At 53.0% G+C, this 138,547-nt stretch overlaps 5 protein-coding genes and 1 non-coding gene across 22 annotated transcripts in view; 4 read left to right on the top strand and 2 right to left on the bottom strand.

Moving 5' to 3' along the window:
• Positions 1 to 4,700, top strand: part of KRI1 (KRI1 homolog) — a 12,712-nt gene extending 8,012 nt beyond the window's left edge. The window contains exons 16-19 of the mRNA XM_005587953.5: positions 80 to 210; positions 2,449 to 2,513; positions 2,634 to 2,732; positions 3,534 to 4,700. Of these exons, the coding sequence (XP_005588010.3) occupies positions 80 to 210; positions 2,449 to 2,513; positions 2,634 to 2,732; positions 3,534 to 3,873 (635 nt within the window). The 3' untranslated portion in view covers positions 3,874 to 4,700. The remainder of the gene's footprint in view (positions 1 to 79; positions 211 to 2,448; positions 2,514 to 2,633; positions 2,733 to 3,533) is intronic.
• ATG4D (autophagy related 4D cysteine peptidase) lies at positions 4,389 to 14,480 on the bottom strand. 6 transcript variants are annotated; one of them, XM_065535584.1, is made up of 10 exons: positions 14,064 to 14,480; positions 13,502 to 13,659; positions 13,238 to 13,411; positions 11,093 to 11,369; positions 10,955 to 11,019; positions 9,207 to 9,337; positions 5,815 to 5,893; positions 5,669 to 5,745; positions 5,465 to 5,584; positions 4,389 to 4,908 (listed from the first exon to the last, which is right to left on the bottom strand). In XM_065535584.1, the coding sequence occupies exons 2-10, from the start codon at positions 13,629 to 13,631 to the stop codon at positions 4,726 to 4,728; spliced, it is 1,236 nt and encodes a 411-aa protein (XP_065391656.1). In that variant the 5' UTR covers positions 13,632 to 13,659; positions 14,064 to 14,480; the 3' UTR covers positions 4,389 to 4,725. The 6 variants fall into 6 exon arrangements, 5 of the variants coding, with proteins under 5 accessions (XP_065391656.1, XP_005588011.1, XP_073881968.1 ...); XM_005587954.4 differs by having other exon boundaries at positions 13,502 to 13,585; XR_012428387.1 differs by lacking the exon at positions 9,207 to 9,337.
• Positions 6,693 to 6,754, top strand: LOC123570418 (U7 small nuclear RNA). Its single transcript, XR_006694598.1, has one exon. It is a non-coding gene; the product is annotated as a U7 small nuclear RNA (small nuclear RNA).
• Positions 14,481 to 34,587: 20,107 nt separating the features above from the next.
• S1PR5 (sphingosine-1-phosphate receptor 5) lies at positions 34,588 to 39,888 on the top strand. Of its 3 annotated transcripts, none has more exons than XM_005587951.5 (2): positions 34,588 to 34,728; positions 37,611 to 39,888. In XM_005587951.5, exon 2 carries the CDS (start codon positions 37,629 to 37,631, stop codon positions 38,823 to 38,825), a length of 1,197 nt encoding a protein of 398 aa, XP_005588008.3. In that variant the 5' UTR covers positions 34,588 to 34,728; positions 37,611 to 37,628; the 3' UTR covers positions 38,826 to 39,888. The 3 variants fall into 3 exon arrangements, with proteins under 3 accessions (XP_005588008.3, XP_005588007.4, XP_045235685.2); XM_005587950.5 differs by lacking the exon at positions 34,588 to 34,728 and adding an exon at positions 35,106 to 35,155; XM_045379750.3 differs by lacking the exon at positions 34,588 to 34,728 and adding an exon at positions 35,106 to 35,530.
• Positions 39,889 to 50,112: 10,224 nt separating this feature from the next.
• On the top strand, positions 50,113 to 63,207 carry KEAP1 (kelch like ECH associated protein 1). 6 transcript variants are annotated; one of them, XM_045381079.2, is made up of 6 exons: positions 50,113 to 50,402; positions 53,551 to 54,236; positions 57,375 to 58,060; positions 60,137 to 60,342; positions 60,621 to 60,797; positions 62,514 to 63,207. In XM_045381079.2, the coding sequence occupies exons 2-6, from the start codon at positions 53,598 to 53,600 to the stop codon at positions 62,678 to 62,680; spliced, it is 1,875 nt and encodes a 624-aa protein (XP_045237014.1). In that variant the 5' UTR covers positions 50,113 to 50,402; positions 53,551 to 53,597; the 3' UTR covers positions 62,681 to 63,207. The 6 variants fall into 6 exon arrangements, with proteins under 6 accessions (XP_045237014.1, XP_073881960.1, XP_073881963.1 ...); XM_074025859.1 differs by having other exon boundaries at positions 50,113 to 50,551; XM_045381080.2 differs by lacking the exon at positions 50,113 to 50,402 and adding an exon at positions 50,916 to 50,946.
• Positions 63,208 to 75,710: 12,503 nt separating this feature from the next.
• On the bottom strand, positions 75,711 to 130,043 carry PDE4A (phosphodiesterase 4A). Of its 5 annotated transcripts, XM_045381075.3 has the most exons (16): positions 129,873 to 130,043; positions 128,997 to 129,202; positions 99,126 to 99,317; positions 96,597 to 96,633; positions 96,311 to 96,381; positions 94,803 to 94,852; positions 94,514 to 94,626; positions 90,560 to 90,653; positions 87,192 to 87,415; positions 85,801 to 85,899; positions 85,540 to 85,704; positions 83,900 to 83,999; positions 83,451 to 83,605; positions 83,125 to 83,247; positions 81,172 to 81,354; positions 75,711 to 78,470 (listed from the first exon to the last, which is right to left on the bottom strand). In XM_045381075.3, exons 1-16 carry the CDS (start codon positions 129,918 to 129,920, stop codon positions 77,736 to 77,738), a joined length of 2,595 nt encoding a protein of 864 aa, XP_045237010.2. In that variant the 5' UTR covers positions 129,921 to 130,043; the 3' UTR covers positions 75,711 to 77,735. The 5 variants fall into 5 exon arrangements, with proteins under 5 accessions (XP_045237010.2, XP_045237009.1, XP_045237011.1 ...); XM_045381074.3 differs by lacking the exons at positions 128,997 to 129,202; positions 129,873 to 130,043 and adding an exon at positions 125,793 to 126,342; XM_045381076.3 differs by lacking the exons at positions 128,997 to 129,202; positions 129,873 to 130,043 and adding an exon at positions 115,042 to 115,389.
• Positions 130,044 to 138,547: the final 8,504 nt, after the last annotated feature.

Below are 138,547 nucleotides of genomic sequence, written 5' to 3'. Positions count from 1 at the left end.
CCAGGTGGGCAGGCCGTGGGTGGGCAGGGGGCTCCGCGGGGCCTGGCACAGCCCGGCAGCCTGGCTCTGTCTCGAGCAGGGGACAAGACGTTTGAGGAGTACCTGGATGAGTATTACCGGCTGGACTACGAGGACATCATCGACGACCTGCCCTGTCGCTTCAAGTACCGCACCGTGGTGCCCTGTGACTTCGGCCTCAGCACTGAGGAGGTAGGGGCCCCGGGCGGGCAGAGACACTGCAGAGGGCACCTGGTATGTGGAGGGGTAGAGAGCTGGCCCTGACCCAGTCTCTGTTGCTCAGAAATGCCACAACATGGCAGTCTCTTTCTTCATCTAGAAAATGATAATATTTGGCTGGGCGCGGTGGCTCACGTCTTTGGGAGGCCGCAGCACTTTGGGAGGCCGCAGCACTTTGGGAGGCCAGGACAGGTGAATCACCTGAGGTCAGGAGTTCAAGATCAGCCTGGCCAACATGGTGAAACTCCGTCTCTACTAAAAATACAAAAAAATTAGCCAGGTGTGGTGGCTGGTGCCTGTAGTCCCAGCTACTTGGGAGGCTGAGGCAGGAGAATCGTTTGAACTCAGGAGGCAGAGGTTGCAATGAGCCGAAATTGCACCACTGCACTCCAGCCTGGGTGACAGAGCAAAACTCTGTCTCAAAAAAAAAAAAAAAAGAAAAGAAATGCTAATAGTCCTAATGACAGTACTAATAACATTACCTTGCCTCATAGGTAACATTACTACCTTCTACAAGGTGGGGGCTTAAAACAGTGCCTCGCACGTGGCATGCCCCGTAAATATTACTTCTTTTTTTTGAGACATAGTCTCGCTCTGTCACCCAGGCTGGAGTGCAGTGGTGCCAACCTCCTGGGCTCAAGTGATCCTCCTACATCAGCCCCCCAAGTAGCTGGGACTACAGGCATGTGCCACCATGCCCAATTAATTTTTTTTTTAATTAAAACTATTTTTTGTATAGATGATGTTTTACCATGTTGTGCAGGCTGGTCTCAAACTCCCTGGGCTTAAACAAGCTTCCTGCTTTGGCCTCCCAAAGTGATGGGATTCTGCATGTCAGCCACCACACCCAGCCAATATGACTTTTTATTTTTGTTTATTTTTTGATTGATTGGTTGATTGAGACAGTGTCTTGCTCTGTTGCCCAGGCTGGCATGCAGTGGTGCAAACTCAGCTCACTGCAAACTCCGCCTCCCAGGTTCAAATGATTCTCCTGCCTCAGCCTCCCCAACTAGCTGGAACTACAGGCATGTGCCATCATGCCCAATTAAGTTTTGTATTTTTAGTACAGACGAGTTTTACCATATTGGCCAGGCTGATCCCGAATTCCTGACCACATGTGATCTGCCTGCCTCAGCCTCCCAAAGTGCTGGGATTACAGGTGTGAGCCACCAGGCCCAGCCAATATTACTTTTATTCCTGTCAGTATGTATCAGCAGCAGTCTGGCTGGTAAGACTTGGTAGCAGGGCTGGGCACACTCACTCACACCTGTAATCCCAGTACTCTGGGAGGCTGAGGCGGGAGGATCACTTGAGCCCAGTAGTTCTGAGACTAACCTGGGCAACATAGGGAGATCTAGTCGTAGCTACTTGGGAGGCTGAGGCAGGAAGGTTGCTTGAGTCCGGGAGGTTGAGGCTGCTGTGAGCTGTGAGTCTGCCACTGCACTCCAGCCTGGGCGACATAGTGAGACCCTGTCTCAACAAAAGACTTGGTGTCCTCTGGAACCAGAGGGCCCAGGTAGGTTCGAGCCCTGGCTTGGCTACTCACCAGCTGTGTCTTTGGACAAGTGATTCCCCCATCTGTGCCTCAACTCCCCATCTGTAAAATGAGACAGTAATTAATAACACCCCAACTTTGGTGACTATGGAAGGAACAGAAATGAGACCAAAGTGTGTGGCACTGCCAGGCTGCAGGCACCTACTATCCCTGACTGATGACAGCTGAAGGTGTGTGACCGTTTTCATGGTCAGTAAAAATAGCTGATGTGTACTGAGCTTATACCATCGGCATTCACTCACTTCCTCTTTCTGATGCCCTTCCGGTAGGTTTGGAAACAGGCCTGGAGGCTGGGAATGAGAGCCTCATATGTAACTAAGAAGCCTGGGGGTTGGCAGTGACCCCTGCCCGTTCTGAGGCCATGGCTGGGTATGGGTGACGGCTCAAAGGCCCTGGGGCTCAAACTGGAATCAATTCAGCCAACTTCCCAGCCACGTGGCTTAGGGCAAGGATCCGTTCTCTGAGCCTCAGTTACCCCATCTGCTGACCTCTACAAAAAATATTGGCCTCTGTAGAGATCAGCTGTCTCTGGCCATCATGGCAGCCCTGCTGGGTGGTAGCAGCATTACCGGTGTGACTAATGACGTGACTTAGGCTCAGGGAAGATCCTGCCTGGGGAATATCACAGCAGGTCCCCACTCTCCCTTCCCACGCAGATCCTTGCTGCTGACGATAAGGAGCTGAACCGGTGGTGCTCCCTGAAGAAGACCTGCATGTACAGGTGATGAGGCGGGGCGGGGCCAGGTGCGCAGGGGGCGGGGCAGAGCCAGGCGCACTGAAGGCAGCGCGGGCAGCCCCGGGTACTTCCCAGAGCACCTAACACAGGGACATCTGACTGCAGGTCAGAGCAGGAGGAGCTGCGGGACAAGCGGGCATACAGCCAGAAGGCCCAGAACTCACGGAAAAAGCGGCAGGTCTTCAAGTCACTCTGCCGAGAAGAGTAAGCAGTGCTGGCTGGGGAAGCGTGGGTGGGGAGCCCGCCAGGCCCAGGCTTGAGTCTTGGCTCTGTCAGCCTCTTGTTGCATGACTTTGGGAATGCAGCGCCCCCTGCTCTGAGACCTGGGTTCGAATCCTTCATGGGCACCATCATTGTGTGACCTTGGGCAAGTCGCTACCCCTCTCTGGGCCTCTTTCTCATAAGATGGAGATAGAGACGGTTCTGCCTTATCAGGTTGCCGAGGATGAAATGAGTTAATTCTCGTAAAATTTTTAAGATGTGGTAAATGCCCCATAGGTCTTAGCTGTTATTAGGACTGCTTTCACCCAGTCTAGAAGGCAGGGGTGATAGGAGCACAGTTTATTTAAAGCTAAAATGAGGCCAGGTTGTGCTCCCGTCTATAAGCCCAGCACTTTGGGAGACTCAGGCAGAAGACTGCTGGAACCCAGGAGTTTTCGGCTGCAGTGAGCTACGGTAGTGCCACTGCACTCCAGCCTGGGCCACACAGCAAGACCCTGTCTCTAAGGAAAAAAAAGCTAAAATGAGTTAATTGATGTGACTAGGTTAGGGCAGGCCCAGGCACAAATACCAGAATCCTCAGCCTCACAACCTAGCCTTTGGGTTCCGTAGAGAAGCCCTGGCTTTGGCCTGAGACCCAGGTCTGAATCCCCAGGCAGTCCCTCGGTCGCTGCGCGGCCGCTTCACTATGCCCCTCTGTTCCTTGCCTGTAAAATGGGGCATGTGTCCTCAGGAACAGGCCTGATCTTGACAGGCCTGGGCTGAGCCCTGACTTTTCTCCCTCAGGGCAGAGATGCCCGCGGAAGCCACAGGGAAGCCACAGAGAGATGGAGCCGGCCCACAGAGGCAGCTGCCAGGGCTTGATGGGGCTGGCGGGAAGCGGCCCCGGCCGGAGAGTCCCCCAGCACAGGAAGAGGAGGCCCCTGTATCACCCCACAAGAAGCCAGCCCCCCAGAGGCGAAGGAGGGCCAAGAAGGCACGGCTGCTGGGCCCCACTGTGATGCTTGGTGGACGCGAGTTCAGCCACCAGAGACTGCAGGCCTTTGGCCTCAACCCCAAACGGCTGTACTTCCGCCAGCTGGGCCGGCAGCGGAGGAAACAACAGGGGCCCAAGAACAGCTCCTGAGCACTGGGAGCAGGCAGGGGCCTCAGGCTCCTCCCCTCAAATCAAGCCCTGGACAGGACCATCTGCTGCAGAGAACCTCTCATCTGTGGCCAGGAACACCTGTAATCCCAGCACTTTAGGAGGCTGAGGTGAAAGGATTACTTGAGCCCAGGAACTGGAGACCAGCCTGGGCAACACAGTGAGACTCCATCTCTACAAAATGTGGTGGCACATGCCTGTAGTCCCAGCTATTCAGGAGGCTGGGGAAGGAGGATCACTTAAGGCCAGGAATTTGAGGCTGCAGTGAACTATGATTGCACCACTGCACTCCAGCCTGGGCGACAAAGCAAGACCCTGTCTCTTTAAAAAAAAAAAAAAAAATTTAAACACGTGTAGCTGCGGGTAAGGAAGTCGTCCCATTTTATGGATGTGGAAACTGAGGCTGACTTAAACTTCCCGTGACTTGGAACTCTCATCTCGAGACACCTCCCAGACCTCACATCCCCTTAGAACGCTGCGCCCAGCCACAGCCACGATCAAGTCACACAACTTTATTGGCCCCCAGCAGCCACAGTTCCCCCAAGGGGGCTTTGGGACAGGGAGGGCCCAGGCGTCCAGTGCAAACTACAGTACGTGAGTCAGGCCCTGAGGGGGGTGCCCGGGGTCCTCCCTCCCTACCCTGCCAGGAGGGCCCCGCTGGTGGGAGACAGGTGCATGGGCTCTGTCCCTGGCTGAATGGCCCCAGACTGGTTGCAGCTGGGCTTGAGGGGCTGAGAACAGGAAGTTCTCACTGCCAGAGCTCAAGATCCCACACTCGACATGACATAAATAAAAAAATAAATAGTGTTGCATCTTTTCCCTCATCCCCTCCCTTTATAAAAACACAAAGTCCTCAGAGCTGGGGCGTTTGGCCCTGAGGAGCCGCCCTGTGCGAGGGAGCCGGAGTGTAGGCTGGGAGAGCTGGGAGCAGAGGTCGTCCAGGCTGTGGTCCTGAGCATGGCCCTCGGCTAGGGTGAACATGGGGTACCGCTCCGTGGCTGAGGAGGAGCCGAGGACCTGGCGGGAGGAGGGAGACAGGCTCAGCCACAAACAGTGCCAAGCCATGTTCCTTAGCCCAGGTTTATTTAGCAGGTGCTTCTCAGGACCGCCTCTCCAAGACAGGGCAGCCAATCAGCACCCTCCATCCCCTGGCCACAGTGATTGGCTCAGCCATGAGCATGTGACCCAGCTCGGCCAAAGACTGACAGTCATGGGATTTTTGCTGCAAAACCCACGTTCCCCTTCCAATGACCAGAGGGTGGGTGCCCAGAAGGGCTGGTGGCCATCTCTTGCCCCCATAAGGGTAGAGCCCTGGTCGGACAGCAGGGCCAAGAGACAGAGGTTTTCTACCACTTGAGCCTCTGGATACAGCTGCCTCCAAGGGGTGACGCCCTCAACTCGCAGGACGGCCTTGACCTAACAGTTGGCTTTGGCGTTCCCACCTTTTCAGGGGTGGACCCCCAGCCTGGAAGCAGCACCCCAGCTCTGCTGGACTCGAGGCCTCTGTTTCTCTTTCACCCCCAGCCCTGCCCGACCACCCCCCTCACCCCACTCCAGCTTTCCTCTTGCTCACCCTGGTCAGCTCTGAGCAGAGTGTCTCAAACTCCTTCCTGTCTCCAGCATAGAAGCCCACAGTACAGCTTGGGTCCATCTTGGCGAAGGCCATCTTGCGGGGCGAGGTGCAGTGGAAGGACTGGAGCAGACAGATGAGGGAGGCTCAGAGGCCCCTGCCGCCCACCTGCCACGGCCCCAACCACACACTGGGGCTCCCACTCACCTCCAGGGGGAAGTCGGCCTGACTGACATCCACAGTGGGCTGGCAGTAGTGAGGGTCCAGGTACAGCAGGAAGTCATCTGCAGGGGGTGCAGGTGTGAGTGGGGGTGCGGTGGGGCGTGGGGGGAGTGAGGAGGGGGTAGGCCTACCTTGGTAGCCAATGAAGTACAGTGAGTGTCGTGGTTTCCCGCCCATGATGCCCAGGCACAGCTCGCAGCGCAGAAGTTCCTGCAGGGAGGAGGGTGGGCAGGTGCTGTCAGGCAGCCACTCAACAAACGCTTGGCAAACGCCTCCTCCGTTGAGAACCCAGCCTCTGGAGGGCAGCAGTGATCAAGACCACAAAACCCTTGCCCTCAGGAGCTGACATCCTAGTGTGAGAGACTAACAAGGAAGACGATTACATGATTTTTTTTTTTTTTTTTTTTGAGACAGAGTCTCACTCTGTTACCCACCCTGGAGTGCAGTGGCCCAATCGGCTCACTGCAGCCTTCGCCTCCTAAGTTCTCCTGCCTCAGCTTCTCAAGTAGCTGGGATTATAGGCACCTGCCACCACGCCCGGGTAATTTTTTGCATTTTTAATAAAAACGGGGTTTCACCATGTTAGCCAGGCTGGTCTGGAACTCCTCCTAACCTCAGGTGATCTGCCCACCTTGGCCTCCCAAAGTGCTGGGATTACAGGCTGAATTGCGGTAGCACGATCTTGGCTCACTGCAACCTCCACCTCCTGGGTTCAAGCAGTTCTCCTGCCTCAGCCTCCCGAATAGCTGGGATTACAGGCATCCGCCACCACGCCCAGCTAATTTTTGTATTTTTAGTAGAGACGAAGTTTCACCATGTTGGCCAGACTGGTCTCAAACTCCTGACCTCAGGTGATCCACCTGCCTCGGCCTCCCAAAGTGCTGGGATTACAGGCATGGCCCTCGATGCCCAGTCAATTACATGATGTATCTCATGTGTTAGAGGTGATTAACTATATGGAAAAGAATAAAAGAGGGAAGGGAGCCTTGTGATTTTAAGTAACGAGGTCAAATATTATCACTCTTTTAGAATTTGTCTCATAGGTTTTCTGGTTCTCACTGGAAAACCTCCCATGCAAAAAATATTTTAAAACAGGAGCCAAGCAGTGGTTCATGTCTGTAATCTCAGTACTTTGGGAGGCCGAAGTAGGAGGATCACTTGAGCCCAGGAGTTCAAGACCAGCCTGGGCAACATGGTGTGACCCTGTCTCTACAAAAAAAAAAAAAAAAATGAGCTGAGTGTGGTGGTACGTGCGCCTGTAGTCCCAGCTACTCAGGAGCTGAAGTGAGAGGATCACTTGAGCCGGGGAGGTCAAGGCTGCAATAAGGTGAGACCGCACCACTGCACTGCAGCCTGGCTAACAAGAGACTCTGAATCAATCAATCATAAATAAGAGAGTCAGGATAGGCCCTACTGAGAGATGATGGAAAGAGCTGAAGGATTTCTTTTGATGGTTAGTGTTAGTAAAATAAATGAACAAATATTTAAATAACTAATAAAAAATACAAAAGGAGCCGGGCGCGGTGGCTCACGCCTGTAATCTCAGCACTTTGGGAGGCCGAGGCGGGAGGATCGCAAGGTCAGGAGATCAAGACCATCCTGGTTAACACAGTGAAACCCCCATCTCTACTAAAAATACAAAAATGAGCCAGGAGTGGTGGCAGGCGCCTGTAGTCCCAGCTACTCGGGAGGCTGAGGCAGGAGAATGGTGTGAACCCAGGAGGTGGAGCTTGCAGTGAGCCGAGATTGTGCCACTGTACTCCAGTCTGAATGACAGAGCGAGACTCCGTCTCAAAAAAAACAAAAAACAAAACACACACACACACACACACAAAGAGCCACCTGCATCGCTGCTGAAAGAGCACTCCAAGCAGCAGGGGCAGCAAGTGCAAAGGCCCTGAGGCAGGAGTGTCTGAAACAGGTGAGGAGGCCTCTGCAGCTGGAGCAGAGTGTGGGAGAAGGATATGAGGTCAAGGTGAGAGATGACCTTAAGAAGGTGGTGGGGACAAATAGTGCCAGGCTCTGTGGGTCACTGGGAAAACTGGCTTTTATTCAGATGCAAATACACAGGGGACTTTCCAGTCTCAGGGTCTCTGTCTTGTTGTTCCTCTTGCCTGGAGCACTTCTCCTCTGGCTCCTCATTTGCCTGGTGGCTGCAGAGGGGCTTTTCTAGGCTCTGCTGCTACCCTCATCTGCCCTTCACTGGGTTACTGTGTTTTTAAATTTGTGTAGAGGCTGGGCGCAGTGGCTCATGCCTGTAATCCCAGCGCTTTGGGAGACCGAGGTGTGTGGATCACCTGAGGTCGGGAGTTTGAGACCAGTCTGGCCAACATGAGAAAACCCCATCTCTGCTAAAAATATAAAAATTAGCTAGGCATGGTGGCACACGCCTGTAATCCCAGCTACTTGGGAGGCTGAGGCAGGAGATTTTCTTGAACCTGGGAGGCAGAGATTGCAGTCAGCCGAGATGGTGCCACTGCACTCCAGCATGGGCAAGAAAGCGAGACTCTGTTTTCAAAAAAAATTGTGTAGAGATGGGGGTCTTACTATGTTGCACAGGCTGGTCTTAAAAGATCCTCCTGCCTCGGCCTCCCAAAGTGCTGGGATTACAGGTGTGAGTCACTGTGCCTGGCTTCATTCCAAGTGGTGATGCCACTTTGGTTACAGAGCCACTACTGAGCATCCTCCCATCAGAATGTCTGCTCCTAGCGGGCACACTCCAAATTCCTGCCTGTTTTGTTCCCCTCTGAACCCCCAGCAGTCGGGACAGTGGGGAGCACACATAGCAGATGCTCCATAGTATCAAAAAAGAAGGGATGGGCTGGGCGCAGGGGCTCATGCCTGTAATCCCAGCACTTTGGGAGGCTGAGGCGAGTGGATCACCTGAGGTCAGGAGTTCGAGGCCAGCCTGGCCAACATGGCAAAACCCCATCTCTATTAAAAATACAAAAGTTAGCCAGGCATGGTGGCACGTGCCTGTAGTCCCAGCTACCTGGAAGACCTAGGCAGGAGAATTGCTTGAACTCGGGAGGCGGAGGTTGCAATGAGCCAATATTGCACCACTACACTCCAGCCTGGCTGAAAGAGCAAGACTCTGTCTCAAAAAAAAAGGGATGGCTGGTGCAGTGTGCCTCATGCCTGTAATCCCAGCACTTGGGGAGGCCGAGGAGGGCAGATGACCTGAGGTCAGGAATTCAAGATCAGCCTGACCAAAATGGTGAAACCCCATCTCTACTAAAAGTACAAAATTAGGTGGGTGTGGTGGCGCTTGCCTGTAATCCTAATTACTTGGGAGGCTGAGGCAAGAGAATCGCTTGAACCCAGGAGGCGGAGGTTGCGGTGAGCTGAGATCACGTTATTGCATTCCAGCCTGGGCAACAAGAGCAAAACTCCGTCTCAAAAAAAAAAAAGAAAAAAGAAAAAAAGAGAAGGATGAGGGCTGCATAAACAGCAGCCCCAACCCAAACTAAACAAGTCTGGAGGGCTCCCAGGTGGAGGCATCCTAGAATTCAGCTGAACCTACCTTCACACAGGGCACATACACGGGGTTGAGAGTCTCGCCACCCAGTCGCACGGGCACCAGGATGACCACAGACTTCCACTCGGCTGTGGGGTCTGGCCTGGCCACCAGGCGTGCCACATCCGCCTTGTACACTGGAGGGACGGGACGGCAGCAGGTCACCTTCTTGCCACCCTTCAGGCCCCAGCGTGGCCCTCTAACCCCAGGGACTCAACTTCACCCTTGCAATTTCTCAGTGGGCAACACTGTCATCACTAATCATCGTTCTAGTGCCCCCCAAACGCCCCCAGAAAATCCCAGGACCTCCAGGCAGGTGTGGACATCCCCATTTTACAGAATGGGCAACTGAGGCCCTGGGATGTAGACCAAAAGTATATACAGTGGAAAGAGGTAGAGACTGTTCTCTCAAGCTCCTCCCCAGCCCCAGGCCTGACAGGTCCTCAGTGACTCCATGCCTTGGTTTGCCAATACAGAAACTGGAGCACTGGGCACTCGGCCCCCAAACCAAACATCCTGGTGTGTCCCTCCTCCTCTAGTCCCGTTTACTTGGGCCCATTCTCCTGCCCCCTGCCTTGTAGCTACATAAGCCCATTTCGTGCTCCTAGAGAAGTAGATTAGACCCGTTTTGGAGATGCGGTTCTCTGAAAATCGAATCTTGTCCCAAACACCTACAATCTTGTATAAAAAATTTACAGGGGTGGCCGGGCATGGTGGCTCATGCTTGTAATCCCACCACTTTGGGAGGCTGAGGCAGGCGGATCGCGAGGTCAGGGGATCGAGACCCTTCTGGCTAACATAGTGAAACCCCGTCTTTACTAAAAATACCAAAAAAAAAAAAAAATTAGCCGGGCATGGTGGCATGCTCCTGTAGTCCCAGCTACTCAGGAGGCTGAGGCAGAAGAATCACTTGAACCCAGGAGGTGGAGGTTGTAGTGAGCCAAGATTGTGCCACTACACTCCAGCTTGGGTGACAGAGTGAGACCCTGTCTCCAAAAAAAAAAAAAAAATTTTACAGGGGCTCGGCACAGTGGCTCAAGCTTGTAATCCCAGCACTTTGGGAGGCCGAGGTGGGCGGATCACCTGAGGTCAGGAGTTCAAGACCAGCCTTGTCAACATGGTAAAACCCCGTCTCTACTAAAAATAGAAAAATTAGCCTGGTATGGTGGTGTGTGTCTGTAGTCCCAGCTACTCGGGAGGCTGAGGCAGGAGAATCGCTTGAACCCGGGAGGCGGAGGTTGCAGTGGGTCGAGATCATGCCACTGCACTCAAGCCTGGGTGACAGAGTGACCTGACCTCAGGTGATCCACCCGCCTTGGCATCCCAAAGTGGTGGGATTATAGGTGTGAGCCACTGTGCCGGGCCTTTTTTTTTTTTTAATTTTATGCCAGGATCCTACTCTGTCGCCCAGGCTGGAGTGCAATGGCATAATCACAGCTCACTGTAACCTCGAACTCCTGGGCTCAAGCAATCCTCCCACCTCAGCCTCCTGAGTAGCTGGGACTACAGTATGTGCCACCATACCTGGCCTTATGTCTCTATTCTACCACTCGAGAAGCCCTTAAAGTTTCTTGTTCCAGAGGGAGAGATGGAGAAGAGGGACCATCTCCTGCTGCATGGGCCTTGCATCCTTCCCCAGTGTCCCTCTGCCCCAGAACTTGTTCCAACCTCTGAGGAAGACGAACTCTAAGAATCGGGCGAGGCAGAGTCTGGCTCAGGGTGGGACCCCCGTGATCTTGGCTCCAGCCCCTTACCTGTGCAGTCCTGAGAAACGTACACCACCAGGCGGGTGACCTCGGAGCAGCTCTCCACAGCTTTCCTGGGGGCAGGAGAGAAGGCCTGAGTGCCTGCGGGTACCCAGCAACTCCCGTGATCCCTGCAGCGGCCCTCACCTGAGGATGTGTGCCACCAGCGATGGCCCATACCAGTCACCTGCCTTCTTGCCTGAGCTCTGCCCAAGCTCCACCAGCCGGTGTAGGCCAAAGGGGGCCCGGGGGTGGTCGGCGAACCAGGACACAATCTGCCGGTGCCGGCGTTCCTGCTCCAGCTCAGGGGCACCCTGGGCCCAGCGTGGGGGCATCCAGCGGGCAGGCCCATGGTACCGGCTGGGAGAGGCTGACCCTGACAGCTCAGGGGGGCCCAGGCCCGTGCCCTCGGCCCATGTCCAGTCTGGTGGAATGGAGCACACAGTCAAACAGTGCTAGTGTGTGGGGGGCAGAGGTCCCATCTACACATGCACCGCACACAATGCGAATGCTCCTGAACCCCGTAATTCAACAGAATTTACATATTCCTGAAACTTATCCTTATCCTTATTTATTTATTTACTTTTTGTTACTTAAAGACAGGATAGGCCGGGCGCGGTGGCTCAAGCCTGTAATCCCAGCACTTTGGGAGGCCGAGACGGGCGGATCACGAGGTCAGGAGATCAAGACCATCCTGGCTAACACGGTGAAACCCCGTCTCTACTAAAAAATACAAAAAAAAAAAAAAAAAAAAAAAAAAAAAAAAAAAAAAAAAAGACAGGATCTCAGCCAGACACGGTGGCTCACGCCTGTAATCCCAGCACTTTGGCAGACGGATCACTTGAGGCCAGGAGTTCAAGACCAGCCTGGCCAACATGGTGAAACCCCTTCTCTAATAAAAAAAAAATACAAAAGGTAGCCAAGCATGGTGGCAGGCACCTGTAATCCCAGCTACTCAGGAGGCTGAGGCAGGAGAATTGCTTGAACCTGGGAGGCAGAGGTTGCAGTGAGCTGAGATCTCTCCACTGCACTTCATCCAGGATGATGGAGGAAGACTCAGTCTCAAAAATAATAATAATAATAATAATAATAATAATAAATAAAATAAATAAAGACAGGATCTCACTGTCATCCAGACTGGAGTGCAGTGGCACAATCACGGCTCACTACGGCCTCTAAATCCTGAGCTCAACAGATTTTCCCGCCTCAGCCTCCTGAGTAGTTGGGATCACAGGCACATGCCACCACACTTGGCCAATTTTTAAAATATTTTTGTAGAGACAGTAGTCTTGTCATGTTGCCTAGGCTGTGTCGAACGCCTGTGCTCAAGTGATCCTCCTGCCTTAGCTTACTAATGTGCCGGGCTTACAGGCATGAGCCACCACACTCGACCTGTTATTGTTGCTGGAGTCTCATTCTGTCACCTAGGTTGGAGTGCAGTGGCAGGATCATAGTTCACTGCAGGCTTGAACACCTGGGCACAAGCAATCCTCCCACCTCAGCCTCCCAGGTAGCTGGGATTACAAGCATGCACCACAGTGCCCGGCCAAAACACTTTTTTTTTTTTTTGAGATGGAGTCTCGCTCTGCTGCCCAGGCTGGAGTACAGTAGCACGGATCTTGGCTCACTGCAACCTCCACCTCCCCGGTTCAAGCAATTCTCTGCTTCAGCCTCCCAAATTACAGGTGCCCACCACCACACCCAGCTAATTTTTGTGTTTTTAGTAGAGATGGGGTTTCACCATCTTGGCCAGGCTAGTTTTGAACTCCTGACCTCATGATCCACCCGCCTCAGCCTCCCAAAGTGCTGGGATTACAGGCGTGAGCCACCGTGCCCAGTGAAACTTTTTTTTTTTTTTTTTTTTTTAACACAGAGTCTCCCTCTGTTGCCCAGGCTGGAGTGCAGTGGTGTGATCTCGGCTCACTGCAACCTCTGCCTCCTGGGTTCAAGCAATTCTCCCACCTCAGCCTCCTGGGATTACAGGCGCGAGCCACCACAACCGGCTAATGTTTGTATTTTTAGTAGAGATGGGGTTTCATCATATTGGCCAGGCTGGTCTTGAACTCCTGACCTCAAGGGACCCACCTGCCTCAGCCTCCCAAAGTGCTAAGATTACAGGCATGAGCCACCGTTTCAGCTGAAACTCTTATAAACAACTCTCATCTCTCCAAAATTTACTTGACACACAATTCTAACGTGACTTTGAACTCTTAGTTTGCAAGTAATTCTAATACTGCTGATATGGCCGTTGACCGTGTACTCCGAGTGCACCCCTTCCCTGCCATGGCTCACCTCTGGGCAGGAAATGTAGCAGCAGGCCCTGTGCCAGCATCATCTGGCCACTGCGTAACATGCACCCCCAGCCACAGTCCGAGGTCAGGCAGCCCCCAGGAAGGGGTGGGAAGTCCCGGCGGTATGTGAGCCACAGGCGGGACACAAAGTCCCGCTGGAAACGCTGTATGTCACCTACAAGAGCGGGTCTGTCAGCTGCCACCAGGGACACTCGGGCGGGCGTGGAGAGGCCTCCCCCAACCCAGGTCCCAACCACCAGCTCACCCTCGCCCTCGAAACGGTAGCGGCGGCCACAGAGGTGGATGCTGGAGATCTTGCTAAAGCTGGTCCGGCTTTTAACCGCCCAACCTGGGGAGACGTAGGGGCAGCGCCCAGCGAGATGAAGCACTTGCATGACAGCAACAGCGCTTCCATTCCCCCATCTGTGAAATGGGCACGATCCTAGTTCCTATCTCCGGGGTGGCTCTGGGGACTCCGTGCAACAGCCCTCTAAGTCGGAGGTGGGGCCCCCAGTGACAGTTACAGGAGTGTCCACCGTCAATTCAGGATGAAGGAAGGCATTTCTGATTATTGTACCCATTTTACAGAGAAGGGCAAAAACGGAGGCGCCAAGAATGAAAGGATCTTGCCCAAGGTCACACAGGGGAATGGGCGGAGCTTGAAAACACTGTCTATTGGACCTGCCACAGGTCCACCCTGGGCAGGGCAGGGAGGGGACCCACAGGTGACTCAGGACGGGAACAAGGGTGGGATAACTGGCAGGACCGGGATCTGGTTTTCCTCAAAGGCCCCCGACACCTCCACGATCTCCGGGCCCCTTCCTCACCGTACTTGACGTTGTTCCAGGCTGTCAGGAACTTGGCCTTGAACTTGTCCACTTCGTCCGGCTCACTCTGGCCAGCCCCGGGAGAGCCAAGAGCGAGGCCGCTGGCTCCGGAGGGCCCCAGACCGTTGGGGTCTGGGCCTCGGGGACCCCGCGGCCTGCGGGCCTCGGGCCGGCGGCGCGCGTCCTCCGGGCTGCTGCTCCGGTACTGCGCGGCGGCCGGCGACACTGAGTTCATGGACGCGCCGGGAGGGCGGACCGAGGGCCCGGGTGGGGGCCTGTGGTCGCTGCCCCCCAAGGGCGACCCGCGGCCGGTTCACGGGGCCCTGGGAAGGCGCTACTCGGCCCCCGTCCTCAGGGTCCCGGGCCCGGCACCAGCCGCCACTTCAGCTGCCATAGCCATCGCCATCTTAGCGGGCCAGGACCCCGGATGACGGTGGGCGTGACCAAGCCAGACGGCCCGCCCCTCCCCGCCCTCTCCCCGCCCCAGCCGCCTTTCCTGCCCCGATCCTGGGTCGCCAGGCGGGGACCTCAAACCCCGACGCCTCCCCGCGGCCTCCCCACGCCCTCCTTATCACACCGCCAGGAGCGCGACAGTCCCTTCAGGCCCTTATCGGAGGCAGCAGAGCTGGGGAGCCCCCGCCCCTGGCCCCGCCCCTAGGTCCAGGACTGACCTGGCAGGCGCCCAGGTGAGACTGCGCACCTGCTGCGCCCGCCCCGCCACCCGAGGGCACCTGCGCGGGCTGCGGACCCAGAACCCGCCCTGGGCTGGGACCAAATCGACTAGTGTGACCTCCGGGGCAAGTCACGCCGCTGTGCCTCAGTTTCCTCATGTGCAAAATAGGGCTGGAATACACGCAACAACATAGACGAATCTTCATGAGAATTATGCTCAGGGAAAAATATCCACGGGTAGGCAGGCGCGGGAGGGAGGGATGAATAAAGTGCGCCAGGGAAGTTTTTTTCAGTGTTTGTTTTGTCGAGACAGGATCTGGCTCTGTTGTCCAGACTGGAGTGCCGTAGTGCGATCTCGGCTCACTGCAACCACCACCTCTCAGGTTCAAGTGATTCTCCTGCCTCAGCCTCCTGAGTAGCTGGGATTATGGGCGCACACCACCACGCCCAGCTAATTTTTGTGTTTTTCTAGAGACAAAGTTCCACCATGTTGGCCAGGCTGGTCTCAAACTCCTGACTCAGGTGATCCGCCTGTCTCGGCCTCCCAAAGTGCTGGGATTACAGGCATGAGCCACTTCGCCCAGCCAGGAAAACATTTTAAATGCATCTAACTCATAAAGATGTATGGGAATGAGCTGAATGTATCCATGTAAAATGCTTAGAGTGGTATTTGAGGAACAGTTGGGGCTCAATGAGAGCCAACTGCATGATGACAATGCAGTGACCCTGTGAGCCATGGAGAGGGTGGCCTCTAGTGGCCAGCCCCAGGGCTCCGTCCTCAGCTTTCTGGAGGAAGTAAGAGAAATATTTGAATGAGGGTGTGATCCAAGAAGAAGGCACAAAAGGGTCAGTCACCTCCGACTTTCATTTTTTCACGTCTCCTCCCAGACCCCTTCAATCACAATTGACCCCTTTCTCTTTCCTTAATTTATTAATTTATTGATTTATTTTATTTTTTTGAGACAGTCTCACTCTATAGCCCAGGCTGGAGTGCAATGGCACAATCTCAGCTCACTGCAACCTCTGTCTCCCAGGTTCAAGCGATTCTCCTGCCTCAGCCTCTGGAGTAGCTGGGATTACAGGTGTGAGCCACCACACCCAGCTAATTTTGTACTTGTAGTAGAGACGGAATGTCACCATGTTGACCAGGCTGGTCTTGTACTCCTGACGTCAGGTGATCCGCCCACCTGGGCCTCCCAAAGTGCTGGGATTACAAGTGTGAGCCACTGCAACCAGCCAAGTGCGCCCTTTCAGATATCACCCTTGCACAATGATTACCACTCTCAAAATTCTCCCCCATCTCCACCCTTGGCCTCCTTCTCTTTCCTGTCTTTTTTTTTTTTTTTACCCACATGGGAGTAGTTATCACAACCTTACTGTCTTTGTCCCCTTGGGCTGCTTTGACAAATACCATAGCCTTGGGGGCTGAAACAACACACCTTTGTTTCTCACAGTTCTAGAGGCTAGAAAGTCCCGGATCAGGGTGCCAGCATGGTTCTTCATGGAATTCTCTTCTTCTTCTTTTTTTTTTTCTTTTTTCTTTTTTTTAGACAGAGTTTTGCTCTTTTTGCCCAGACTGGAGTGCAATGGCGTGATCTCGGCTCACCACAACCTCTGCCTCCCAGGTTCAAACCTCTGCCTCCCAGGTTCAAGCAATTCTCCTGCCTCGGCCTCCTGAGTAACTGGGATTACAAGCGCCCACCACCACACCTGGATAATTTTTTGTATTTTTGGTAGAGACGCGGTTTCTCCATGTTGCTCAGGCTGGTCTCAAACTCCTGACCTCAAGTGATCTGCCTGCCTTGGCCTCCCAAAGCGTTAGGATTACAGGCGTGAGCCACCGCGCCCAGCTGGTTTTCTCTTCTTATATCCTCTCGCATGCCTTCCTTTCTTTCTTCTTTTATTTTTATTTTTTCTCAGTCTCAATCTGTTGCCAGTACTGGAGTGCAGTGGCATGATCTCGGCTCACTGCAGCCTTGACATCCTGGTCTCGGTCGGGCTCGGTAGCTCACGCCTGTAATCCCAGCACTTTGGGAGGCCAAGGCAGGCGGATCACAAAGTCAGGAGATCAAGACCATCTGGCTAACATGGTGAAACTCCATCTCTACTAAAAATACAAAAAATTACCCGGGTGTGGTGGCAGGCACCTGTAGTAACAGCTACTCAGGAGGCTGAGGCAGGAGAATGGTGTGAACCTGGGAGGCGGAGCTTGCAGTGAGCTGAGATTGTGCCACTGTACTCCAGCCTGGGCAACAGAGGGAGACTCTGTGTCAAAAAAAAAAAAAAAAAAAAGAAAAAAAAGAAAAGACATCCTGATCTCAAGCAGATCCTCCCACCTCAGCCTCTTGAGTAGCTGGGACCACAGCCACATATCACCATGCGCTGCTCATTTTTGTATCCTTTTGCCATGTTGGCCAGGCTGGTCTCAAACTCCTGAGTGCAAGGGATCCTCCCACCTTGGCCTCCCAAAGTGCTTGTATTACAGGCATGACTGTGCCCAGTCCTCCTCACATGCCTTTTTTTTGATGCAAGTACGTGGAGAGACAGAAAGGTCTCATGTATCTTCTTTTTGTCAGGGCATTAATTCCATCACGAGGGCCCCACCCTCAAGATTGCATCCAACCCCAATTCCCTTTTTTTTTTTTTTTTTGAGACAGAGTCTCACTCTGTTGCCCAGGTTGGAGTACAGTGGCGCGATCTCGGCCCACTGCAACCTCGACCTCATGGATTCAAGTGATTCTTCTGCCTCAGCCTCCCAAGTAGCTGGGATTCCAGGCGTGTGCCACCACGCCCAGCTAATTTTTTGTATTTTTAGTAGAGACAGGTTTTGCCTTGTTGGCCAGGCTAGTCTCGAACTCCTGACCTCAGGGAATCTGCCCTCCTCAGCCCCTCAAAGGGCTGGGATTACAGGCATGAACCACTGTGCCCAGCTGTATTATTTTCGAGACAGAGTCTCACTCTGTCACCCAGGCTGGAGTTCAGTGGTACAATCAGGACTCACGGCAGCCTTGACCTCCTGGCTCAAGTGATCCTGCCTCAGCCTCCTGAGTAGCTAGGACCATGAGCACACACAACCACATTCCTCTGGAGTTGACCACTTTGAGCCCAGTGTAGGGCCAGGGATCTTTGGCTTCTGCGCTCAGTATAGACTCTGCAGCCAAATGACTCAGATAAGTGACCTCACCACTCTCTGCCTCAGTTCCTTTTTCTTTGAGAGACGGGGTCTCACTCTGTTGCCCAGGCTGAAGTGTGATGGTGCAATCATTGCTCCCTGCAGCCTCGAATCCCTGGGCACAAGTGATCCTCCTGCCTCAGCCTCTCAAAGTGTTAGGATTACAGGGGTGAGTCACCCGGCCACTGCCTTAGTTTCTTTATCTGCCAAATGGGATAGGGATACTGCCTCCCTTCTAGTGTTTGGGAGAAGGATGAAATGATTATGCAAAATGCTTAGAACAGTACCAGGCACATGGTCTTCACCACGTCAGTGTAAATTATGACTGTTCTTGTTATTCTTATTCCCACCACTGCCCTCCTGGGTCCAGCATCCATCATCACAGTCCCTGGTCTCTTAGCTGCTACGTCTGACCCCTCAAATCCACAAACAGCTGAAAGGACCTAGTTGGGTTATTTTTGTTTCTTTTTTTTTTTTTCTTTTTTTGAGACAGGGTCTTGCTGTGTTGCCCTGGCTGGTCTCCAACTCCTGAGCTCAAAGAATCCTCCGACTTCAGCTTCCCGAGTAGCTGGGATTCCAGGTACACACCACCGCACTCAGCTTAGAAAGGTTTTTTTATAAACAAATTCCATCATGCCAAAAAAAACCTCAGAAGAGTCCGGGGGCTGTGGCTCACACCTGTAATCCCAGCACTTTGGGAGGCCGAGGCGGGGGGATCACTTGAGGTCAGGAATTCGAGACCAGCCTAGACAACGTGATGAAACCCTGTCTCTACTAAAAAATACATAAATTAGCCAGGTGTAGTGGCTACCTGTAGTATCAGCTTTTCGGGGGGCTAAGGCAGTAGAATTGCTTGAGCCCGGGAGGTGGAGGTTGCAATGAGCTGAGATTGCTCCACTGCAATCCAGCCTGGGCAACGGGATTGAGACTCCTTCTTTAAAAAAAAAAAAAACCAGGCCGGGCGCGGTGGCTCAAGCCTGTAATCCCAGCACTTTGGGAGGCCGAGACGGGCGGATCACGAGGTCAGGAGATCGAGACCATCCTGGCTAACACGGTGAAACCCCGTCTCTACTAAAAAATACAAAAAAGTAGCCGGGTGAGGTGGCGGGCGCCTGTAGTCCCAGCTACTCGGGAGGCTGAGGCAGGAGAATGGCGTAAACCTGGGAGGCGGAGCTTGCAGTGAGCTGAGTTCCGGCCACTGCACCCCAGCCTGGGCGGCAGAGCAAGACTCCGTCTCAAAAAAAAAAAAAGAAAAAAAAAAAAAAAACCAAGGCCGGGCGCGGTGGCTCAAGCCTGTAATCCCAGCACTTTGGGAGGCCGAGGCGGGCGGATCACGAGGTCAGGAGATCGAGACCATCCTGGCTAACACGGTGAAACCCCGTCTCTACTAAAAAATACAAAAAAACTAGCCGGGCGAGGTGGCGGGCGCCTGTAGTCCCAGCTACTCGGGAGGCTGAGGCAGGAGAATGGCGTAAACCCGGGAGGCGGAGCTTGCAGTGAGCTGAGATCCGGACACTGCCCTCCAGCCTGGGCGACAGAGCGAGACTCTGTCTCAAAAAAAAAAAAAAAAAATTTGTCAAATAGGTGGGGCACGGTGGCTCACACCTGTAATCCCAGTACTTTGGCAGGCTGAGGTGGGCGGATCGCTTGAGGCCAGGAATTCGAGACCAGCCTGGCCAACATGGCAAAACCCTGTCTCTACTAAAAATACAAAAATTAGCTGTTCATGGTGGCAGGCGCCTGTACTAGGGAGGCTGAGGCAGGAGAATCGCTTGAATCCGGGAGGTGGAGGTTGCAGTGAGCCAAGATTGTGCCATTGCACTCCACCTTGGGCAACAAGAGCAAAACTCCATCTCAAAAACAAACAAACAAACAAAAAAACCACGGGAAGCTAGGAAGGACCCAAGTATGAATTCCCCTCCAGAGCCTTCAGACAGGGCATAGCTCTACCATCACCTTGACTTTGGACTTCTAGCTTCCAGAGCTGTGAGACAATACATGTCTGTTTTAAACCACCCAGTTTGTGCTAATTAATTACTGCAAGCCTGGAAATGAATGGAGTCTGTTTCTTCCTCTTCTCCAGCAGGCCTCAGCTTGCCCACCCACAGCTCAGAGGCTTGTCCTGACCTCTAGCTTGGGCAAGTCACCCTGTGTGTGTTCTCAGGTCCACCTGATCACACATACCGTCATTCCTAATCAGCTATGTCATTACTTGTGAGTCTCTAAGTCGGCCGTAAGAACAAAACTCTTAGCCGGGTGCAGTGGCTCACACTTGTAATCCCAGGACTTTGGAAGGCCAGGGCAGGAGGATCACTTGAGCCAAGGAGATTGAGACCAGCCTGGGCAATATAGTGAGACCGTGGTCTCTATAAAAAAAAAAAAAAAGCTGGCAGGGTAACACTCATCTGTAGTCCTAGCTACTCCGGAGGCTGAGATGAGAGGATTGAGCCCAGGAGGTGGAGGCTGCAGTGAGCTGTGAGTGCGCCACTGCACTCCAGCCTGGGTACCAGAGAGAGAGAGACCCTGTCTCAAAAAAAAAAAAAGAATATCCATTATGGCCAGGCACGGTGGCTCATGACTATAATCCCAGCACTTGGGATGCTGAGGCAAGAGGATTGCTTGAGCCCAGGATTTCAAGTCTAAGACTTCAACCTGGGCAACATGGGGAGACCCTGTCTCTACAAAATAAAAATTAAAAAAATAGGCCAGGCGCAGTGGCTCACGCCTGTAATCCCAGCACTTTGGGAGGCTGAGGCAGGTGGATCACACAAGGTCAGGAGATCGAGACCATCCTGGCCAACACAGTGAAACCCCGTCTCTACTAAAAATACGAAAAATTAGCCGGGCGCGGTGGCGGGTGCCTGTAGTCCCAGCTACTTGGGAGGCTGAGGCAGGGGAATGGCATGAACCCGGGAGGCGGAGCTTGCAGTGAGCCGAGATCGTGCCACTGCACTCCAGCCTGGGCGACAGAGGGAGACTCCCTCTCAAAAAAACAAACAAATAAAATAAAATAATAAAAAAAAATAGGCGGGCTTGGTGGCACATGTCTCTGGTCTTAGCTATTTGTGAGGCTGAGGTGGGAAGATCACTTCAGCCCAGGAGCCGGAGGTTGTGACGAGCTGAGATCATGCCACTAACTCCAGCCTGGGTGACAGAGTGAGACCTGGTCTCTGTTAAGAACAACAACAACAACAAAAACTGGGCCTGGTGGCTCACACCTGTAATCCCAGCACTTTGGGAGGCCGAGGTGGGAGGATTGCTTGAGGCCAGGAGTTGAACACCAGCCTGCACAGCATAGTAAAACTCTGTCTCTACAAAAAGAAAAAAAAGTTGGACTTGAAGGTTCTGTGGGGGAGGGGAGGGGGATCTGAACATCATTAGCCATCAGGGAAACTCAAAATAACATGGAAATCAGATACCCCCCAAAATCCTCTAGAACCTTTAAAATGAGAAACACCAATCTTTTTTTTTTTTTTTGAGACGGAGTCTTGCTGTGCCCCAGGCTGGAGTGCAGTGGCGCGATCTCGGCTCACTGCAAGCTCCGCCCCGCTGGTTTCACGCCATTCTCCTGCCTCAGCCTCCCAAGTAGCTGGGACTACAGGCGCCCGCCACCTCACCTGGCTAATTTTCTTGTATTTTTAGTAGAGACGGGGTTTCACCGGGTTAGCCAGGATGGTCTCGATCTCCTGACCTCGTGATCCGCCCATCTCGGCCTCCCAAAGTGCTGGGATTACAGGCTTGAGCCACCGCGCCCAGCCAGAAACACCAATCTTTTTTTTTTTTTTTTTTTTTTTTTTTTTTTGAGACGGAGTCTCGCTCTGTAGCCCAGGCTGGAGTGCAGTGGCGGGATCTCAGCTCACTGCAAGCTCCGCCTCCCGGGTTCACGCCATTCTCCTGCCTCAGCCTCCCGAGTAGCTGGGACTACAGGCGCTGCCACCTCGCCCGGCTATTTTTTGTATTTTTTAGTAGAGACGGGGTTTCACCGTGTTAGCCAGGATGGTCTCGATCTCCTGACCTCGTGATCCGCCCATCTCGGCCTCCCAAAGTGCTGGGATTACAGGCTTGAGCCACCGCGCCCGGCCAGAAACACCAATCTTAACAAGTGTTGGAGAAGATGTGTAGGGACTAGACTATTTTATTTTATTTATTTATTTTGAGATGGAGTCTCGCTCTGCCACCCAGGCTGGAGTGCAGTGCTGCGATCTCGGCTCACTGCAACCTCTGTCTCCTGGTTCAAATGATTCTCCCAATTCTCCTGCCTCAGCCTCCCCCAATAGCTGGGATTACAGTCAGGCATCACCATGCCCAGACTATTTATTTTATTTTTTATTTTTATTTATTTATTATTATTATTATTATTATTTTTTTTTTTTTGAGATGGAGTCTCGCTCTGTCACCCAGGCTGGAGTGCAATGGTGCCACCACAGCTCATTGCAGCTTCAAACTCCTGGGCTCAAGTGATCCTCCCTCCTCAGCCTCCCGAGCAGCGAGGATTACAGGCATGCGCTCCCATGTTCCGCTATGGAATATTTTAAGTATGTGCAGCTTATTACATGTCAGGTATTCCTTAACAGAGTTGAGAAAACAAATCGTATGGTGGCATTAGGGCACTGACTCAAAACTGCCCTTGAGTAGAACCCAGTAAGATAACATTTCCTTCTACTGACCGCATTGTGATGTCTGTGCATGAATTTTATCCTGGGCCTTTCAACAATTCAAAAAATGTTTCCGTGCATCTCCACCCGGTTCCCATGCCTCTTAGTGAAATAAATCATGCCTGGAAATCCCTCCCAGGCAGAGCAGTTGTTGGAACAAATTACAGTCTTTAAGAAAACGAAAACTACGTGGATAGGCACTTTCTCACGATAGATCATGTTCCATGTCAAACTTCCCCCGTTTCTGGGGTCATCCAGTCCCTCCTCTCACGCATCCATTACCCTGTGGGTTATATGAATGATGTTCTAGAAATGAGTCCTGCTAATTACTGCCTTTTTTTTTTTTTTTTTTTTGAGATGGAGTCTCATTTTGTTGCCTAGGCAGGAGTACAGTGGTGCAATCTCAGCTCACTGCAACCTCCACCTCCAGGATTCAAGTGATTCCCCTGCCTCAGCCTCCTGAGTAGCTGGGATTACAGGCTTGCACCACCATGCCCAGGCTAATTTTTGTACTATTAGTAGAGACGAGGTTTTGCCATGTTGGCCAGGCTGGTCTTGAACTCCTCACCTCAGATGATCGGCCCGCCTCAGCCTCCCAAAGTGCTGGGATTACAGTCATGAGCCACTGTGCCTGGCCTTGCTGCCTTTGGCTGAAAGGATGCAAAACTCTCTCTCTCTCTTTTTTTTTTTTTTTTGAGACAGAGTCTCACTCTGTTGCCCAGGCTGGAGTACAGTGGCACGATCTCGGCTCACTGCAACCTCAACCTCCCAGGTTCAAGTGATTATCCTGCCTCAGCCTCCTGAGTAGCTGGGACTACAGGCGCGTGCCACCATGCCCAGCTAACTTTTGTATTTTTGGTAGAGACAGGGTTTCACCATATTGGCCAGGCTGGTCTTGAACTCCTGACCTCGTGATCGGCCTGCCTCAGCCTCCCAAAGTTCTGGGATTACAGGAATGAGCCACCGCACCCTGCCACAAAACTCTTTCATTCAACAAATGTATCCAGGGTACCTACTATGCACCAGACACTATTTTGAGTCCGGGCTGCAGCAGTGGAAAATCCACACTGTTGTCTCCCCTTGGGGTTTTGGACATGGGGTGGAGCACAGAGATGATGAACTCATTACACAAATAATTACACAGTTATGTTTGCAGTAATGATCAAGTAGGAACATACAAGCTTACAAAAGGGGGAAGAAACTGAATCTGGGGGCTGTGATCCAGGAGGACTTCTCTGAGGAAGCCACATTTAAGTTGGGTTCTGTATTAGTCAGAATAGGTCAAGATTTGCTGCAGTAACAAGCCCAAAGCTCAATGGTTTAACACAATCAAAGTTGATTTCTTCCTCAGGCTATGCATCATATATGGGCTGGCAGGGGCTTAGCTCCACACAGTCATTCAGGAGCCCAGGATGACAAGTCTCCCATCATCTTGTGGATGCACTATCTGAAACTCTCTGCTTCGGTTACCACAGAGGAGCAAGAGGCAGACAGGAGAGCCATGCATAAGTTTTTGGATGCCTCTGTTCAGAACTGACTGACATACAGAATAATGTATGTCACCTCACTCCTACTTCAATGGTCAGAATTAGTCAGGAGAGCCAGCTATCTGCAAATGGCAGTTTTTCATTCAATGGATTGTTGTCTATGCTGGAAATGTCTATCATGGAATCTAATGGATGAGTAGGAGTTAGCCAAAAAAAGAGAGGAAGGAAATGTATCCCTGGTAGGACAAACGGCACATTCCCAGACACTGGAGGCTGGGTGCAGTGGCTCATGCCTGTAATCCCAGCACTTTGGGAGGCCAAGGAAGGCAGATCAGTTGAAGTCTGGAGTTCAAGACCAGCCTGGCCAACAGGGTGAAACCTGTTCTCTACTAAAAATACAAAATTAGGGCCCGGTGTGGTGGCTCACATCTGTAATCCCAGCACTTTGGGAGGGGAAGGTGGGTGGATCACGAGGTCAGGAGTTCGAGACCAGCCTGACCAATATGGTGAAACCCCGTCTCTACTAAAAATACAAAAATTAGCTGGGCGTGGTGTTACACACCTGTAATCCCAGCACTGGGGAGGCTGAAGTAGGAGAATGGCTTGAACCCAGGAGGCGGGGGTTGCAGTGAACCTAGATTGTGTCACTGCACCCAGCCCGGGTGACAGAGCAAGAATCTGTCTCAAAAAAAAAAAAGAAAAGAAAATGAGTCTGGCCTGGTGGCAGGCACCTGTAGTCCCAGCTACTCGGGAGGCTGAGGCAGGAGGATCGCTTGAGCCCAGGAGGAAAAGGTTGCAGTGAGGCGAGATTGCGTCACTGCACTTCAGCCTGGGCAACAGTGAGACTCTGGCTAAAAAAAAAAAAAAAAAAAAAAAAGTCAAGTAAAGAAAAAAAAAAGCAATTACCCCCAGGTGGAGAAATTATACATCATAGTAATTATACTTCTCAATTGTATCCTTCAAAGGGAAATAAAATTACATTTTTATTAAAGCAATAAAAAGGATGTATGCTGTTTGGCAGGCATGATAGCTCACACCTGTAATCCCAACATTCTGGGAGGGCGAGGTTGGAGGATCCCTTGAAGCCGGGAGTTTTCAAGACCAGCCTGGGTAACGTAGTGAATTCATGCCGGTAATCACAGCACTTTGGTAGGCCAAGGTGGGTGAATTACTTGAACCCAGGAGATCGAGACCAGCCTGGGTAACATGTGGAGATTCCATTTCTACAAAAACGAAAAATGAAAAAATTAGCTGGCTATGGTGTTACATGCTTGTAGTCCCAGCTACTTGGGAGGCTAATGGAAGAGGATCACTTGAGCCCAGAAGGTCAAGGCTGCAAGAAACTGTGTTCCACTGCACTCTAGCCTGGGCGACAGAGTGAGACCTTAACCCCCGCCGCCCCCCTGCCCAAAACACAAAAGAAAGAAAAGAAAGATGGACTGCACTGTAGGTGCAGATCTATTGGTCACTGTGTGATCAACGGAGACAGAGTTTCGCTCTTGTCGCACAGACTGGAGTGCAGTGGCATGATCTCGGCTCACTGCAACCTCTGCCTCCTGGGTTCAAGCGATTCTCCTGCCTCAGCCTCCCAAGTATCTAGGATTACAGGCATGTGCCACCACGCCCAGCTAATTTTGTGCTTTTAGTAGAGACAGGATTTCACCATGTTGGTCAGTCTGGTCTTGAAGTCCTCACTTCAGGTGATCCACCCACATTGGCCTCCCAAAGTGCTGGAATTACAGGCATGAGCCACTGTGCCCAGCCTGTTTCTATTTTTTTTTTTTTTTTTTTTGAGATAGGATCTCGTTCTGTCGCTCACGCTGGAATGCAGTAAGGTGAACATGGCTCACTGCAGCCTTGAACTCCTGGGCTCAAGCGATCCTCCCTGCCTCAGCCTTCTGAGTAGCTGAGACTGCAGGCGCCCACCACCACACCACCAGCCCTGGCTAATGTTTTCTTTTTTCTTTTTTTATAAATGGGGTCTCACTGGCTGGGCGCAGTGGCTCACGCCGGTAACCCCAGCACTTTGGGAGGCGGAGGTGGGCGGATCACGAGGTCAGGAGACTGAGACCACGATGAAACTCCGTCTCTTCTAAAAATACAAAAATTAGCCGGGGGTGGTGGCGGACACCTGTAGTCCCAGCTACTCCGGAGGCTGAGGCAGGAGAATGGCCTGAACCTGGGAGGCGGAACTTGCAGTGAGCCGAGATCACGCCACTGCACTCCAGCCTGGGTGACAGAGCGAGACTCTGTCTCGAAAAAATAAATAAATAAAATTAAATGAGTTTCTTCCTTCTTTTTCTTTTGTGTATTTTTTTTTTTAGAGACAAGGTCTCATTTTGTTGCACAGACTGGAGTGTAGTGGTGTGATCATGGCTTGCTGTAACCTAGAACTCCTGGGTTTAAGTGATCCTTCCCCATCAGCTTCCTGAGTAGCTGTGACTACAGGTGCACATTACCATCGCTAATTTTTTATTTTTTGTAGAGATGGGGGTCTCCTTATGTTGCTCAGGCTGTTCTAGAACTCCCAGGGGCAAGTGATCCTGCCATATCAGCCTCTGAAAGTGCTAGGTTATAGATATGGGCCACCATGACTGGCCAGTGTGCCATTGCTTTAGAAAACGGTCTAGGCTGGGCACAGTGGTTCATGCCTGTAATCTCAGCACTTTGGGAGGCTGGGGCAGGTGGATCACCCGAGCCCAGGTGTTCGAGACCAGCCTGGCCAACATGGTGAAACCGTGTCTCTACAAAAAATACAAAAAATTAGCCAGGTGTAGGCCGGGCGTGGTGGCTCACATCTGTAATCCCAGCACTTTGGGAGGCCGAGGCGGGCGGATCACGAGGTCAGGAGATCAAGATTATCTGGCTAACACAGTGAAACCCCGTCTCTATTAAAAAATACAAAAAAAATTAGCCGAGCATGGTGGCGGGTGCCTGTAGTCTCAGTTACTCGGGAGGCTGAGGCAGGAGAATGGTGTGAACCCAGGAGGCGGAGCTTGCAGTGAGCCGAGATGAGGCCACTGCACTCCAGCCTTGGTGACAAAGCAAAGACTCCGTTTCAAAAATAAATAAATAAATAAGTAAATAAATAGCCAGGTGTGGCGGCACATGCCTGTAGTTCCAGCTACTCGGGAGACTGAGGTGGGAGGATCACTTGAACTGAGGAGTTTGGGGTTACAGTGAGCCATGATAACAACACCATTGCACTCCAATCTGTGCAACAGAATGAGACCCTGTCTCAAAAAAAAAAAAAAAAAGGGAGAGAGAGGAAGGAAGGAAGGAAAGAAAGAAGGAATGGAGAAAGGAAGGAAGGAAGGAAGGAAAGAAAGAAGGAATGGAGAAAGGAAGGAAGGAAGGAAGGAACTTAGAGTTTGACTGCAACTAAAATGTCCTATATTTGTCCGTGCAATGGAATATTACTCAGCCATAAAAAGGAATGAAGTTGGGCTGGGCGCGGTGGCTCACGCCTGTGAGCTCCCAGCACTTTGGGAGGCACAGGTGGGAGAATCGCTTGAGCCCATGAGTTCAGGACAACATAGCAAGACCTCATCTCTATTTAAAAAAGAAAGAAAGAAAAAAAAAGGGCCAGACAAGGTGGCTCATGCCTGTAATCCCAGCACGTTGGGAGGCCAAGGCGGGTGGATCACCTGAGGTCTGGAGTTTGAGACCAGCCTGACCAACATGGTGAAACCCTGTCTCTACTAAAAATACAAAAATTAGTCGGGTGTGGTGGTGTGTGCCTGTAGTCCCAGCTACTCGGGAGACCAGGGCAGGGAGAATCACTTGAAACCAGGAGGCAGAGATTGCAGTGAGCTGAGATCCCGCCGTGCCACTGCACTCCAGCCTGGGCAACAAGAGCGAGACTCCATCTCAAAAAAAAAAAAAAGGAATAAAGTACTGATTCATTCTACAATGTGAGTTGACCTTCAATAATTATGCTTAGTGGAAGAAGCTAGTCACAGAATACAATAAATTATATGATTCCACGGATATAAAATGTCCAAAATAGGCAAACCCTTGGCTGGGTGCAGTGGTTCACTCCTGTAATCCCAACACTTTGGGAGGCCGAGGCAGGCGGATCACGAGGTCAGGAGATCGAGACCATCCTGGCTAAGCCGTCACACTTAGACATTCATTTCACAGGCTACGTGGGAAGAAAAGGGGAAACAGGCCAGGTGTGGTGGCTCACGCCTGTAATCCCAGCACTTTGGGAGGCTGAGGCAGGTGGATCACCTGAGGTCAGGAGTTCAAGACCAGCCTGACCAACATGGTGAAACCCCGCTTTGACTAAAAATACAAAACTTAGCCAGGGGTGGTGGCACATGCCTGTAATCCCAGCTACTTGGGAGGCTGAGGCAGGAGAATTGCTTGAACCCGGGAGGCGGAGGTTGCGGCGAACCAAGATCTCACCATTGCACTCCAGTCTGGGCAACAAGAGAGAAACTCCCTCTCAAAAAAAAAAAAAAAAAGAAAGAAAGAAAGAAAAGAAAACAAAGAAAAGAAAAAAGAAAAAGGAAAACAGCCAGGCAGAAGAATTGAACCAGCAAATCCAAATCCAGGTGCCTGGAGGCTGGAAAGAACATTTGTGTGGCAGAAACTAAAATCATTGCAGTGTGCTGTGAGCTCAGCTTAGGACAAGTAAGAAGCAGGGGACCAGAGGGGAAGCCCGAGGTGGCCAGGCCTCAGGGCTCCAATGCCAGACCTTTGTAGTTTGTTCACCCCATCGCTTTGTGACTGTGGACAGCTTGCTTAACTTCTCAGATCTCAATCCGGGACATCTATAAAATGCAGACATAAAAGTCCCTTTCCTTCTCACATGATGTTGTGGGTGGGAATGTAACATGGTGTAGAAAGATCAGCACATTGCTCTGCCTTGAACTAACCACTTGACAAATGTCAAATATAATTTTAACAGCTTTATTGAGGTATAATTCAGATGTCATCAAATTCACACATTTGAAATATACAACTGTGGTTTTTAGTGTATTTTACAGAGTACTGCAACTATCACCACATTCTAATTTAAAAAAAATTTTTTTTTTTTTTTTTTTTTTGAGACGGAGTCTCGCTCTGTCGCCCAGGCTGGAGTGCAGTGGCCAGATCTCAGCTCACTGCAAGCTCCGCCTCCCGGATTTACGCCATTCTCCTGCCTCAGCCTCCCGAGTAGCTGGGACTACAGGCGCCCGCCACCACGCCCGGCTAGTTTTTTGTTTTTTTTTTTAGTAGAGACGGGGTTTCACCATGTTAGCCAGGATGGTCTGATCTCCTGACCTCGTGATCCGCCTGCCTCGGCCTCCCAAAGTGCTGGGATTGCAGGCGTGAGCCACCACGCCTGGCCGGTTTTTAGTGTATTTTACAGAGTGCTGCAACCATCACCACATTCTAATTTAAAAAAATTTTTTTGAGACCGAGTCTTGCTCTGTTGCCCAGGCTGGAGTCGGTGGCATGATCTCAGCAGACTGCAACCTCTGCCTCCTGGATTCAAGCGATTCTTCTGCCTCAGCCTCCTGAGTAGCTGAGACTACAGGCATGCACCACCTTGCCTGGCTAATTTTTTTTGTATTTTTAGTAGAAATGGGGTTTTACCATATTGGTCGGGCTGGTCTCCAACTCCTAACCTCGTGATCCACCCGCCTTGGCCTCCCAAAGTGCTGGGATTATAGGCATGAGCCATAGTGCCCAACTTTTTTTTTTTTTTTGAGACAGAGCCTCGCTCTGTCGCCAGGCTGGAGTACAGTGGCATGATTTCGGCTCACTACAACCTCTGATTCCCTGGTTCAAGCGATTCTCCTGCCTCAGCCTCACGAGTAGCTGGGATTACAGGCACGTGCCACCACGCCCAGCTAATTTTTGTATTTTTAATTTTAATTTTTTTTTGAGATGGAGTCTCGCTCTGTCGCCCAGGCTGGAGTGCAGTGGCCGGATCTCAGCTCACTGCAAGCTCCGCCTCCCAGGTTCCCGCCCTTCTCCTGCCTCAGCCTCCCAAGTAGCTGGGACTACAAGCGCCGCCACCACGCCCGGCTGGTTTAATTTTTGTGTTTTTAGTAGAGACAGTGTTCACCATGTTGGCCAGGATGGTCTCAATCTCCTGACCTCAAGATCCTCCCACTTGGCCTCTGAAAGTGCTGGGATTACAGATGTGAGCCACAGTGCCTGATCACATATCTGTATTTATTTTCTTATCCATTTATTAAAATAAACTTGAGCTCATACTGATAACCTCAGTGCAGCAGTACCTGACCTACTTGTCACTTTTTTCCCCAACAGTATGAAACCTAGTTATTCATATCTACAACACATGTACTTATTTGTTCAATGTTACCACGAAGACATTTTCAGAATTGTTGCCCTTGTACTTCTTTTTCTTTTTGTTTTTTGAGATGGAGTCTCACTCTGTCACCCAGGCTGGAGCGCAGTGGCACGATCTTGGCTCACTGCAACCTCTGCCTCCCCGGTTCAAGCAATTCTCCTGCCTCAGTCTTCGGAGTAGCTGAGATTACAGGCGTGCGCCACCATGCCCCGCTGATTTTTGTATTTTTAGTAGAGATGGGGTTTCACCATGTTGGTCAGGCTTGTCTCCAACTCCTGACCTCAGGTGATCCACCCACTTCGGCCTCCCAAAGTTCTGGGATTAGAGGCGTGAGCCACTGCGCCCAGCCTGTTGCCTTGTACTTCTAAGAGAAACAAATTTACTGGCTAGAGTACAGCATTTCTGTCCAGTTCAGATAGCTGTTTGAGTGTGAAACCTCGCTGAGCTGCACAAACAAGCCTTTTGCATGTGACTTGGAGTTAACCCTCCGGCCTCCAGTTTGAGCCCTCCAAACCCTGCCTCTCTGGTCTCTGGCTGTGAGAAAGTTGTCAGTTCACACCTCCCTGCAGTCACATTTAAGTTTCAGGACTGTGAAAAAGGGAATGTGGGCCGGGTGCAGTGGCTCACACCTATAATCCCAGCCCTTTGGGAAGCCAAGGCAGCAGGATCGCTTGAGCCCAGTAGTTTAAGACCAGTCTGGGCAACATGGCGAAATCCTGTCTCTACAAAAATACAAAAAACGTAGGTGGGCATGGTGGCGAATGCTACTTGGGAGGCTGTGGTGGGAGGATCCCTTGAACTCAACAGGCGGAGGCTGCACTGAGCCAAGATCACTGCACACTGCACTCCAGCCTGGGTGGCAGAGCCAGACCCTATCTCAAGAGAAAAATAAAAAAAAAAAAAAGGACCCGGCGGGGTGGCTCACGCCTATAATCCTAGCACTTTGTGATACCAAGGTGGGTGGATCACGAGGTCAGGAATTCAAGACCAGCCTGACCAATATGGTGAAACCCTGTCTCTACTAAAAACACAAAAATTAGCAGGGCGTGGTGGCGTGCACCTGTAATCCCAACTACTCAGGAGGCTGAGGCGGGAGAATCACTTGAACCCAGGAGGTGGAGGTTGCAGTGAGCCGAGATCGTGCCATTGCACTCCAGCCTGGGTGACAGAGTAAGACTCTGTCTCAAAAAAAAAAAAAAAAAAAAAAGGTTGGGGGAGTGGGGAGGGTGGGAATGGAAGTGGGTGAAGGGGATCTGAGGGTACCATGGAAGGCAGTTTGCACTCTGGAAAGTGCAGACCCAGCTCTGCAAGAGCAAGCAGCGGGCGGAGCTGCCCCTGTTGGTGAGGGTGCTGGCAGCAGAACCGGCCCAGCAGGTGTGCTGGCCTAGGCATGCTTCAGACGGGCGGGCTGCTGCAAGGTATGGCAGGAACATAGAGGCCAGGAGTGCCCTGTACCTGGGAAGAGACAGTTGGCCTGGGGGGGTGTGGGAGGAGGGATGGAGTGGGGGCAGGTGGTGGCAATGTCTGGGGCTGATTCCTTATGAGCCCATTGCCCTAATTCTTCTTTGGGGATACAGTGGTGACCAATAATACCTTCGCTAACATTTGTGGAGCTCTCATTGTGTACCTTGGCTCTGTTCCGGCTGTTCATTTCTTCTTCAACAACAACCTTGGAGTGGGTGCGGTTATCTCAATTTTATTTTTATTTTTATTTATTTTTGTATTTTTTTAGTAGAGATGGGATTTCACCGTGTTGGCCAGGATGGTTTCGATCTCCTGACCTCGTGATCCGCCCACCTTGGCAGTGGCTCGCACCTGTGGTCCCAGCTACTCCGGAAGCTGGGCAGAAGATTGCTTGAATCCTGGAAAGTCGAGGCTGCAGGGAGCTCTGATCATGGCACTGCGCCCCAGCCTGGATGACAGAGTGAGGCGCTGTCTCAAAAAAGAAAGATCAAAAAGACTGTGAGCCCTTAAGCTTTAGGAATCTGGGCAGAGGGACAGACCTGCCTTCCTGGAGCTGAGGCTGTAGGTCAGAGATACACATTAGTAAAGATGAATAAATAAATGAAATGAACAAGGTGGCTGGGCGCGGTGGCTCATGACTGTAATCCCAGAACTTTGGGAGGCGGAGGTGGGAGGTTCATCTGAAGTCAGGAGTTGGAGACCAGCCTGGCCAACACGGTGAAACCCCGCCTCTACTAAAAATACAAAAATTAGTTGGGCATGGTGGTACATGCCTGTAATCCCAGCTACTCCGGAGGCTGAGGCAGGAGAATTGCTTGAAGCCAGGAGGCGGAGGTTGCAGAGGTGGAGTTTGCAGTGAGCCCAAATCGCACCACTGTGCTCCAGCCTGGTCAATAGAGAGAGATTATGGCTCAAAAATAAAATAAAATAAAGCAAAGTGATTTCAGATAATGCCAACTGCCATTTGAGATGAAGGACAGATCAGGGAAGGCCTCTCTGAGGAGGTGACCAGTTGACCAGCTGGGAAGGGGTAGGGAGAAGGGTGCTCCAGGCCACCTGGCCCCCAAGTTCAAAAGTCTTGAAGTGTGTGTGGAACTCGGAGGAGCCCGGCAGGCAGAAGAAGAGTGAAGCAGAGAGAGGCACAGAAGTAACAGAAAGACACAGATCAGGACAGCACATGGCCTTGTCTTTGTGGGGTCTTCACTGAGGACTTGATCACTTACTCTGAGAAACACAGGGAGCCACGGGAGGGTTTGGAGCAGGAGAGAAACGTGATCTGAGTTTTGGAGCAGGAGAGAAACGTGATCTGAGTTTTAAGAACTGTGGCCAGGATTGTGGACTGGCAGTTAGGGATGGGACTCCCAATATCTGTCGAGATCCTGGATCCTGAGTCCCCAGGGTCCCAAGTCGTGGGAAGGAAGTGCAGGGAGGCAGCGGGAGAGGCAGGCTGCTGCGCCTGGGACCCACAGCCGGAAGAGCCTCATTTTCGAGAGAGGTGAGATTGGCGCCTGGGAGGTGTGAAGCAGCCACCTCCCCACCCTGGGGTGCGGTTTCCCCTTTACAGAAGGAGGTCATTTACTGAGCACCTACTGGGTGCCAGGCACAGCCATGTTGGGAGATCTTCAGCGGTCATCCCAGTGGGCACTATTGGAGTTGACTTGGTTCACAGGACTGTGGCAAACCTGGCACCGAAGGGTGAACACCGTCCCACCCTGCATGTCCCATTGGCTGTGTCTTTGAGCAGAGCAGGCAGGAAAGATTCTGCCCACCCAAGGAACAGCGGGGGCGGGAGGGCTGGGACCCCCAAGGGGCTACATGGGGGCCTGACCTGGCCTGAGTGCCCCCTGAGTTTCCTCCCACAAGGGCATCCCCGATCCACTCTTATTCTCAGCCTCTGGCTCATCTCTCTTGGGCCGCCCTCACCCCTCCTCTCCCTGCGGCCAGCAGGGCCTGAAGCATCAGGGGCAAAGGGCACAGTCTTGGAGAAGGTCGCAGCAGCGGGACCCAGCCTCCCTTCCTGAATCTCAGGGTGGAAGAGCTGGGACCGTCTGGAAGCTCCTGGGAAGTGGGGGTGGGGTCGTTTCGGGGCCAGCGGGACTGGTTGTTGGAGGAGCAGTGGCCTGGGAGAGGCGTGGGAGAGCACCACAAACAGCAACAAAGAGACACGCAGAGACAAAGAGACACGCAGGCAAGAGACTCTGAGATCCTCCTGAGAGAGATACAGAGGAAGTGAGGGAGACACTCATTCATTATCTGGGCATGGTGGCAAGCGACTGGAGTCCCGGCAGCTATGTTCAGCCGGCTGCGATGGGAGGATGGCTTGAGATGGGAGGATGGCTTGAGATGGGAGGATGGCTTGAGATGGGAGGATGGCTTGAGATGGCTTGAGCCGGGGAGGTCGAGACTGCAGTGAGTTATGATGATGCCACTGCACTACACTCTGGGCGACAGAGCGAGATCTTGTCTCAAAAAAAAAAAAAAAAAAAAGAAAAAAGAAAAAAAATTCTTACGCTGGTGGGGTTTACTGTCTGATAAGGACACAGCCCAGAAACACCATTAATGAGTAAATCACTTTGTCGTCAGCGATAAGAGTAGGAAAGAATCTATCGGGGGAACACGGAATCCAGGGGGTGGGGCGGGACAGACCCTCCTTATCTGAGGAGCGGCAAGTTCCCATCACAATCCTGCCCAAGCCTGCCCCACCCCCACTCGCCCTGAGCCGAGGGCGGGAGCGGGAAATTGGGAGGGGCCTGTGCCCGGGAGCAGCGGGGACCTATCTGCTGGTGGGAGAGGACTCGGGCTAAGGTGGCCCCCACTGAATACTCCTGCTAAGCAATCCACTGAAGACCCACCGAACCATCGACGGGACGTCCTTGGCGTGCAGCCCAGGGAGCTCAGTTCACAGGTGGGTGAGCAATGGGGAGGGCGCAGTACCCGGACACCCAGGACAGAGGAGACCCCTCTGCTGGGGAGAAAAGGCTCAGGCTGCGACCGCCCTGCTGCAGAACCCTCCCTTTCCCGCCTCTCCGAGTCCTCCCACCGTGATGGAGCGTTCCTGGGAGGACAGCCCAGGCCCGGAGGGGGCAGCTGAGGGCTCGCCTGTGCCAGTCGCCGCCGGGGCGCGCTCCGGTGCCGCGGCGAGTGGCACAGGCTGGCAGTCATGGGCTGAGCGCCTGGGCCCCAAGGGGAGGGGGCAACTGTTGGCGACCGCCGGCCCTTTGCTTCGCTGGCCCGCCCCGTCACCTGCCAGCTCCAGCCCTGCCCCCGGAGCGGCGTCCGCTCACTCGGCTCAAGGCAGCGCGACTGCGGGGGGCGCACGACCAGGGCTCAGAGTGAGTGGACGGCACTGGACCCTTGGGGGCCCTTGGGGGCCCTTGGGGGCGCGGGGCTGGGCCTGACCTGGAGGGGATCGCCCTGGCGGCCACTTTCCCGGTCTAAAAAGGCGCACCACTCCTTTCAGGGAATTCCCCGAACTTTTTCTGGAGGCCTCTGGGGAGAGGGAAGCTGGGAGCGCCCCAGCTGGGTGCAGAACCTGGGATACGGGGTGAAGGTGGCTGGAATCCCCTGGCCACCCGCTCCTGGCCGGACCACTGCAAGTTTCCATACTTCAGTCCTGCTGCCGGGCAAGCTGGGCCTATGGGGGTGGCCTACCCATCAGAGCATGTGTAACTGTCTCCCTGTATTTGGGCTCCCCACCTCAAGCATGGGTGAGCCAGCGACTTCCTGCCTGTCTGTATTTGCCTGCCTTGATTCTGTGTATGTGACTGAAGCTCTCTGGGATGTCCGAGTCCCTGCTTTGTGCAAAAGAGATCCATTCCCCTCCCCAGGCCTTGGTTTTCTCATTCGGACTTGCATGGGGACTGTTTGTGCATGGATGTTTGTGTGGGAGCATGGAAACCTTTGCGCCTGCTTGGATACGAAGCATTTCTTTTGAGCCTCACTTTTCTCATCTGTAAATTAGGACTAAAGGAAGTGGGGATTAATAAGAGGCAGGTGAGGAATGTTATTATAGTTTAATGACATGTGTGCCCCTCTGTAAGAGCATATTGGTATATAACATATAATATTGGTATATAACAATCACATCAAGTGAACTCAATATTACTATTCTGAGTGAAGAAATTGAGCCCAGAAAAGTATACATGCTATATGTTTCCATCAAAATATGTTCGTTTGTTTTTTGAGATGAGTTTTGCTCTGTCATCCAGGCTGGAGTGCAGTGTCTGCCTCTTGTGGATCCTTTCTTCTGTCCGCAGGCTCTACCTTAGTAAAATGAGTGAATAGAATCAACCTTTTTTTTTTTTCTTTTCAGACGGAGTTTCGCTCTTGTTGCCTGGGTAGGAGAACAGGGGTGCGATCATGGCTCACGGCAGCCTCAGCCTCCAAGGCTCAAGTGATCCTCCCACCTCAGTCTCTTGAGTAGCTGGGACTATAAGGGCATAACACCACACCTGGTTAATTTTTTAATTATTTTGTAGAGATGAAGTCTTACTATGTTGCCCAGGCTGCTGTCAAACTCCTGGGCTCAAGTGATCCTCCCACCTCGGCCTCCCAAAGTGCTGGGATTATAGGCGAAAGCCACCGTGCCTGGCCAAGGTGCAACTTTCTCGTGGGGTTTTTGGGTGGATGAGGGGGTTTTGGCAGGAAAAAGCTTTGTGTGCAGTGAGACAAGAGTGTGGAGTGTGGTGCACTGGGCCCCAGGCTAGTGTGAGTGGAGGTTGTGAAATTGTGGCCTGTGCCACTGGGTGGGAGACCCCGTATTTGTGTGACTGAATTTTGGTCGCTGTGTTTTTCTGCCTGTGTCGCTCTGTCCCTGTATGATGTATTTTTTGGTTTCCCTGATGGTGTGTGACTGTGTGTTTTGCCCTTGTAGTGTGTCTCTTTCTGTGTGTGTTGTGTTTGTGTGCATTCTGTGTGTTTCTGGAACTCCCTGCTTTTATGTGTGTGTGTGAGACAGGGTCTTGCTCTGTTGCCCTGGCTGGAGTACAGTGGCACAATCAACACTGACTGCAGCCTTGACCTCTCGGGCTGAAGTGATCCTCCCACCTCAGCTGAGACTCCCACTGAGTAGCTGGAATTACAGGCACACACCACCACACCCGGCTAATTTTTGTATTTTTTTGTAGAAACAGGGTCCTCCTATGTTGCCTAGGCTAATCTCGAACTCCTGGGCGTCAGCCTCCCAAAGTGTTGGAATTACAGGAGTGAGCCACCACACCCAGCCGTGTGTGTGTGTGTGTGTGTATGGGGTGTGTGTGTTTTGAGACAGAGTCTTGCTCTGCCACTCGGGCTGGAGTGCAGTGGTGCAATCTCGGCTCGCTGCAACCTCTGCCTCCTGGGTTCAAACGATTCTCCTGCCTCAGCCTCCCCAGTAGCTGGGACTACAGGCGAGTGCCACCATGCCTGGCTAATTTTTTGTGTTTTTAGTAGAGACGGGGGGTTTCACCGTGTTAGCCAGGATGGTCTCGATCTCCTGATCTCGTGAGCCGCCCGTCTCGGCCTCCCTGGCGTGAGCCACTGCCTCAGGCTGAGCGTGGCGGGGATTACAGGAGGGGATTACAGGCGTGAGCCACCGCGCCCAGCCATGCCTGTGTTATTAATGTCCCTTTTTTTGGTATGTCACCTTGTCCCCTCGTGATATTATTTGTGTGTATGTCTGTCTCCACGGACTCTATCCCTCCATGCTGAACTCCCCTTGGACCCCATGTGTGTGGGGTGACGGTCAGGGGGTAGGGCCCCTTTCCCACGGCTTAGCCGGCCTGACACGATATCCTGCCTCTCCAACAGCCTTGGGGCGCGCGGCCCATGGAGTCGGGGCTGCTGCGGCCGGCGCCAGTGAGCGAGGTCATCGTCCTGCATTACAACTACACCGGCAAGCTCCGAGGTGCGCGCTACCAGCCCGGTGCCGGCCTGCGCGCCGACGCCGTGGTGTGCCTGGCGGTGTGCGCCTTCATCGTGCTAGAGAATCTGGCCGTGCTGTTGGTGCTTGGACGCCACCCGCGCTTCCACGCGCCCATGTTCCTGCTCCTGGGCAGCCTCACGTTGTCGGATCTGCTGGCAGGCGCCGCCTACGCCGCCAACATCCTACTGTCGGGGCCGCTCACGCTGCGACTGTCGCCCGCGCTCTGGTTCGCACGGGAGGGAGGCGTCTTCGTGGCACTCACCGCGTCGGTGCTGAGCCTCCTGGCCATCGCGCTGGAGCGCAGCCTCACCATGGCGCGCAAGGGGCCCGCACCCGTCTCCAGTCGGGGGCGCACGATGGCGATGGCGGCCGCGGCCTGGGGCGTGTCGCTGCTCCTCGGGCTCCTGCCAGCGCTGGGCTGGAACTGCCTGGGTCGCCTGGACGCGTGCTCCACTGTCCTGCCGCTCTACGCCAAGGCCTACGTGCTTTTCTGCGTGCTTGCCTTCGTGGGCATCCTGGCCGCCATCTGTGCGCTCTACGCGCGCATCTACTGCCGGGTGCGTGCCAACGCGCGGCGCCTGCGGGCGCGGCCCAGGACTGCAGGGACCACCTCGACCCGCGCGCGTCGCAAGCCGCGCTCGCTGGCCTTGCTGCGCACGCTCAGCGTGGTGCTCCTGGCCTTTGTGGCATGTTGGGGCCCACTCTTCCTGCTACTGTTGCTCGACGTGGCGTGCCCGGCGCGAGCCTGTCCTGTACTCCTGCAGGCTGATCCCTTCCTGGGACTGGCCATGGCCAACTCACTTCTGAATCCCATCATCTACACGCTCACCAACCGCGACCTGCGCTACGCGATCCTGCGCCTCGTCTGCTGCGGCCGCCACTCCTGCGGCAGAGGCCTGGGTGGCTCCCAGAAGTCGGGAAGTGCGGCTGAGGCTTCCGGGGGCCTGCGCCGCTGCCTGCCCCCGGGCCTGGATGGGAGCTTCAGCCGCTCGGAGCGCTCGTCGCCCCAGCACGACGGGCGGGACACCAGCGGCATCACAGGCAGCCCTGATGCACCAACAGCCGCCCGGACTCTGGTACCAGAACCTGCTGCAGACTGACATCCTCGGCTCACGACTGTTCTCCCAAGTTTTACACACTTGTTCTTTTTACATAAAGGAATTTGTAGGAAATGCAGCTGAAGGTGCAGTCGGGAAAGATGCAGGGAAATGTATTTATGGAGCGACACCCCACAACAGTGAACAAACAGACAAAAATCTGTGTCCTCGTGGAATTGACGTTCTGCTTGGGATCACAGAAAAGAACTCGGTGATGAAATAATGGAGATGATTCCAGTGACACACGACAGAGATGGCAATGGTGGTCAGGGAAGGCCTCTCTGCAGAGGTAGTGACTTGTGATGTGAGCTGAGGCTTCTGTCCTGGGAAGACCAAAAGAAAAAGCATTTCAGGATGAGGGAATGGCATGCGCAAAGGCCCTGAGGCTGAAATGTGCCCGTGTGTTCTAAGAAAGTCAGGGATGCGGGTGTGCCTGGAGCAGGGATGGAGGGGGAAAATGGGAGGAGACAAGGAGCTGAAGGAGTAGTTCCCGAAGGACCTTGTGGGTGACATGGAGGACTTCGCTTTTGCTCCGAGTGAGGTGGGAGCCATAGAAGGTTCTAAGCTGAGGAGGGACTTGCCCCGATTCAGATAATCACAGGCGTCTTGTGGCCTCCATCACAGGGTGAAAGCCAGAGAAGGTGAAGGGGGGCTGCACTGAGCCACAGGAACAATGATGGAGACTCCAGTTAAGCCCAGACCCGGTGGATTCTAGATAGATTTTGGAGGCAGCAGACAGAATTACTGAGGAATTGAGTGTAAGAGTGGAATAAAGTTGTCAAGGACAATGCCAAGGGCGGGGCATCCCCACATTTGACTCTGGGAGACTCAGCCAAATCCTATCTGATAATAAATTTTCTTTTTTATTTTTCTTTTCTTTTCTTTTCTTTTTTGAGTTGGGATCTTGTGCTTTGTCACCCAGGCTGGAGTTCCATGGGCACGATTATAGCTCACTGCAGCCTGGAACTCCTAGGATCAAGCCTGGAGTTCCTGCTTCAGCCTCCCTAGTAGCTGGGACTACAGGAGTGCACTACCATACCCAGTTAATAAAATTTCTTCAAATGCAGTGTCAGACCCTTCATTAAAAGAAATAATAATAATAGACTGGGTGAAGTGGCTCACACCTTTAACCCCAGCACTTTGGGAGGCCGAGGTGGGCAGATACCTGACGTCGGGAGTTCAAGACCAGCCTTGCCAACATGATGAAACCCCATCTCTACTAAAAATACAAAAATTAGCCAGGTGTGATGGCTCACGCCTATAATCCCAGCTACTTGGGAGGCTGAGGCAGGAGAATCCCTTGAACCTGGGAGGCAGAGGTTGCAATGAGCTGCACTCCAGCCTGGGCAACAAAGTGAGACTCCGTCTAAAAAAAAAAAAAAAAGATAACAAAGTAAGGCCAGACACAGTGGTTCATGCCTGCAAATCCCAACACTTTGGGAGGATGAGGCAGGAGGATCAATTGAGGCCGGGAGTTTGAGACCAGCCTGGGCAACATAGTGAGACCCCATTTCTACAAAAATTAGGCAGTTGTGGTTACGCATGCCTATAGTCACAGCTACTGGGGAGGCTGAAGGAGGATTTCCAGAACCTAGGAGCTCAGGGCTGCAGTGAGCTATTTTTGCATCACTGCACTCCAGCCTGTGTAATGAAATCATGTCTTTTAGGTAAACATAAGAGGTTTTTTGGTGTTTCTTTTTTTTTTTTTTTTTTTTGAGATAGAGTCTTGCTCTGTCACCCAGGCTGGAGTGCAGTGGCATGATCTCGGCTCACGGCAAGCTCCGCCTCCTGGGTTCACGCCATTCTCCTGCCTCAGGCTCCCAAGTAGCTGGGACTACAGGTGCCCGTCACCACACCTGGCTAATTTTTTTTTGTATTTTTAGTAGAGACGGGTTTTCACAGTGTTAGCCAGGATGGTCTTGATCCCCTGACCTCGTGATCCGCCCACCTCGGCCTCCCAAAGTGCTGGAATTACAGGCGTGAGCCACTGTACCCAGCCTTTCTTTTCTTTTTTTTTTTTTGAGATGGAGTCTCAGTTTGTCACCCAGGCTGGAGTTCAGTGCCACAATCTTGTCTCACTACAACCTCCGACTCCTGGGTTCAAGCGATTCTCCTACTTCAGCCTCCAGAGTAGCTGGAATTACAGGCACCCGCCACCACACCCCGGCTAATTTTTGGTATTTTTAGTAGAGATGGGGTTTCACATATTGATCAGGCTGGTCTTAAACTCCTGACCTTGTGATCCACCCACCTCAGCCTCCCAAAGTGTTGGAATTACAGGCGTGAGCCACTGCGCCCGCCCGTTTTTTCATTTCTTCTTGAGACAGGATCTTGCTCTGTTGCCCAGCCTGAAGTACACTGGCATAATCACGGCTCGCTGCAGCCTCAATCTCCTGAGCTCAAGTGATCCTCTTGCCTCAACCCCTCACCCGAGTAGCTGGGGCTACTGGTACACCACACCAAACATGTTTTGAATTTTTTTTGAGAGATGATTTCTCACCATGTTACCCAGGCTGGTCTCAAACTCCTGGGCTCAAGCAACCCACCTTGGCCTCCCAAAGTGCTGGGATATAGGCTGGGCACAGTGACTCGCACCTGTAATCCCAGCACTTTGGGAGGCCGAGGCAGGTGGATCTCTAGAGGTCAACATGGTGAAACTCCGCCTCTACTAAAAATACACAAACAAAAAAAATTAGCCAGGCATGGTGCTGCGCACCTGTAGTCCCAGCTACTCGGGAGGCTGAGGAGGGAGAATCACTGGAACCCGGTAGGCTGGAGGTTGCAGTAAGTTGAGATCGCGCCACTGCACTCCAGCCTGGGTAACAGAGCAAGACTCCGTCTCAGAAAACAAAACAACAAAAACAAAGTGCTGGGATACAGGTGTGAGCCTCCACACCCGGCCTAAAATAAGAGTTCATTTTGCCTGGTTAGTTCTCTGCATAGTTCTGGGACACACCTATTTTTCAGCCTTATAGCAACCTTGCAAGGTAGGTTTCCTAATCTGCATTAGACAGATGAGGAAATTCCAGACAGGGAGTACCTTGTCTCAGTGTCCGAGCCAGGACATTAGCCTAAGCTTCAGGCCCCAGGAGGAACCGGCTTGGTATCTGACCCCTCCAGACGGGTCTGGCAAAGCCGGGCCAACAGCCACTCCCACGGGGGTCTGCATTCGTGGCTGGAACGATGCCAGGGTGCCGTTTGTGCCCATAAAAGGCTCCAGACGTGCTGGTCCCGGCCCTGGTCCCGGGCATGTCCCCAGGCGCATTCTTGATCCCTGAAAGGCTGGATGGGCCCCGGGGCCGGGCTGGGGGGCGTCTGGCTTTGGGTTCAGACTGCAGCGCTCCACCTTCCGGGAAACCTTGGAACTGCAGGCAGCCACAAAAAACCCGATGTTTTCGGGACAGCTATCCCAGACTGGGGGGACCCCGAGTCCCTGCTGGCCACGCTCAGAGTGCCCCTGGAGGCCACACGCACAGGAAACCAACCAGTTGGAACACAGGCACACTCTCTTATGAGTTTTCTACAAAATTTAAAAAGCACCCAGTTCGGCCAGGCGCAGTGGCTCATACCTGTAATCCCAGCACTTTGGGAGGCTGAGGCGGGCGGATCACCTGAGGTCAGGAATTTGAGACCAGTCTGGCCATCATCTGGAAACCCCGTCTCTACTTAAAATACAAAACTAGCCTGGCATGGTGGCGTGCACCCTTAATCCCAGCTACTAGGGAGGCTGAAGCAGGAGAATCACTTGAACCCAGGAGGCAGAGGTTGCAGTGAGCCGAGATCATGCCATTGCTCTTCAGCCTGGGCAAAAAGAGGGAAACTCCATCCCCCCCACCACAAAAAAAGCGCCCAGTTCCCCTTCCTTGTGGTGATCACAGTGGGACTCCTGGGGACCTTCCAGAGCTAGTCTGTGGATTCGCCTTGCCAAAATGAAATGTAAATACACCTCCTGTCTTTTTGCACAAATTTATCACTGTTCTGGATATTGCTTTGTTGACTTAATAGTATGTCTTGGCTGGGCATGTTGGCTCACGCCTGTAATCCTAGCATTTTGGGGGGCTGAGGCAGGAGGATCTTTTGAGCCCAGCGGTTGGGGACGGGCCCACACAACATAGGGAGACTCAGTTTCTAGAAATGATTTAAAAATCACCCTGGTGAGCTGGGCACGGTGGCTCATGCCTATAATCCCAGCACTTTGGGAGGTCGAGGCGGGAGGATTACTTGAGGCCAGGAGTTAGAGATCAGCCTAGCCAACACAGTGAAACCCCATCTCTACTAAAAATGCAAAAAAAAAAAAAAGCTGGGCGTTGTGACAGGTGCCTGTAATCCCAGTTACTCAGGAGACTGAGGCATGAGAATTGCTTGAACCTGTGAGGCAGAGGTTGTAGGGAGCCGAGATCATGCCACTGCACTCCAATCTGGGTAGCAGAGCGAGACTCTGTCTAAAAAAAAAAAAAAAGGCCGGGTGCGGTGGCTCAAGCCTGTAATCCCAGCACTTTGGGAGGCCGAGACGGGCGGATCACGAGGTCAGGAGATCGAGACCATCCTGGCTAATATGGTGAAACCCCGTCTCTACTAAAAATACAAAAAACTAGCCGGGCGAGGTGGTGGGCGCCTGTAGTCCCAGCTACTCGGGAGGCTGAGGCAGGAGAATGGCGTAAACCTGGGAGGCGGAGCTTGCAGTGAGCTGAGATCCGGCCACTGCACTCCAGCCTGGGCGACAAAGCGAGACTCCGTCTCAAAAAAAAAAAAAAAAAAAAATCACCCGGGCATAGTGGCACATGCCTATGGTCCCAGACACTGGGGAAGCTGGAGTAGGAGGATCACCTGAGCCTGGGAGGTCGAGGCTGCAGTGAGCTATGATTGCACAACTGCACTCCAGCCTGGGTGATACCGCAAGACCTGTCATACACACACACAAAAAAGTATATCTTCTAAAATATTGCACACCCACACATTTTTTTGTTTGTTTTTTGAGATAGGGTCTTGCTGTGTTGCCCAGGCTGGAGTGCATTGACACAATTACGGCCCACTGCAGCCTGCATCTCTTGGGCTGAAGCAATACTCCTCCTGCCTCAGCCTCTTGTGTAGTAGCTGGGACCACATGGTCCACACCACACCTGGCTCACAACCACAATACAGCTCACAACCACACACAGCTAATTTTTTTTTTGAGGCTGGTCTCAAACTCCTGAGCTCAAGTGATACACCTGCCTCAGACTCCCAAGTACTGGGATTACAGATATGAGCCGCAGCGCCTGGCAATACCCACACATTTTGTAATGTCTTGCTCTTAGTCAGCTTGGGCTGCATAACACATACCATAGATGGGGTGGCTTAAGTTCCAATAATTACTTTTGCATAGTTCTGGAGGGTAGGAAGTTCAATATCAGAATGCCAGCCTGGGGCCGGACACTGTGGCTCATCCCTGTAATCCCAGCACTTTGGGAGGCCCAGGCAGGTGGATCACCTGAGGTCAGGAGTTTGAGACCAGCCTGGCCAACATGGTGAAACACCTGTCTCTACCAAAAATACAAAAACAAATTAGCTGGGCGTGGTGGCAGGTGCCTGTAATCCCAGCTACTGGGGAGGCTAAGGCAGGAGAAACACTTGAACCCGGAAGGTGGAGGTTGCAGTGAGCTGAGATCACAACATTGCACTCCAGCCTGGGTGACAGAGTAAGACTCGGTCTCAAAAAAAAAAAAAAAAAAAAAAAATGGGCCGAGCACCGTGGCTTACGCCTGTAATCCCAGCACATTGGGAGGCTGAAGCAGGTGGATCACAAGGTCAGGAGTTCGAGACCAGCCTGGCCAACATGGTGAAACCCCGTTGCTACTAAAGATACAAAAAATTACCTGGGTGTGGCGGCGTACATATGTAATCCCAGCTACTTGGGAGGCTGGGGCAGGAGAATTGCTTGAACCTGGGAGGCAGAGGTTGCAGTGAGTGGAGATCGCACCACTGCACTCCAGCCTGGGTGACAGGGCGAGACATCATCTCAAAAAAACAGAATGTCAGCATGGTTGTGTTCTAGCGAGGACTCTCTTCTGAGCTTGCAGACAGCCGCTTTCTCACTGTGTTCCCACATGTTGGGGAAAGAAATGGAGAGCAGGTTGGGTGAGGTAGCTCACACCTGTAATCCCAACCCTTTGGGAGACCGAGGCAGGTGGATCAACTGAGACCAGGAGTTCAAGACCAGCATGGCCAACATGTTGAAACCCCTCTTCTACTAAAACTACAAAAAGTATCCGGGTGTGGTGGCACACATCTGTAATTCCAGCTACTCGGGAGGCTGGGGCAGGAGAATCGCTTGAACCCAGGAGGCAGAGGTTGCAGTGAGCAAGGAGATCGCACCACTGCACTCCAGCCTGTCTCAAAAAAAAAAAAAAAGAAAAGAAAGAAAAGAGAGAGAGCACTCTCTGGTGTGGTCTTCCTATAAGGACATTAATCCCATCATGAGGTTCCCACCTTCATGACCTCATCTAGACCTAATCACTTCCCAAAGGCCTCACTTCCAAATACCATCCCATTGAGGGTTAGGGCTACAACACATGAAAAGGGGGTACGGGCGCATAATTCGGTCCATAGCACTTCTTTTTTTTTTTTTTTTGAGACAGAGTTTTGCTCTTATTGCCCAGGCTGGAGTGCAGTGGCCCGATCTCGGCTCACTGCAACCTCCACCTCCTGGGTTCAAGTGATTCTTCTGCCTCAGCCTCCTGAGTAGCTGGGATTACAGGCATGTGCCACCATGCCCCACTAATTTTGTATTTTTAGTATAGATGAGGTTTCACCATGTTGGTCAGGCTGGTCTCGAACTCCTGATCTCAGGTGATCTGCCCTCCTCGGCCTCCCAAAGTGCTGGGATTACTGGCGTGAGTCACCGGGCCTGGCCGTTTTTTTACATTAAAAAAATGGAGGCCTGGTCAGGTACAGTGACTCATGCCTGTAATCCCAGCACTTTGCAGGGCCGAAGCAGGAGGATCACTTGAACCCAGGAGTTTGAGACCAACCTGGGCAACATAGTGAGACACTATCTCTACAAAAAATAAAAAACTTAGCTAAGTGTGGTGGCATACACCTGTAGTCCCAGTTACTTGGGAGACTGAGGCAGGAGGATCACTTGAGCCAGGAGTTCGAGGCTGCAATGAGCTGTGATTGCACTGCTGCATACCAGCCTGGGTGATAGCAAGACCCTGTTAAAAAAAAAAAAAAAAAAAAAAAAAAAAGAAGGCCGGGTGTGGTGGCTCATGCCTGTAATCCCAGCACTTTGGGAGGCCGAGACGGGCGGATCACAAGGTCAGGAGATCAAGACCATCCTGGCTAACATGGTGAAACCCCGCCTCTACTAAAAATACAAAAAAAAATTAGCTGGGCAAGGTGGCGGGCGCCTGTAGTCCCAGCTACTCTGGAGGCTGAGGCAGGAGAATGGCGTCAACCCAGGAGGCGGAGCTTGCAGTGAGCCGAGATCACGCCACTGCACTCCAGCCTGGGCGACAGAGCCAGACTCTGTCTCAAAAAAAAAAAAATAATAATAAGTGGGGCATGGTGGCTTACACCTGTAATCCCAGAACTCTGGGAGGCCAAGTAGGGAGGATTGCTTGAGCCCAGGAGTTCGAGATCAGCCTGGGCAACATGGTGAAGCCCCAGCTCTACAAAAGAAAGAAAAAAAAGCAGGGGAAAAGAAAAAGTTAGCTGGGTGTGGTAGTGAGTGACTGTAGTCTCAGCTACTTGGGAGGCTGGGGCAGCAGGATCACTTGAGCCCAGGAGGTCAAGGCTGAAGTGAGCTATGATTGTGCCACCGCACTCCAGCCTGGGTGACAGAGCAAGACCCTGTCTCAAAAAAAAGATAAATAAATAAAATAAAAGAGGAGTCCGGGTGAGGTGGCTCACGTCAGTAATCCCAGCACTTTGGGAAGCCGAGGCAGGCGAATCACGAGGTCGGGAGTTCAAGACCAGACTGACCAACATGGTGAAACGCTGTCCCTACTAAAAATACAAAAAATTAGCCGGGCGTGGTGGCTCAAGCCTGTAATCCTAGCTGCTCGGGAGGCTGAGGTAGGAGAATAGCTTGAACCTGGGACTTGGAGGTTGCAGCAAGCTGAGATCGCACCACTGCACACCAGCCTGGGTGACAGTATGATACTCCGTCTCCAAAAAAAAAAAAAAAAAAAAAAAAAAAGAAAGAAAAAGAGAAAAGAAAAAATAGAAGATCTAGGTACATATCCATGCAGTAAATGTGTTGCTCCTTTTAACTGGCTGCATAGTATTTCTTAGCAAGGAAGTGCCACCACTGATTAAGCCAGGACTCTACAGAGGGACATGTGAATGGGATCCAGTCTTTTTGCCATGATATGCATTATAATGCAATAAATGTGTGTGCACATGCTTCCTCCTGTATGTGTGCGAGTGCACCTTGGATAAATCTCTACAAGCACCTGGCTCACCGGACCTGTAGGTTTGATTTTGAGAGATATTAGAAAGGTTGTTTTCTGAAACGTGCCAGGAGGGTGCTGGTTACAACCTTGGCCACTCAACGTCTTCACGGACTATCTGGGGCGCCCCCCTGAGGAGCTGTCTGGAACTGCAGACTGCAGCTACACGCAGCTACACGCAGCTACACGCAGCTACACGCAGCTACACGCAGCTACACGCAGCAAGGATTTCGGGTAGCCGGGTAACTCTAACATAGCCCTACACGTGATTCCTTCCAGAACCTGAGCCAGGACGTTCAGTTTTTCAAATTCACCCTGGAGGCTCCAGAGACCTAGAGTTTCCATTTATTATTCACTTACATGGCGAAACCCCATCTTTTTTTTTTTTTTCCCCTTTTGAGAGGGAGTCTCTCTCTGTTGTTCAGCCTGGAGTGCAATGGCAGGATTTCGGCTCACTGCAACCTCTGCCTACCCACCACTACACCCGGTTGATTTTTTGTATTTAGTAGAGACGGGGGGGGGGGGGGGGGGGTCTCACCATGTTGGTCAGGCTGGTCTCGAACTCCTGACCTCAGGTGATCCACCCGTCTTGGCCTACCAAAGTGCTGGGATTACAAGCATGAGCCACCGCGCCTGGCCTCTCTATCTTTTTAAAGTAATGATAATTTAGATGACATTTAGACGAATTCTTTTCTTTTTTTGAGAGGGAGTCTCACTCTGTTGCCCAGGCTGGGGTGTGGTGGCGCGATCTCTGCTCACTGTAACCTCTGCCTCCCGGGTTCAAGCAGTTATCTGCTTTAGCCTCCTGAGTAGCTGGGATTACAGGCGCCCGCCACCACGCCCTGCTATTTTTCGTATTTTTAGTAGACATGGGGTTTCACCATGTTGGCCAGGCTGGTCTTGAACTCCTGACCTCGTGATCCACCTGCCTCGGCCCCCAAAGCGCTGGGATTACAGGCGTGAGCCACCGCACCCAGCCTAGATGAATTCTTTAAAATAAACTTACAGGCCGGGCGCGGTGGCTCAAGCCTCTAATCCTAGCACTTTGGGAGGCCGAGACGGGCGGATCACGAGGTCAGGAGATCGAGACCATCCTGGCTAACACGGTGAAACCCCGTCTCTACTAAAAATACAAAAAATTAGCCGGGCGAGGTGGCGGGCGCCTGTAGTCCCAGCTACACGGGAGGCTGAGGCAGGAGAATGGCGTAAACCCGGGAGGCGGAGCTTGCAGTGAGCTGAGATCCGGCCACTGCACTCCAGCCCGGGCGACAGAGCGAGACTCCGTCTCAACAACAAAAATAAATAAATAAATAAAATAAAATAAAATAAAATAAAATAAAATAAACTTACATACATTTATTTAAAAGTTAATGTTACATGATGAACGGTGTACATGACAAATCAGTATCCCCAGTCATGAAAAATGGCAATGGAATGGTTTCTATCTCTTGGGCGCTAGTATTCACACTTAGGTTTATGTTATTTTATTTATTTATTTATTCATTTTGAGTCTGAGTCTCGCTCTGTCGCCTAGGCTGGAATGCAGTGGCGCGATCTCGGCTCACTGCACGCTCTGTCTCCCGGGTTCACGCCATTCTCCTGCCTCAGACTCCCGTGTAGTTGAGACTACAGGCGCCCGCCAACACGCCCGGCTAGTTTTTTTTTTTTTTATTTTTAGTAGAGACAGGGTTTCATAGTCTTAGCCAGGATGGTCTCGATCTCCTGACCTCATGACCCGCCCACCTCGGTCTCCCAAAATGCTGGGATTACAGGCATGAGCCACCGCGCCCGGCCCCGCATTTAGTCTTAATGATAATCTGGTAGATAGGTGCTATTATATTACTACCTTTTACAGAGAGGAAACTGAACCACAGAGAACTAAGTAAGCGCCTACTGGCACTGAACTGGCAAGAGGCAGATTCGGGGTTTGAACCCCCCCTAAAGACGGGTGCCACACGCCTTTTGATAGGAAGTAAATCAAAAATAAAGACAAGGAAGGCCGAGCGTGGTGGCTCACGCCTGTAATCCCAACACTTTGGGAGGTAGAGGTGGGCGGATCACGAGATCAGGAGTTCGAAACCAGCCTGGCCAACATGGTGAAACCCCATCGGTACTAAAAATACAAAAAATTAGCTGGGCATGGTGGCGGGCACCTGTAATCCCAGCTACTCGGGAGGCTGAGGCAGAAGAATTGTTTGAACCTGGGAGGCAGAGGTTGCAGTGAGCCAAGATCAAGCTACTACACTCCAGCCCAGGTGACAGTGCAAGACTCCGTCTCAATTAAAAACACACACACGCACACACGCGCACACACACACGGAAAACCCAGGGCCTGGACCCAACGCCTCACACCTATAATCCCAGAACTTTGGGAGGTCGATGGAGGATCTCTTAAACCCAGGTGTTCAAGACCAGCCTGGGCAACATCGCGAGACCCCCGTCTCTACAGAAAAAAAAAAAAAAAAAAACCTAAAAATTGGCCGGTTGTGGTGGCGCGTGTCTGTGGTCCCAGCTACTCAGGAGGCTGAGGTGGGAGGATCGCTTGAGGGCAGGAGCTCGAGGCTGCAGTGAGCCGCGATGGCGTTACTGCACTCCAGCCTGGGCGTGCAGATCCGAGCGAGACCTTGTCTCTAACGGAAAAGAGAGAGAGAGAGAGAGAGAGAGAAAGGAAAACAAGGAAGGAAGGAAGGAAAGAAGGAAAGCAAGAAGGAAGGAAGGAAGGAAGGAAGGCAGGCAGGCAGGCAGACAGGCAGACCCAGCGAGGTAGACAATTTTCCCTAGATCCTGTGGCCGCCAGACCACGAGGCAGGCGCTGTGCGTCGTTAAAAGAATAGCAGGTGGTGGCGCGCAGCCCCGCCAGGAGACGTCCGGCGAGGAAACCAGGAGATGGAAGAGACAGTGAGAAGGGGGGCCAGGCTGTGCGTCCCCGCCCGATGCCCCACTCCTCGCCGACGGGCGCCGGGCACCTGCGGGAAGGGCGGGAGAATCGCCGCTCCTTCCCCGCCGCGCCCTCTCCGCCCTCTCCCCGCCTCCTTTTCGGGCGTCCCGAGGCCTCTCCCCAACCGACAACCGAGACCCCGCAGGCCACGCAGCCCTGGCGCCGAGGCCCCCCGACGGCGGAGGCGCCCGCGGGTCTCCTACAGCCAAGGTAAGGCAGGAATCTTCCGGACCCGGCCGCGGACCCCCGGGCTTCCCGGAAGCGCAGTGTGCGGGTGGCATCACCGTACCCGGAGCCCCTGCGCGCCCCGGACATCCCCACCCCGAGGGACCCCCTACGGAGGCGACCCGGTGGCCGAGGTGAGCGCTCCGGCAGCAGCGACGGGGAGGGGTGTCCACCCCATCCCCGGTGCGGGCCGGGACGCGCGGGTCTGGAACTCGGGGTTCAGACTCCCCGCGACTCGGACCACGCGGCTGAGCGCGCCCAGGGCCGCGTGCCCCCGCCCCGCGGCCATGCTGGCAGCAGTGGTGGCCGCGCAGCTCGGCGACCGCAGGCGTGGGCGGGGGCTGGGGAGCGGCCCTCCGCGGTCCCTACCGCCCGAGGCCAGGGCCCGGGGACTTTTATTGTGACAAGGCGGGCGCCCGGCTCTGCTTAGTCATGGTGACCTGCGCGCGCTCCGCGCCTCCCCCACGCGCAGCGATGGAGGCGCCGAGGCTCGGCAGTGGAGGCGGAGCCGGAGCGCGGCCATGGCGGGGTGAGTGAGGCGGGATGTACCCGGGCTGCGGGCATCGCGGGCCGCGAGCGCCCCTGCGGTCGTGCCCGGAGACCAGGAAACCGGGCGCCACGGCTCAGGGAGCCTCCGAGTTCCCCACCAGGACTCGGAGGGCCAGGAGGGCGAGGCCTGGGTCCAATCTTTTTGTTGGACGGCGCAACTCTCGGGGTGGCCCGGGAGCGGCGGAAACCGAGCGAGAGAACCCGGAGGCGTGGAGCAGACGGAGGCCCGGGGCCTCCGAGGCGTTGGGGGGCTCAATCTGCGTTCTGGGATTGGCAGCCGAGACGCCGCGGCGGGGTCACTTCCTCGCCTCTCTGGGCCTGGTGGCGGCTCAGGAGGGGCATGCGCAGTCGCCCACTTGTCGCTTTGTAGGGTGGGGGAAGTGCCCGGTGCCCAAGGGGCATCGTTGACCGATTGGCCAAAGACCAAGACGCAAGCCCAGGGCCTTGGCACCGGAGGGGGGGCCGAGTGGCACCCAGGGAGGGTGGAGAAGGCCGCTCTGGCAGGCACGGTGGCACGGGCATTTAGCCAACCACCCGTGTACTGACCCCTGCGCAGTGCCAGGCCCCAGGCGGGAGGCACAGGAGAGGGTTGGCCCGACGCCAACCTACATAGGGTTCCCTGCCATTTGCGGCGCTGGGGCCGGGGACGAGAGACAGTCGATCAACAGACAAGCAAAGGAGGTCATTTCAGTTCCTGACAAGCTCAGTGATGACAATAGAACAGGGAAGAGGGGACTCTGAGTGGAGCCCCAGAAAGAGGGGAGTGAGAACTTGCAGATCCACTTGTGGGGAACCACTTGGAGATCCCCCACTCCTTTCAAAACATAACTCATGTCTGCGCACAGCAGCCTATGCCTGTAATCCCAGCATTTTGGGAGGTCGAGGAGGGGGATCACTTGAGACCAGGAGGTCGAGACCACCCTGGCCAATATGGTGAAACCCCATCTCTACTAAAAATACAAAAAATTAGCCCATGGTGGTGGCTGGTGCCTGTAATCCCAGCTGCTCAGGAGGCCAAGGTATGAGAATATCCTTTTTTTTTTTTTTTTGAGACCAAGTCTTGTTCTGTTGCCCAAGCTGGAGTGCAGTGGCGCGATCTCTGCTCACTGCAAGCTCCGCCTCCCGGGTTCACACCATTCTCCTGCCTCAGCCTCCCGTGTAGCTGGGACTACAGGCGCCCGCCGCCATGCCCGGCTAATTTTTTGTATTTTTTTAGTAGAGACGAGGTTTCACCGTGTTAGCCAGAATGGTCTCCATCTCCTGACCTCGTGATCCGCCCACCTCGGCCTCCCAAAGTGCTGGGATTACAGGCGTGAGCCACCGCGCGGGACTGAGAATATCTTGAACCTGGAAGGCAGAGGTTGCAGTGAGCCAAGATCGCACCACTGTACTCCAGCCTGGGCAACAGAGCGAGACTCTGTCTCGAAAAACAAAACACAAAACACATAACTCATCTCCTGGCCCTCCAGGCTCCAGGGGTTTCCATGAAACCCTTCCTTAAGTCCTTAGCTCTCACTGCACTCCTTCTCAATTCTCCAGATTGACTGTCTCAGCCTCTGAGCCACTGCACTTGCTATTTCCTCTGCCTGGAAAACTACTCCACAGCCTCCCACTTTATGATAATTTTCATCCTTGTCTCAGCTCTAACCTCACCTTCTCAAAGAAGCTTGGCCTGTCAGATTTTTAAAAACTGCACCCAGGGCCAGGCACGGTGGCTTACGCCTGTAATGCCAGCACTTTGGGAGGCCAAGGCAGGCGGATCACTTGAGGTCAGGAGTTTGAGACCAGCCTGGCCAACATGGTGAAACCCAGTCTCTACTAAAAATACAAAAACTAGCTGGGCGTGGTGGTGGGCGCCTGTAGTCCTAGCTACTCGGGAGGCTGAGGCAGGAGGATCGCTTGAACCCGGGAGGCAGAGGTTGCAGTGAGCCAAGATCGAGCCACTGCACTCCAGCCTGGGTGACAGAGTGAGACTCCATCTCAAAAAAAAAAAAAAAACTGTACCTGATTCTCACATTGTCACAATGCTGTTGTAATTTTCTTCATGAAGCTGATTTTCCAGGTCTTGCTTATTTTAGTTTATGATTGTTCCTCCCCACAGGTGTCAGCTCCAGCAGGTAGGATTTTTGTGTGTTTTGCTCACTGCTGTGTCTTCAGCACCCAGATCAGTGCCTGGCATACAGTAGGTGCCCAACAAATGGTGAGGCGAATGAAGGAATGAGCCCGACATGCTCTAGAAAGGGAAAGGCCACCAGATTACTGAAACAGAGTGATCAAAGGGAAGAGGTGGCAGGGGCTAATTGCGTAGGGCTTTGCAGGCTGTTGAGGAGTTCAGTTTTACTAGGTACTGTGGGAGGCATTGGAGGATCCAGAGCAGGGGAGAGACATGACCTCATCTATGTTTTAAGATGGGCTCTTGGGCTGGTCAGGTCAGGGGGATGTTTGCAAATTTGCAAATGGACTCTGCTTCACCTACTCTGCAGGAAAACTGACCTAGGAATTGCTTTATCTTACAAAAGGAGACCCTGCAGGTGCTGGCCCAGCCCCAACCCGTGCCCCCTGCCCTGTGCTCTCTCCCCTCCAGGCCCCTGAGTGCCAGAGGTGGTGGTGTTGCTTATCTTCTGGAACCCCATGCAGCCAGATCCCAAGCCTAGCAGGGCTGGGGCCTGCAGCCGATTCCTGCCCCTGCGGTCACAGTGCCCTGAGGGGTCAGGGGACGCGGTGATGTATGCCTCCACTGAGTGCAAGGCGGAGGTGACGCCCTCCCAGCATGGCAACCGCACCTTCAGCTATACCCTGGAGGATCATACCAAACAGGCGTTCGGCATCATGAACGAGTTGCGGCTCAGCCAGCAGCTGTGTGACGTCACACTGCAGGTCAAGTACCAGGACGCGCCTGCCGCCCAGTTCATGGCCCACAAGGTGGTGCTAGCCTCATCCAGCCCCGTCTTCAAGGCCATGTTCACCAATGGACTGCGGGAGCAGGGCATGGAGGTGGTGTCCATTGAGGGTATCCACCCCAAGGTCATGGAACGCCTCATCGAATTCGCCTACACGGCCTCCATCTCCATGGGCGAGAAGTGTGTCCTTCACGTCATGAACGGCGCTGTCATGTACCAGATCGACAGCGTTGTCCGTGCCTGCAGTGACTTCCTAGTGCAGCAGCTGGACCCCAGCAATGCCATCGGCATCGCCAACTTCGCCGAGCAGATTGGCTGTGTGGAGTTGCACCAGCGTGCCCGGGAGTATATCTACATGCATTTCGGGGAGGTGAGCGGGGAGGTGGGGCTGGGGGCAGTGTCAGGAGAAGGACCAGGGATGGATGAGTGCTCATCACTGTCTCCCCTTGAGATGTGAAGGCAGGAACCTGGAGGAAAAGGAGGTTCTGGGCTGGGCACGGTGGTGTAGTCCCCACAGTTTGGGGGGCCTAGGTGGGGGGATTGCTTGAAGCCAAAAGTTCAAGACCAACCCGGGCAACATAATGAGACCCTGTCTCTAAACAAACAAACAAATAAACAAAAAACAACTGGGGGCCGGGCGCGGTGGCTCAAGCCTGTAATCCCAGCACTTTGGGAGGCCGAGGCGGGTGGATCACCTGAGAATGGGAGTTTGAGACCAGACTGACCAACATGGAGAAACCCCGTCTCTACTACAAATACAAAAAAATTAGCCGGGTATGGTGGTGCATGCCTGTAATGTCAGCTAGTCGGGAGGCTGAGGCAGGAGAATCACTTGAACCCAGGAGGCGGAGGTTGCTGTGAGCCAAGATCGCACCATTGCACTCCAGCCTGGGCAACGAGAGCGAAACTCAGTCTAAAAAAAAACAAAAAAAAAAAACTGAGGCCAGCCGTGGTGGCTCACGCCTGTAATCCCAGCATTTTGGGAGGCTGAGGTGGGTGGATCAGCTGAGGTAAGGAGTTCAAGACCAGCCTGGCCAACATAGCGAAAACCCATCTCTACTAAAAATATAAAAATTCGCCAGGCCTGGTGGTGCGCGCCTGTAGTCCCAGCTGCTCAGGAGGCTGAGGCAGGAGAATCACTTGAACCCGAGAGGCGGAGGTTGCAGTGAGCCGAGATCAAGCCACTGCACTCACTCCAGCCTGCGCGACAGAGCGAGACTCAGTTTCAAAAAAAAAAAAAAAAATTAAAAAACAACTGGGGTTCTGAGTTCCTTGTCTACGCGTGTGGGGACACTGGTGAACAGCTGGGGAAGGTGAGGTCTTCATGTGTCTCTGGGCTCCCTAGTTTCTCTGGGGTCAAAGGTGGGGACAGAGTGCAGTGAAAAGCAGCCAAATCCTGGGGCAGCCCAGCCTTTCGGACAGTCAGCAAATGTTTATTGAACACCCATTACAGGTTGCAAGCTGTAAGCCTGAACCTTAGTCATGTTTTCTTTGGTCCACGCAATGTCCTTACCATTTTTGGTTTCATTTTCGTTTCTCTGAAGGAAATTATCTATAGAAATTGATAAGAGAGGGCAGGGCCCAGTGGCTCATGCCTGTAATCCCAGCACTTTGGAAGGCTGAGGCGGGTGGATCACCTGAGGTCAGGAGTTTGAGACCAGCCTGACCCAATGTGGTGAAATCCCATCTCTATTAAAAATACAAAAAAAAAACTAGCCAGATGTGGTGGCATATGTGGTGGCATAGTCCCTGCTACTTGAGAGGCTGAGACAGGAGAATCGCTTGAACCGGGGAGGTGGAGGTTGCAGTGAGCCGAGATCGCACCATTGCACTCCAGCCTGGGTGACAGAGCGAGACTCTGTCTCAAAAAAAAAAAAAGCCCTGGCTCAGTGGCTCATGCCTATAATCCCAGCACTTTGGTGACGCCCCGCCTCTACTAAAAAACAAAAAATTAGCCGGGCGTAGTGGTGGGCGCCTGTAGTCCCAGCTACTCCAGCTACTCGGGAGACTGAGGCAGGAGAATGGTGTAAACCTGGGAGGCGGAGCTTGCGGTGAGCAGAGATTGCGCCACTGCACTCCAGCCTGGGCGACAGAGCGAGACTCCATCTCAAAAAAAAAAGATTTTAAGACCAGCCCTGGGTGCAGTGGCTCATGCCTATAATTCCAGCACTTTGGAAGGTGAGGGGAGTGGACCACTTGAGGTCAGGAGTTCTAGACCAGCCTGGCCAATATGGTGAAACCCAGTCTCTACCATAAAAATATGAAAATTGGCTGTGCATGGTGGCACACACCTGTATCCCCAGCAACTCAGGAAGCTGAGGTGGGAAGATCGTTTGAGCCCAGGAGTTTAAGGCTGCAGTGAGCTATGATCGTGCACTCCAGCCTAGGTGACAGAGCCTGTCTCAAAAGCAAAAACAGTCCAGGTCCGGTGGCTCACACCTGTAATCCCAGCACTTAGGGAGGCTGAGATGGATGAATCACCTAAACTCAAGAGTTCAAGACCAGCCTGGCCAACGTGAAGAAACCCCATCTCTACTAAATACAAAAATTCCAGCCTGGCCAACATAGTGAAACCCCGTCTCTACTAAAAGTAAATACAAAAAAAATTAGCCACTGTGGAGGCACACCCCCGTAATCTCAGCTACTTGGGAGGCTGAGGCAGGAGAATCACTTGAACCCTGGAGGCGGAGGTTGCAGTGAACCAAGATCTCACCACTGCACTCCAGCTTGGGCAACAGGGTAAGACCCCATATCAAAATAAATAAAAAATTAACTGGGCATGGTGGTGGGCGCCTGTAATGCCAACTACTTGAGAGGCTGATGCAGGAGAATCGCTTGAACCTGGGAGGCGGAGGTTGCAGTGAGCCTAGATCACACCACTGCACTCCAGCCTGGGTGACAGAATGAGACTCCGTCTCAAAAAACAAACAAAAACCAAAACCAAATGATACCCCAGGATACACCATCTATTGAGTCTCTGCCCCATTTCCCTGAGTCCTAATGACATACCTGGCGCATAGTATTAACCTTTTTTTTTTTTTTTTGAGACGGAGTCTTGCTCTGTCACCCAGGCTGGAGTGCAGTGGTGCAATATCGGCTCACTGCAGCCTCCACTTCCTGCCTCCCGGGTTCAAGCGATTCTTCTGCTTCAGCCTCCCCAGTAGCTGGGAGGCAACCGTGTGCCACGACACCCAGGTAATTTTTATATTTTTAGTAGAGATGGAGTTTCACCATATTGGCCAGGCTGATCTCTCAACTCCTGACCTCGTGATCCACCAGCCTCGGCCTCCCAAAGTGCTGGCATTACAGGCGTGAGCCACCGCGCCCGGCAGTATTAACTCATTTAGTCATCACAGTGTATGCGGTTCCTATTATTTGAATCTCCATTTAGCAGATGAGGAAGCTGAGACTGTCAGCCGCAGTGGTGAGTTACTCATTATCCCTGTCCTGCTTGGTGAGGTGTGGGGGCGACTCGGGAGTCAGCCCGTCCCACTGTCGCCCACTGCAGGTGGCCAAGCAAGAGGAGTTCTTCAACCTATCCCACTGCCAACTGGTGACCCTCATCAGCCGTGACGACCTGAACGTGCGCTGCGAGTCCGAGGTCTTCCACGCCTGCATCAACTGGGTCAAGTACGACTGCGAACAGCGACGGTTCTATGTCCAGGCGCTGCTGCGGGCCGTGCGCTGCCACTCGTTGACGCCGAACTTTCTGCAGATGCAGCTGCAGAAGTGTGAGATCCTGCAGTCCGACTCCCGCTGCAAGGACTACCTGGTCAAGATCTTCGAGGAGCTCACCCTGCACAAGCCCACGCAGGTGATGCCCTGCCGGGCGCCCAAGGTGGGCCGCCTGATCTACACCGCGGGCGGCTACTTCCGACAGTCGCTCAGCTACCTGGAGGCTTACAACCCCAGTGACGGCACCTGGCTCCGGTTGGCGGACCTGCAGGTGCCACGGAGCGGCCTGGCTGGCTGCGTGGTGGGCGGGCTGTTGTACGCTGTGGGCGGCAGGAACAACTCCCCCGACGGAAACACCGACTCCAGCGCCCTGGACTGTTACAATCCTATGACCAATCAGTGGTCGCCCTGCGCCCCCATGAGCGTGCCGCGCAACCGCATCGGGGTGGGGGTCATCGATGGGCACATCTATGCAGTCGGCGGCTCCCACGGCTGCATCCACCACAACAGTGTGGAGAGGTGAGTGGCAGGTCCTGGGCGTGGGCTCTGAGGGTCCTACTGGCAAGTCCCAAGACACTGAAGTCCGGGGATTCTTCCTGAGGCTGCTTCCTCTCCCTGTCTTCAGGGAGTGGAGGCCTCAGGATGAAGCTAAGCTCCTTGGAGAGTTCTAGTCCGTGACCTTGGATTCTGTGCCTGGAGCTGGGAAATGCTTAGGGGACTGTCACAAACCCATATGGTTCCTTTGTGCAGATTTGGAAAAAGTTCCATCAGTTCGAAATTGTTGGGTACGTGTGGTGGCCCATACCTGTAATCCAGGACTTTGGGAGGCTCAGGTGGGAGAATTGCTTGAGTCCAGGAGACTAGCCTGGGCAATAGAGTAAGACCCTGTCTCTCTTGCTCTGCTGCCCAGGCTGGAGTGCACTGGTGCCATCTTGGGTCACTGCAACCTCACCTCCCAGTGATTCTCCTGCCTCAGCCCACGGAGTAACTGGGACTATAGGTGCCTTCCATCACGCCTGGCTAATTTTTTTTTTTTTTTTTTTTTTTTTTGTAGAGATGGGGTTTCACCATGTTGGCCAGGCTGGTCTCGAACTCCTGACCACTAGAGATTCCCCCACCTCAGCCTCCCAAAGTGCGAGGATTACAGACGTAAGCCACTGTGCCGGACCTCAAGGACTATTTGAGCATTAAAGAGTGATGCTGAATCTGTGATTTCTCCTTTCTAAGATGTTATCTTGTCATCTGTGAAGTGGGGGATATGGCTGAGCCACTAGGGGTTTATCAGATGTGGTTTTTTGTTGTTGTTGTTGTTGTTGATTTTGAGATGGACTTGCTCTGTTGCCCTGTTGCCCAGGCTGGAGTGAAGTAGCGCCATCTCTGCTCACTGCAAGCTCCGCCCCCGGGGTTCACGCCATTCTCCTGCCTCAGCCTCCGGAGTAGCTGGGACTACAGGCGCGGGCCAACACACCCGGCTAATTTTTTTGTATTTTTGGTAGAGACGGGGTTTCACCGTGTTGGCCAGGATGGTCTCCATCTCCTGACCTCGCGATCCGCCCACCTCGGCCTCCCAAAGTGCTGGGATTACAGGCGTGAACCACCGCGCCCGGCCATCAGATGTGTTTTTGAACTTGAGCAATTGATGGCGAGGATGCTCAGTTTCCTCATTTGGAAAATGGAGTTGCTGATACCTCAGTCCTTGGAGAATGACTGCAAGCACTAGAGTTCTAGTGGAGGTGGGCACAGTGGTGTGCACCTCTAGTCCCAGCTACTCAGGAGGCTGAGCCAGGAGGGTTCCTGGAGCTCAAGAGTTTGAAGCTGCAGGCTGGGCGTGGTGGCTCATGCCTGTAATCCCAGCCCTTTGGAAAGCTGAGGCAGCCTCAGCTTTCCAAAGGCAGATCACTTGAGGTCAGGTATTAGAGACCAGCCTGGCCAACATGGAGAAACCCAATTTCTACTAAAAATACAGAAATTAGCCAGGCATGGTGGCAGGTGCCTGTTATCCCAGCTACTTGTGAGGCTGAGGCTGGATAACTGATTGAACCCAGGAGGCGGAGGTTGCAGTGAGCCATGCTCTCACCATTGCACTCCACGTCAAAAAAGAAAAAGTTTGAAACTTCGGTGAGCTGTGATTGTGCCACTGCACTCCAGCCTGGACAACAGAGCAAGACCCTGTCTCTTTTTTTTGTTTTTTTTTTTTTTGAGATGGAGTCTCTCTCTGTCGCCTAGGCTGGAGTGCAGTGGCACGATCTCAGCTCACTGCAACCTACACCTCCCAGGTTCAAATGATTATCTCACCTCAGCGTCCCGAGTAGCTGGGATTACAGGCACCTGCCATCACACCCAGCTAATTTTTTTATTTTTAATAGAGACAAGGTTTTACCATATTGGCCAGGCTGGTCTTAAACTCCTGACCTCAGGTGATCCACCCTCCTCGGCCTCCCAAAGTGCTGGGATTACAGACACGTGCCACTGCGCCTGATGACCCTGTCTCTTTAAAGGAAGAAAAAAAGGGAAAAAAGGGGTATCAGGCCTTTAAGTATTCCACGAAGGTCAGCTATAATGGCCATTGTCCCCATTTTTCTTATGCCCTTGCAGGTATGAGCCAGAGCGGGATGAGTGGCACTTGGTGGCCCCAATGCTGACACGAAGGATCGGGGTGGGCGTGGCCGTCCTCAATCGTCTGCTTTATGCCGTGGGGGGCTTTGACGGGACAAACCGCCTTAATTCAGCTGAGCGTTACTACCCAGAGAGGAACGAGTGGCGAATGATCACAGCAATGAACACCATCCGAAGCGGGGCAGGTGGGTGGGGACGGTAGTGAGGGGAGCATCCAGGAACACCCCCACCATCCTGGGGTGAAACTGAGCCAGGCCTGGGAGAGACCCCCTGTTGCAACCCTCACCCTGAGATAACCACAGAAGCACTGGATTCTGATAGAGTCCAAGCTTCTCTCTCTCCATGCTTCATTTCTGAGGGTGAGAAGGGAGAGGAGAGAGGAAAGGTCTCCCTCAAGGAGGTGATGGCTGGGGCTCCCAAAGCCAGTCCTCCAGAGTCACCTTCTCTGCACGGTGCCCTTTAGGCGTCTGTGTCCTGCACAACTGCATCTATGCTGCCGGGGGCTATGATGGTCAGGACCAGCTGAACAGCGTGGAGCGTTATGACGTGGAAACAGAGACGTGGACTTTCGTAGCCCCCATGAAGCACCGGCGAAGTGCCCTGGGGATCACTGTCCACCAGGGGAGAATCTACGTCCTTGGTGAGGCCCTGGGGGTGGGGAAGAGTCCCGACTAGCCCCATCTCTTGTGGACTGTGGCTGCTTTTGCTTTTTTGCTTTCCTTTTTTTTTTTTTTCTTCTTAGAAACAGGGTCTCGCTCTGTCGCCCAGGCTGAGTGCAGTGGTGTGATCACAGCTTGCTGGAGCCTCAACCTCCTGGGCTCCAGCCATCCTCCTGCCTCAGCTTCCCAAGTAGCAGGGACCACACGCATGCACCACCACACCCGGCTAATGTTTGTTTTTTTGAGATGGAGTCTCGCAATGTTGCCCAGGCTGGGGTGCAATGGCATGATCTCAGCTCACTGCAACCTCCGCCTCCTGGAGGTGCAAGCAATTCTCCTGTCTTAGCCTCCTGAGTAGCTGGGACTATAGGTGTGTGCCACCGCACCTGGCTAATTTTTTGTATTTTAGTAGAGATGGGGTTTCACCATGTTAGCCAGGCTGGTCTCGAACTCCTGACCTCGTGATCCACCCACTTCAGCCTTCCAAAGTGCTGGGATTATAGGCGTGAGCCACCGCGCTGGGGCTTTTTCTTTTTTTGAGACAGGAGTCTCGCTCTGTTGCCAGGCTGGAGTGCAATGGCGCGATCTCAGCTCACTGCAACCTCCGCCTCCTGGTTTCAAGCGATTCTCCCCCCTCAGCCTCCCATGTAGCTGATATTACAGGTGCCCACCACTATGCCCTGCTAATTTTTATATTTTAGTAGAGATGGGGTTTCACCATGCTGGTCAGGCTGGTCTTGAACTCCTGACCTCAGGTGATCTGCCCACATCAGCCTCCCAAAGTGCTGGGATTACAGGCGTGAGCCACCACACTCGGCTTAATGTTATTTATGTATTTATTTATTTTTGAAACGGAGTCTGGCTCTGTCGCTCAGGCTGGAGTGCAGTGGCGCACTCTCGGCTCACTGCAAGCTCTACCTCCCAGGTTCATGCCATTCTCCTGGCTCAGCCTCCCGAGTAGCTGGGATTATAGGCACCTGCCACCACGCCCGGCTAATTTTTATTTTTTTTTGTATTTTTAGTAGAGATGGGGTTTCACCATGTTAGCCAGGATGGTCTCAATCTCCTGACCTTGTGATCTGCCCACCTCGGCCTCCCAAAGTGCTGGGATTACAGGCGTGAGCCACAGCACCCGGCTGTTTTTATTTATTTTTATTTTATTTTTTTGAGACAGAGTTTTGCTTGTGTTGCCCAGGCTGGAATGCAATGGCGTGATCTCGGCTCACTGCAACCTCTGCCTTCCAGGTTCCAGTGATTCTCCTGTCTCAGCCTCCCTAGTAGCTGGAACTACAGGCACGCACCACCACGCCTGGCTAAATTTTTATGTTTTTTTTGGTAGAGATGGGATTTCACCATGTTGCCCAGGCTGGTCTCAAATTCCTGGACTCAAGTGATCCACCCACCTCAGTCTCCCAAAGTGCTAGATTTACAGGCTAAGCTACCGCGCCTGGCCTTTTTTTTTTTTTTTTTTTTTTCTTCAGTAAGAGACTAGAGTTTTGCTATGTTGCCCAGGCTGTCCTCGAACTCCTGGCCTCAAGCGATCCTCCCGCCTCAGCCCTGCAAAGTGCTAGGATTATAGGCGTGAGCCACTGCGCCCGGCCTGCTTTTGCATCTCACAGCTGCTTCTCCCTCTTTCTGTCCCCTGCTCTTGGATGTGGTGTGACAGGTGGTGACCGTCCCTTCTGTTCTTCCTGCAGGAGGCTATGATGGTCACACGTTCCTGGACAGTGTGGAGTGTTACGACCCAGATACAGACACCTGGAGCGAGGTGACCCGAATGACATCGGGCCGGAGCGGAGTGGGCGTGGCTGTCACCATGGAGCCCTGCCGGAAGCAGATCGACCAGCAGAACTGTACCTGTTGAGGCACTTTTGTTTCTTGGGCGAAAATACAGTCCAATGGGGAGTATCATTGTTTTTGTACAAAAACCAGGATTAAAAGAAAAAAGACAGCACTGCAAATAACCCATCTTCCGGGAAGGGAGGCCGCGATGCCTCAGTGTTAAAATGACATCTCAAAAAGAAGTCCAAAGCGGGAATCATGTGCCTCTCAGCGGAGCCCCAGGAGTGTCCAAGACAGCCTGGCTGGGAAAGGGGGTGTGGAAAGAGCAGGCTTCCAGGAGAGAGGCCCCCAAACCCTCTGGCCCTGGGTCCCACCCACCCAGCCAGCCACGCCGGCAGCCCTCACCTTGTGATTTGTTCTTGGATACCTGGGAGGGGGCCAATGGGGGCCTCAGGCGGAGGCCCCCTCTGGAAATGTGGTTCCCAGGGATGGGCCTGTACATAGAAGCCACCGGATGGCACTTCCCCACCGGATGGACAGTTATTTTGTTGATAAGTAACCCTGTAATTTTCCAAGGAAAATAAAGAACAGACTAACTAGTGTCTTTCACCCTGGCTCTGGGCTGGAGGTCTGAAACCCGGGGCCAGAAAGGGCTCTTCTCCTGAAACACATTCCTCTTTGACTTAGGGCTGGTATTTGAAACCGTTTTGTAATCTTTGCCCATCGCATTTTGATATGTAGGGCATCTTTCTCCCCATAGGCAAGCCACACAGCTGTCCTTCAGTTTCAGCTGCCTTGGAAGACAAGGAGCTAATTCCTAGTCACATCTCCCAGGGCTCCCCAAGCTCATTTTTTTTTTTTTTCCTTTTATTTTGAGACAGAGTTTTGCTCGTGTTGCGCAGGCTGGAGTGCAATAGCGTGATCTCAGCTCACAGCAACCTCTGCCTCCTGGGTTCAAGTGATTCTCCTGCCTCAACCTCCCGAGTAGCTGGGATTACAGGCGTGTGCCACCACATCTGGCTAATTTTGTTTTTGTTTTTTTTTTTTTTTTTTTTTTTTTTTTTTTTTTGAGACGGAGCCTTGCTCTGTCGCCCAGGCTGGAGTGCAGTGGCCGGATCTCAGCTCACTGCAAGCTCCGCCTCCCGGGTTCACGCCATTCTCCTGCCTCAGCCTCCCGAGTAGCTGGGACTACAGGCGCCCGTCACCTCGCCCGGCTAGTTTTTTGTATTTTTTAGTAGAGATGGGGTTTCACCGTGTTAGCCAGGATGGTCTCGATCTCCTGACCTCGTGATCCGCCCGTCTCGGCCTCCCAAAGTGCTGGGATTACAGGCTTGAGCCACCGCGCGCGGCCGCTAATTTTGTATTTTCAGTAGAGACAGAGTTTCTCCATGCTGGTGAGGCTGGTCTCAACTCCCAGCCTCAGGTGATCCGCCCGCCTCGGCCTCTCAAAGTGCTGGGATTACAGGCATGAGCCACCATGCCTGGCCTACTTTTTTTTTTTTTTTTTTTTTTCAAGATGGAACTTTGCAACCTCCTCCACCAGGGTTCAAGCAATTCTCCTGCCTCAGCCTCTCGAATAGCTAGGATTACAGGCAAGCACCACCACACCCAGCTAATTTTTGTATTTTTAGTAGAAACAGGGTTTCACCATATTGTCCAGGCTGGTCTCGAACTCCTGACCTCAAGTGATCCACCCACCTCAGCTTCCCAAAGTGCTGGGATTATAGGCATGAGCCACCGCGTGCAGCTTCGTAAATTTAGACACAACCAAACGTATCACTCTTTTACTTCCTTAATAGTTCTTCTCTTTCGATTTTTCTTTTCTTTTCTTTTTTTTTTTTTTTTCAGAGACAAGGTCTTACTCTGTTGCCCTGGCTGAAGTGGGGAGATTGTAGATCACTTCAGCGCTGAATTCCTGGGCTCAAGTGATCCTCCCACCTCAGCCTCCTGAGTAGCTGGGACTACAGACGTGTGCCACTATGCCCAGCTAATTTTTGTATTTTTTATAGAAATGAGGTTTTGCCATATTGCCCAGGTTGGTCTTGAACTCCTGGGCTCAAGGGATCCCCTGACTCGGCCTCCCAAAGTGCTGGGATTACAGGTGTGTGTCACCTTGCCTCGTAATGTGGTATTATTTACTTAGGAATGAGGTAAATACTGGAAACCTGAAATGCTGAAATTGGGCAGAATTGTCAAGACTGTTGAAGTTAGAATGATCATGATAACATTTAACAGCAGACCACTTTAGCTGTATAATTTAAAATTTATGACCAGGCACGGTGGCTCACACCTGTACTCCCAGCACTTTGGGAGGCCGAGACGGGTGGATCACAAGGTCAGGAGATCAAGACCATCCTGGCTAACATGGTGAAACCCAGTCTCTACTAAAAATAAAGAAAAACAAATTAGCCGGGCCTAGTGGCGGGCACCTGTAGTCCCAGCTACTGGAAAGGCTGGGGCAGGAGAATGGCGTGAACCCGGGAGGCGGAGCTTTCAGTGAGCGGAGATCGCACCACTGCACTCTAGCCTAGGCGACCAAGCGAGACTCCGTCTCAAAAAAATAAATAAGTAAATAAATAAAATAATAATAATAAATAAATAAATAAAATTCATAGGCTGGGCCAGGTGCGGTGGCTGCTGCCTGTAATCCCAACACTTTGGGAGGCCGAGATGCGCGGATCATTTGAGTTCAGGAGTTGGGAGACCAGTCTGGGCAATGTAGTGAGACCCTGTCTCTACCAAAAAATACAAAAATTATCCGTGGGTGGTGGCGCATGCCTGTAATCCCAGCTACTCAGGAGGCTGAGGCACAAGAATCACTTGAACTAGAAAGGCAGAGGTTGCGGTGAGCCAAGATCACACCACTGCACTCTATCCTGGGCAGCAGAGTAAGACTCCATCTCAAAAATAAAAATAATAAATCAGTAAAATTCACAGGCTGTCCAGGTACAATGGCTCATGCTGGTAATCACAGCTCTTTGGGAGGCTGAGGCAGGAGATCACTTGAGCCCAGGAGTTTGAGGCTGCATTGAGCTATGATTGCACCACTGCACTCTAGCCTGGGCAACACAGCGATACCCTGACTCTCTCTCTCTTTTTTTTTTGTTTTTGAGGTGGAGTCTCACTCTGTCGCCCAGGCTGGACAGGAGTGGCGCAATCTTGGCTCACTGTAAGCTCCACCTCCTGGGTTCACGCCATTCTCCTGCCTCAGCCTCCTGAGTAGCTGGGACTACAGGCGCCCGCCACCACGCCCGGCTAATTTTTTATATTTTTAGTAGAGACAGAGTTTCACTGTGTTAGCCAGGATGGTCTCGATCTCCTGACCTCATGATCCGCCTGCCTCAGCCTCCCAAAGTGCTGGGATTACAGGCGTGAGCCACCGCGCCCGGCCACCCCTGACTCTAAAATAAAATAAGGCTGAGTGCAGTGGCTCAAGCCTGTAATCCCAGCACTTTGGGACATTGAGGCAGGCGAATCACCTGAGGTCAGGAGTTCAAGACAAGCCTGGCCAACATGGTGAAACGCCGTCTCTACTAAAAATACAAAAATTAGCCAGGTGTGGTTGCACATGCTTGTAATCCCAGCTACTCAGGAGGCTGAAGCAGAAGAATCACTTGAACCCAGGAGACAGAGTTTACAGTAAGCCAAGATTGCAACACTGCACTCCAGCCTGTGTGACAGAGCAAGACTGTGTCTTAAAATAAATAAATAAATAGGCTGGGGGGGGTGGCTTATGCCTGCAATCCTGGCATTTTGGAAGGCTGAGGCAGGTGGATCACTTGAGGTCAGGAGTTCGAGACCAGCTTGGCTAATACGGCAAAACCCCATCTTTATTAAAAATACAAAAATTAGCTGGCCGTGGTGACATGCGCCTGTAATCCCAGCTACTCGGGAGGCTGAGGCAGGAGAATGGCTTGAACCCGGGGAGGTATAGCTCAGTGACGAATACCCTCAGGGCAGAGTCAGGAAGTTCCATCTAAAAGGCAGACAGCACCCTCTTGTGGGCCTCTGGGTGAAAGAGGAACTATTTCCAGAGAAAGAAAGTTAGAAAAGGAATAAGAGTGGATGAGCTCCTGGCTTGTTCCTAGTTTTAAAAGTAGCACTCTGCGGGCCAGGTGGGGTGGCTCACGCCTATAATATCAGCAATTTGTGAGGCTGAGGTGGGTGGATCACCTAAGCTAGGGAGTTCTAGACTAGCCTGACTAACATGGAGAAACCCCGTCTCTACTAAAAATACAAAATTAGCTGGGCGTGGTGGCACATGCCTGTAATCCCAGTTACTCGGGAGGCTGAGGCAGGAGAATCGCTTGAACCCAGGAGGTGGAGGTTGAGGTAAGCTGAGATCTCACCATTGCATTCCAGCCTGGGCAACAAAAGCAAACCTCCGTTAAAAAAAAAAAAAATAAGGCCGGGCGCGGTGGCTCAAGCCTGTAATCTCAGCACTTTGGGAGGCCGAGACTGGCGGATCACGAGGTCAGGAGATCGAGACCATCCTGGCTAATACGGTGAAACCCCGTCTCTACTGAAAAAAAATACTAAAAACTAGCCGAGCGAGGTGGCGGGCGCCTGTAGTCCCAGGTACTCAGGAGGCTGAGGCAGGAGAATGGCGTAAACCCGGGAGGCGGAGCTTGCAGTGAGCTGAGATCTGGCCACTGCACTCCAGCCTGGGCGACAGAGCGAAACTCCGTCTCAAAATAAATAAATAAATAAATAAAATAAAAGAGCATTCTTTAAAACTTCGGACAAAATGATATTTCTTATAAATCAAATAAAAGTACACATGCTTTGAGGAAGTTCCCTATTTAAAGGACTAGCTCTCCTGCAAGCACCAGCACCCTATCCACTGCTCAGGGTTGTAACTGATTTTATGGCACAACCTTTTTTTTTTTTTTTTGAGACAGAATCTCGCTTTGTCGCCCAGGCTGGAGTGCAGTGGTGTGATCTAGGCTCCCTGCAACCTCCGCCTCCTGGGTTCAAGCGATTCTCCTGCCTCAGACTCCCAAGTAGCTGGGACTACAGGCATGTACCACCATGTCTGGCTAATTTTTGTCTTTTTAGTAGTGGCAGGGTTTCACCATATTGGTCAGGCTGGTCTTGAACTCCTGACCTCGTGATCTGCCTGCCTCAGCCTCCCAAAGTGCTGGGATTACAGGCGTGAGCCACCACGCCCAGCTCTTAAGTTTCCTTTTAAATGGTACATCCTCAAAGCCTTCACCCTGTAGTCTAAATTAGCCTCCACCTCATCATTCCTCATACCACAACAATGTATGAGGTATTCATTTTGTAGTTGTAATGTTAATGTTCAACTTCCCAGTTAAGCTATAAGCACCATGAGAGCAGGGTCTACATTTGTTTTGTGCATCATTAGCATAAAGCCCCTCAAGAAATATTAGCTGATACATGTTATGTTAATATCACCTCAATAATTTTTTTTTCTTTTCTTTCTTTTTTTTTTTTTTCTTTGAGAGGGAGTTTTACTCTTGTCCCCCAGGTGAAGTGCAATGGCGCAATCTTGGCTCATTGCAACCTTTGCCTCCCGGGTTCAAGCGATTCTCTTGCCTCAGTCTCCCAAGTAGCTGGAATTACAGGCACCCACCACCGTACCTGGCTAATTTTTCTATTTTTACTAGAGACACGGTTTCACCATGTTGGCCAGGCTGGTTTCGAACACCTGACCTCCGGTGATCCACCCAACTCAGGCTACCAAAGTGCTGGGATTACAGGCGTGAGCCACCACACCTGACAATTTTTTAAAAATGTAAATCTGTGTGGAAGTGTCTAAAAAAATTAATATTACGGGAGGCTGAGTCAGGAGAATGGCGTGAACCCGGGAGGCGGAGCTTACAGTGAGCCGAGATCAGGCCACTGCACTCTAGCCTGGGCCACAGAGCCAGACTCCCTCTCAAAACATACATACATACATACATACATACATACATACATACATACATAAATAAATAAAATTAATATTGGCTCAGTGAATGAAATAGTCAGAGATTTGTTTTGTCTGCCTTAACTGAGTATATATAGAAGTTGTTTAAAAATTTTGTAGTTAACAGGCAAATTCTTTTTCTTTTCTTTTTTTTTTTGAGATGGAGTCTCACTCTATTGCCCAGGCTGGAATACAGTGGTGTGATCTCAGCTCTCTGAAACCTCCACCTCCGGGATTCAAGCGATTCTCCTACCTCGGCCTCTGGAGTAGCTGGGATTACAGGCGCATACCGCCACTCCCGGCTCATTTTTGTATTTTTTAGTAGAGGCGGGTTTTTCACCATGTTGGCCAGGCTGGTCTCGAACTTCTGATCTCATATGATAACCCACCTCGGCCTCCCAAAGTTCTGGGATTACGGGCATGAGCCACCGCGCCCGGCCCTAAATGACTTCTCATGTGACATAGTGGGTTCCTTTAACAGCTAGTTTCGGTTTCTCCCCATCTTCGCGGGGTGAGCTGAGTCTTTTGCCTTCCCCTCTGCTCAGCTGGGGGCAAGGGACACAGGGGGTCTTTGGGACTTCTATCTATGGGGGTCACCGAAGCCTTGCAGGGGTCGACCTTAAACTGGAAAGGAGGAAGGGACTGATCTCAGAAAAAGAGGGGATGACAGATCCCTTCTGAGTGTGCGGAGGACAATGATAGGAAACACTCTGGAAATGGGGGAACAGCACCAGGCCCCTTCTCGGGAAGAAGAAACAACGCTGGGAAGCCTTGAGGAAGGGGGACGCTCTGGGGTCCCCTCAGGAGGGGATAATGGCATGGGGGTCCCCGCCAGGAAGAGCGGATGAAGTCTGGGTTTCCCGCAGGAAGAAAGGACAATGCGGTGCTGGCCATCAGGACGGGGGAGTGACAGCAGGTTCCCTCAAGAAGGGCGGATGACGCCAGGATCCCCCTCAGGAAGTAAGGACGACTCTAGGGTCACTCAGAAAAAAGGGATGACTCCAAGTGTCCCCTTTTGGAACGGGCGACTGATGTCAGGATATTCTCGGGAAAAGGAGGACGATGCCGGGGTCTGCCGAAGAGAGTAGGAACGACGCTGGGGCCACTTTCAGCGGGAGTGGCAGGATCCCCTCAACCACTTTGGGGTCCGTGGCGCCCGCTGTCGGTCGAGAGCCTTTGGCTCCGCACGCCTCGCTTCGCTCAGCCCTCGGCTTCCATGGGCGAGGCGGCCGCGCCTCTCATTGGCTGCCTTTTCAAGTGATGACAGTTACATCAGCCAATCGTAGTCGGGAAAAAAAAAACCTCCCGCTCGTTCTCGCCACGCCTCCCACCTGTTCTGCGCGTGCGCCGGGTCCCTATCTAGCACCCCCGTCCCCCGACCCCCCCCTCCCCGAGCCCTACTCTAGGCGGCGCTCACGGTCTTCGACTCCCAGCCCTGCCTCCTTCCCTGCCTATGCCTGTGACCCTTTTTATAATAATAGAACCTACTTAATAGGGCTGTTGTGAGCATTTACCCCGATGATTTACGTAAAACAAACAGGGCTTGTCACATAACAACCTCTCGGTAAACCTGAGCTATTGTTATTTGGATTTTTTTTTTTTTTTGAGACGGAGTCTCACTCTCGCCCAAACTGGAGTGCAGTGGCACGATCTCGGCTCACTGCAACCTCCGCCTCCCGGGTTCAGGCAATTCTCCTGCCTCAGCCTCCTGAGTAGCTGGGATTACAGGCGCCCGCCACCACGCCCAGCTAATTTGTTGTTTGGATTTTACAGTGGGGGAAACTGAGGAAAGGGAAGGGGAAGGGGAAAGGAAGGGAGAAAGAAAAGAAAGAGAGGGGGAGAGAGAGAGGGGGGGTGGGGGGGAGAGAGAGAGAGAGAGAGAAAGAGAGAAAGAGAAAGACATGTCTCACTATGTCACCCAGGCTGGTTTTGAATTCCTGGGTTCCAATGATCCTCCCACCTCAGCCTCCAAAAGTGCTGAGATTCCAGGCAAGAGCCACTGCGCCCAGCTGGCTATGTTTTTGATAAATATTGTCAGACCATTCCTGGAAAGCTGTATGTTCTAGCTTCCATGAACAGAAATGAGCTGTGAAAATGCTTTGCAAAAGAAAATAAAAAAATAAATGTCTTATTTTGATTTGCATTGACTTTTTTTTTTTTTTTTTTTTTGAGATGGAGTTTCGCTCTTGTTGCCCAGGCTGGAGTGCAGTGGCGTGATCTCAGCTTACTGCAACCTCCACCTCCCAGGTTCAAGGGACTCTCCTGCCTCAGCCTCCGGAGTAGCTGGGATTACAGATGTGCGCCACCACACCCGGCTAATTTTTGTATTTTTAGTAGAGACTGGGCTTCATCTTGTTGGTCAGGCTGGTCTCGAACTCCTGACCTCAGGTGATCCACCTGCTTCAGCCTCCCAAAGTGCTGGGATTACAGGCGTGAGCCACCACACCTGGCCCGCACTGACATGTTTTTATGTTATTAAAGAGGGAGAAATACTACCTACATCTCAAGATTTCGTACACCTGAAATAACATAAAAGTATGGGGACAGCTATCACTGTTGAACAGGCACTGGGTGAAGCGAGGTCCTCGTCTTATTTCCTTGAATTTTCTCCATATTGTGCTATCTCATCCCAGCCCTCAGTTCTTCAACTGCAAAATGGAACCAATGATAGCTCATTCTCAAGAACAGCTGGAGAGTCAAGAGATAATCCTCTTGAAAAGTTTAGCACAGGACAGAGCCCTCTAAAGGCTGGGAGAGGCGAAGCCATTTGCCCAAGACCAGTACCAGGAAGCCTGCAAGCCTTGATGTCAATTTCAGAGACTGAACCGACTTCACCCCTTCCCCAGGTCCCCCTGGCCTCCTTCAGATTACATGGCCTCCCTGCTGTGCCCCACTGCCCTTGTTCACCTTTGCTTGAAGAAAAGTGAACTCCCTACCCAGGAGAGCCAGCTGAGGGTCACATGTCACTGCCTTTTTTTTTTTTTTTTTGGAGACAGAGTTTCACTTTTGTTGCCCAGGCTTGAGTGCAATGGCACAATCTCTACTCACTGCAACCTCTGCCTCCCGGGTTCAAACAATTCTCCTGCCTCAGCCTCCTGAGTAGCTGGGATTACAGGCACATGCCACCATGCCCAGATAAGTTTTGGGGTTTTAGTAGAGACGGGGTTTCGTCATGTTGGCCAGGTTGATCTCGAACTTCTGACCTCAGGTGATCAACCTGCCTCGGTCTTCCAAAGTGCTGGGATTACAGCCGTAGGCCACCATGCCCGGCCATCACTGCCGTTTTTGATGCACATTTTCAGTCTGTCCCAATACAGGAGGTGTTCGGGACATCATATCTGCCCTTTTTTTTAAAAAAAAATTATATTTTCTTGAGACAAAGTCTCATTCTGTTGCCCAGGCTGAAGTACAGTGGCACGATCTCAGCTCATTGCAACGTCCACCTCCTGGGTTCAAGAGATTCTCCTGCCTCAGCCTCCTGAGTAGCTGGGATTACAGGTGCCTGCCACCACGCCCAGCTAATTTTTGTATTTTTAGTAGAGATGGGGTTTCACCATGTTGGTCAGGCTGGTCTTGAATTCCTGACCTCAGGCGATCCACCCGCCTTGGCCTCCCACAGTGCTGGGATTACAGGTATGAGCCACCATGCCTGGTGTTTTTTTGTTTGTTTGTTTGTTTTTTTGAGACAGTCTTGCTCTTTCACCCAGGCTGGAGTGCAGTGGCTCGATCTCAGCTCATTGCAACTTCCGCCTCCCAGGTTCAAGCGATTCTCCTGCCTCAGCCTCCTGAGTAGCTGGTACTATAGGCATGCGCCACCACATCTGGCTAATCCTTTTGTATTTTTAGTTGAGACAGGGTTTCACCATGTTGCTCAGGCTGGTCTCGAACTCCTGACCTCAAGCGATCTGCTTGCCTCAGCCTCCCAACGTGTTGGGATTACAGGTGTGAGCCACCGCACCCGGCCTGCCCTTTTACACTTGGGGAAACTGAGGCCTAGAAGGAGAAATCTCGCCTAGGGTCACCCACAGTCCACTGCAGGATTGGTACTGTCGCCTCCTGACCCCCAGCCCAAAGCCCTTTCTCCATCTCTGCCTCCCTTTGAAAGTCCCTGGGGAAAATATCTGTCTTTTTGCTTCTTGCACAAAGTTCAGATTCCCTGAAAACTTCTACCTAGTTTTCAAGCTCTGCTTCTCTCCTCCCACTTTTCTAGGCTCTATCTACTGCGAATCTTCACAGCTGTTGTCAAACAACTCTTTGTATAGCCGAAATATTTTCCATTAACTCTGGCTGAAGTTTTAGAACTTAAGTCCAATACAGTAGCTCCTGGCCACCACTGTGGTGGGAAATTAAAACTGGCCACATTTCAAGGGCGCAATAGCCACATGTGACTAGTAGCTAACTTGTTGGATAGCACAGGTACAGAATATTCCCATTACCACAGAAAATTGTACTAAGGCCGGGAATAGTGGCCTCACACCTGTAATCCTAGCACTTTGGGAGGCTGAGGCAGGAGGATTGCTTGAGCCCAGGATTTCCAGGAGATCGGCTTGGGCATGTAACATGGTGAGACCCCACCTCTACACCTTTTTTTTTTTTTTTTTAAAGAAAGTTTTAGGCCGGGCGTGGTGGCTCACGCCTGTAATCCCAGCACTTTGGGAGGCCGAGGCGGGCGGATCACAAAGTCAGGAGATTGGGACCATCCTGGCGAACATGGTGAAACCCTGTCTCTACTAAAAATGCAAAAAAATTAGCTGGGCGTGGTGGTGGGCGTCTGTAGTCCCAGCTTCTAGGGAGGCTGAGGCAGGAGAATGGCGTGAACCCGGGAGGCGGCGGAGCTTGCAGTGAGCGGAGATCGCGCCACTGCACTCCAGCCTGGGCGACAGAGTGAGACTACGTCTCAAAAAAAAAAAAAAAAAGAAAGTTTTACTGGACAAACCGTACTATAGAGCAACTCTTTAACTCTGAAACTGTTGTTATCCCATTTTATTTAAATAATTAATTCTTTTTTTTGAGACAGAGTTTCACTCGTGTTGCTCAGGCTGGAGTGCAATGTTGCGATCTCAGCTCTCTGCAACCCCTGCCTCACAGGTTCAAGTGATTCTTCTGCCTCAGCCTCCCCAGTCGCTGGGGTTATAGATCCCCGCCAGCACGCCTGGCTAATTTTTGTATTTTTAGTAGAGATGAGATTTCGCCAAGTTGGCCGGGCTGGTCTCTAACTCCTGACCTCAGGTGATCCACCTACCTCAGCCTCCCAAAGTGCTGGGATTACAGGTGTGAGCCACCACACCTGGCCCCATTTTATTTATTTACTTTTTTTTTTTTTTTTTTGAGGCAGTGTCTCACTCTGTCACCCAGGCTAGAGTGCAGTGGCTCAGTCACAGTTCACTGCAGCCTCAACCTCCTGGGCTCAAGTGATCCTCTTGCCTCAGCCTCCAGAGTAGCTGGGACTATAGGTGCACACCACTACACCCAGCTAATACATCCCCATTTAGTAGAAGAAACAAGTGAAGCTCAGAGAGATCAAACCCAAGGTCACCAACCAGAGTCCCTCTCGAGCCTGGGAGTTCATGACCATCCTGGTCAGTATAGGGAGACCCCCATCTCTACCAAAAAAAAAAAAAAAGAAAAATATCTCAGAGTCCCCGGACTAGAAACAAAAGGCAGAGTAGGCAGGTGGACTTTTCCTTGGACCCAGGCAAGATGCTCACATTTGTTTCAGAACATGCATGATATAAAAACATATGTCTAGCGTCCCCTTGTGTCTACCTACTCAAGCACTGTGTGTTTTCATGTGCATCCTGGTTTATTAAACCCTAGAGGCAGCCAGTATTCTTTTTTTGAGACAGAGTCTCGATCTGTCACCCAGGCTGACATGCAGTGGTGCGATCTGGGCTCACTGCAACCTCCAGCTCCCAGGTTCAAGCAATTCTCCTGTCTCAGCTTCCCAAGTAACTGGGACTACAGGCACGTGCCACCACGCTCAGCTAATTTTTGTATTTTTAGTAGAGACGGGGGTTTCACCATGTTGATCAGGCTGGTCTCGAACTCCTGACCTCAAGTGATCCACCTGCCTCGGCCTCCCAAAGTGCTGGGATTATAGGAGTGAGCCACCGTGCCCAGCCGAGGTAACCAGTATTCTAACAAATGTCCAAATCACAAACATTTCCACTATCCATATCTTTATATTCAGAAGTTTTGCTCATTAGTATAATATCAGAAACCTTCTATTGGTAAAATCAGGGGCTTGTTAATTAGCCTAATAGGGCTGGGTGTGGTGGCTCACGCCTGTAATCCTAGCACTTTGGGAGGCCGAGGTAGGCGGATTGCTTGAGCCCAGGAGTTTGAGACCAGCCTGGGCAACAAAGCGAGACGCTGTCTCTACAAAATAAAAAATAAATTAGCCGGGCATGGTGGCACACACCTGTGGTCCCAGCTACATGGGAGGCTGAGGCAGGAAGATGACTTGAGTCCAGGAGGTTGAGGCTGCAGTGAGCTATGATCATGTCACACCACTGCACTATAGGCTGGGTGACAGAGTCTCACTCTGCCACCAAAAAAAAAAAAAAAAAAAAAAGGAGTCTAATAAATGTGGGAAAATTAGTCTCGGTGAGTGGAATTAACAGCATTCAAGTACGTGAGCCACTGCACCCAGCCCCATGCAGTATTTAAAAAGGGAAAAGATATGGCCGGGCACGGTGGCTCATGCCTGTAATCCCAGCATTTTGGGAGGCCGAGGCGGGTGGATCACGAGGTCAGGAGTTTGAGACCAGCCTGGCCAATATAGTGAAACCCCATCTCTACTAAAAATACAAAGAATTAGCCAGGCATGGTGGCAGGCGCCTGTAATCCCAGCTACTCAGGAGGCTGAGGGAGGAGAATCGCTTGCACCTGAGAGGTGGAGGTTGCAGGGAGCCGAGATCACGCCATTGCACTCCAGCCTGGGCAACAAGAGCGAAGCTCCATCTCAAAAACAAAACAAAATAACCCCTGCACGGCTTGAATTTCCATTTTATAACCCGGCTCAGGCTGGAGAATGTCTCTGTCTGAGCTCTACTTCCCAATTCCGTCTGCTGGGGAACAAGCAGGGACAGAAACTCCCTCCCCAACCCAAGCCGACGATGCAGCGGGGAGACACCTCAACAAACAACGTGGGGGAATGAAGCCACATCAGTCAGGAAAATCGGTGAAAGCCTCGGTTTAATTGGAGACAAGATCGAAGGATTATTGATCAACGGACCAAATGACTGATCGTCAAAGTGGACAATACACAAGCAGCGTACAGAGGTCCTGTGCCCACCCTGGGGAGAGGAGCCCTGCTTGGGGGTGGGGTCTGTCTCTCCAGTCACCCCCTGGCTCCTGGCAAAGGGGGAGGGGACAGGCTCTGCCCAGCCCCAACCCCTAGGATGACACGACTTCCCATAAAACGACAGCGGTGAGTCCACCCTTTTCCCGGGACTATGGTACAGTTTGTATAATACAGCAGGAACGGAGAGTCTCCCAACAGGAGACCCCCTTCCCTACCTTCCCGACTGGGTCAGCCAGGGAAGGGCAAGTTTTTATTTTCCCTTTTTGCCTCTGTAGAATAATTTACAAACCAACCTTACAGTATGTACAAAAAAGAAAGAAAGAAAAAGAAAAAAAGATAAAGAATGAACAAAAAGAAAAGAAAAGGCCCACTCCGATCGCCGGCTGGGACAAAAACGACTTTCGCTACAAAATATGAACCCTGTACAGACAGCATCGAGGGAGTGCGAGTCGGGGGTTACCTCCCCCTGGGGTGGACAGACGGATGGAAGGCTCGGGAGGAACTGGGGGCTACAGTACCGTGTGCTCAGAATTGGGTCGGGGGCAGGCGATGAATGAGGTCGGTCCAGCTGCAGAACCAGGCCGAGGGGTGAGGGGAGGAGGGAGACAGGGGATCTTTCCTTCCAAACAGTCCCCCATGGCTTGGAGAAAAATGGCCTTGCATCTGTCTGCCGTATTGCTCAGGACTAGCTGGGGGAGAGGGAGCGGATTGGCAAGGTAGGGATGGAGGAGAAATTATTTTGGTGACAGAGTGGACGGAAGGGTTGCCCAGGAATGAGAATGAGGGTATACACCATTATTGCTTCTTCCTAGGGCAAAAGGTCGGGGGCTGTGATCAGAGTGTGGAAGGTGGGGTCTGGAGGACCCTGGAAAGGGAGGTGCAGCCAGGATGGGGGTTCTGGGCGCCTGGCCCTGCCTCACGCAAGGTGCAGGCAGCCACGGCAACCCCCTCACCTGTGGCCATGGAAATTATTAAGGCAGAAACAAGAGGAGAAGCAGCTAGAAGTGGGGTGGGGAGGGGGGAGGTGTGCATGGATCAGAGCCACCGCCCCCCAAAAACGGAGAAAATTCAAAGTGAACCCAAAGTGGAAGGGAAAGAGGATGGAGAGTAGAGGAGGTCTAGGGCCATCCTCAAATCCCAGGCCCGAGGCTGGCGGTGGCAACGCCCCCTTCCACACCACCGCATATCCTAAAGTGAACAGCTCCCCCAGCTCCCTGACTCTCTAGTCAGTATCGCCGGGATTATCGCCGGGATTATCGCCGGAATTGTGCAAAATCAAGTGGAAGACTCTTAACAGGGAGAGGAGGCAGCAAACCAGAGGGGGCTGGAGCTGGGACCTCCCACAGTGACTGCCCCCCACCCCGGCCCCAGCCCCGCCTAGAATGGCTATTCCTGACCACGTTCTAGAAATCTTCTAAAATTCAGAAGAAAACGCCCGAAGGAGGCCCCACACCTGCTTGGGCCCAGGTGGAGAGCCCCAGGTGGCTGGAAGACTGAGCCTGGAACTTGGGGGGCCATGGGAGGCAGTGAGGGGAGGGGTTTGGAGGTGGAAAGGGGGAACCAGGAACAGGAGCATCTACAGTTGCTGTGTTTCTTTCTTTTTTTTTTTTTTTTTCTTTTTTTTGTTCTTTTTCTAAAAATGTTACAATTAAAATTCAAAAAAATAAAATCCCTTCCGGGACCTCAGCCCCTCGTTCCCCAGCCCCCACCTCCAAAAAAAAGGCCCCGTGGGTGGGGGCGGGGGGAAAGGGGAAAAAAAGAAAAGAGAAAAAAAAAACCCACCTTTCGTTTTCTTTTTTCTTAGGAGGGCCAAGAGTCTTTGAGGCAGCGGAGGAGGTGGTTGGGGGAGAACAGGAGTGAGGGGAGGAGTGGAGGGGAACAGGGACAGAGGTCTGGGGATCAGGTAGGGTCTCCACCTGACCCTCCCCCACCAGGAGCTGGGAGTGCAGATGTGTCCTCCCCAGATGTCCCTGTGCAGGCACTGCAAGCCCTCTTGGCAGCCTGGTGCTCTCGTTGGGCCTCCACCTCGGCCGCCGTGGAGGGGAGGCCCGGGAGGCCCGGGGCATGCTCTGAAACAGACAGGGTCCTCCAGGCAGGGAGAAGGGGGCTTTGAAGAGCCAGGGCGGAGAGGCTGCTCTGGCTTACAGCAACCACGGATTCTTCCTGGGACGAGAACTCATCCTGAGCCACAGGTGCACTGCCTGTGGACTGTGCCTGCTGTGTCAAATACACTTCCTCCAGCTCGGCCTCCAGGGACTCATCCTGTGCCATAACATCCAATGACTCCTGCGCTGGGGATGCCTCCCGGGCCACGGTTGTATCCAGAGCTTCCTCGGCTCCTGACAATCCCTGCGCTGTCAATGCCTCTTGGGCTGTGCACGGTATCGGGGCCATTGATATTTCTTCCTCTTCTTCCTCCTCCAGAGTCAGCTCAAACTGGAATTTATCAGGTGGGGGTGGGTGACCTGGCCCCCTTGACTCCTCCTCAGGTGGCGGCGACGGGCTCTGCCGGATGGCGCTGTAGTACCAGTCCCGGTTGTCCTCCAAAGTGTCCAGGATCTCCTGGGCGTCTGGGTGGACAAGGTCTGCCCAGGTCTCCCACAATGGGTGCACAATGTAGTCAATAAAACCCACCTGGTGGAGGGGAAGAACGTATAAACGTGCAGCCTATGGGGTGGATGGTACCACCACATTGTGGGAGCTAATGAAATGAAAAACATGCTTATGGGCCAGGCACAGTAGCTCGTGCCTATAATCCCAGCACTTTGGGAGGCTAAGGTGGTTGGATCATTTGAGGTCAGGAGTTCGAGACCAGCCTGGCCAGCATGGTGAAACCGCATCTCTACCAAACATACAAAAATTAGTTGGGCGTGGTGGTGCGTGCCTGTAGTTCCAGCTACTTGGGAGGCTGAGGTAGGAGAATTGCTTGAACCTGGGAGGCAGAGGTTGCAGTGAGCCAAGATTGCGCCCCTGCACTCTAGCCTGGGTGACAGAGCAAGAATCCGTCTCAACAACAACAACAAAAAAACCACACACAAAAAACATACACATTGATGCAGTTTATATATATACACACACACACACACACACACACACACACACACTTTTTTTTTTTGGACACAGGGTCTCTCTGTCACCCAGGCTGGAGTGCAGTGGTGTGATCATAGCTCATTGCAGCCTTGAACTCCCGGGCTCAAGTGATCCTCCCACCTCAGTCTCCCCAGTAGCTGGGACTAAAGGCGCACGTTACCACACTCAGCTAATTACTGTATTTTTTGTAGAGACCGCATCTTGTCACATTGCCTTGGCTGGTCTCAAACTCCTAAACTCAAGCAATCTGCCTATCTTGGCCTCCTAAAGTGCTGCGATTATAGGTGACAGCCACTGTGCCCAGCCCTGTATGTATTTTTCTGTTTTTCTTTTCTCTTTTTTTTTTTTTTTTTTTGAGACGGAGTCTCGCTCTGTCGCCCAGGCTGGAGTGCAGTGGCCAGATCTCAGCTCACTGCAAGCTCCGCCTCCTGGATTTACACCATTCTCCTGCCTCAGCCTCCCAAGTAGCTGGGACTACAGGCACCCGCCACCTCGCCCAGCTAGTTTTTTGTATTTTTTAGTAGAGACGGGGTTTCACCATGTTAGCCAAGATGGTCTCGATCTCCTGACCTCGTGATCCGCCCGTCTCGGCCTCCCAAAGTGCTGGGATTACAGGCTTGAGCCACTGCGCCCGGCCTTCTCTTTTTTTTTTAAGACACAGTCTCACTCTGTCACCCAGGCTGCAGTGCAAGGGTATGATCTGGGTTCACTGCAACCTCCGCCTCCTGGGTTCAAGCGATTTTCCTGCCTCAGCCTCCAGCATAGTTGGGAGTTCGAGACCAGTTTGACCAACATGGAGAAACATCGTCTTTACTAAAAATACAAAATTAGCTGGGAGTGGGTGGCACATGACTGTAATCCCAGCTTCTCAGGAGGCTGAGGCAGGATAATCACTTGAACCCGGGAGGCGGAGGTTGCGGCGAGCAAAGATTGTACCACTGCACTCCAGCCTGGGCAACAAGAGCAAAACTTTGTCTCAAAAAAAAAAAAAAAAAAGATGAGCAGAGGGATGCTTCTGGCATCTAGTAGGTAGAGACCAGGCATTCTGCTAAAAACCCTGTAATACCCAGGGCAGCTTCTAGCACAAAAAATGATCACCCAAATGTCAACAGTGCTGAGGTCTAGAAACCCAGGTCTGGAAGGGCAGAGACATCAAACTCAGATGGTTGGGTTTCACCAGGGAGGATATAAAGTGGAGAGGGGCCAGGCAGGGTGGCTCACCCCTGTAATCCCAGCACTTTGGGAGGCTGAGGCAGGCGGATTGAGTGAGCCCAGGAGTTGGAGACCAGCCTGGGCAACATGGCAAAACCCCGTCTCCATGAAAAATACAAAAATTAGCCGAGTATGGTGGTGCACGCCTGTAGTCCCAGCTACTCTGGAGGCGGGGGTGGAGGATCACTTTAGCCCAGGAGGTGGAGGTTGCAGTGAGCCGAGATCACGCCCCTGAACTCCAGCCTGGATGGCAGAATGAGACCCTGTCTCAGAAAGAAAAGAAAAAGAAAAATGAAAACAAGGCCGGGTATGGTGACTCACCCCATATCCCAGCACTTTGGGAAGTCAAGGTTTGAGCCCAGGAGTTCAAGACAAGACTGGCAACATAGCAAGCCCCTATCTCGATGAAAAAATTTTTTAAATTAGCCAGGTGTGGTGGTGTGCACCTGTAGTCCCAGCTACTCTGGAGGCTGAGGCAGGAGGATTGCTTGAGCCCAGGAATTCAAGGCTGCAGTGAGCTATCATCACACCACTGCACACCACCCTGGGCAACAGTGCAAGACCTGGTCTCAAAATAAATAAATAGAACATAAATTAAAGAAAAACAAACAGGAGGCTGGGCACGGCGGCTCACGCTTGTAATCCCAGCATTTTGGGAGGCTGAGGCGGGTGGATCACAAGGTTAGGAGTTTGAGACCAGCCTGGCCAACAGGGTGAAACCCCATCTCTACTAAAAATACAAAAATCAGCCGGGCATGGTGGTGCGTGCCTGTAATCCCAGCTACTCGGGAGGCTGAGGCAGGAGAATCACTTGAACCTGGGAGGCAGAGGTTGCAGTGAGCCAAGATTGCACCATTATACTCCAGCCTGGGCAATAAAGACTGTCTCAAAACCAAACCAAAACAAAACAAAAAACAGGAAAACTTGGCATTGTGGAAAGGCAGGGGAGGAGCTCCTGGGCCTCAGCACTTCAGGCCAAGATGGGCTGGGGAGACCCACCCTGTCCCCGTACATCAATGTCCCGAGCCTGTACCTGAGACTTCTCCACGGAGGCAGTGTGCTTGTCACACATGGGGCTGATTTCCATGCCACGCTCGCGCTCACGGTCACCCTGCTGGAAGAACTCGGCCATGATGCGGTCCGTCCACTGGCGGTACAGCTCCAGTGGCTTGGTGGGGTTGCTGAGGTCTGCGCAGTGCACCATGTTCCGGAGGACCTGCATGGGGTCGGGGCACAGGGAATCTTCAGAGGCTATGCCTCTGTCCCAGTCTGAGACCTCAGGCATTCTTTCTTTTTTAAGAAATGGGGTCCGGGCGCAGTGGCTCACACCTGTAATCTCAGCACTTTGGGAGGCTGAGGCAGGTGGATCATGAGGTCAGGAGTTCAAGACCAGCCTGGTCACCACGGTGAAACCCTGTCTCTACTAAAAATACAAAAAACTTAGCCAGGCATGGTGGCGCATGCCTGTAATCCCAGCTATAGTGGGGCTGAGGCAGGAGAATTGCTTGAACCCAAGAGGCGGAAGTTGCGTGAGCCAAGATTGTGCCACTGCCCTCCAGCCTGGGCGACAGAGGGAGACTCCGTCTCAGGAAAAAAAAAAAAAAAAAAAAGAGAAAGAAAAAGAAATGGGGCCAGGCGCTGTTGTAATCCCAGCACTTTGGGAGGCCAAGGTGGGCAGATCACTTGAGGTCAGGAGTTTGAGATTGTCCGGGCCAACATGGCGAAACCCTGTCTCTACTAAAAATACAAAAATTAGCCAGGTCTGATGGTAGGCACCTGTAATCCCAGCTACTGTACAGGCTGAGGCAGGAGAATTGCTTGAGCCCAGGAGGTGGAGTTTGCAGGGAACCAAGGTCTGTGCACTCCAGCCTGGGTGACAGAGAGACCTGGTCTCAAACAAACAAACAAACAAAAACAGAAAAGAAGAAAGAGAAGGAGAGGAGAGGAGAGGAAAGCGGATCTTGCAATGTTGCTCTGGCTGGTCTCAAACCTCTGGCCTCAAACAGTCCTTCTGCCTCAGCCTCCAGAGTAGTTGAGATTATAGGCATGAGCCACCAAACTAAGCCTCTTAGGCTTTCTTATCTCCCACCTGGGGAGGGAGGGTGTGGGGAGTGGGGAGAGGAAGTGGGGAGAAGAGAGAACAGAGGAGGTAGCAGGGAGAGGTATGTGGAAGATGGAGAAAATATGGGGGGAGTCAGAAGGAGGGTGAGGGAAGAGAAGATGGAGAAGATGGTGAGGGAGAGGGACGGGGGACCTGGAAGGGGTTGATGAGAAGACAGGAAGAATTAGGGGAAATGGGAGGAAATGGTGGGAGAGACGGGAAGGAGAGAAGGGATTGGAAAGTGAGGATGGAGAAGCGGACAGACAGAAAAAGAAAGAGGTCAGGTGTGGTGGCTCACGCCAGCTAGCCCAGCACTTTGGCAGGCCAAGACAGAAGGATCACTTCAGTTCAGGAGTTTGAGACCAGCCTGGTGACATAGTGAGATCCTAGCTCTCCTTTAAACATACAAAGCAAATAAAAATAAATTTAAAAAAAGAGGGCGGGGCGCGGTGGCTCACGCCTGTAATCCCAACACTTTGAGAGGCTGAGGCGGGGTGGGGGCGGGTGGGGAATCACCTGAGGTGGGGAGTTGAAGACCAGCCTGACCAACATGGAGAAACCCTTTCTCTACTAAAAGTACAAAATTAGCTGGGCATGGTGGCACATGCCTGTGATCCCAGCTACTCCAGAGGCTGAGGCAGGAGAATCACTTGAACCTGGGAGGCAGAGGTTGCAGTGAGCCAAGATCGCGCCATGGCACTCCAGCCTGGGCAACAAAACCAAGACTCCGTCTCAAAAGAAAAAAAAAGAAGAAGAAAAACGAAAGAGACAGGAAGATGGGCCACATGGGAGAAAGAAGCTGAGGAAGGGGCAGCTAGCTACCCAGACCTAAAGGTGTGGCTGGGGGAGTGTCCCGCCTCCTTAGATGATGGGGCGTGGGGGCACCTGGATGCGGTCGGAGTAGTTATCCAGCAGCAGGACCCCCGAGCTGGTCACTTTCTTGGTCTCCACCATGGTCTTCAGGTCAGCCAGGAGGGTCATGTGCTTGGACATGTCCGTAGCCAGCACCTGCGGGCAAGGGGGCGTCACTGGGGCTGCTGACCAGACTGATCAGCCCACCAGATTGACCCGGGCATCCGAAGTTTTCACCAGGTAGAAGCCGCCCGCTCTGTCCAGGTTGAGGGTTCCTCTGGGACTCAGACCCACTCCTCCCCAAAGCCCTAGATTCCAAGGCTTCCTTTCCCGCTCCGTCCCACCCCAGCCCCGCCCACCATGTCGATGACCATCTTGCGTAGGCTCTGCCGCTGGCGCTTGCTGAGGTTCTGGAAGATGTCGCAGTTGTCCTCCTGCAGCAGCTTGAAGCCCACGGCCAGGTGGTGATTCTCGAGCACCGACTCATCGTTGTACATGAGCGCCAGCTCCGAATCTGCAGCCCAGCCCGGAGGTCAGGGGAGGGCCCACGTGTGCAGCCCCAACCGCAGAAGGGCCAACTCTGCCCCCAGCTAGCTAACCCCTTCTCAGCCTGGGCAGCCTCGCCTCCAGCCCAGTCAACTACCCCAGCCCGGCCATCACCTTTCCAGTCCAGCAAGCCCCACCCCCAGCCCCGCCAGCCCCGCCCCGAGCCCCGCCAGCCCCACCTCCAGCCTAGTCAGTTCCGCCCCAAGCCTGGCCAGCCCCGCCTCCAACTCAGCAAACCCCGTCCCCGGCGAGGGCCACTCACTGGTGTTGATGAGGAACTGGTTGGAGACCCCAGGGTGATCTACATCGTGTATGGCAGCCGCGAAGAGGGCGGCGAGAATCTCCAGGTCCGTGAACACTGCCTGGGAGAGAGAGACGGACGTTAGAATAACAGAATTGAAGCCATGCATGGTGGTGAGTGCCTGTAGTCTCAGCTACTTAGGAGGCTGAGATGGGAGGATCACTTGAGCCTAGGATTTCAAGGCCAGAAGTTCAAGGCCATCCTGGGCAACTTAGCGAGACCCTGTTTCAAATTTAATTTTTTTTTTTTTTTGAGACGGAGTCTCGCTCTGTCGCCCAGGCTGGAGTGCAGTGGCCGGATCTCAGCTCACTGCAAGCTCTGCCTCCCGGGTTTACGCCATTCTCCTGCCTCAGCCTTCCCGAGTAGCTGGGACTACAAGCGCCCACCACCGCGCCCGGCTAGTTTTATGTATTTTTTTTTAGTAGAGACGGGGTTTCACCGTGTTCGCCAGGATGGTCTCGATCTCCTGACCTCGTGATCCGCCCGTCTCGGCCTCCCAAAGTGCTGGGATTACAGGCTTGAGCCACTGCGCCCGGCCTTAATTTTTTTTTTTTTTTTTTGAGACAGAGTTCTGCTCTTGTCGCCCAGGTTGGAATGCAGTGGCACGATCTTGGCTCACTGCAATTTCCCCATCCTGGGTTCAAGCGACTCTCCTGTTTCAGCCTCCCAAGTAGCTGGGATTACAGGCGCCCACCACCACGCCTGGCTAATTTTTAAAATATTTCTTGTAGAGACAGGGTTTCACCACGTTGGCCATTTCTGACCTCAGGTGATTCACCTGCATTGGCCTCCCAAAGTGCAGGGATTACAGGTGTGAGTCACCTTGCCTGACCTCCCCAATTTTTTTTTTTTTTTTTGAGATGGAGTCTCGCTTTGTTGCCCAGGCTGGAGTGCAGTGGCGCGATCTTGGCTCACTGCAACCTGCACCTACTGGGTTCCAGCAATTTCCTGCCTCAGCCTCTGGAGTAGCTGGGATTACAGGCGTGCCCTACCGCGTCCGGCTAATTTTTGTATTTTTAGTAGAGACGGGGTTTCACCATGTTGGTCAGGCGGGTCTCGAACTCCTGACCTCAGGTGATCCACCCATCTTGGCCTCCCAAAGTGCTGGGATTGCAGGTGTGAGCCACCGTACCTGGCCTAAAACTTTTTTTTTTTTTTTTAATAAATAAGATTTTTGGCCAGGCACAGTGGCTCACGCCTGTACTCCCAGCACTTTGGGAGGCCAAGGCAGGTCAGGAGTTTGAGACCAGTCTGTCCAACTTGGCGAAACCCTGTCTCCACTAAAAATATTTTTAAAAACTTAGCCAGGCATGGTGGTGGGTGCCTGTAATCCCAGCTACACAGGAGGCCGAGGGAGGAGAATCGCTTGAACCCGGGAGACAGAGGTTGCAGTGAGCTGGGATCGTGCCACTGCACTCTAGCCTGGGCAGCAGAGCGAGACTCTGTCTCAAAAAAAAAAAAAAAAAAAAAAAAAAAAAAAAAGAGAGAAGCAGGGTCAAAAAGAGATGGAGGTCAGAGTACCAGGGTCAGAGAGACACACAGGAGCCTGAAGAGGCAGTCACAAAGACAGACGGGGACGGGGAGACAGGGCAGTCACTCACATCTAGCGCAGGCGTGGCCAGCAGTACGTGGGTGGACTGCAGTACGTCGGCAGCGTGCAGGCTGTTATGGTAGGCTACGTCAGCGTGGTAGTGATCCTCCAGCGTCAGCATGTATGTCACCATCGTGTCCACAGGGATGCGGAATTTCTTCAGCAGGTCCCGCTCCTGAGAGCAGGCAGGGGCAGGGTGGTGACCTCTGCTGGCCCCCAGCGTGCCACTCTGAGCCCCTCACCCGGGCCCACTCCCAGCTGTCCCCATCACCTGGAATATCATGTACATGATGCAGGTGAGCGAGCGGCCTCCGGCGTAATCTGACACGCAAAAGATGTTCAGGCCCCACTTGTTCAGGTTCTCCAGTTCCTGGTGGAGACGGAGGCCAGAGGTCAGTAGCCTGTAAAACTCAGGGCCCTGGAGAATATTTCCTAGGAGTTTGAAGCCTTGGTCTGAAGGAAGCACCATTATTGCTCACCCAGTGGGTGACAGGTTCAACAGCACAGAATGTACTGCCCTCGTCCTACTGGGCTGCAAAATAACGAAAGCAATCACAGCCACTGTCTTTTGAGCACTTATGATCTGCCAAGTATTGCTCTAAGTACTTGATCTCATTTGGCAGGTGAAGGCACCAAGACTCAGAGAAGCAATGTGACTTTTCCAAGATCATGCAGCTCATAAGTGGCAAAGCTAGGGTGGGAACCCAGCACGACAGGCCCCCAGCACAGCTCAGCCTCTTAGCTAAGCTGTTCACCAGCCCCAGAGGAGAAAGGAAGAAGGGCTTATTTTCTATGCCTCTCCAGAATCCAGAAAACAGCCAGCACATAGTAGCTGCTTAATAAACACCAGTTGGCCGGGTGCAGTGGCTCACGCTTGTAATCCTAGCGCTTTGTGAGGCTAAGGCAGGTGGATCACTTGAGGCCAGGAGTTTGAGACCAGCCTGGTCAACATGGTGAAACCCCATTTCTACTAAAAATACAAAAATTAGCCAGGTGTGGTGGCACATGCCTTTAGTCCCAGCTACTCAGGAGGGTGAGGCAGGAGAATCGCTTGAACACAGGGAGGTGGAGGTTGCCGTGAGCCGAGATCATGCTACTGTACTCCAGCCTGGGCGACACAGCAAGCCTCCATCTCAAAATAAATAAATAAATATAAATAAATAACTAAACGCCAGGTGACTGAACGGAAGATTCACTAGAGGAGGTGGCTCAAAGAGGGTTACAATGAGCCTCGGCTGAGTGAGCCACCAAAGATGGATCACTTCCACTGCCACTGTCTCCTGGAAGGGCTAGGAGTGAAACCCGGGTCTGGACCGTTGGGGACACTATGGGGGCGCAGTCTGGATCAGTGTTACTGGTCTGTACGCCAATCCCCCTGCAGCTGGGAGTGTTGCCTGCTAAGACTCACAGCTGCCCACTTTGACTAGTCCCAACAGGAGCTACGTGGAAGAGGTGATACGTCCACCCCTGGGGACGGCCCCCAGGCAATGAATGATACAGAGGTACAAAGCGCCAGCATGCTTGCCTCAAGATGGGCTCAAACCCTCACCTTAGGCTCTGCTTCTAGGAAACCTGGCCTAAGACATAACCCAACGCCCAGTCTTTCTCGGGGTCCCAGGAGACCACCCCCTCCAGCCCTGCCCCTACTGAGCCCCCACCCACTTGGGCCAGGAGCTCTTCTTGATCGGTCTTCACCCCAAATCGGGGAATGTTAGAGTTGTTCAGGCTGTTACTATGCATCAACTTTTTCACCCCTGTGATTTGGGACATGGGCTGTAAGTGTGGTACAGGGGGCGGGGGCGGCTGGGACGGTCTTGGTCGCAGCGCTTGCTGTTTTTCTCGTTCCTTCATCGTGGGTGACGGGATCTCCACTTCATTCTGTTTGTCTGCAGAAGATGGGAAGCGGGAACAAATGTGAACACCCCCTCCACCCCTGGTGGCTCCCTTATCCTTCAGCCCTCTACCACGTACGGGGAAGGCTCACCCGAAAGGGCAGAACCCTTCCAGTTGTGATGCCGTTGGCTACTCAGAGTCAGGAAACCAGAGGGGATGTGGGAAATCTTCTGGGAGGTGGTGGGCTGGAGTAGGGGCCCAGGGCTCTGGGATGGCCCCAGTCTGATCATCAGATTGGGATGGAGAGTGGCATGGGAAGTCAGGAAGTGAGGTGGGGACGCCAGGGAGAGCCGCTGCCTACCCCGACAACCCAGGGAACCTTTTTGGGTGGGGAAGACCCTAGCATGGGGGTTAAGAGTGCTGGTGCGGGGGGTGGCATCGCTGGGAAGAGAGAGGGAAGGGTGGTCTCTGGCTCCATGTCCCTGCCCCCCCCACCCACCTTGGCACCAGCCTGCCTAGGGGACAGCCCCAGGAGCCCTTTTCCTGAGCTTTCAGGGGCTCCCAGAGCTTCCCCAAGGTCACCCATTGTGACCTGGAGCTAGCTAGTCAATGACAGGGCCTAATACGGGTCATTTGCATGCTATGCTCCCATTGGGTGGATCCTCAGAACTCAGAGACACACCCCACCATCACTGATGGGAGCACTGGAAACTCTGAACACTTTTTTTCTTGAGACAGAGTCTACCTCTGTTGCCCAGGCTGGAGTGCAGTGGCACAATCTCTGGCTCACTGCAGCCTCCACCTCCCAGGTTCAAGCAATTCTCCTGCCTCAGCTTCCCGAGTAGCTGGGATGACAGGTGCCCGCTACCATGCCTGGCTAATTTTTATATTTTTAGTAGAGATGCGGTTTCATCATTGTGGCCAGGCTGGTCTTCAACTCCTGACCTCAAGTGATCCGCCTGCCTTGGCCTCCCAACATGTTGGGATTATAGGCATGAGCCACCACGCCCAGCCCCAACACTTTTCTTGAGCTTGTCTGGGTGGTTCCTGAATTTGGGGGCCTTTGGGGTGTGGTGATAAACTGCCAGGATTAAATTATCTTGAGTTTTGGGGGACATCTTTAGCTTGAGCATTTTGAGGAACCCATGAACTTAAGGGTTCCAGTGAATCTGGGGTATTCTGGTGCATTTGGGGTTCCACTGAATTAGGAATCTTTTTTTTTTTTTTTTTTTTGAGACGGAGTCTCGCTCTGTCGCCCAGGCTGGAGTGCAGTGGCACTATCTCGGCTCACTGCAAACTCCGCCTCCCGGGTTTACGCCATTCTCCTGCCTCAGCCTCCCGAGTAGCTGGGACTACAGGCGCCCGCCACCTCGCCCGGCTAATTTTTTTGTATTTTTAGTAGAGACGGGGTTTCATTGTGTTAGCCAGGATGGTCTCGATCTCCTGACCTCGTGATCCACCCGTCTCGGCCTCCCAAAGTGCTGGGATTACAGGCTTGAGCCACCGCGCCCGGCCCTGAATTAGGAATCTTACAGGTGTTTATTTTTTCGAGACAGGATCTCAGCTCTGTAGTTCAGGCTGGAGTGCAGTGGCGCAATCATGTCTCACTGCAGCCTCGAACTCCTGGGCTCCAGTGATCCTCCTGCCTCAGCCTCCCAAGTAGCTGGGACCACAGGCACATACCACTATGTCCGACTAATTTTTTATTTTTTTATTATTATTATTACTATTATTTTAGATGTAGTCTCACTCTGTCACCCAGGCTGGAGTGCAGTGATGCAATCTCAGCTCACTGCAGCCTCCACCTCCCAGGTTCAAGCAATTCTCCTGCTTCAGCCTCCTGAGTAGCTGAGATTACAGGCATGCGCCAACACTCCCAGCTAATTTTTGTATTTTTAGTAGAGACAGTGTTTTACCATGTTGGTCAGGCTGTTCTTGAACTTCTGACCTCATGATCTGCCCACCTTGGCCTTCCAAAGTGCTGGGATTACAGGTGTGAGCCACTGTGCCCGGCCTAGTTTTTAATTTTTTTGCAGAGACAGGTTCTCACTATGTTGCCCAGGCTGGTCTTGAACTCCTGAGTTCAAGCTATCCTCTTGCCTCAGCCTCCCAAAGTCCTGGGATTACAGGCATGAGCTGCCTCTTCCTGCCTCTTACAGGTTCTTAAGCTTGATAATCTTCTAGAGATTAGGGTTCTAAAATTTTGGGAGTCTACTGAATTGGGGGGGTCATACCAAGTTTGGAGATCCTATTGAATTTGGGGGGTTTTTCAGTTTGGAGGTTTGCTAAAGTTTGGGGGCCTTTTGTGGACTCGGAAGCACAGAACTTCCCTTAAGTTTGAGAACTCTACTGAGTTTGGGCATCTCTCTTGAGTTTGGAAGGGAGTCAATCCAAGTTTGGAAATTCTATTGAATTTGGGGTTCTACTCAGTTTGGGAGGCTTTCCAGCTAGGAGGCTTTTTTTGGTTTATTTTTTGAGACAGAGTCTCACTCTGTCACCCAGGCTGGAGTGCAGCAGTGGCGTGATCTCGGCTCACTGCAACCTCTGCCTCCTGGGTTCAAGTGATTCTCTTGCCTCAGCCTCCCAAGTAGCTGAGATTACAGGCACACACCACCACGCCCAGCTAAATTTTTTTTTTTTTTTTTTTTTTTTTTTTGAGGCAGAATTTCACTCTTGTTGCCTAGGCTGGAGTGCAATGGAGTGATCTCGGCTCACTGCAACCTCCACCCGCTGGGTTCCAGTGATTCTCCTGCCTGAGCCTCCTGAGTTGCTGGGATTACAGGCACCCACCACCATGCCTGGCTAATTTTTTGTATTTTAGTAGAGATGGGGTTTCACCATGTTGGCCAGGTGGGTCTCAAACTGCTGATGTCAAGTGATCCGCCCACCTCAGCCTCCCAAAGTGTTAGGATAACAGGCTTGAGCCACCGTGCCTGGCGCTTGGAGGCTTTTTAAAGTTTAGAAGGGTTTCCAGCTCACGGATGATTTCAAATATTGGGTTCTATAGAAGCTGGGGGTCTCACAGAGTTTGAAGGCATCAGCAATGTGAGGGCTGTTGGATAGGGTGACTTTGACCTTTGGGGAGTTGAGAGTCCGAGTCCGTAAGAAAATGTGACCAACAGGACCCAGGGTCAGAGGCAGACCCCTCTCTACCCCAAGTGTCCCCCCTCCAATCCCATGTGCTTCCCCTCACTCACCCAGGAATGTTGTGGAAATGTACTCTGAGACCTGGTTTCCCGACCTGCTCATTTCTGACAGGTGTGTGAGTTCACGATTCAACATCCTCTTGAACTAAGGTAAAGAAGTCAACAAGGAAGAAATGATGGGGGAAGCACAGTGGTGGGGAGGGTGTCAGTCCTTCCCAAGAACGCCTAAAGACCCCATGAGTCCCTCCTATTTTTCTGCTCAGCCAACAGAGGCCCTATAAGACTGCTGGGGGGTGGGGTCAGCCCTTCCTCTCCTCCCAGCTCTGGATGGAGGTCCCCAGGTTTGGGGAATCATGATCAGCATAACCCTCCCTGCCTGAGGAAAGAGGGGCTCCCCTCCCCATTTCCCCCAAGGAGGAGCCACAGGGGCACCTGTGGAAGGGAGGGGCTCCTGCCTAACAGGGAACCAATGGGGAAGCAGGAGAATCCCGTCGCCATGGCGATGGGAGTCTCCTTAGCAACTCCCCCTCCAACCAGCTGCTGAGCTGGGGAAAAGGGGGGCAAGCCGGAGGCCCCTTAACCCTTGCCTTCCCAGAGCTGCCCCCGACCCAAGTCTTCCCAGCCATGGACCCCAATCCTGGGAGTCCTGGCTCCTGGCCCCCAGCTCAGTTTGGAAAAAGGGAACGTGATAACCAAGCTCTGGGGGACAAAAAGGTTTGGCCGGGGCTGGGGAGAATGGTGAGCTGAGGAAATCCCAGTTTGATCACCCAGGGGAGGGGGAGGGGGGTTCCCATCCTAGCCCCCTCTCCCCCAACCCCAGAGAGGTGGATAGATGCACGGATGAACAGAGTATACCCAAAATCGGGCTTGGAGGCCCCTCCTGGTCCCCCCATGCCACTCTGCACAGGCCTCTGCTGTGACATTGTACACAGAAGAGAAAGGGCATTGGCTCCCCACCCCCAAGCTCTGCCACAGCACCCCAAAAACAGGAGCAGACTCTGTCCAGGGAAGCAGGAGGGACACTTGGCAGGAGGGGTGAGCCTGCATGGCCCATGCTGGGACAGGGAGCTCCCTCCTCCCAGTGCCACCCAGAGACCCTGGGTACAGAGACACACACATCCACACAAGATGGACCCACAAAATATCACACAACCACACACACAATCACAGGCTCTCGGTCCTACACAGCGTCACACAACCCAGACACACAGATCAAAGGGCATGCAAAATAAGACAGTCACTGACATTTGGGGTCACATGTCCCCAAAATATCAGGCAGCTCTGGGCTCAGACACACAGCCCAACACACAACACCACAGTCAGAGCTAGATGATCTTAGACAGGGCCACACTGTGACCCAGGCAAACAAGCCTACACTCAGGCAGACACACACCATCGCAGACACACACACACATCCAGGCACTGACACAGTCACACCCAGTGAGGGACCTGCAGTCCACCCCCAGGGAGAGTCACACACCCCCAGCTGCCCGCCATCCACGCCCAGCCCTGGGCCACACACAGAGACAGTCACAAGGCTTCATCTCCAGGCCACACACGTGCACAGCTTCACACACAAGCCCACACCAGGGGCCCAGCTCGCCGGGATGCCTGCCCACCCACTACCCTGCACTCTCCTACCTGGTCCCACCAGCCCACCAGCCACGGCTTGGAGCAGGTCTCGCAGAAGAAATCCACCAAGGGCATCTTGGAGACTTAGCCCGCCTGGGGCTGCTGCACACGGAGGCTGGGCTTGGGGAGTCCCGGGGTTAATAACCACCGGGGAGGGGGTGCCGGGCAGGTGGGTAGTGGAAGGGGGAGCCGCGGAGGGGCCTGGGCCGGCCCAGCAGGGCTGGGGGCTCCCTTCCCCTCCGCGCTCCCGGCGGCAGCGCTGGTTACATGGTCTGCTAGCCCTGGGCCCCAATGGGCCCCCCCGTGGTGGTGGGTGGAGGCGGTGGGGGGTCCGTGCCCATGGGAGGGGGGCAGGGCAAGGGTCCCAGGAGAAGGCTGCGGAGCTCTGTGTGTGCACCCGTGTGTGTGCGTGTGTGCTCACTGCAGCACTGGCAGGCTGCATGGGATGTCAGGTGGTGCTGGGGGTGGGGGGGCGTTAAAGGGGCATCAGAGACCATGGGCCTCAGCCAGAACCTAGGTGGGCTGTCCACATCAGGACCCGTCCCCTCCATGGACACACCCAGAGATAGAAACACACACCCACTTTACATTCACAAACGTACAAACACCCTGAGACACACCTTCCAGGGACACCCACACACATCCAGGCACTTGACACTTGAATACACACAGATACCCAAATGCTTTCTGTTGTACACTTATAGCACACACACACACACACACACAAACCCGGAGACAGTCACAACTCTGATATCCAACACATATACAGGTGCACAGCTAAGCATATAGCAAATGCCTTCAGACACACCCCATCCAAGGGCACAGACCCACATCCAGACCTACATCCAGACCCACACCTAGGGACAGACACCGAGATGCCAGTCACAATTTTTTTTTTTTTTTTTGAGATGGAGTTTCACTCTTGTTGCCCAGGCTGGAGTGCAATGGCACGATCTTGGCTCACTGCAACCTCCGCCTTCTGGGTTCAAGCGATTCTCCTGTCTCAGCCTCCCCAGTAGCTGGGATTACAGGCACCATCCACCACACCCGGCTAATTCTGTATTTTTAGAAGAGATGGGGTTTCTCCATGTCTCTAACTCCCAACCTCAGGTGATCCGCCTGCCTTGGCCTCCCCAGCCAGCCACACTTACAGACATACACTAAACACACCCACAGACACACTTTCCAACCATTGCAAATATCCACTGTCCTTGGACACAAACATACCCCAACAAATCCATAAGGAAATACACTCACAGATGCAGAAATACACACACACACACACGCACACCATTGCAGAAACACCCTCAGACCCATATCCAGAGACACAGCTACATTTCAGATGCTTGATCCACCCTCAGGGACACAATCGCCCTCGGACTGGTATGTTCCCATACAAGCCTCCACCCACTGCTGTAAGCACTCCCCAACAAAGACACTCACACCTACAGATCATTTCTTGATAGACACCCGCCCACAAGGGCTGCTACCACTCTCTCCAACTCCAGGAAGCATCATTCACACATACTGCCCGCTTCCTGAATGGTGTCCGTTGGAGTTGTGCAGTGCACGGTCTGCACAACTGTACATGGGAGCCTTGCAGTCACCCCTGCAGCCCTGCAAACACACACACATTCACAAACACATAGAGCCACACATTCAGTTTCCCATCTGGTCCAACTGTCTCCTGCAGACATGCGCACCCCTCTGGCAGAGCCCCACACACCTATAGCTCTGCATAATCACCCGTGCACACCTATACACCCTCCACAGGTACACACTGGCGTGCCACTCTTCAGAATCTATTGCCAACACACGAGCACTGCAAATGCGTAGCCAATAGACCAGCAGCTACACAGACCTACAGCCACAGATACACCTCTGCAGACCATAAAAGCATAAAGCCCCCCAACGGAAACGGTCACCTATTGATATATGCACAACCAGACGGACACACCCCACCCCACAACACACATCAGGCTCTTCCAGCCCTGGGGAAAGTCAGAATCTACAGGAGCTTCAAGCCTTGAAGCTGCCGTCCAGGGATTGGCCCCACCCAGGGACTGACCCCATACCATAGGCCCTACCCAGAGATTGGCCCCACCCTCATGAGCCACGCCCAATAGTAGGCCTCGCCTACAAGCCCAACCTAGTGGTTGGCTCCACCCATAGGGCCCATCTCCACCAGACCCCGCCCAGGGATTGGCTCTGCCCTAATCAGCCACACCCAGTAGCTATCTCCTCCCACAGGCACAACCTAGTGGCTGGCTCCATCCGCAGGCCGCGCCCACTGCTCGCATCCAGTGGTTGGCTCTATCCACTGGCCCCGCCCCCACCAGCCCCGCCCAGGGGTTCTGCCCACCACCTGCACACCTTGTGCGAGGCCATCTCGCTGACAGAGCGGTAAGTTTGCATGGTCTCCAGCTGCTCCAGACACCAGTCCAGCTCTTCCAGCGTCTCCCGGGCCAACTGCTGACACGTTTCTTCTAAGGAAGGGGCAGCCAGGGTAGTGAGTGAGAAGGTCTGTAGGCAGAAGCCCAGAGGCCCCAGCCCGCGGTGAAGGGGTTCACCAGGTGAATGGACTGCTGGGTGGGGAAGGGGCTGAGGGACCCCCACTGGGGCAGCAAGAGGGGCCCCTTCCCACCCCTCTGGGCTTAGCTACCTGACAGCGTGGCCTTGCAGACAGGGGTGGGGCCGCCCAGCGGGGACCGCCTGCAAAAAAAAAATGGGGCTGCAACATCAGCCTGGGTCCCCCCACCAGGTCCCTGCCTCCCGCTTTCCATGAACAGTGCCAATTTTCATTTGTCTGAATGCTCGCCGTGTCCTAGGGACGCTGCCATGTACTCTGCCTGCAGCCTCAATGAGCCCCAGAAAAATCCATTGTATAGATGTGGAAACTGAGGCTCAAGGAGGTGAAACAGCTTCTTCAAGACCACGTGGCTGATCTGCTTTAAGATCAGGTCCTGGGTTCCCAAGATCTCTGCTCTCTTGACTAACTCCCCACAGATCCTCCAAGCCCCTAAGGATGTCTCTATCTCCCACGCCTAGAAGGACTGGCAGCTCTCAGCCACATCTCTTGCCCTAAAACAATGAAGATCCACTCCTATGTATTCTGCCCTTACTACGTGCAGGGTAATATTCTAGCACTTTCTAGACGTCATCTCTTCTCACAGCAGTTATCTAAAGGAGGCATTGCAATCCCCACTCTATTTATCTATTTATTTTTTGAACCAGGGTCTTGTTCGGTCACTGAGGCAGGAGTACAGTAGTGGGAATACGGCTCACTGCAGCCTCAATCTCCTGGGCTCAAAATGATCCTCCTGCCTTAGCCTCCTGTGTAGGTGGGAACCACAGGCACATGCCACCATGCTGGGCTAATTTTTTGTTTGTTTGTTTGTTTGTAGAAACAGGGTCTTATTTTGTTTCCCCCAGGCTGGTCTCGAACTCCTGAATTCAAGTGATCCTCCTGCCTTGACCTCCCAAAGTGCTGGGATTATGGGCATGAGCCAGCACGCTTGGCTGTGATCATCACTTTACAGAGGGGCAACAGAAGCACCACGGAATGCCATTTGCCCAGCAACTTGGTGTCAAGGCCCAGGGTGGGCCTGGGGACTGTGGCTGTGGCCTCACCACCATGCATCCAGACCCCTAAATCTTTATTTATAAAAACCTCTGGGCTGGGCGCGGTGGCTCACACCTGTAATCCTAGCACTTTGGGAGGCTGAGGCAGGTGGATCACCTGAGGCCAGGAGTTTGAGACCAGCCTGGCCAACGTGGTAAAACCCCATGTCTACTAAAAATACAAAAATTAGCCCAGTGTGGTGGCGCATGCCTGTAATCCCAGCTACCCGGCAGGCTGAGGCAGGAGAATCACTTGAACCCGGGAGGCAGAGGTTGCAGTGAGCCGAGATCACGCCACTGCACTCCAGCCTGGGTGACAGAGTGAGACTTGATCTCAAAACAAACAAACAAACAAAAAACAACAACAGAAACACCTTTGTGTCTTAGGTGCCTGAGCTGCAATGGCTCTCTGGCTCTCTGGGAGCTGTTGTCCAAACAGAGGTTCAGAGAGGTCACCTGCCTACCCGCAGTCACACAGCAGCACTGAGAGCAGAACCTGGGTATGCTTCACCTTATGATCACAGCTGTTGCAGCCCAGCCTTCACTTACTTGTTAGTGGGAACGGGCACATTGGTCAGGAGTGAGAAGTTGCTACGGACGCTCCGGAGGCTGGCCAGCACCTGGGATGGGGAGCGACAGTGAGGACTGGGGTCCCCCCAGAGAGGCAGCGGGGCTGGGCCCTGTCCCCAAGTGTGGCAGAGCATTGGAGCCGCTTCTCTCCTTAACCATTTGGGAGGGGGTCTCCCCAGAGGGGCGGTGGGGCTGGGCCCTGTCCCCAAGTGTGGCGGAGCGTTGGATCTCCTTCTTTCCTTAACCATTTGGGAAGAGGTCTCACCTGAGCAAACGGTGTTACGATGAGGTCTTCAGCGTGCCTGTGATTGAGGACAGAGGCAGGTCAGGGGTCCGCAGAGTATCAACTCTCTGGGGTAGATGCCCTGTGAGGCTGGACCCAGGGAGGCTGAGCGGGAGGGAGGGGACTCTGTGGGACCTAGGGAAAGAACACTTGTCCTGCATAAGGGTGGACATGTGTCCAGAGCTGATGGTGGAAGAAATGGCAGTCAAGGAGGGTGGCTCAGGTAGGTTGGGGGAGAAGAGACAAAGTGGAAAAGGGAAGAGGGGAGAGGTGACTATGGTTGGGATTTTTTTTTTTTTTTTTTTAGACAGAGTCTCACTCTGTCACCCAGGCTGGAGTGTGGTGGCGTGATCTCAGCTCATTGCAACCTCCGCCTCCCAGGTTCAAGCGATTCTCCTGTCTCAGCCTCCCAAGAAGCTGGGATCACAGGCATGTGCCATTTTGCCTCACTAATTTTTGTATTTTTAGTAGAGACGGGGTTTCACCATGCTGGCCAGTATGGTCTCAAACTCCTGGCCTGGAACCATCTGCCCACTTTGGCCTCCCAAAGTGCTGGGATTACAGGCATGAGCCACCGTGCCTGACCTTTTAATTTATTTTTTATTTTAAAGAGATGACATCTTATCCTGGCCAACATGGTAAAACCCTGTCTCTACTAAAAATATAAAAATTAGCTGGGCATCGTGATGCATGCCTATAGTCTCAGCTACTTGGGAGGCTGAGGCAGGAGAATCGCTTGAACCCAGGAGGCAGAGGTTGCAGTGAGCCAAGATTGTGCCACTGTACTCCAGCCTGGTGATAGAGTGAGATTTCATCTCAAAAACAAAAAAAGAGATGAAGTCTTGCTATGTTGGCCAGACTGGTCTCAGACTCCTGAACTCAAGCAATCCTTCTGCCTCAGCCTCCAAACGTGCTAGGATTATGAGTGTGAGCTTCCAAGCCTGACCTGAGGTGAATATGTTGCGGGGCTTGATGAGGGAGCAGTGAACAGGAAGGGGGCCAAGGGGGCTTAGGTGTGCACAGCAATGGCTGGGGGCAAGGCCTGGAGGAACCCAGTGAGAGAGGAAGAGGCAGAGCAGGTTCAAGGGGAGCTCACACCTCAACAAGTGTCACGATAAGAGGGGTTAGCTCAGGAAAACCTAGGGGAAGGGCGGGGGGTGGGTCAGGTGAGATGCACACACTGTGGGAGGACGCAGTGGGTGGACACTCACACCTTTCTGGCTGGACACACTATAAAATGTTATTTTATAACGCCTGCCTGAGGGCAGGCGGGGTGGCTCATGCCTGCAATCCCAGCACTTTGGGAGGCTGAGGTGGGAGGATCACTTGAGCCCAGGAGTTTGAGACCAGTCTAGGCAACATAGTGAGACCCGATCACTATTTTAATATATATATATATATATATATATTTTTTTTTTTTTTTTTTTGAGACGGAGTCTTGCTCTGTCACCCAGGCTAGAGTGCTGTGGCCGGATCTCAGCTCACTGCAAGCTCCGCCTCCCGGGTTCCCGCCATTCTCCTGCCTCAGCCTCCCGAGTAGCTGGGACTACAGGCGCCCGCCACCTCGCCCGGCTAGTTTTTTGTATTTTTTAGTAGAGACGGGGTTTCACCGTGTTAGCCAGGATGGTCTCGATCTCCTGACCTTGTGATCCGCCCGTCTCGGCCTCCCAAAGTGCTGGGATTACAGGCTTGAGCCACCGCGCCCGGCCAATATATTTTTTAAAAAAGGAACTGAGGGCCGGGCGCGGTGGCTCACGCCTGTAATCCCAGCACTTTGGGAGGCCGAGGCGGGCGGATCACAAGGTCAGGAGATCGAGACCACGGTGAAACCACGTCTCTACTAAAAATACAAAAAATTAGCCGGGCGCGGTTGTGGGCGCCTGTAGTCCCAGCTACTCGGGAGGCTGAGGCAGGAGAATGGCGTGAACCCGGGAGGCGGAGCTTGCAGTGAGCCGAGATCGCGCCACTGCACTCCAGCCTGGGCGACAGAGCGAGACTCCGTCTCAAAAAAAAAAAAAAAAAAAAAAAAAAAGGAACTGAGGCCGGGCGCGGTGGCTCACGCCTGTAATCCCAGCACTCTGGGAGGCCAAAGCAGGCGAATCACCTGAGGTCAGGAGTTTGAGACCAGCCTGGCCAACATAGTGAAACGCTATCTCTACTAAAAATACAAAATTAGCCAGGCATGATTGCGGGTGCCTGTAATCCCAGCTACTGGGGAGGCTGAGGCAGGATAATCACTTGAACCCGGGAGGCGGAGGTTGCAGTGAGCTGAGATCGCACCTCTGCACTCCAGCCTGGACAACAGAGCGAGACTCTGTCAAAAAAAAAAAAAAAAAGAGGAACTGAGTCCTTTATAGGAGAGGCAGGGGGCTGCTTACCCTTCACTGGGGAGGACAGGTTAGGGGTGTTGAGCAGGATAGGGGTGGGTGCCCCCCCACTCCTTGCTGGGAAGGGCAGCTTCCAGCAGGACCAGGCCTGGGGGAACTGGCAAGTGGGCAGGGGGATGCTCACGCCTCGCTGGTGACCGATGAGTTCCGGGACATGGTCTTGGGTGACATGTCATAGTCGCTGTCCGAGCGGTACAAGAAGGACTCCCGGCGCTGGCTGGTGGCCGCCCCGGCATGTAGCACGAGTCCTGGGCTCGCCTGCGAGTCCAGGGGGCTGCGGCCAGGAGGTGGTGTCGGCCCATTCTCTGCCTCGAAGCTGCAGGGGATAGGTGAGAAGAGGGGTCAGGAAGCTGAAACGCTGTGACGGAGGGTAAGAGGAATGAGGAGGCCAGCCGTGGTGGCTCATGCCTCACGCCTCACGCCTGTAACGCCTGTAATCCCAGCACTTTGGGAGGCCAAGGCCGGGGGCAGATCACTTGAGGTCGCGAGTTCAAGACCAGACTAGCCAACATGATGAAACCCTGTCTCCACTGAAAATACAAAAATTAGCCAGGCATGTTGGCAGGTGTCTGTAATCCCAGTTACTCGGGAGGCTGAGGCATGAGAATCGCTTGAACCTAGGAAGTGGAGGTTGCAGTGAGCCAAGATCACGCCACTGCACTCCAGCCTGGGTGACAGAGCAAGACACCATCTCAAAGGAAAAAAGGGGTGGGAGGGAATGAGGAGACCAAGGGAATTCCTGGCAAAGATTCAGGTGGAGAATTTTTTTTTTTTTTTTTTTTGAGACATGGTCTCGCTCTGTGGCCCAGGCTGGAGTAGTGCAGTGGCACGATCTTGGCTCACTGCAACCTCCACCTCCTGAATTCAAGTGGTTCTTGTGCCTCAGCCTCCTGAGTAGCTGGGATTACAGACACGCACCACCACGCCTGGCTAATTTTTGTCTTTTTAGTAGAGATGGAGTTCCACCATGTCGGCCAGGCTGGTCTCAAACTCCTGGCCTCATGTGATCCTCCCTCCTTGGCCTCCCAAAGTGCTGGGATTACAGGCCTGGGTCATTGCGCCCAACCAAGTGGAGGATGTTAAAGAAAGACAGATGCCTCAGCTACTCGGGACGCTGAGGCAGGAGAATGGCGTGAACTCAGAGGCAGAGCTTGCAGTGAGCCGAGATTGCGCCACTGCATTCCAGCCTGGGCGACAGAGCGAGACTCCCGTCTCAAAAAAAAAAAAAAAAAGAAGAAGAAAGACTGATACCCTAAAAGAGATGGGAGACACAGAATGGCAAAGATGAAACTTGTTGCGCGCTGGCACCCGTCCCCACTGTGGTGGGGACACCCCAAGGTCAAAATTTATGGGATCATTCACTCTTTCCTTTGCACCTCAAATCAGCCTTGCTGCCAGAATCTGTCCAGAATCTGTCTACTTCTCACCCACTCCTTGGCCAGCTCCCCTCATCCCTAGCAGGACTGGTTGCATTCACCTCTGCCCTGGTACCCCCATCCAGTTTTCAACCCCTAATCTTTCTTCAATGGCTGCCAGGGGGAGCTTGGAAACACCTGAATGAGGTTAAGTCCTACCTCTGCTCAGAACCTTCTATGGATCCCACCTTACTCTGGGCAAAATCCAAAGTCCTCACTGCAGCTCACAGGTCCTATCCCATGACTTCCCCTTCCCCCCTCACTAATTCTGCTCCAGCCACAATGTCCTCCTCACTATTCCCTAAAAATCTCACACAGGCCAGGCGAGGTGGCTCACGCCTGTAATCCCAGCACTTTGGGAGGCCGAGGTGGGCGGATCACTAGAGGTCAGGAGTTCTTGACCAGCCTGGCTAACATGGCAAAACCCCATCTCTAATGAAAATACAAAAATTAGCCAGGTGTGGTGGTGGGTGCCTGTAATCCCAGCTACTTGGGAGGCTGAGGTAGGAGAATCGCTTGAGCCCAGGAGGTGGAGGTTGCAGTCAGGGCCGAGATATCGCCACTGCATTCCAGCCTGGGCAACAGAGCAAGACTCCATCTCAAAAAAAAAAAAAAAACACAAAAAACTCAGACACAGTCCTGCCTCAGGGCTTTGCACAGGCTGTTTCTCCAGCCCAGATTTGCAGTGGCTCCTCCTTCCCACCTTCAGGCCTCTGCTCAAATGTCACCGCCACAGAGACGCCTCCCCTGACCAACCCAGCTAAAATTTTAAACATAACATATTTTTTCTTTTTTCGAGACAGAGTTTCACTCTTGTTGCCCAGGGTGGAGTGCAATGGTGCAATCTCGGCTCACCGCAACCTCCGCCTCCTGGGTTCAAGCGATTCTCCTGCCTCAGCCTCCCTAGTAGCTGGGATTACAGGCATGCACCACCACACCTGGCTAATTTTGTATTTTTAGTAGAGACGGGGTTTCACCGTGTTGGTCAGGCTCGTTTTGAACTCCCGACCTCAGGTGATCCACCCGCCTTGGCCTCCCAAAGTGCTGGGATTACAGGAGTGATCCACGGCGCCCAGCCTATTTTGTGTTTTCAGTAGAGATGGGGTTTCTCCATGTTGGTCAGGCTGGTCTCGAACTCCCAGCCTCAGATGATCCGCCCGCCTCGGCCTCACAAAATGCTGTGATTACAGGCGTCAGCCACCGCGCCTGGCCCAATACTTTCCATTTCTCTTCCTTAAAACACACACACAAAGTAAAATCACGCTGCTTACTTGACATAAACATATTTAATTCATCTTTTTTTTTTTTTTTTTTTTTTTGAGACAGTCTTGCTCTGTCACCCAGATTGGAGTGCGGTGGTGGGATCTTGGCTCATTGCATCCTCCACCTCTTGGGTTCAAGCAATTCTCCTGCCTCAGCCTCCCAAGTAGCTGGGATTACAGGCACCTGCCACCACACCTGGCTAATTTTTGTATTTTTAGTAGAGACAGGATTTTACCATGTTCACCAGGCTGGTCTCGAACTCCAGACCTCAAGTAATCCACCCACCTCGGCCTCCCAAAGTGCTGGGAACACAAGCATGAGCCACCGCACCTAGCCTGGTGTTTTCCTGAGACAAAGTCTTGCTCTATCGCCCAGGCCGGAGTCCTGTAGGGCACTCACAGCTCACTGCAGCCTCAATCTCCTGGGCTCAAGCTATCCTCCACCTCAGTCTCCCAAGTAGCTGGGACTACAGGTGTATACCAGAAAGCTCAGCTAATTTTTTTTTTTTTTTTTTTTTTTGATGAGACAGGGTCTCATTCTGTTGCCCAGGCTGGAGTGCAATGGCACAATCTCAGCTCAATGCAACCTCCACCTCCCTGGCTTAAGAGATCCTCCCACCTCAGCGTCCCAAGCAGCTGGGTCTACAGGTACATGCCACCACCCCCAGATAAATTTTGTTATTTTTTGTAGAGATGGGGCTCTCGCCATGTTGTCCAGGTTGGTCTGGAACACCTGGGTTCAAGCAATGCGCTCACCTTGGCCTCCCAAAGTGCTACAATTACAGGTATGAGCCACTGCGCCCAGCTCACGGCTAATTTTTTTGTAGAGACTTGGCGGGGGGGTCTCACTATGTTGCCCAAACTGGACTCGAACTCCTGGGCTTGAGGGATCCTCCTATCTTGGTCTCCCAAAGTGCTGGGAACACAGGCATGAGCCACCATGCCTGGCTAGAGCAGGGATTTTTGTCTACTTTGTTCGCTCTGTCTCCAGGGCTGAGGAGATGGCCTGGCACACTGTAAATGCCTAGTAAATGTTTATTGAGCTGGGCATGGTGGCTCACGCCTGTAATCCCAACACTTTGGGAGGCTGAGGTGGGTGGATCACCTGAGGTCAGGAGTTCAAGACCAGCCTGGTCAACTTGGTGAAACCTTGTCTCTACTAAAACTACAAAAAATTAGCTGGGCGTGGTGAAGCACACCTGTAGTCCCAGCTACTGGGGAGGCTGAGGCAGGAGAATTGCATGAACCTGGGAGGCAGAGGATACAGTCAGCCGAGATTGCACCACTGCACTCCAGCCTGGGCAACAGAGAGGGACTCCGTCTCAGAAAAAATAAAAATAAAAAGGCCGGGCGCAGTGGCTCAAGCCTGTAATCCCAGCACTTTGGGAGGCCAAGACGGGCGGATCACGAGGTCAGGAGAGACCATCCTGGCTAACATGGTGAAACTCCGTCTCTACTAAAAAATACAAAAAATTAGCCGGGCAGGGTGGCGGGCATCTGTAGTCCCAGCTACTCGGGAGGCTGAGGCAGGAGAATGGTGTAAACCCGGGAGGCGGAGCTTGCAGTGAGCTGAGATCCGGCCACTGCACTCCAGCCTGGGTGACAGAGCGAGACTCTGTCTCAAAAAAAAATAAAATAAATAAAAAATAAAATAAAGAGGCCGGGCGCGGTGGCTCAAGCCTGTAATCCCAGCACTTTGGGAGGCCGAGACGGGCGGATCACGAGGTCAGGAGATCGAGACCATCCTGGCTAACACAGTGAAACCCCGTCTCTACTAAAAATACAAAAAAATAAGCCGGGCGAGGTGGTGGGCGCCTGTAGTCCCAGCTGCTCAGGAGGCTGAGGCAGGAGAATTGCGCGAACCCGGGAGGCGGAGCTTGCAGTGAGCAGAGATCTGACCACTGCACTCCAGCCTGGGCGACAGAGTGAGACTCCGTCTCAAAAAAAAATAAATAAATAAATAAAATAAAATAAAATAAAAATAAAAAATACATAAATTAGCCGGGTGCAGTGGCTCACGCCTATAATCCAATCCCAACACTTTGGGAGGCCGAAGCAGGCGGATTAGGAGGTTAGGAGATCAAGACCATCCTGGCTAACACGGTGAGACCCCGTCTCTACTAAAAATACAAAAAATTAGCACTCAAGATGGTACCACTGCACTCCAGCCTGGGAGACAGAGCGAGACTCCATCTCAAAAAAAAAAAAAAAAGTTCATCGAGTGAATCATTGAACATATGAATAATGGCTACGTGAACTAGATTGCACCATGCTGGGGTTGGGACGGGCCTCCCTGAAGAAGTGACATCTCGGAAAGGCCTGAAGGATGAGAAGGAGCCAGCCACGAGTCAGGAGGTAGGAAGTAGGAAAAATCAAACCAGGCAGAGGGAACTGCAAGTGCAAAGGCCCTGAGGCAGGATATGACTTTTTTGCTGGTGTGGCTGGAATGGAAATACAATGACAAGAACCCAGCTGTAGAGAGGACAGAAACCTTCCCTTTCCAGTTGTTTGTCTCCTGATTATTGAGTTTTAAGGATTCACTATATATTCTGTTTTTTATTTATTTTATTTATTTGTGTTTTAACAGAGAGTCTCCCTCTGTCGCCCAGGCTGGAGTGCAGTGGCGTGATCTTGGCTCACTGCAACCTCTGGTTCCTGGGTTCAAGCGGCTCTCCTGCCTCAGTCTCCCCAAGTAGCTGCAATTACAGGCACACGCCACTAGGCCCAACTAATTTTTGTATGTTTAGTAGAGACAGGCTTTCACCATGTTGGCCAGGCTGGTCCTGAGCTCCTGGCCTCAAATTATCCACCTGCCTCGGCTTCCCAAAGCACTGGGATTACAGGAGTGAGCCACCGCAGCTGGCCCATTGTATATTCTGGATACAAATCCCTTATCATGTATTTTTCTCCAAGTTTGCAGCTTATCATTTAGTGATGGCGTCTCACTCTGTTGCCCAGGATGGAGTGCAGTGGCACCATCATAGCTCACTGCAACCTCCTGGGCTCTAGCAATCCCCCGACCTCAGCCTCCAGAGTAGCTGGGACTATAGGCATGTGCCACCCACACCCAGATAATTTTTGAATTTTTTGTAGTAATAGGTAATATGTAATAATAGTATGTAATATTACTAATACTACATATATTAGTAATATGTAATAATAGTAATATGTAATATTACTATTATGTATATTAGTAACTTCTAATACGTAATAATAGTAATATGATAATATGTAGTAACAGTAATAAGGTAATATGTAATTAGTAATTATAGTAATAAGGTAATATGTAATAATAGTAATAGTAATATGTTGCCCAGGATAGTTTGTAACCCCTGGGCTCAAGAGATCCTCCCGCTTTGGCCTCCCACAGTGCTGGGATTACAGACATGAGACACTATGCCTAACTCAAAGCGTGTCTTCTTATACATTTTTGTTTTGCTTTGTGTTGTTTTTGAGACAGGATTTCACTCTGTCGCCCAATCTGGAGTGCAGTGGCACGATCTCAGTTCACTGCAACCTCTCTGCCTTCTGGGTTCAAGCGATTCTCCTGCCTCAGCCTCCCGGGTAGCTGGGATTACAGGTATGCACCAGCACGTCTGGCTAATTTTTGTATTTTTAGTAGAGTCAGCATTTCACCGTGTTGGCCAGGCTGGTTTCAAACTCCTGGCCTCAAGCGATCTGCCCACCTCAGCCTCCCAAAGTGCTGGGATTCTAGGCACCCGGCAGGCCTAGGAGATTTCAAACTTATTTCTTAGTAGAGAGACCATTCCAGTAAAGTCTTATGGTGACTCTCCATAGGCTGACCTATAAAGGGGAAGCAGGGGGCTCCTATCCTCTCTGCCTCTCCACTTGCACCCAGTCAGAGCATAGCCTGAAATCTACCTACCAGTCTAACCCCAGAGACTATGCAATGGGGAAAGAACTCTTTTGAAAATGATGGTGCTGAGAAAACTGAAGAGTTGGACCACATACAGAAATTAACTCAAGGCCGGGCGCGGTGGCTCATGCCTGCAATCCCAGCACTTTGGGAGGCCGAGGCGGGTGGATCACCTGAGGTCAGGAGTTCGAGACCAACCTGGCTAACATGGTGAAACCCTGTCTCTACTAAACATTCAAAAATTAGCCAGGCATGGTGGCGGGCGCCTGTAGTCCCAGCTACTCAGGAGGCTGAGGCAGGAGAATGGTATGAACCCGGGAGGCAGAGCTTGCAGTGAGCTGAGATAATGCCACTGCACTCCAGCCTGGGCGACAGAGCAAAACTCTGTCTCAAAAAAATAAATAAATTAATTAATTAAATAAAATAATTAGCCGGGCGTGGCGGCTCTCACCTGTAATCCCACCTACTAGGAAGCTGAGGTGGGAGAATCACTTAAACCCAGGAGGCAGAGACTGCAGTGAGCTGATATCGTGCCACTGCACACCAGACTGGGCAACAGAGTGAGACCCTGTCTCAAAATAATAAATAATAAATAATTGGGCTTAATAGACAAAGGACTTGATAGGCATTTCTGCAGAAAAGATATTCAAACAGTCAATAAGCACATGAAAAAAAAAATCCTTAACATCACTCATCAGGGAAATGCAAATCAAAAGAAAGAGATATGAGCCTGGCGAGGTGGCTCATGCCTGTAATCCCAGCACTTTGGGAGGCAAGGTGGGTGGATCACTCGAGGTCAGGAGATCGAGACCAGCCTGGCCAACATGCCGAAACCCTGTCTTTACTAGAAATACAAAAATTAGCTGGGTATGGTGGTGGGTGCCTGTAATCCCAGGTACTCGGGAGGCTGAGGAAGGAGAATTGCTTGAACCCAGGTGACGGAGGCTGCAGTGAACCGAGATTGCGCCACTGCATTCCAGCCTGGGCGACAGAGCAAGACTCCATCTCAAAAAAGAAAAAAAGGAGATACCATGTCACGCCTATTAGGATGGTTCCTGAAGGGACTTTTACTTTTGAAGGTCTTGGGGTTCCTCCATCCCCTGCATGCAATGCCAAGGAGGGTATTTTGGGGACAGCTGTGTCCTGAGCCACCTTCTCTCCAGGATGCCACTTGTAACTGGCCTTTACCCATGTCCTGTTTCCCAGTTGCTCTCCCCTCCAGACAGCTGGTCTCTTCACTCCAAGAGAAGGGGCTGTGGAGCCAGGGAGCACTCCTACCTCCATCCACCCCGTCTCTCAGCCTCTGACCTGCCTCCTGGGCCTCAGATTTGAGTTCCAGAGAGAGACCTTGTTGAAGGCCTGGACTCTTCGCATCCCTGAGGTCACATCACCTCCTCTCTCACCTGCTGCACTATCCCTTCTGATCAGGTCTCTCTGCTGCTCTGATTCCTCCCCACTCACAATCCATTCCTACCTGCTGTTGAGAGAACCACTGTAACCCCAATCAAAAACAGGTGTAATCCCAGCACTTTGGGAGGCCGAGGCGGGCGGGTTACCTGAGGTCTGGAGTTCAAGACCAGCCGGGCCAACATGGTGAAACCCCATCTCTACTAAAAATACAAAAATCAGCTGGGCATGGTGGCAGGCACCTGTAGTCCCAGCTACTCAGGAGGTTGAAGCAGGAGAATTGCTTGAACCTGGGAGACAGAGGTTGCAGTGAACCGAGATCGCGCCACTGCACTCCAGCCTGGGTGACGGAGCGAGACTCAGTCGCAAAAAAAGAAAGAAAGAAAGAAAAAAAAAAAAGTCTTGAGGCTGGGTGAGGTGGCTTGCACCTATAATCCAGCACTTTGGGAGGCCCACATGGGAGGATTGCTTGAGCCCAGGAGTTCGACACCAGCCTGGGAAATGTGGCAAGGACCCATCTCTACAAAAAATGAAAAAAATTAGCAAGGCATGATGGTGTGTGCCTGTGGTCCCAGCTACTCAGGAGGCTGAGGTGGGACGATCACCTGAGCCCTGGAGTTTGAGACTGCAGTGAGCAGTGATGGTGCCACTGTATTCCAGTCTGGGTGACAGAGTGAGACCCTGTTTCAAAAAAAAAAAAAAAAAAATCCTGGAGATAGATAGTGGTGATGGTTGCACAACAATGTGAATGTAATTAATGCCACTGAACTATACACTCAAAAAGGATAAAATGGGCCAAGCAGGATGGTTCATGCCTAAAATCCCAGCATTTTGAGAAGCTGAGGTGGGAGGATCACTTAAGGCCAGGAGTTTGAGACCAGCCTGGGCAACATAGCAAGACCCTATCTCTACAAAAAATTAAGAAGTTAGCTGAGCATGGTGGTGCATGCTTATAGTCCTAGCTACTCAAGAAGCTGATGCGAGATGATTGCTTGAGACCAGAATTTTGAGGCTGCAGTGAACTGTGATCGTACCACTGCACTCCAGCCTAGGCGATACAGTGAGACCCTATCTCAAAAAAAAAAAAAAAAAAAAAAGAGGCCGGGCACAGTGGCTCATGTCTGTAATCCCAGCACTTTGGGAGGTCAAGGTGGGCAGATCATGAGATCAGGAGTTTAAGACCAGCCTGACCAACATGGTGAAACCCCGTCTCTACTAAAAATACAAAAATTAGCCGGGCGTGGTGGTGGGAGCCTGTGGTTCCAGCTACTCGGGAGGCTGAGGCAGGAGAATCGCTTGAACCCAGGAGGCGGAGATTGCAGTGAGCCAAGATCGAGCCACTGCACTCCAGCCTGGGCGACAGAGCGAGAGACTGTCTCAAAAAAACAAAAACAATAACAACAAAAAAAACCCCACTCTTAAGGTGAGATAATCATAGATCATCAGTTTGGGCCTTTGATGATAATGTCTATTTATTTATTTAGCTATTTATTTATTTATTTATTTATTTATTTTATTATTATTATTATTTTTTGAGACAGAGTCTCGCTCTGTCGCCCAGGCTGGAGTGCAGTGGCCAGATCTCAGCTCACTGCAAGCTCTGACTCCCGGGTTTACGCCATTCTCCTGCCTCAGCCTCCCGAGTAGCTGGGACTACAGGCGCCTGCCACCTCGCCCGGCTAGTTTTTTGTATTTTTTAGTAGAGACGGGGTTTCACCGTATTAGCCAGGATGGTCTCAATCTCCTGATCTCATGATCCGCCCGTCTCGGCCTGCCGAAGTGCTGGGATTACAGGCTTGAGCCACCGCGCCCGGCCTATTTATTTATTTATTTATTTTTGAGATGGAGTCTTGCTCTGTCGTCCAGGCTGGAGTGCAGTGATGCAATCTCAGCTCACCGCAACCTCTGCCGCCCGGGCTCAAGCGATTCTCCTGACTCAGTCTCTCTAGTAGCTGGGATTACAGGCGCGTGCCACTACACCTGGCTAATTTTTGTATTTTTAGTAGAGATGGGTTTCACCATGTTGGCCAGGCTAGTCTCGAACTCCTGAACTCAGGTGATCTACCCACCTCAGCCTCCCAAAGTGCTGGGATTACAGGTGTGAGCCACCACGCCCGGCTGATAATGTCCATTTATTGAGCATCTGCTGTGTCCTAGGTGCCAGGTTAGATCCTTTCAGGCATAGAGTAATAACAACAAGATATTTATTGAATGCTTGTTGTGTGCCTGACACTACGAGAGTGCTTTATGGCCGGGTGCAGTGGCTCACACCTGTAATCCCAGCACTTTGGGAGGCCGAGGCGGGCGGATCACAAGGTCAGGAGATCGAGACCATCCTGGCTGACACAGTGAAACCCCGTCTCTACTAAAAATACAAAAAATTAGCTGGGTGTGGTGGCAGGCGCCTGTAGTCCCAGCTACTTGGGAGGCTGAGGCAGGAGAATGGCGTGAACCCGGGAGGCGGAGCTTGCAGTGAGCTGAGATCGTGCCACTGCACTCCAGCCTGGGCAACAGAGCGAGACTCCATCACAAGAAAGAAAAAAAAAAAAAAAGGGCTTTATATACATTAACCCATAGAAGGCTCCAACTCACTCTATAAATTAACATATAGGTCCTAGTTTGTTGTTGTTGTTTGAGACAGTTTCGCTCTTGTTGCCCAGGCTGGAGTGCAATGGCGTGATCTCGGCTCACCGCAACCTCCGCCTCCCAGGTTCAAGCAACTCTCCTGCCTCAGCCTCCTGAGTAGCTGGGATTACAGGCATGCATCATCATGCCCAGCTACTTTTGTATTTTTAGTAGAGACAGGGTTTCTCCATGTTGGTCAGGTTGGTCTCGAACTCCCGACCTCAGGTGATCCACCTGCCTCGGCCTCCCAAAGTGCTGGGATTATAGGCGTGAGCCACTGTATCCAGCAACATATAGGTCCTGTTAATATTCCCATGGCATAAGGAGACAAGGGTTTGGTGGCTTCATTGTCTAAGAACCATGTCCTGTCTCCTAAGGCCCAGGATGGATTTTTTTTCAGCTCCAGAGAAGGGGAGAGAATTCTACACACAGACGATGCCCCACCTCCAACTCCCTGGCCTAGGAATTTAAGCTGCAGTTTAGGAAGGTGAGACCGTGTTCCCAAGCGGGTGCCCAGCTAGCATCCTGGCACATCCACCAGCCCCAAGGGACTCAGCTCACGTCAGCAGGAGCCCAGAGGCCTGGATGGGAAAAGGACGCTCCCTGGGGCCCTGCTGTTTGTGCTTCAAAAGCCAATGTCCCCTGGGTTGAGGGAGGACAGAGGGGAGGGGACAGGGCTATAGAATTGCTGACTGGGAGTTGGTGGGGATAGGGGAGAGTCAGGGCCAGCTATGCCCCAGAATCAGACCCCTGAGCCATGGAGAGTCACCCCTACCTGGCTTGCCACTGACTGCTCAGGGTGGCCCAAAGTTAGGCCAGAGGCCACTCCAGCAACATCACCAGGGGACCCAAGGCTGCAACCCAGACACAGAGGCAGCTGCCAGCGTTACATCACGGCCACGTGCCCAGACCCTCCATTGGGGGTGAAATGACCTGCCCGAGACTCCCTCTTAGGCACGCTAATCATTGTGTGTGTGTGTGTGTGTGTGTGTGTGTGTTGATACAGGGTCTTGCTCTGTCACCCAGACTGCAGTGCAGTAGCGCCATCATGGCTCACTGCAGCCTTGGCCTCCCGGGCTCAAGCGATCCTCCCCCCTCAGCATCCCAAGTAGCTGGGACCACAGGCGCACACCACCGCACCCAGTTAATTTTTGCTTTTTTTTTTTTTTTTAAAGCAGAAACAGAGTTTCACCATGTTGCCCAGGCTGGTCTCGAACTCCTAGACTCAAGCAATCTGCCTCCCAAAGCCTCGTCCTCTCAAAGTGCTGGAATTATAGGCATGACCACCACATCTGGCCTCAGGCTGACCATTTGGTGACACTTTCAAATGAAGTTGCTACCTGTTTCCCCCTCCATGTGGCCCTTAGGCCTTCCCACGAGGGCTTTTGGGAGCATGAAATTGGGCTTGTTGAGGGCTGTGCAGCCCAGGGAGAGTCTAGGCCTTGGGGATGACTACTGCAGGGACTGATGGGACACAAACAAGCTAGGGAATGGGGGCGGGGGAAAGGAATACATAGGTAAAGATTACAATAACAAGAACTATGGCCAGGCGCAGTGGCTCACGCCTGTTGGAGCATCGCTTGAGCCTGGGAAGCAGAGGTTGCAGTGAGCAGAGATGGTACCACTGCTCCCCAGGCTGGGTGATAGAGATGCTGTCTCAAAAAAAAAAAGCCAGGCACAGTGGCTCATGCCTGTAATCCCAGCACTTTGGGAAGCCGAGGCAGGCAGATCACTTGAGGTCAGGAGTTCGAGACCAGCCTGGCCAACATGGGGAAACCCCATCTCTACTAAAAATACAAAAATTAGCCAGGCGTGGTGGTGGGGCGCTTGTAATCCCAGCTACTTGGGAGTCTGAGGCAGAAGAATTGCTTGAACCCAGGAGGTGGAGATTGCAGTGAGCCGAGATCGCACCACTGCACTCCAGCCTGGGCGACAGAGTGAGACTTCATCTCAAGAAAGAAAAAAAAACCCAAACTATGTGAAGGCCACATTCTAGGCATTGTGCATACTGTAACATGCATTAATGCTCCATTTTCCAGACAAAGAAACTGAGGCCGGGTACGGTGGTTCATGCCTGTAATCCCAGCACTTTGGGAGGCCAAGGCGGATGGATCACTTGGGGCCAGGAGTTTGAGATCAGCCTGTCCACCAAAGAGAAACCCTGTCTCAACTAAATATACAAAAAAATTAGCTGGGCTCTGGTGGTGTACACCTGTAATCCCAGCTACTCAGGAGGCTGAGGCTCAAGAATTGCTTGAACCCGGGAGGCAGAGGTTGCAGTGGGCCAAGACCGCTCCACTGCACTCCAGTCTAGGTGACAGAGCGAGACCCTGTCAAAAGAAAAGGAAAGAAAAGAAAGAAAAGAAAGGAAGAAGGAAGGAAGGAAAGAAAGAAAGAAAGGAAAGGAAACGAAACTGAGGCACAGAAAGGATGAATGCCATGGGTATTAGTAGCAGAGCATGGATTTCTTTTAATATTTATTTATTTTATAGAGATGAGGGTTTTGCTATGTTACCCAGGCTGGTCTCGAACTCCTGGGCTCAAGCCATCCTCCCACCTCAGCCTCCCAAAGTGCTGGGATTACAGGCATGAGCCACCACACCCGGCCTAGAACATGGATTTGAACCCAGGCAGCTTAGCTACAAATCTGCGTCCAGTGTCTTCCCCCGGGGCTCACAGAGCAGGCAGGCCTGGTGTCTCCCCTGGCTCCCCGTGCTGTTCCACCTGACTCACTTGTAGGTGGTGCCAGGCAGCCTTTATGGAAAGGCCTGGCATTTGCTTTGTGAAGGTCACACAGAGGTTGAAGGCGGGTACTGGTGTGTGTCTCCCAGGCAGGCGCGTGGTGCCAGGTGACACAGCTGTTTGGGGGGCTGAGTATGTAAGAGTCGGGGGGAGAGGGAGGTCTGTGTGCCCCTGGGCGTCGCACAGTAGACATCTCTGTGGCATCGCATATCTGCCTGTGTGAGCAGGAGCTGGGTGCTCATGGGTGCCTGTGTGCATCTCTGTGTCTTTGTGTATTTCTGAGTCTGGGTGACTTCATGAGACCGTGTCGCACTGATACTGTGACAGTCCCTGACCCTTGTGTGGGCATGAGGTGCGTTCCTGTGTGGATCTGGTGCAGGTGGGAGTCCAGCTTGCAGGAACACGTGTGGGCCCTGGGTGTGTATTTTGGTGAGAGTGTGTCTCACTCTCACAGAGAGTTCCTCACTGTGGAGGAACGCAGTGTAGACGAGGATGTGCGAGGGGTGGGCCAGGGTTGCTGTGGTCTGTGTGTCACCTGTGTGCGGCTATGAGTCAACTGCAGGGTCCTCTCGGTGCAGCCAGAAGACCCACACCTAGTACAGTAAACACCAGGCGACCGGGATTGCCCTGCGTGTGGCCCTGTGTGCGTGTCTGTGTTACAGACCATGAAGCAGGAAAGCAAGAACAAGGCTAGAAACCCCTGAGAGTTCTCAGAACTTAAAGGCCACCCACAACCCCAGCTCAGTCCAGCCTATTCTAAACACCCTCCATGCATCCCAGAATCTCCCTGCCCCACCCCCAGCCCAGCTTGGTTTACAGCCTGGCAGCTCCAGCATGAGAGGGGGTGGGGAAGGTAAGGCTGGAGACACTAAGCCAGGCAGGGACTTAGGGACCTGGTTCTAGGCCAGTGGCCTGGGAGTGGAGCCCAGGTGACGCTGGACACCCATATTTGCAGTCAAAGTGAATGCCAGAAGCCCAGGTTTAGGGGCACAAAGAGGGTGACAAGTCCTACCTTGGATAGGCAGGAATGGACCCAGCACCCATTTTGGGGGCCACCACCTTCAAGAAGCCCTCAGCAGCACCCCAGGCCTTTAGGGCTAGGAAAGGGGGTGGGGCCCCAGCCAGATCCTGGAAGCCACTTAGGGGGCTCACCCAAGTAGACTCAGCACCCCCACCCCCCAGCACAGCCAGTGCCCTTCAGTATTAAAAGAGAGGACTGACTGGCCACGGGTCACCCACCTGACAGATCTGCCCTGAGGGTGCCGACGGGTGTCCTCATCGCTGAAGGAGAAGTGGGTCAGGGACTCGGGGCCCGTGGGGGGCAGTGCCAGGGCAGGGGGCCGGGGCCGGGCCCGGGGCGCTGCACCGGAGCGCATGGGAGCCAAGCGCTGTCGTCGGGGCGCGCATGGGGACGGCGGCAGGGCGGTGTGGCGCGTTCTGCTGGCCAGGCCCAAGGTGTCTGCGGCCTCCACTGCCGGCACCGCCTCCACGCCTCTGGTGACCCCCCCAGGGACAGCCCCGGGCAGTCGGGCGTTCCCGCGTCTGCACGGGGGAGGGGAGCGCACGGGCGCTCTGTCTGCCTCCCCCTGCAGGGGTTCTGTGGAATCGGACGCACACTTCCCCCCCCCCCTCCCTCCTAGGCCTCTGGGGTGCCCCGGGGCTCCGGTTTCCCGGCTCCAGGCCCGCCCTCCTGCCACCGCCTCCGGCCCCGCCTTTCCCCCCTCCCCGCCCTGACGTCGAGCTGGGCCCGCTCGAGGTCTCTGATCGCCATGCGCCCCCGGGAAACGGGACTCGTTCCGAGTGTGGGGTCGGGTGACACAAACCCAGGGGAGGGGAAGGTGCAGCTCAGGGGTGGGGAGGAGAGACCAAACAGAGACAGAAGAGACAGAAATGGAGACAGAGATGCAGGACGCAGAGAGAGAGACCCGGAGAGAGGGAATGATTTCCCTCCACACACCCTGCGGACCCCACGCGGGGCTCCCAAAGGCCCCGGCCCCTCCTCCTCTTCTGTCCCCGCCCCATTTCGTTCCTGGGGCCAGTCGCTGGACCTGATCCTGCCCCGCCGTGCCCTCCTTCGGTCTGTGCCTCAGTTGCACACGTTAAGTAGGTGGAAGAGCGGGAGGCAGAGGACCCGGAGAAGCCCCCAGGGCCAGCCAGTGCCCAACTCCGGGCTGCCAACTTCTGCCTCCAGGATATAAGGACATTAGAAAACCAGACCGGATGTGGCCTCGGAGCCTGTCACCCCCAGACTTCCCGCCCCCGCAGCCCACCCCGTCTGGCCAGAAAGGGAACTTCCATTTGCCCTCCGTGGCCCGGTACAAGGAGTGACACCGAGCCTCACCAAACGGCCACCCCCAGAGGGCACGACTGCCCCCATTTCACAGGCCAGTAGACTGAGGCTGACAGCACTGAATACATATCCCCAGGATGAACACATGACCTGGATGGCAGGTCGCCCTCACTCCTCCAAAGCATGACCGCAGCTTCAGGTTTGCACAGGAAGTGGGAGGGATGCAACATTTATTAAACTTCTACTGCATGCCCTATCAGAGGTCTCCACGGCAACCCTCGCGGGCAGGGATGATTTTGATCGCTGCTATGTGACAGAAGAGGAAAGTAAGGCTGTAGAGAGTGAGCCACGAACCCCAGACCTCGGCGCGCGCCAGGTGGCCAGGGGCGACTTGAACCCACGGCCACCAGCGCTGCACTTACCCAGCCCCAGCCCACGCCTGGCGGCTCAAATCCTGGAAGCTGCGGAGAAGCCGAAGGCGCCTGCGGAAAGTTGGGGACGGGCTGGCGAAGAAGACCGGCGAGGAGGGCGGCGAACGCGGGCGGCGGGGCGCGCGCGGGGCCAGGGGTTCGGGCAGGAACGCTTCGTCCTCAGCCGCCACCGCCACCGGGAAGGCCACCAGCTGCAGCTCCGGGATGCGACCTAGGCCGCGTGGCCGTGCCATGGCCGCGGGGCGGCCCCGCCTCGGCGGGCGCTGGGGAGCTGCGCCGCCCACCCCGCGAGGCCCACGCAGGCCGCCGGCCCAGCCCCGGGCCCGCGGGCCCTACCCCGCCCTATTGCCTCGGCCCTTCCGGCTTCGCGCTGGAGCCGCCCCCAAGGCGGGGCGGGTCTGGGGCGCCCGCACGGCTTTGGCGGGGACTCCTCCGCAGACCCCAAAGCCGCCCGCATTGGCTCTGATGTCCTCACAATCGCCGGACGCGTCCCCACAAACACCAGGGACACCCCCAAATCTCTGGGGACACTCCTGCAAACTCCCCGTGGTGTTGACAGGACCCATAAGCCCCAGGAGCCACCCCACAGTCCCTCAGAATCCCAAGGAGCACCCTCACTGTCCCTGAGACAACCCCACACAAGAAGTCCAGGGGTACCCCCCAAATCCCAAGGCTTCTCAGCACAACGTAGAGGTGTTCTGAGACACCCTCATAGACCCTGGGGCACTCTCATAGCTCCCCAGATGCCCCCATAATCCTAGCAGTGTCCTCACTGTTTCTGAGACATGCCACAAGCCCCAGGAGTGCCCCAAGAATCCCAGCGTGCACCCACAAATGCCAGGGATACCCCCAAATCTCTGGGGGCGCTCCCACAAACTCCCTGACAGTGGTGCTCTGAGATCCCAGGGAAAACCCTTCAGATCCCAGAACCCTCACCACAGTTCCTCAGATGTCCCAAAATTCCTCCAGAGCTCCCCATCATCCCCAACTCTCATCATCCCATCATGCATAGACCCTCCCCCGAGTCCCCCCAGAATCCCCCACACCCACAGAGCCATTTTCATAGACCAAATATAGGTTCCCCCCAAATCCTAGAGTCCTCCACAGACCCCGGGAACACCTCCACAGTCCCTCAGATGTCCCTTAATCCCTGAATGGTTCTACAGCATCCCTGAGATGCCCCCACAAGTGCTGAGACCCCAAGACAACCTCGGGAATGCCTTCAGACTCAGGGAATGCCCTAGTAACCATGCAGATGCCAGCAAAATCTGGGGTGCCCCAATAGACCCCAGGGACACAACTAGATTCCTCTCCAGCTCCTAAGACAGTCTCACACCCTAGAACAGAATCCCAAGATGCACCCCACAGTCCTTGGGGACAACCTAGAATGCCACCCACAGGTCCTGAGATGTGTCTTACAACTTTTTTTCCTTTTTTTTTTTTTTGAGTCTCACTCTGTTGCCCAGGCTGGAGTGCAGTGGCACGATCTTGGCTTACTGCAACAAGTGATTCTCCTGCCTCAGCCTCTCGAGTAGCTGGGATTACAGGCGCCTGCCACTGTGCCCGGCTAATTTTTTTTTTTTTTTTTGGTATTTTTAGTACAGACAGGGTTTCACTATCTTGGCCAGGCTGGTCTTGAACTCCTGATCTCGTGATCCACCCGCCTCAGCTTCCCAAAGTGCTGGGATTACAGGCGTGAGCCACCTCTCCTGGTGTGTCTTACAACTCTTAAGACACCCCTAGAAGCTGGGCCTGGTGGCTCATGCCTGTAATCCCAGCACTTTGCGAGGTGAAGGCAGGAGGATCACTTGAGCCCAGGAGTTCGAGACCAGACCGGGTGACATGGCAGGACCTCATCTCTACAAAAAAAATTACAAAAATTAGCCAGGCATAGTGGGATGAGCCTGTGGTCCCAGCTACTTTGGAGGCTGAGGTGGGAAGATCACCTGAGCCAAGAGGTTGAGGTTGCAGTGAGTTACGATGGTGCCACTGCACCATCTTGAGATAGTGAGACCCTGTCTCAAGAAAAAAAAAAAGAAAAGGGGGTGCATTTCTATTTTCTTGCTTTCTATCTTTTTTTTTTTTTTTTTTTGAGACAATGTCACCCAGACTGGAGTGCAGTGGCACGATCTTGGCTCACTGCAACCTCTGCTTCCCAGGTTCAAAGGATTCTCATGCCTCAGCCTCCCAAGTAGCTGGGATTACAGGCATGTGCCACAATGCCTGGCTAATTTTTTTTAAATTTTTTATTTTTTTGTATTTTTAGTAGAAATGGGGTTTCACCATGTTGGCAAGGTTGGACTCGAATTCCTGGCCTCAAGTGATCTACCCGTGTGAGCCACCGCGCCCCAGCAGTGCATCTCTATTTTTGAGTCCACCTCTGTGAAATATCTTTTCTTCTCTAGTGTTGGCTCTGATGCCATGGGGGCCAGAGTGAGGAGGCCTGGGCTTGCGTGTGGCCTCTGGCACTTCTTAGCCATTTGATCTTGGGCTAGTCACTTCATTTCATTGAGCCTCAGTTTCCCCAGTTGCAAAATGGGTATAATACTACACTCACCCCATGAATGGACACATAAAGGGCTCAGAAAAGTGTCTGAACATAGTAAGCACTCACTTAATATGAGCTACAGTTATTATCATTATTTGACAAATATTTACTGAGGGTTTATAATATGCAAGTCACTATACTAGCCAGAGGATATAGACGATGATGATAATGACCATGATGGTGATGATAGCAACTAATCCTTTAGAAAGCTTCCTGCGCATCTCTCTATATCCTGCTATGATCTCTCTGTCTCTCCTCTCTCTCTTTTGAGACAGGATCTCACTCTGTCATCCAAGCTGGAGTGCAGTGGCGTGATCATAGCTCACTGCAGTCTCAACTTCCTGTGGTCAAGTGATCTTTCAACCTCAGCTTCCCAAGTAGCTCAGTAGCTGAGTAGCATGTGTGCCACCACATCCAGCTAATTTTTTTTTTTTTTTTTTTTGAGATGGAGTTTTGCTCTTTTTGCCCAGGCTGGAGTGCAATGGCGCGATCTCGGCTCACCACCTCCGCCTCCCAGGTTCAAGCAATTCTCCTGCCTCAGCCTCCCAAGTAGCTGGGATTACAGGCATGCGCCACCATGCCTGGCTAATTTTGTATTTTTTAGTAGAGACAGGGTTTCTCCGTGTTGGTCAGGCTGGTTTTGAACTCCCGACCTCAGGTGATCCGCCTGCCTCGACCTCACAAAATTGCTGGGATTACAGGTGTGAGCCACCGCACCCGGCCATGCCTGGTTAATTTTTTGTATTTTTTCTAGAGATGGGGTTTTCCCATGTTGCCCAGGCTGGTCTTGAGCTCCTGGACTCAGGTGACCTGCCTGCCTTGGCCTCCCAAAGTGCTGGGATTACAGACATGAGCCACCACACCTGGTCTTATGATCTCATTTAATCCTCACAAAATACCCACCAGATACCTAACAGGTGATATTCTTTTTTGTTTCTTTTTTTTTCGGTGATATGATATTGGCTCACTGCAACCTCCACCTCCCAGGCTCAAACGATCCACCCCCTCTCAGCCTCCCAAACTGTGTTGGGCATGAGCCACTATGCCGGTCCCAGAAATGCATTTTTGTTCACTGACCAGTTAAGGTTTCAGTGCACTTAGCTTCCCTGAATTGTTTTGCCAATTCATCAGATCAGCCCTTGGGAATACAGTTCTTACTAGGCCCATTTCAGAGACGGGGAAGCTGAGGCCCAGAGAGGAGTGACTTGGCCAGGGTCTCCCAATCTAGAAAGATCAGAGCTGGCTTATGGACCCAGATGTCTGGCCTCAGAGACAGGAATTTTAGCCATGAGGCTACACAAGCCCTTTTTATGGATGAGTTTCCTTCCAGCTCAATGTTGCTTGTCCCGTCCTAGGAAGCCAGATGTAAACTGAGGCCTAAAGCCAACCTTGATCATGGCCTCATGGTCTATGAGTCCTTACATGAGCTTCCTGTCACCTCACTTTTTCCTTTTCTTCCACTCCCTCCTCGCTCACTCTGCCTCAGACACACTTGCCTCCAACGTATCCGACACACTCCCACCACAGGACCTCTGCACTGGCTCTTCCCTCTGGTTGGCATCCTCTTCCATCAGATACCCACGTAGCAACCTCCCTCAGTTTTTTTTTTTTTTTTTTTTTTTTTGAGATGGAATCTTGCTCTGTCACCCAGGCTGGAGTGCAATGGCATGGTCTTGGCTCACTGCAACCTCCACTTCCTGGGTTCAAGCAGTTCTCCTCCCTCACCCTCCGAGTAGCTGGGATTACAGGCGCCCGCCATCGCGCCTGGCTAATTTTTGTATTTTTAGTAGAGATGGGGTTTCACCATCCTGGCCAGACTGGTGTTGAACTCATGACCTCATGATCCACATACCTCGGCTTCCCAAAGTGCTGGGATTACAGGCGTGAACCACTGCGCCCGGCCCTTACCTCCCTCATTTTATTTGGGTCTCTGTTCAAATGTCACCTCCTCAGAGAGGCCTTCCCTGACCTCAGGATCCCTCTTTTTTCCATATCTTGTGTGTGACCATCTTGAATTATCATATAGCTTTACTTGCTATTTCTTCTTTTTCCTTTTTGAGACGGAGTCTGGCTCTGTCGCCCAGGCTAGAGTGAAGTGGCACAATCTCGGCTCACTGCAATCTCTGCCTCCTGGGTTCATGCAATCCTCCCACCTCAGCCTCCCAAGTAGCTGGGATTGCAGGCGTGCACCCAGCTAATTTTTGTATTTTTAGTAGAGACAGGTTTTTGCCATGTTTTGGCCAGGCTGGTCTCGAACTGCTGGCCTCAAGTGATCCAACTGCCTCGGCCTCCCAAAGTGCTGGGATTACAGGCCTGAGTCACTGTGCCCGGCCCTTTACTTACTATTTTTGCTTCACCCTGTAGTCTGACAATTTCAGGACAGCAGGGATTGTGTCTATGGCAAAGGTGTCCAATCTTTTGGCATCCCTGGGCCATACTGAAAGAAGAATAATTGTCTTGGGCCACACATAAATACACTGACACTGACAATAGCTAATGAGCAAAACAAAAACAAAAAAACACAAAAAACAAAACAAAAAAAAAACGAACAAAATAATCTCATTGTTTTAAGAAAGTTTACGAATTTGTGTTGGGCCGAATTCAAAGCCATCCTGGGCCACAGGCTGGACAAACTTGGTCTACAGCATTCTCAGCCACAGTTCTGAAGGCGCTCAGCGTTTGTGGAATGAACGAATCTGCTAGAAATGAGGAGACTGAGGCTCTGACAGGTGAAGGTCACACAGCAAGTACAGGACAAAAGCTGGATTTACTTATTTTATTTTGTTCTTTTTGAGACGGAGTCTCGCTGTGTCGCCCAGGCTGGAGTGCAGTGGCCGGATCTCAGCTCACTGCAAGCTCTGCCTCCCGGGTTTTTACACCATTCTCCTGCCTCAGCCTCCCGAGTAGCCGGGACTACAGGCGCCCGCCACCTCGCCCGGCTAGTTTTTTGTATTTTTTAGTAGAGACGGGGTTTCACCGTGTTAGCCAGGATAGTCTCGAACTCCTGACCTCGTGATCCGCCCGTCTCGGCCTCCCAAAGTGCTGGGATTACAGGCTTGAGCCACCGCGCCCGGCCTTATTTTGTTCTTTTTGTAGAGGCAGGGTCTCACTATGTTGCCCAGGCTGGTCTCAAACTCCCAGCCTCAGGCAATCCTCCCGCTTCAGCCTCCCAAAGTGCTGGGTGTGAGCCACCTTGCCTGGCCAAAAGCAGATTTGAACTATTTTCTTTCCTTCTCTTCCTTTCTTCCTTCCTTCCTTTTTTTTTTTTTTTTTTTTTTTTTGACAGGGTCTCACTCTATCGCCCAGACTGGAGTGCAGTGGCCCGATCTCAGCTCACCGCAACCTCTGCCTTCCAGGCTCAACCGATTGGATTCTCCTGCCTCAGCCTCCTGAGTAGCTGGGATTACAGCTACTCGGTGTGCGCCACTACCACCTGGCTAATTTTTGTATTTTTAGTAGAGACAGGGTTTCACCATGTTGGTCAGGCTGGTCTCAATCTCCTGACCTCAAATAATCCACCCGCCTCAGTCTCCCAAAGTGCTGGGATTACAGGTGTGAGCCACCGCATCCAGTCAGATTTGAACTCTTTCATACTCCACAATGAAAAGAATGGGCTCAGATGTCCCCACAATTCTGTTCTCACCCTGCCAGACTGTGGCTCTCCCAGGTCCAAAGCCCCAGTTTTCCTAAAGTCGTAAGAGCCTGCAGTCAATCTGTTACCACTGAAATATGGGGCACCCTCCCCGCCACCCGGGCTTGCGGTTTGGGGGACGCCCCCTTTCTCTCTGCTGATGTCATTTGAGGAAGTACTTTCTCAGAACACCAGCTCCTGGTGCCCAGCGCCTACGTCAAACATATCAGCCTCACCACAGCCCTGGGGGTGGACAGTTCTTATTTTTCAGCCCCGTTTGACTGATGAGGAAACTGAGGCTCAGAGAGGCACAATCACTGGCCCCAAGTCACACAGCGAGTCAGCAGGCAGGGCTGCCATGTGAATGTTACTCAGAGGTCTGGAGTGGATGAGATCTGTTTGTTTTGTTTTGTTTTGTTTTGCTTTTTTTTTTTTTTTTTTTTTTTTTTTTTTGAGACGGAGTCCCGCTCTGTTGCCAGGCTGGAATGCAGTGGTGCCATCTCGGCTCACTGCAACCTCCGCCTCCCGGGTTCAAGCGATTCTCCTGCCTCAGCCTCCCATGTAGCTAGGATTACAGACGCGTGCTACCACACCCGGCTAATTTTTGTATTTGTAGTAGAAACGGGGTTTCACCATGTTGGCCAGGATGATCTTGAACTCCTGACCTCGTTCGTGATCCGCCCGCCTCGGTCTCCCAAAGTGCTGAGATTACAGGCGTGAGCCACCGCGCCCGGCCGAGATCTGGTTTTTAACTCCCATTCTCACCTTCCTCGCTGTGTGACCTTGGGTAAGTCCCATGGTCTCTTTTTCCCGGACAGAAGTGCAGAGCCAAGGATGCTGGAGTTCATCAGGCTGCCCGGCAAGCGAGCGGAGGCGGGACGGGAACTCCACCGCTGCAACTTTTCGGCCAGGTTCCTCCCTGTCCTCCAGGCGGCAGTCCCCGCAGCGTGTGGCAGGGGCTGGCGCATGGGGAAAGCGGCCTGGTCCCAAGCCCGGGAGGGCGAGGACCCCACACGCAGCCTGCGGTCAGCCGGCCTGGCGCCCGCTCTCCAGGACGCTCAATAAGCATGAAATAATAATACTGGGCGCCGCGACGGTGATGGCGACTTTGCTTTGCTCCGGGACTGGCGGCGTCCCTGGGGCAGGTCCGCGCTCGGAGCGCATACCGAGGCTGTGCCTTCCTTGTCGTCCGGCAGAGGGCGCGCGGGGAGACCCGCTCTCAACCCACATCCAGGGACTTGGGAGCGCCAGGGACAGGGGGAGGCGAGGACCCAAGTGGAGACAGAGACCAGCGACCAGACGGAGACCCCAGCTCGGCTGCCTCCACTTGCTCCTGGGGCCACGCTGTGCCCCCACCTTGATGGGGAGCATTTTAGGGCCCAGGGAGGGGGGACGCGGGGTCTGTATGTTGGCCCCGTCCCCAGTTCAGACAGCTTCCCACCTCCCCCCCACCAAAGTCCTCCTCTTCCTCCCTCTCCATCTGCCTCTTGACAGATTGTGGCTGTGCCGTGACTCAGCCGTCTCATACATCCTCAGGGGAGGTTTGGATGACATCTCGGGTTGCGGGGGGCAGTGCCCTCTCTCTGGGGATTCCTTTGACCCAAATGGAGGAGCTCACTGGACTCTCCTTGTGGTAGCTGGATGAACTCCAATATGGGGAGCACCGAATCCTGTGTGTGCCCTGCTAAAATCCCCTTTTTGAAGAAATGTCCGTTCTAAGCATTGAGGTTGCCATCAGAGACATTTCTCCTTCTCCCTGGGGAGGGGGAAGGACGCTGGTACCGATGCCAGCTACAGCCCACCCATCAGTCCCAGCTTTGGACCTCAGCACAGACACTGAAGGGTGCACAGGCCCACAGTGAAACAGAAACCGGAGTCTACGTGGGGATGTGGTTAAGGTTCCTGTTTTTTCTACTCACCCTGGAGAAATGGGATCCACTCAGGTCCCCCCTCCTTAGTCCAGGTCCCTGAATGGAGATCTACTCATTATGTTAAGTCCTTTACACACATCCCCAAGCTCACAGAACCCTCAAACTGACCCTCACACGGCAATGCCAACAACAGCCCCACTTTACAGACTGGAAAATTGAGGCTCAGAGAGGGCAAGACACTTATACAAAGATGCACAGGAATTGGGCAGACCTGCATTGCAATTCCAGCTCCCCCATCTCCCGGTTGTGTGAGCTTGGGTGAGAAAGAGAAAGGGTTTAGCTGGGCGCAGTGGCTCATGCCTGTAATCCCAGCACTTTGGGAGGCAAAGGTGGGCAGATCACCTGAGGTCAGGAGTTTGAGACCAGCCTAGCCAACATGGTGAAACCTCATCTCTACTAAAAATACAAAAATTAGTCGGGTGTGGTGGCGGGTTCCTGTAATCCCAGCTACTCAGGAGGCTGAAGCAGGAGAATCGCTTGAATCCGGGAGGCAGAGGTTGCAGTGAGCCGAGATCACACCACTGCACTCCAGCCTGGGTGACAGAGCAAGACTCCATCAAAAAAAAAGAGAGAGAGAAAGCGTTTTGTTTCTAGGCCCTAGTTTCCCCATATGCCAGCAGGAATACCCTGCTGGAATACCCTGGCACTGGGGATGAGGATGCATGGAAAAGTCCCTGGCATGGAGCCCGAGGGTGACCCACTGCGAGATGGATACCCACCAAAATGATGATTATTACCGCTCAGCCACTGTCCCCTAAGACTCAGCACCCCAGAGACCAGGTTAGGAGGAGTCTCTAGAGCCTTGCAAAGAAATGGGGCCCGGATCCTACTGCATTTCACCCACCCCTTGGTGTCTTAGGACAGTGACGTGTGACAGTTTGGCCCCTTGCCCCCGGTTTTAGCATTTTCTGTTGATTCCAGCTTTCTCTTCCTTCAGCCTCTCTCCAGTTCCCTTTGGGAAATATTAGCCCATATGTACTAGACCCATGACACTTGCTTCCTGGTGGGTACAGGGGTGCAGGGGGACTGGGGCTTGGGGGTGACCAGAACAGAGGTGGGGGTGGCCTGGAGGGCTGCAATGACTGCTGAAGACCCCCAAAGGGACTTAGGAAGAGTAGGGCTACATCTTAGAGGGGCCTCACTCAGGAACTCCAGGGATAAGAAGCCTGAATCTGACCATCTTGGTGATATCCCCAGCAGTGGGGCATCCAGGTAGAGCACACAAGCAAAGCTGTCAGTTGCACACATCGCTGGAGCACATGCAATCAGACCCTGGAGCACCATCAGAGCAGGAACAATAACTAAGAACACCAGGTGGTTAGAGGACACCAGTTCTTAGGATACACCAGGCAGAGGGAACACAGGCCACATGTCAGAGCACCGACGCTCAGATGTGAGCACCTGGCGAAGACTAACACACAGCCACGGTGTTTCAATCACAGTGTCCAAGCAGCACAGACTGTTCCACGAACTCAATCACATTGTTTTCCAAGTGTAAACACCCCAGTGCCACAATCACTGCATGCCAGAAATGACACTGTCACAATCATTGTCCCTAGACCACCGACACCACTGCACAATCACTGTCCTAGGAGCAGAAACAGTCACTCTGTCCCAATCACTGCATCCCATGAGGCCACACAGTCACCCTGTGACACTCACAGCATTCCTGAAGCATACACAGTCACTGTCACAAACCGTGTCCCAGAAACACACAGTCACACTACCCGGGAAATACACAGTCATACTGTCACAATTACACTGTCCCTGGAGAACACATAGTCATCGTGTCACCATCACAAGACCCCAGAAGCTCACGCAGAGCCCACAACTGAGGCAGCCACAGCTGGTCATACCCGGACAGCTGGAGCAAACGCAGGTCAGTGGGAGGATACCGTCGGAGAAGACCAAGCTCAACACACACACCCTCACTATGCTGTCACCTCTGCAGTCGGGGACTCCTTCCCTCTGTGCTGGGACTGTGCCCCCCCTCCACTGTTTCCTGCCTCTGAACAGCTACTGAACCCTAACACTCTTGCCCTGAGAGGGAAACTCCAACCTAACACAAGGCTCCCAAAACAGTGCTCCCCCAAGAGGCACCCTCTGGATTTCCGACCCCAGCTGCTGCAGGAAGAGTCCACTAACATCCCCGCAATAGAGTCCTCCACCCCATAGAACCCTGAGAGCACCCGACCCTGAACTAAAGATCCTGGTCCTAGCAGGCACCCGCTTACAGAGTGCCCCAACGGTACCCCAAACACTGCGAATCTAGCCCTCAGAATAGTGTCCCCAGGAAGGTCCCTCCAAGTGGTTCCCAGCCTAGCCGCTGTCCTGCACTGTCACTAAGAATACAGACCCCTAAAGGTGCAGCCCCCTTCCCCAACCCAGACCTCGTTAACACCACGCGCAGCATGGCACCCCCTAAATGGACCCCAGGATGGGCTTCAGCAGGAAGCCGTAGCGCGGGCAACCAGCGGCCAGGTCCTAGACGCCCCCGCAGCCGAACTCCCTCCGCCCCCGCCAGCCAAACCGACCCCACCCGCATCCTAGCGCCCCCTGCGGCCGGCGGCTCGAGTTGCCTCCTCCCTGCGCGCCCATCGGTTCCGCGCGCATCCGCCAAGGGGAGTCTTACCGCCTGCTGCTGCCTCCGCCCGCGCCGCTGCTGCCGGTGCCAGTGCCATGGAAGGACGAGGGCCAGGACATGCGGGTCGTGCGCAGGCCGGGCCGGTCGCTGGTGTCCATGGCATCGGCGCGCTCTATGGGCCGGTGAGGCGGCCGCTCCGGCTCTGCGCGCTCCGCGCTGTCGGAGTAGCCGCGCTGCTGGATACGTATGGGGGTCCGAGGCTGCCGCCACAGGTGCTGAGGGGGAGGCTTCAGGGTGGCTTGGCCCTCCCGGGGCCCAGGCAGTGACAGAGACAGGCTCCTTTCCGAGGGGACGGTCGGGGGCTCCATGGCGCCGGCCCCCACTTGCGCCCCGGAGGGCCCTGGCCCTTCCAACCTACACCCCCCTCAGCTGCGCTCAAGCCAGCGAGCCCAGGGCCCCGCGGGTGCGCCCGGCCGCGGTAGGGCCATGGCGCCCCGGGGACAGACCCGGGGGCGCTGCGGGCCAATCGCCCCCGGGCCGGGCTCTGCGGCTTCCTCTCGGCGCCTGGAGCTCTGCTCAGTGCCGGGCGGCGCTCTCCGCGCTCCGCGCCCCGCTCGGCGCCAGCCCCGGCTCCTCCGCCCCGTCCCGCCCCTCCCCGCCCCCCGCCCGCCGCGGCTGTCAGCGCCGCCCCACTCCTCCTCCGTCCGGGCCAGTGGGGGGCAGCTACCTAAGGAGGGGGGGGCCTTTCCCGCCCACGCAGATCCCCGCTCCGGGGTGGGAGGGGGCGCTGAAACTCGGCTCTCTTCAGAGCACCCTGCTTGGCCGCGGCGCGCACGGGCACGAAGGAGTTAAACGGTTAATCCGATCTGGAAGAAGACACCGGACTGGTTGCCAGAGTGTCAGTCAGTCGGTCCATCATGGCGAGGGCGGAGTCCGGTGCTGGCGTGTCCTCGCCGCTACCCCTGGCCGGGGGTAGTTTTTGAGGAGTGGTCCTGGTGCCACCGGCGCGGTGCCTGCAGCGGGCGGCGGCAGAGTGTGTGGGATCTCCTGTCTGTGCGTCGGAGGATAGTGATGGTGCGGGCCCGGGGCGGGATGTGCGCGCACGTGGCCTCTTCCAAGGGTTGTCTGTGTTTTCAGTGTCGGCTGGAAGTGTGTGTGCGCACGTGGTTGGCTGCTGCTGTCTGCCCGTTTCTCTGAATTTGGCTGTGTGTATAATTGTGTGTGTCTGTGGATGAAGGATGTGTGCGCACATGTGCTACCTATTTGGAGGATGTGCATCCCTACGTGGTCTTTTTTCAGGTGGCCTGGGGACTGTGAATATGTTCTCAAGCGCTTGGATGCGTCTGTGGTCGGTGTGTGCTTGCGGAGTTGTGCACGAGATTCGGCCTCTGTCGTCTGTAGTGTCGGAGGGCGTCTATGTATGTTAGTGTGTGCGTGTACGTGTGCGTGCGTGTGTGTGTGGTCGGCCTGGGGCCTCTTTGGGGTGTTTCTGGGGTGTGTCCCATTGGTTCCCTTGCGGCTCCAGGAGGACACCCTATGGCGGATACCCCAGCTGCCCGCCCACCGCTCTATACATCGCTGCCTCTTCTAAAGCGCTTCTGCGGGAGGTAAACTGAGGAAGGTCCCGGGTAGCTGCGGAGCGCACCCCCGTGCCCTTTTCAGGCGAGTAAACAGGCGAGCCTCCTCCCTGCGGCCCCCGCCAGCAGAGCCCCCCTTCCGGCACCTAAATCGGGAGTCGCCGTGACTCACGCTCCCGCCTCCCCCAGCGCCGCGCCGAGCGAGCGAGCAGAGAGCAAGCGGGATCCGAGCGCGCCCCCATCCCCCTCAACCCCCCCCCAAGGCTGGCTGCTGGGCGGGGGGAGTGCACGCGCCCGCGTGTCCCACCCCCACCCCCAACGCCGATAAGAGCTTGAACGCGAAACTGCTCTGCTGCGCGACCCGGGGACCAGACCCCAGGCCCCGTGCGCCCCCTCTCACGGGCTCCCCAGGGCAGGCGATGCCGTCTGCTACCTCCCTCCCCCCGCGCTCTTCTCCTTATTTGAAGAAAAAAAAAAAAAAGACTGCCCGTCTTCAACCCCCACAGCCACTATTCTCCCCGCCAGAGGGGGCTCCCGGGGTGGGTGAACGCCGAGCAAAAACCGCCCCCCCCTCATCAGCCGCGGGGTATCCCAAGGGCCAGAACTGTGTCCCCCACTTCTCTCAGGAACACCCCCCGCCATTACACACTCAAAACGGCTTCTAGGGAATTTGCAGGGGCTGCGAGTTCTCCCCAGATCATATTTGAGAGTCCTGGGCTGGGCCAAATTCTTGGCGGGGGAAAGCTGTAACGTTGGTTAGAGATGTGGAGGGGGGTGGGGGTGCGTAATGCGAGGCGGGTGGGGATGTCAGGCCACAGCTGGGGTTGCAGAAGAAGGAGGAAACGAGGAACGGTGATCTGAGCGGGGGGATAAACTGATCTGGACCTGAGGCTAGTGGGATGGACATGGGGAGGTATAATTAAGCAGCTCCATGGGCGAGTGACAGTCACTTGCTCTCCCTGTCTGGAAATGAACCTTGGACCATGAGGGAAACAGAGACCCTGGAACTCTCCAATTGAGTAGATGGGGTGGGGGTAGACTGGAACTGCCGAGAGCGGTGACCAGTGGAGGGCATGGGGGCAGGGGCCGGCCAGAAGCCAGGACTAGCTCAGCTGTCTGACTTTCCAGCTCATTCTTGAGCCAAGAAGGGGGTTGAGTACTCTGAGAAACTGGTTGGGTACCGGGAAGGTCCCCAGATGAGAACCAGCAAGAGGTGCTGTGTGAACCCAGAGCTCGCAGATATTTCTCACATCTCCCCAGGAGAAAGCAAAATGCCAGTCCAGACCCCTTCCAAGACTCCACCATCCCATCCCCTTCAAGGCGGAGAAGAAACCTGATCCTCCCAGCGGGGACACGAAAGCCGGTGCACAGCCGCCTGATCAACCTGCCCCAGCTCTGTGAATATGGGAGCATCTTGGGGGCTGGAGACATGACACCCCTTTCCTCAGTCCTGCCCCTTGCTGACTCAGGCAGCTGGAAAATGAAAGAAGGGTTTCCTAGAGCTTGCGAAGGTTGCCTTGGAGGAGGGGTGTCACAGCCCGCCACAGTACAAGTTGCAACTAGTTTTGCAAACGACAGGGAGCGTGGAGATCGGGAAGGGCTGGTGGCTGGACCTAGCCCAGTTGGCACTGTGCCTCCCCAACCCAGCTCCCACTCTGCTCCCTCTCCTACCTACCTGTCGTTCTCCGCCCTGGTGATGGAAATCCGCGGTGGGATCCGCAGCGGCAGCGTGGTGGGCCGTGGCGGCAGAGGGACCCTAGGGTCCGAGGTCTCAGGCTGGGCCCAGCCCAGGCCAGGACCGGACGAGAGGCGGCGGCGAGGGCGACGCAGGTCGGCCCCCAGCATGTTGGCATGGCCGGATTCGGGGTTCTCCCTCGGCCTCTGGGGAGGGATAAAGTGGAATGGGGGCGTGGCCTGGCTGGGAAGCTCTGAGCCCCGCTCCGCAAGAACACCCCTACCTAGATGTCTAAGGGAGTAGTTAATGGGGGGTATAGGCTCCCCTTCACGTGTGAACCACTCGCTGACCCCTCCCACAAAGGGTGCCCTACCATCTCTTAGGTCTGAGAGTGCCCCTTCTCAGCCATAATTTTTGTGGGGTCCCCTCTCGATGCCCTAGCCTTGGGGGTCTGTCACATCTAGACATTCTGTCTTAAGTGTGAGATCTCTCTAACACATCACCTTTTTAGGGTCTCTTCCCAACCTCCACATCTAAGAGGGCCCCTCTTGGTCTTAATGTCAATGCCCCCCTCCCCTCCCTCACATCTGAGACTCTCAAGACCTCACCACCCCTAGCGCCCCCTCCCACTTCCTCGCCAAAATCCTCTCCTCATTTGAGAAGCCTCTGCCTTCTGTCCCTGGGCCGGCTGAGAGCCTCTTAATCTGGGCAGCAGGAGAAAAATGGAATCAAGGAGTAAACTGAGGCACAAAGGGATCAAACTCCTCACAGCTTGGAGGTAGTGAAGCCGCGTTCAAGAAATAGCCATGGTCACTAGAGGGCGCTAGTCTCCCCAGGGGCGAAGCCCCGCCCCATCCCAAGCGCCTCCTCTCGCACCTCGTCCCCGGTCCCTGCCACAGACAGGGCACTGCGACTCCTCTTCATCTTGCCAACCTAGCGCGCCGTTGGGGCTGCGGTGGCCATGTTGGCAGGGCCAGGGCCTCCTGCAAGACCAAGCCAAACGCATCTGCCATCAGTGCCCCGGGGCTCCCCCTGCCGGTCGGGCCTAGAACCCGCCCCCGCGCCTTGCCTTTTGCCCCTCCTGGGACGTGACGTCAGCGGGTGACTGACGGACCACCAATGGGTGACGTCGCCCGCCCGTTGCCAGGGCGACAGCTGACGCACGACTGGGCTCCTGACGGCGTCAATGCCCGGGTTGGCCACTGGGGGGCCGAGAGCCTCCGGGCCCGGGTCGCCCCAGCCCCCACCCTTCCTCCCGCGGGGGCTTCCCCGGCTCGGGGATCCCGCAGAAAAAACTGGGAGCTCCCAGAGCTGGCCGCGTGCGGCGCGTGGTCCGAGCTGGGGGCCGGAGGAAGCGTCTCCTCCGAGCTGTTGGGCTTTTAAGCCTTAAACCCGAAATAGCTCCGATGTGCGGGGGCCGGGCGCAGAGAGACGACGGCTTGGGCACAGATGGGGGACGCACAGGCAGAGGCGCGTGGAGACAGACAGGGACGTGTGGAAATAGAAACAGACAGACAGGGACACAGACGCCGTTCCCGAAGATGGGTGCGCTCTGCAGCCACCGATCCTTGTCTGAAATGCTTGGGGGAGGGAAAGGCCGGCTTACTTTACCTTGGCACCCAGGCGCTGAAGATTATTGCTGTTTGGCCATGGGTCAGTGTCTTAAACTCTGTGAGCCTCAGTTTCTGTTCTGTGAAATGGGATGATATTCTCTATAGGGTCCATGTGAAAATGAAATGAGATCAAATCATATTGAACAGAATAGTGTCTGGCACTCAGTAAATGTTTAATAAATGGTAACATCTGACCCCGTGGGAGCCTGTTAGAACTGGATTCACATCATGATCTTCCTCTACCCAGAGCCCTCAATGGCTCTTACCTCACTCAGAGGAAAAGTCAAAGCCCTCACGTGGCCCACACAGTCCTGCTAGATATGCCCAGTCACCTCCCTGCCCTCAGCTCCAGCCACACTGGTCTAGCTGTCTCTGGACACAGCAAGCATGCTGGTGCCTCTGGCCCTTTGTACTTCCAATTCTCTCCACCTGGAACTCTTCCCCCAAATATCCGCAGGTTGGCCAGGTGTGGTGGCTCAGGCCTGTAATCCCAGCATTATGGAAGGCCAAAGCAGGTGGATCACTTGAGGTCAGGAGTTCGAGACCAGCCCGGCCAACATAGTGAAACCCCATCTCTACTAAAAATATAAAAATCAGCCGGGTGTGGTGGCGGGAGCCTGTAATTCCACCTACTCGGGAGGGTGAGGCAGGAGACTCGCTTGAGCCTGGGAGGCGGAGGTTGCAGTGAGCTGAGATCAGGCCACTGCACTCCAGCCTGGGCAACAGATTGAGATTACATCTCAAAAAAAAAAAAAAAAAATCCGCAGGTTCCTTACCTCTTTTAGGTCTTTGTTTACATCTCATCCTTTCAGGCATTTCTTTCTTTCTTACTCCACCCCCACTTAAAATTATAATACAGGCCGGGCGCGGTGGCTCAAGCCTGTAATCCCAGCACTTTGGGAGGCTGAGACGGGCGGATCACGAGGTCAGGAGATCGAGACCATCCTGGCGAACACGGTGAAACCCCGTCTCTACTTAAAAAATACAAAAAACTAGCCGGGCGAGGTGGCGGGCGCCTGTAGTCCCAGCTACTCGGGAGGCTGAGGCAGGAGAATGGCATAAACCCAGGAGGCGGAGCTTGCAGTGAGCTGAGATCCGGCCACCGCACTCCAGCCTGGGCGACAGATTGAGACTCCGTCTCAAAAAAAAAAAAAAAAAAAAAAAAATTATAATACAACCTCCTAGGACTTCTGGTCCCCCTTTTCCTGCTCTTCCCCCCATACCACACTATGTAATTTATTTATTACATTTATTGTCTGTGTCTCCCCACACTGGAATATTAATTGCAGGAGGGCACGAAAACTTTAATTATGATATTAATAATAATGTAGTATTATTCATTACTATCTCCCAAGTGTCCCGAACAGAATCCGGAACATAATAGGCATTTAATAACCTGTTCAATGTCAGGTTATTGTTGAGAACCTGATAGTGTAATGTTCCTAACAGTTCTACTATGTACTAGCTGGTTTGTCACCTACTTTGGTTCTTTTGTTTTTGTTTTTTAAATAGAGACTGGGGTCTCACTATGTTACCCAGGCTGGTCTCAAACTCCTGAGCTCAAACTAAAGCTCAGACTCAAAGTGCTGTGATTACAGGTGTGAGCCACCACACCCAGCCTAGTTCTTATTTCTTTATTTTTAAATATTTATTTATTTATTTGAGACAGGGTCTCACTCTGTTGCCCAGGCTGGAGTGCAGTGGCATCATTGCACAGCTCAGTGCAGCCTTGACCTCCCAGGCTCAAGCTATCCTCCCACCTCAGCCTCCAGAGTAGCAGCTGGTACTACAGGCACTTGCCATCATGCCTGGCTAATTTTTATTTTTGTTGTTTTGTAGAGATGGGGTCTTGCCATATTGTTCAGGCTGGTATCAAACTCCTGGACTGAAGCACTCCTTGTGCCTCAGCCTCCCAAAGTGCTGGGATTACAGGCATGAGCCACTACACCCAGTCTGGTTTTTATTTCTTTTTCTTGCCTTATTGCCTTAGCTAGCACTTCAGTTCAATGTAAATTAATGGAAATGAATGTAAACGTCATTTCTTCAACCTAGCCTTTAGCACCTGGTGGGCCCTCAACAGACATTTGTTGAACAAATGGATAAATGTATAAAGATAGCTTAAAGGTCACCTCCATTTTTCAGCCAGACTGCTCCAGTCCATGTTCTGCACCCCCACTGCAGGTTTTTCTACCCCCATTGAAGCACTCACCACTCTGATTGTAACCTGTATTCTCCAGCAAACAGAGCAAGAAATGGTACCCATTCATTGTGGCCCCCAGCCTTGACCTCCTAGGCTAAAGCAATCCTCCCACCTCAGCCTCCTGAGTAGCTGGGATTACAGGCACACACCACCATGCCCAGCTAATTTGTTGTTGTTGTTGTTGTTTGTTTGTTTGTTTGAGACAGAGTCTTGCACTGTCGCCCAGGCTGAAGTGCAATGGCACAATCTCAGCTCACTGCAACCTCCGCCTCCCGGGTTCAAGTGATTCTCCTGCCTCAGCCTCCTGAGTAGCTGGGATTACAGGCACCCACCACCACACCTGGCTAATTTTTTGTATTATTAGTAGAGACAGGGTTTCACTATGTTGGTCAGGCTGGTCTCAAATTCCTGACCTCATGATCCACCTGCCTCGGACTCCCAAAGTGCTGGAATTACAGGTGTGAGCCACCACTCCTGGCCTTAATTTTTGTATTTTTTGTAGAGATGGAGTTTCGCCATGTTGCCTAGGCTGGTCTGGAACTCCTGGGCTCAAGCAACCTCCCACCTCAACCTCCCAAAGTGCTGGGATTACAAGCATGGGCCACCATGTCCGGCCTAAAAAGTAAACGTGTTTTAATATGAAAAAGAAAAAGAAATAGAAGCTGCAGCAAGTTACCCAGAAGAGATGTAGCTAAAATTATTGATGAAGGTGGCTACGATCAACAACAAATCGTTCAGTGTAGACAAAATAGTCTTTTTTTCTTTCTTCTTTTTTTTTTTTGAGACGGAGTCTCACTTTATCGCCCAGGCTGGAGTGCAGTGTCGTGATCTTGGCTCACTGCAAGCTCCGCCTCCTGTTCTCCTGCCTCAGCCTCCCAAGTAGCTGGGACTACAGGCACCTGCCACCACATCCAGCTAATTTTTTGTATTTTTAGAAGAAACGGGGTTTCACCGTGTTAGCCAGGGTGGTGTCGATCTCCTGACCTCATGATCCACCTGCCTCAGCCCCTCAAAGTGCTGAGATTACAGGTGTGAGCCACCACGCCCGGTTTTTTTTTTTTTTTTTTTTTCTGAGACAGAGTCAGGGGGATGGGAAGAGCCTGTTGTTAAGGCCGGAGTGCAATGGTGAGATCGTGGCTCATTGCAACCTCCGCCTCCCGGGTCAAACGAGTCTCATTCCTCAGCCTCCGGAGTAGCTGGATTACAGATGTGTACCACCATGTCCAGGTAATTTTTTGTATTTTTATAGAGACGGGGTTTCGCCATGTTGCTCAGTCTGGTCTCACGCTCCTAGGATTATAGGTGTGAACCACGGCGCCCGCCCAACAAAATAGTCTTCTATTGGAAGTAGACGCCGGCTAGGACTTTCACGCTAGAGAGAAGTGAAGTCAATGACTGGCTTCAAAGGACAGGCTGACTCTTGGTAAGGGCTAATGCAGCTGGTGGCTTTCAGTTGAAACCAATGCTTATTTAATATTCTGAAAATCCTGGAGACCTTAAGAATGATGTTGGCCGGGCGCGGTGGCTCAAGCCTGTAATCCCAGCACTTTGGGAGACCGAGACGGGCGGATCACGAGGTCAGGAGATCGAGACCATCCTGGCTAACACGGTGAAACCCCGTCTCTACTAAAAAATACAAAAAACTAGCCGGGCGAGGTGGCGGGTGCCTGTAGTCCCAGCTACTCGGGAGGCTGAGGCAGGAGAATGGCGTAAACCCGGGAGGCGGAGCTTGCAGTGAGCCGAGATCGCGCCACTGCACTCCAGCCTGGGTGACAGAGCCAGACTCCGTCTCAAAAAAAAAAAAAGAATGATGTTAAGTGTACTAGGCCTCTGCGCTATAAATAGAACGACAAAGCCTGGGTGACAGCACATCTGTTTACTGAATATTTTAAGCCGACAGTTGAGACTTCCTGTGCAGAAGAAAGGTTCATTTCAAAATATGGCTGCTCGTTGTCAATGCAACTGAGCTCTGATGGAGATGTACAGGAGATATATTCATGCCTGCTAACACAACATCCATTCTGCAGCCCATTGATCAAGGAGTACATTTGACTTTCAAGTATTATTATTATTATCTTATTTATTTATTTATTTATTTTGAGACTGAGTCTCTCTTTGTCACTCAGGCTAGAGTGCAACGGTGCCATCTCGGCTTACTGCAACCTCTGCCTCCCGGGTTCGAGAGATTCTCCTGCCTCAGCCTCTCAAGTAGCTGGGATTACAGGTGCCCACCACCATGCCAGGCTAATTTTTGTATTTTTAGTAGAGATGGGGTTTTACCATGTTGGCCAGGCTGATCGCGAACTCCTGACCTCAAGTGATCCACCTGCCTCAGCCTCCCAAAATGTTGGAATTATAGGCATGAGTCACCGTGCCCGACTGTTCTCCTATTTTTAAAAATTGCCACAACCACCCCAACTTTCAGCAACCACCACGCTAATCAGTCAGAAGCCATCAACACTGAGGCAGGCCCCTTCACTAGGAAAAAGATTATGACTTGCCAAAGGCTCAGATGATGGTTAGCTTTTCTTAGAAATAAAGATTTTTTTTGGTTTTGGTTTTGGTTTTTTTTGAAACGGGGTCTCACTCTATTGCCCAGACTGGAGTACAGAGGCGCGACCTCGGCTCACTGCAACCTCCACCTCCTGGGTTTAAGCAATTCTCCTGCCTCAGCCTCTGGAGTAGCTGGGACTACAGGTGCGCACCACCATGCCCGGCTAATTTTTGTATTTTTTTGGTAGAGACGGGATTTCTACCCAAGTAGCTGGGACTACAGGCACCTGCCACCACATCCAGCAGACAGTCTGTTGGCCAGACTGGTCTCAAACCTTTGGGCTCAAGTGATCTGCCCGCCTCAGCCAAAGTGCTAGGATTATAAGCGTGAGCCACCACACCCGGGCAGCAATAAAGTTTACTGTTTTTTTGTGGGTTTTTTTTTTTTTTGAGATGGAGTCTCACTCTGTCGCCCAGGCTGGAGTGTAGTGGTGGGATCTTGGCTCACCGCAACCTCCGCCTCCTGGGTTCACACCATTCTCCTGCCTCAGCCTCCCAAGTAGCTGGGACTACAGGCACCTGCCACCACGCCTGGCTAATTTTTTGAGCCACCGTGCCTGGTCTAGCAATAAAGTTTTTAAGGTTTTTTTGTTTTTCTTTTGAGACAGGGTCTCACTCTGTTGCACAGGCTGGAGTGCAGTGCTGTGATCATAACACACAGCAGCCCCGTCCTCCTGGGCTCAAGCGATCCTCTCACCTCAGCCTCCCAGGTAGCTGGGACCACAGGTGAGCACCAACATGCCCGGCTAATTTAAAAAATTTTTTTTGTAGAAACGAGGTCTCACTGTGTTGCCCAAGCTAATAAAGTATTTTAAAATTAAGGTGTATGATGCTGTTTTAGACACAATGCTATTGCATTATGTCTATATTGTATATAGTCTATATTGTCTATAATGTATATATTGCATATGCACATATGGTATAGTGTCAACATAACTTTTACATGCACTAGGAAGCCAAAAATTTTGTGTATCACTTTATCGTGATACTCGCTTTATTGTGGTAGTCTAGAACTGAACTCACAGTATCTCTCAGCTCTGCCTGTATAATTTTGAGCAAATTACTCAGCCTCTCTGGCCCTCAGTTTCATCATCTGTAAAATAGGAATAATATTCACACCCATCTGATGGGGTTGTTGTGAGGATGAAGTGAAGTAATGCATGTGAATTTATTTCTGTTCCCTTTTTTAAAACAAATTTTGTTTATTGAGACAGTCTCTCTCTGTTGACAGGCTGGACTACAGTGGCACAATCTCGGCTCACTGCAACCTCCGCCTCCTGAGTTCAAATGATTCTCCTGCCTCAGCCTCCCAAGTAGCTGAGACTACAGGCACGCACCACCACACCCAGCTAATTTTTGTACTTTTAGTAGAGACGGGGCTTCGCCATGTTGGCCAGGATAGTCTCGATCTCTTGACCTCGTGATCCGCCCACCTCGGCCTCCCAAAATGCTGGGATTACAGGCGTGAGCCACAGCACCCGGCCTGTCTTCATTTTGTTAAGAGATAAGGGTCTTACTCTGTTGCCCAGGCTGGAGTGCAGTGACGCTATCACTCCTCACTGCAGCCTTGAATGCCTGGGCTCAAGTGATCCTCTGGCCTCGGTCTCCCAAGTAGCTGGGACTACAGGCGAGCACCACCACGCCTAGCTAATTTTTAAATTTTTTGTAGAGAGGGGGGTCTTGCCATGTTGCCCAGGCAGGTCTGGAACTCCCTGGCTCAGGTGATCCTCCCGCTTCAGTCTCCCAAAGTACTGGGATTTACAGGCATGAGCTACAATGTCTGGCCAACCCACCAGCCCCTTTGCTGTTCTTCAAACACCTAGAACATATTCAGACCTCAAATATCCTAATGTTCTTCCTATCCCCCTGACTCTGCTTGCGTTTTCTTTGCCTTAGACTTATACTTTTTTTTTGAGACGGAGTTAGCTCTTGTCACCCAGGCTAGAGTGCAATGGCATGATATTGACTCACTGCAACCTCCGCCTCCACGGTTCAAATGATTCTCCTGCCTCAGCCTCCTAAGTAGCTGGAATTACAGGCGCCTGCCACTATGCCCAGCTAATTTTTGCATTTTCAGTAGAGACAGGGTTTCGCTGTGTTGGCCAGGCTGGTCTCAAACTCCTGGCCTCAAGCAATTCCCCTCCCTTAGCTTCTCAAAGTGTTGGGATTACAGGCGTGAGCCACTGCTCCCGGCCTATTGTTTGTAATTTTGAAGAGGAACCCTGTGTGTGCATTTTCCCTGGGCTCTGCAAATTCTGTTGCCAGCCTCGAGGATTTGTGAAATGAAAAAAGCAATGAAGAAGGCGATGTTGGAGGAGTCCAGCTGGCCAGGCGAGAGAGGCAGAGTCATGCCCCTTACTGCTGTCAGGACACTAGTGCACATTTGCGGCAATCGGCCCTGGCCGCAGCCCAGGCGAGGGAGGCAGGGCCCAGGAGCGCTCAGGGTGGAGGATGCTTCTAAGCCTGCCTTCTCCTCCCCTGGACAGCAGGCTGCTGGGGAGGGGGGTCCAGATGGCAGCACAGGCTGCTCTGGACAGCTGGCATCAGGCTCAGGCCGCCAGAGTCCTTTTCCCCCAACCATGTTGTCAGCACCATCAGCTACCAGCCCAGCCTGGGAGCCACTGGCCTGGCCTGGCAGAGGAGAGCTGATGTCACCCAGCCTGACATCCTGCCCACTCCCCACTTCCTTCAACAGAAGGATGTGGCGATGTGCAGCAAATAACAGGGAAGTGAGAATAAAAGCCCCTGCCTACGCTGTGGCACTGAATATTCACGGCTGCCCAAGCTCTATGCTCAAAGCTGACGCAGGTCTTAGAAGGATTGTGAAGGGCTCCAGGCATGTGTGCACGTGTGTGCAAATACATGCATATATGTGCATGAACTTCATACCTGTCTGTGCCTGTGCAACTGGGCTAGTGGAACTTTCTGTGAGTCTAAGTGTTGCGTAGTTGAAACTAAATTGTACCCGTAGGAATCTATGTGTTAGGGCAATACCACATGAGTCTATGTGAATAAGAGTTTGGCTGTGCCTGTGTGACTGTAATATGAATGTGTAGGTGTGTGGGGGTGTCACTGTGTGAAGATGCAGAGGAAAACAATATTTCACAGTGCCTAGAAATGCAGGTTCCGGGGGCTGGGCGCAGTGGCTCACGCCCATATTCCCAGCACTTTGGGAGGCCAAGGCA

This window comes from Macaca fascicularis, chromosome 19 (genome assembly GCF_037993035.2).
Source record: "Macaca fascicularis isolate 582-1 chromosome 19, T2T-MFA8v1.1".
NCBI classification, from domain to species: Eukaryota; Metazoa; Chordata; class Mammalia; order Primates; family Cercopithecidae; genus Macaca; species Macaca fascicularis.
Note: the sequence above shows the minus strand (reverse complement) of the source record. Positions and strands in the feature narration are given on the sequence as shown.

Bases quoted from the DNA above. Each gene is read 5' to 3' on its own strand.
- ATG4D (XM_005587954.4), bottom strand. From the start codon at position 14,298: ATGAACTCAGTGTCGCCGGCCGCCGCGCAGTACCGGAGCAGCAGCCCG. The intron at 13,412-13,501 runs GTGAGCTGGTGG...CCGCTCTTGTAG, and splicing joins CTACCGTTTCGAGGGCGAGG to GTGACATACAGCGTTTCCAG. The intron at 11,370-13,237 runs GTGAGCCATGGC...CCATTCCACCAG, and splicing joins GCTACATTTCCTGCCCAGAG to ACTGGACATGGGCCGAGGGC.
- S1PR5 (XM_005587951.5), top strand. From the start codon at position 37,629: ATGGAGTCGGGGCTGCTGCGGCCGGCGCCAGTGAGCGAGGTCATCGTC.
- KEAP1 (XM_045381079.2), top strand. From the start codon at position 53,598: ATGCAGCCAGATCCCAAGCCTAGCAGGGCTGGGGCCTGCAGCCGATTC. The intron at 54,237-57,374 runs GTGAGCGGGGAG...CGCCCACTGCAG, and splicing joins TCTACATGCATTTCGGGGAG to GTGGCCAAGCAAGAGGAGTT. The intron at 58,061-60,136 runs GTGAGTGGCAGG...ATGCCCTTGCAG, and splicing joins CACCACAACAGTGTGGAGAG to GTATGAGCCAGAGCGGGATG.
- PDE4A (XM_045381074.3), bottom strand. From the start codon at position 126,112: ATGGAGCCCCCGACCGTCCCCTCGGAAAGGAGCCTGTCTCTGTCACTG. The intron at 96,634-99,125 runs GTGAGCATCCCC...CCTCAATCACAG, and splicing joins TCATCGGTCACCAGCGAGGC to GCACGCTGAAGACCTCATCG. The intron at 81,355-83,124 runs GTGCCCCCACGC...GACCCCATGCAG, and splicing joins ACTACTCCGACCGCATCCAG to GTCCTCCGGAACATGGTGCA.